The sequence below is a fragment of the Mustela lutreola genome, chromosome 5 (assembly GCF_030435805.1).
Source record: "Mustela lutreola isolate mMusLut2 chromosome 5, mMusLut2.pri, whole genome shotgun sequence".
In the NCBI taxonomy this organism is placed as follows: domain Eukaryota; kingdom Metazoa; phylum Chordata; class Mammalia; order Carnivora; family Mustelidae; genus Mustela; species Mustela lutreola.
The window spans coordinates 34,440,786-34,584,964 of NC_081294.1; the positions used below are offsets into that span (position 1 = coordinate 34,440,786).

At 40.1% G+C, this 144,179-nt stretch overlaps 1 protein-coding gene and 1 non-coding gene across 6 annotated transcripts; both read left to right on the top strand.

Annotated features, from left to right (window-relative positions):
• Positions 1 to 7,784: 7,784 nt before the first annotated feature.
• NNT (nicotinamide nucleotide transhydrogenase) lies at positions 7,785 to 104,859 on the top strand. 5 transcript variants are annotated; one of them, XM_059173936.1, is made up of 22 exons: positions 7,785 to 7,803; positions 12,803 to 13,003; positions 17,461 to 17,690; positions 20,192 to 20,409; positions 23,561 to 23,648; positions 28,754 to 28,842; positions 34,473 to 34,660; positions 52,289 to 52,422; positions 52,707 to 52,898; positions 53,778 to 53,931; positions 56,808 to 56,969; positions 57,952 to 58,062; positions 59,273 to 59,418; positions 60,649 to 60,844; positions 63,385 to 63,618; positions 64,756 to 64,916; positions 67,263 to 67,442; positions 74,375 to 74,534; positions 76,604 to 76,685; positions 100,854 to 100,972; positions 102,222 to 102,337; positions 103,891 to 104,859. In XM_059173936.1, the coding sequence occupies exons 2-22, from the start codon at positions 12,850 to 12,852 to the stop codon at positions 104,038 to 104,040; spliced, it is 3,264 nt and encodes a 1,087-aa protein (XP_059029919.1). In that variant the 5' UTR covers positions 7,785 to 7,803; positions 12,803 to 12,849; the 3' UTR covers positions 104,041 to 104,859. The 5 variants fall into 5 exon arrangements, with proteins under 5 accessions (XP_059029919.1, XP_059029917.1, XP_059029918.1 ...); XM_059173934.1 differs by having other exon boundaries at positions 7,793 to 7,933; XM_059173935.1 differs by lacking the exon at positions 7,785 to 7,803 and adding an exon at positions 7,947 to 8,047.
• LOC131832914 (small nucleolar RNA SNORA33) lies at positions 19,429 to 19,554 on the top strand. The gene has a single exon (XR_009354257.1). It is a non-coding gene; the product is annotated as a small nucleolar RNA SNORA33 (small nucleolar RNA).
• Positions 104,860 to 144,179: the final 39,320 nt, after the last annotated feature.

Sequence of the window (144,179 nt, forward strand, 5' to 3'; positions counted from 1 at the left end):
AGTACAGGTGGCAGAAATAACTTCAGATGGAGGAAAGCTTTTTCCACTAAGAAATGGAAGCAGATGCAGAGAAATTGCAGGAGAAGGAGGGTGCTGGAAACTTAAGATGATCTTCACGTTCTCAGTAAAAACGGAGGAGATGTCTTTACCTTGAGGGTGGGAGACATAAAAAGGGAGAGTTTGAGGAAAGCGCAACGGTTGCAAATGCTGCTCTGGGAAAGGAAGCTGCTTCAGAAGAGGGCCAGTTCACAGAATTCCTGGGGGCCGCAAAAAAGTCCAGCCGGGGTTGGAGACCAGGGATTTGCAGGGGCAACGTTCTGAACAATTTTGTGATTTTCCTTTAGCAGCTCTTGACGACCTGATGTAGGAATCCAGCAGTCTGTTCCTGGGAGTGAAATTTCATTATGCGGTTAAAGCAGGAGAGTAAAGTCAGAAGGGGTTGAGGGGCTGCTCATGGCTTAAGCTACATAGAGAAAGGATTGAAAACGAAAGATGAATGATAGATTGGAAGGAAAAGGGAATCAAGAGTCAGAAAGAAGGGAGTCCGAAAGAAAGAAAGTGGTGGTCAGAGCATGAGATCTGAGTTGAAATTTTTAGAGGAAGTTCTAGGTGAATAATTACAATGGGCAACATTCTACTAATTGCACAGTTCCAAGAATTGAACCGAAGTGCTTGCTGGCTAGCAACGAGATAATGTAATAGCTAGAAATGCTATTTTCAGGCTCCAAATATGGCATTCAAAAGACAATTAGGAACATCAATATTTAATGTATAAATATCAAATAAGAGATCTTTTGGTACTGATGTGTTCTATTTTCCTAGCTCTCTGCCACAGTCTATGTACTGCTCTTTTTGTTGGCGCAAGGCCAGTATGGTCGATCTTTGAACAACATGGATTTGAACTATGCAGGCCCACTTACACGCAGATAAATTTTCAATAAATATAATATGGTACTGTACATATATTTCCTTATCATTTCCTTTTTTCTAGGTTACTTTATTATAAGAATACAACATAAAATACATATAATATGCAAAGCATATGTTAATTGTTTATATTAGTGGTAAGGCTTCTGGTCAACAGTAGGCTCTTAGTTAAGTTTTGGGGGAGTCAAAGTTATATGCAGATTTTCAATTATGGGGGGTGGGAGAGGGTCAATGTTCCTAACCCCTACATTTTTCAAGGGTCAACTGAATCTTCTTTCTGTTTCAACTCTTACAGGGCACTCACAATGTTTTTCTTCCTCTTAACAAATATGTGTTGACTGCCTAATGACACATAGCTTCATGACCCCGAGATCAAGAGTTGTAACCTCCTGGGTGCCTGGGTGGCTCCGTCAGTAAGCATCTGCTTGTGTCTCAGGTCACGATCCAATCCGGGGGTCCTGAGATGATTCCCCATGTCCCGGCTCCCTGGTCAGTGAGGAGCCTGCTTCTCCCTCCCCACCCCACCCCCATTCCTGTTCATTCTCTCTTCCTCTCTCTCTCTTTCTCTCTGTCAGGAATTTAAAAAAGAAAGAAAGAAAGAAAGAAGAGTTGCATCCTCCTTCAACTAAGCCAGCCATGCACCCCTGCCCATTTTCTATTTGGATTTTTTAAGAACTGTTGAGTTTTAAGGGTTCTTTATATATTCTACATATGCACCCTTTGTAGATAAGTGTTTTGCAAATATTTTCTCCCATTCTTTTCTTTTCTTTCTTTTTTTTTTTTTTTTAAAGATTTTATTTATTTATTTATTTATTTATTTATTTTTTATTTATTTTTTTTTTTTAAAGATTTTATTTATTTATTTGACAGAGAGAGATCACAAGTAGGCAGAGAGGCAGGCAGAGAGAGAGGAAGGGAAGCAGGCTCCCTGCTGAGCAGAGAGCCCGACGCGGGACTCGATCCCAGCACCCCGAGATCATGACCCGAGCCGAAGGCAGCGGCCTAACCCACTGAGCCACCCAGGCGCCCCTTTATTTATTTATTTGACAGAGAGAGAGAAAGAGAGAGATCACAAGTAGGCAGAGAGGCAGGCAGAGAGAGAGGAGGAAGCAGGCTCCCTGCTGAGCAGAAATCCTGATGTGGGGCTCAACCCCAGGACCCTGAGATCATGACCTAGGCCGAAGGCAGAGACTTAACCCACTGAGCCACCCAGGCGCCTCTATTTATTCGTTTGACAGGGAGTAGTAGAGAGTGAGGGAAAACACAGATAGGGGGAGTAGCAGAGGGAGAATGGAAATAGGCTTGAGCAAAGGCAGATGCTTAACTCACTGAGCCACCCAGGCACCCCTATTTTCTCCCATTCTGTAGCTTGTTTTTTCATTCTCTTAACCTCGTCTTTCAGATGTTTACTCATTTTGATGAGTTTCAATTTATCAGTTTTTCCTTTTATAAATCAAGCTGTTGGTATCAAGCCACACCCTGGATCCTGAAGGTTTTCCTCTTATTTCTTTTAAGAGGTTTTGTGGGTTTGTCACTGAACCAACATGAGTTTGCTCTTTGGTGAGTCAGAAATTGTACCAGGTTGAGTTGTTGCACAAGGAAAACTTGGTAGCAAATGAGGTCATAAGGAATGGCTTCCAAAGCTGTGGCTCCCTGAGAGAGTGAATGGGTTCCTTTGGGTTAGTGTTAGGATGAATGTATAGATAGAGAAGACTTGTCATCCTGTGGAGAAGAGGGCATAAGGTCATGCCCGTGTCTTAAGGAAACGTGCCTACGCAAACATTGTATGTCATGGAAATGCTGCTGAGGCTTCTCCTGGAGCAGAGACTCTGGTATTATAATTAGGTAGAGGTCATTATAGGTCATTCCCTAGGTCAGACCATGGTCCATCTGCAGAGGTGTGAGCCAGATTTAGCTCAAATGATCTTGGTGGTCTGGCCAGCGGGGAGATTTTGTCAGTGCAGTTGGTCACCTGTGGGGTGATTTTAGGTTTCATGTGCCTGAGTCTAGAGGAAAGCCTGAAAGAAGTGCTTAGGGGAAAATGTAAGACCAAAGTTAGTGGGCACAAACCGGTGGGCAGTAAAGGCGGGGTTTTGGGGTCAGGCTGGTGACAGTTTTACATTAAAGTCTGTATTCCATTCTGATTTAATTATTATATAAACTGTGAGACTTAGTTTAGGTGGAGTGATTGTTGCCAATGGATGTTCAGTTATTTTCACACCATTTCTTAGAAGGCAACTTTTCCTCCACTAAATTGCTCTTGCATCTTTGTAAAAATTAAACTGGACACACTTCTGAAAATCTATTACGGGCCGGAACCTGGGCTATCTTCTTTACAGTAGTTTTTTCTCCTAGAAACAACGTGCAACATCATTATGTAGCATCTGTTCTGTGCCAAGCACTGTGCCAGTTTGGAGAACTGAGAGGCGGAATGAGCCTGCCTGGAATGCTTCAGAGGAAGAGACAAGCATGAGTGCAAGTCTACAAAGAGTAGGGAGAACAGGGAGAGCTTTCGTGCTGAAGAAAAAGCATGTCAATGGGCTAGGGGGTGTAGAGCAGCTTTGTACATTTAGGAAGCAGTAAGTATATTACAGCTAAAAGAGAGGAACAGGAGATAATTTTCTTATGTTGAGTTTAAAATACTGTGGCTAACTCAATGGAGATGACCAGCAGGGAGCTGGCTACACGGGTCTGGAGCTCAAGGGAGAGATCTGAGCTGACACTAAGCTTTGGAAGTTGTCATAGCACAGTTAACACTGAGCAGGGAGCCCAACATGGGGCTTTAAACAAACTAGCAATTATTTAGCTTTGTGATGGCTTTTTAATGTTAGTTTTCCTCCATCCTCTTCCAATTAATGTTGAACAGTGTAAGTTCACTTAGTTGGTTAATATTTGCTTGCTAAAATCAATACAGTCTTGATTGGTCTGTTGGGGAAAAAAAGGGCTGAGATTGGGGTTAGCAATGGTTGCCTTAAAACCAGTCAAGTGTCTGCATTATTCAAGATCCCTGGAGTCTACAGAGTCTAAGAATACTTTCTCACTGAAGTTTGCTAATATTTACTTGTACAAGGGAAGCTTGAAACCATAAACTACTGATAACCGTTTAACATAAAAATCATAATAAAAACGCATTTAATTGACCTGTCTCTGGCTTGGTTTTAACTGGATGCAGGGTTTTGATAACATGTTCTCTTTAGGATTCAGGTGGGTTTTTTTTTTTTTTTTAAATTTTAAGATTTTATTTATTTATTTATTTACTTGACAGAGGGGGGGAGAGAGAGAGGGAGTGTGCATAAGCAGGGGGAACAGCTGGCAGAGGGAGAGGGAGAAGCAGTCTCCCCACTGAGCAGGGAGCCTAATGTGGGGCGCCACCCCAGGACTCTGAGATCAGGAACTGAGCCGAAAGCAGATACTTAACCACCTGAGTCATCCAGGCATCCCTAGCATTCAGTGTTTGATCTCATATCTTCTCAGGCTCTGTCTACATTTTGATTTTTGGCTGTAGGGCACCTCTCTGTGTTGAAGTTCCAAGCAGAACCTAATGGTGTATGAGCCACCCAGGCACCCAGCGTGTGGGACTCTTGATCTTGGGATTAGGTTTGAGCCCCATGTTCGGTGTAGAGATTACATAAAAATAAAATCTTAAAAAAAAATTGGATTGTCCAAATTTAAATTATCAAATATTTATTATTTAAGTTTTTATTTATTTGTTTAAATTAATTATTAATTATCCAAATCATAGCCCAATCTGTAATTCTGTGAGGAAAATGTACATTTATGTGAGAGATACTTTTCTTTCTTTTTTTTCAAAGATTTATTTATTTGAGAGAGAGGGAGAGAGAGAGAAACAAGTGGGGGAGGGGCAGCTGGGGAGGGAGAGAAGCAGACTCTCCTCTGAGCAGGGAACCTGACATGGGGCTCAATCCCAAGACTCTGAAATCATACCTGAGCCAAAATCGAGTCTGCCACTTAACCAACTGAACCACCCCAGCATCCTGAGAGGGGTGGTACTTTTCTAAGTGGGGATTGGGGGTGAGAAAAGCCGGGAAGAAGAAGCAGATATCAAAGCAGACAAAGTCCTCACAAAACCAAAGAGGGAATATAACATTTTTGCAAAAATTTTATACAAGATATTTTCTAAGATTCAGAAGCAACTAACTTACAAACTTTTGGAACTTAATCCAATTTTCTTTGGAGACTGCTATGAATATTTTGTAATTACTATGTAGGAGAGTAGGGCCTAAAACAGAACCTTCCAAATGACAAATGTTTTTATCTGGAGCAATGGCACCAAGCTATGTTCGACAAATGAGAAGAATGAATTTTAAAAATTATCATATACTTACATGAAAAAGTGAAAAGAGAAAAAGTGAAAAGTGGTATGTCATCTTTGAATCTGTTCTGATGTGAAATAAGAAGGTGAAATTAAATAACCCATTAAGCATTCATTTCAGCTAGAATTTCTCAGTCTTAGAACTGTTGGTGTTTGGGACCTGGATAATTCTTTGTTGAAGGGAGCTGTCGTGTGTAATGTTGACTGGTTAGCAGCATCCCTGGTCTCTACCCATTAGATGTCTTCCCTCTGCAGCGTGAGGACAAATGTCTCTGGACACAGTGGGATAAAAGTGTCCCCAGCTGGGAACCACTGATTTTTGTTTTTTGGGTTTTTTTTGGAACCACTAATTTTTAAGCCTTGAAAGAGAAAAGCAACAAATATTGGCCCCCAGTGTTTTAAAACGAGTATTTGTTTCCCCAGTTTGATTGAGATATAACTAACATGTAGCACTGTATACATTTGAGGCATACAGCACAATGATCTGACTTACGTGTATCATGAAAGAGGCTTAGTCTTAATCCTTACCAATTACTTCTGCCTCATTGAAACTGCCGTATCTTGACCCTTTTTCTTTGGTTACATTTATCATGGTTCATTACACTTTTTATCTTTTATTATTTTTATTTATTTTTTAAAAAATATTTTATTTATTTATTTGACAGGAAGAGAGACCACAAGAAGGCAGAGTAGCAGGCAGAGAGATGGGGGGAAGCAGACTCCCTGCTGAGCAGAGAGCCTGATGCGGGGCTCTATCCAGGACCCTAGGATCATGACCTGAGCCAAAGGCAGAGGCTTTAACCCACTGAGCCACCCAGGGGCTCCATCTTTTATTATTTTTAAAAATTTATTTATTCAAGAGAGAGAGAGAGAAAGTGGAGGGGAGGGGCAGACGGAGGGGTAGAGAGAAACCCAAGCCGACTCCGCATTGAGCATGGAACGCCATTCAGGGCTTGATATCAGGACCCTGAGATCATGACCAGATGGGAAATCAAGAGTCACAGACTTAACTGACTGAGCCACCCAGGTGCTCAAAGCTTTTATTTTATTTTTTAAAATTTATTAAGAGGGGGTGACTGGGTGGCTCAGTGGGTTAAGCCTCTGCCTTCTGTTCAGGTCATGATCATGATTGGAGAGTCCTGGGATGGAGCCCCATGTGGGGCTCTCTGCTCAGTGAGGAGCCTGCTTCCCCCTCTCTCTGCCTTCCTCTCTGCCTATTTGTGATTCCCCTCTTTTCAAACAAATAAAATCTTTTTAAAAAGTTTATTAAGAGGATTAGAGGGACACCTGGGTGGCTCAGTCCTTAAGCATCTGCCTTGGCTCAGGTCATGATCCCAGGGCCTGGAATGGAGTTATGCATCAGGCTCCCTGCTGGGAGAGAAGCCTGCTTCTCTGTCTCCCACTCTCCTTGCTTGTGTTCCCTCTCTAGCTGTGTTTCCCTCTGTCAACTAAATCAATAAAATCTTAAAAAAAAATTTGTCAAGAGGATGAGAGAGAGAGAACACAAGAGTGGGGGAGGGGCAGCAGAAGAAAGAGATTCTCAAGGGGACTCCCCGCTGAGCCTGGAGCAGATGCCAGACTCATTTTCTGGACCCATGAGATCATGACTTGAGCCCAGATCAAGAGTCCTATGCTTAACTGACTGAACCCAGCAGCCGTCCACTGCCCTTATATTTTCTGAAATACGGGGCTTGTGTCCTTTCCTGTCTGTGAACTCTTTCAGGAGAAGGGCAGTGTTTTTCCTTGACATCCTCTGGATGCCAGTAGAAGTTCGTTAGTTGAATGACCTTTTATGCTGATTAAAAGCACGAGATGGACGTCCTTTATTTTAAAATTTATTTATTTGTCAGAGAAAGAGAGAGAGAGAGAGGGATCAAGCACAAGCTGGGGGAGCTGCGGGCAGAGGGAGAAGCAGGCTCCCTGCTCAGCTCGCTCCATCTGGGCGCTCTGGGATCCGCTGATGACCTAGGGCTGAAGGCAGACTAAAGTGTAAGAGATGTTATTAAAGGGGTTCTCTGAAGATTCTTTTTAAAGGAATATCTCTGTTTTGCCTATCTTAAATATTTCACTTAAAGTAAAAAGCAGTGATCATGCTGACATTTCATGATGATTGAGCGTTGGCTAAGTGAACCATTTTATGTATTTGATTCTTCTCACTTTTAATCAGAAGACACCTGCTGACTAACAGAACTATGTGGAGAGGACAGGCAGGTCCTTATGTTTTGGGGTCCTTTAATCGTTTTGGTGCCATCAACTCCGGCCATGTCCGGCCAGTTCATGTCCATCTCTAGCTGCTGGATATTAATACTACCAGCGTCACACGGCTTTCTCTGGGCCCGCCGTGGGAAGAAGAATACGCAGATGTGTGTTAATTTGGGGGCCTTGACATCGTTTCCGAGGAATCTAACTCCACCTCCCCGGGCAGAATGCAAAAACAGCGCCTTCCTTCCCGCCCTTCACAACCCCGTGACCTCCTCCCACTTGGCTTTTGGTCCTCTTCTGTTACAGAAGTTCTGATTTTTTCCTAGACAGCTAGGGGGAAGGTACCAAAAGTGGAGTAATATTATCTCTTTATTTGCTCTGGTGGGACGCTGGAGAGGAAATCACACTTGCAGCTGGTTCTCCAGTTACACATGTAGCGCTGCAAACTTCAGCGCCCGCGCAGGGCTCCAGGTTTGATTGACAAGGACGCGCCGAGAGAAAGCGCGGAGGCGGGGCAGGGGGCCGCGGGTCGAGCCCGAGACAAAGAGGTTTTGGCTGCTATTGAGGAGTGAAGGGCCCCTTGGGGTAACTAGCTTTGAGCTCCCAGGGGGCGTTCGGCGACGTCGTGTTCTTGTCGGGAGCGAGGGAGGCAGGCACCCGGGCCGAGCGGGCTGCGGGGCGGGGTGGGGAGGGGGCGCGGGGCGGAGGAGGGGGCGCCAGAGGGGGTGGAGGGGTGCGCGCCGCCGTCACGTGGCCTCTGCCGCCGCGGGGTTGGGGCTGTTCTTCCGGGTTGGAGGCGCAGAGCGGTGGGGCCCGAACCCGGGTCTGCCAGCGCGGCGTCCCCCGCCGCGTGCCGCCCACGGCCGCCTGGCCTCCCAGCCAAGGTGAGCGGCGCGGCGCGGGCCGCCCAGGCGCGGGATTGGGGCGCAGCTGGGGAGGGGCCGCGGGGGCTCGCGGGGATGGTTCGGGCCCCCGCCGTGGAGACCTGTCAAGGAGCAGAAGGGGGCGGGGTCGGCAGTGACCCGGGTGCGGGGTGCCCCGCGGCGCCCGCAGGCAAGAGGCTTGGGTCCGGAAGGAGAACCGCGCTTCGAGGGCCCTCTTTCCTGTCTCTTGCTGGGGCGACGTGGAAAGGAGTGGCCGGGTGGTTGGGAGACTGGGTACTCGCAGGGGTCAGGGGACTGGCAGCTGTGCAGGTGCAGATCTTGGAGCTTTGGGGGGGGGGCAGCGGGAGTCGTGCGGTGTCATTTCTGCCCGCAAGATGGGAGGAGGAGGGGAGGTCATAGAGGACTTTGGATAGAGGGTGCACCTGGAGAAGTGGCAGCTGGACGCCCCGAAATTGTGCTAGAACCTTGAGGGAATTCGGGGTCGACCTAGGCGAGCGAAAGTTGTGAGTGTGCGGGTCTGTGCGGGCTGATGGTGGTCCTGGCAAACTTCAGCCGGGCAGAGGGGGGCTCGGGGTTTGGCGACCGGGAGGAGACAACGGTGGGGGCCGAGCTGATTCGAACCCTGGAGGCGGAATGTCTATTATTCGGCCTCGGCCAATCGGCTCCGGGGGAAGGTTATAAATAGCGGTCCGGTGCAGTTGCCAGCTGCGCGGCAGTTTAGTGGCTGGAGGAGAGGGGCGGTACCGGTGGGTTTGGGCGAGGTCACACTGCCTGCCAGTCTAAGCTTCTGTAGGATATAGTGTCCTTGGTTGGTATGCTTCGATTTAAAAGCGTGACTTGTTTACGGTTGCGGGCGTCCTTTATTCGTCCTGTTTTTCAGGGCAGTCGTAAAAAGATCGCCTTGTAAGGAGTCTTGTGGGACAGACTCCGTTTCGAGGGGGCTTGCATGCTTTTATTTAAAATGTCCCCTCTTCTCCATCGCACCCCCTTTATTTGCAAACCTGGCTATTTTTTTTAAATTTTATTAAATGTACAGTTTAGGATTACTTTCTTATCAGCAAATGTGCTCAGGCTTTACCTTTGCTGATGGAATCAGTTTTCCACAAGGATACACAGCATTTCATTTTCAAAGGAAATTTCCTGAAACTCTGTAGAATGTGTTCCCTAGATACCTAGGTTTCAGGTTACCTAGCCCTAGTTATTCATTCATTCAGTCAAAAAAACACTTGCTGTTTTCCTACCTACCAAAGCTCTGGGCCAGTTAAAATACCAAAGTGAATAATAATAGCAATTAAGATACTGTGTCTTTTTAATATTCACAACCCAAAAAGGGCAGTGCTGTCATTATCATGTTAAAGGTGAGGATATCAGGTTCAGAGGAGTTAAGTGACTGATTGGCCAAGGACACAGCTAATCAAGGGCTTAAAACCCACAGGTCACCTTGTTAGATTGTAGGCTGCCCTCTCTCTCTCTGCCCTCAATAATTTTAGGGATGGGACGCCTGGATGGCTCAGTTGGTTGGACAACTGCCTTTGGCTCAGGTCATGATCCCAGAGTCCCAGGATCGAGTCCAGCATCGGGCTCCCTGCTCCATGGGGAGTCTGCTTCTCCCTCTGACCTCGCTCATGCTCTCTCTCATTACCTCTCTCTCAAATAAATAAATAAATAAAATCTTAAAAAAAAGAATTTTAGGGAAGATAATTGTTCAAATTACTTAACATTACACTGCTGCACGGATGATATACTAATTTTTTTTTCAATTTTGAGTTGTAAAGATTTCCCCCATCTCTTCAAAGTCACAGAAGCACGTGGATAATAAAATAGAAGAGAGCTTTTTAAAAAAATTTTTAAAAGATTTTATTTATTTATTTATTTTAGAATTCTTTTTTTAATTAAAAATTTTTTTTTAATTTTTAATTTTTAATTTTTTATAAACATATAATATATTTTTATCCCCAGAAGAGAGCTTTTTAAGTGAAGGAAAGAAAGGGGTAAATGTGACAATTAAGCTAGTATTCTATGTTTGATGGAAACAAGTACCTGCCTGTGAGAACACAGTCTCAGATATTCTCTGAATATCTTTCAGGGTCATTTGTAGAGATTTAGGCTTAGTGGTAGGAACCGTTCCTGTCAATAAACTACTTTCTGATTGCTGTCTGGTTACGTTCATAACTTGATTATGTGGAGTTTTTTGGAGAGATCAGCCTCTGAGGGCCTTGTCCTTAACTGATGTCTGATGCCAGGGATCTGTTCAACATCAAATTCCCATTTTCCAAGTAGGCAGGGCAGTTTTTTCCAGATTCTATGAAATAGGACTTCAGCTTTAAGGCATTGTAAAATCTCATCATAAAAGTTTTTAGAGCCGAATGGGGGGGGGGTCTTACAAATGAGCTTTCTTATGTTTTATAGATGAGCAGATTGAGGTGCAGAGAGACTCAGGTCAAGCAGGGAGTGAGTGGCAGTGGGTCTGGGTAAACTTCATCAGCCCCACGAGAACGGTGGTTGTTGGGGAGGTGGGATGATCCAAGAAGAGAAACTAGGGTAAGTGGGGAGATTGGAATAAGACTAGGTCATTGGTAATGGTAGGACGAATCTCCCTCAAGGCAAGAATTTTTTATATCTGTATCTTTTATACATCTTTGTATCTCCCTTGGTTCTTGGCATAGATTCACTGAATGTTTTGAATGTAGGGCTGGTTTGCTCTCCATCCTCAGCCATGACTAGCCCTACAAGTGACCCATGAATAAATAAGGAGAATATTTATGGGACTCAGGAATGCTTGGGATTGAAATGAAATGACATGTGGAAACACTGAAAATATAAAACTTCTTCAAGGGCAAAGCATTATTCATACACATTTCTGATTGCCTGAACCAATCTCGCACGCTTCCCCTTACTTACCTTTTTTTTTTTTTTATTACTCTCTCCATCTTAAATGTTTATTTCTTTTCTTTTTTTCTGAGAATGCATAATCTCCTCCTTCGAGGCCTCAAAGAACTTTGGACTTGCCTTACTCTGCTTTGTAGTGTTATTACTTGTTGACTTTTCTTATCTCAAAATGTGTGACCTATTCCAGTTTGATTTTACAGATGCTTCTAACGGCTGTGCCTCTGACTAAGCTCTCTACACGTGTTTGTTGAATTAAAGGGCATTTTAAGAATAAGCACCATCTGGATTAAGGATTTCCATTCCCAGTGTGGCTTTCTGGTATTTGTAAGAAGTTGCATCAGGGAGTTGTAGCAGCAGTTCTGAGGGAGCTGGATGCTGGAAGAATGCTTATGGAGGTCTTCTGGGACTGGAGGCCCACATGATGGTGCAGAACTTTTAAAGTAGTTGTTGGAGTTAGCTGAGCTTGAATGATAGGGTTTCAGATCTTCTACTTTTTCCTGATTTTGAAGGAAAGAAAAGAAGGTTGGGGGTTAGGGGAACATTGGGAATCCAGGAATGGTGGGGGTACCTTCCACATACCCCTGGGGTTCTGCCATGGAGAGCAGTGGAGGGAACCCCTGAAGCTTAGGTCCTCCAGCCCCGTAGAGCTGGTGAAGAGTGGCCACTTGTGAGAACCACTGATGGAAGAGTTCCTAGTGGCACCCATACCTACAAGCACAAACTTATGTGATAATGGCATTTTCCTTTCTTTTTAAAAATTGGAGTCATAGCCCACACATGTTTAATTTTCTTTTTTTTGGGGGGGGGGATTTTATTTATTTATTTGACAGAGAGAGAAAGAGAAAGAGAGAGAGAGAATAGGCAGAGGCAGGCAGAGAGAAGGGGAAGCAAGCTCCCGCTGAGCAGTGAGCCCGATGTGGGGCTTGATCTCAGGACCCTGAGATCATGAACTGGGCCAAAGGCAGAGGCTTAACCCACTGAGGTGCCCCATGTTTAATTTTCTTAAGATGTGCACTTGGCGAACATGCATCTCATGTTCACTTATCTCAATTCAGGGGGTCTTACAGGATAAGCATCTTGCTGTACTGACTAGGTTGCCAGTGTTTTCTGTTCAACATGGTGGCTAAGTAGCTTGCTATTATACAGAATTATAGACCATTTAAGGGAAATTCAAGGATACCTGTGTTATTTTTGTTGTACATGCAGACTTAGAAGGTAACTTGCCTGTTAGATGTGACTAAACTCTAGCAGTTTTCTTTTTTAGCTTTCCAGCTACATTAGGGATCAATTAGACTTAGGTGATTGAGGCTTAGAATTGAATAATAGGTTTAGAACCACAATTTAAGTGGGAAAATGAATTCCAAGTTTTAAATATCTGAGTTGGAAACAAACTTTTGAAGCATCTTCTGTAAGTAAAGGACTCGGCAAATAAATTCATCTTAGGTGCCCACACACAACTTTTATATTCCAAGCTCTTTGAATTAGTATTTTAAAAAATGTTTTTGATGTTCAAATGACAAAGTATGTTTTTCTTAGCACATAAGTGCTTTATTTTCTTTCCTTTCAGTATTTTACCGTCAAGGAAATTTGGCATCCAGAAAGTTGGGAGCTCATATGAACATGGCGAGTCTACTGAAAACCGTGGTGACGGGCTGTTCATGTCCGTTACTTAGCAATTTGGGGTCCTGTAAGGTTATACATGGGAAGAAGGATTTTTTACGAACATTTCATACTCATCAGGCCCTGTGGTGTAAATCTGGAAAACCAGGTAAAGTCTCATGTCAATTTATGTAAATCAAACCTTCAAGTTGTAGAAGCTAATAGATCTTCTGATGATTGATAAAAGGAAAAACATGGAATGTGATAGCCTGGTGTTTGTGAGTCATTATTTTGCATTTAAAAAAAGCCCAAGGAGTGCTTTTTTATATTTTCCATGTGTAGAAGTTACTGATCATCAGTGCTAATAGAAAAGAAAAGAAAATAGAAAAAGAGGAACAATAAACCAGTTGAGTTGTATCCGGGAAGCTATTGCTCAGCGAAACCATTTCTCCCAGCAGCTCTTCCTCTTTCCTTGTCAGTACTGAGGAATTGTAATATACATGGCTCATCTCTGCTCAAGAATTAGCAACTAAGTATATGAATTAATCTGAAGTAGTGCTTCTTAGTTTAGTGAATGGCAACTTCATTTCAGTTGCTCAGTTCAGAAACCTTGGGGTCATCCTAGATCTTCATAGTAGGTATGGGTCATTCTACCTTATATCTGGAGTCTGTTCTCACCATCACTGCTGTTATCGTCCTGTTCCATGGCACCATCATCTGTCACTGGGACTACTGTGCTAGGCTTCTAAATGCTCTCTATGCTTTCTGCCTCTGCTCCTGCTACAGTCTGTACTCTACACAACAGCATTATCTTTTAAAAATGAAAGATCATGTACTTTTCTATTCAAAATTTGCCAGTGTCCTAGCCCATGCAGAGTTAAGAGCTGAAGTCTTTCAGTGGCCTACAAGGCCTTCCCTGCCAGGATCCCCATGCTGCTGTTCTAGTGTGCAGGCCAAAAGGAGCTGAAGCTAAATAAGGGCTTTCTAAGCTGAGTGAGATCCGTTTATGCATTTTGCACAAAGGCCCTCCTAGGACTCTGTCTATACCTCATTGGCCAAAACTCAGGTGGCCATTATGTGGTTGTAAGGGAGACTTGGACATAAAAGAGGTCCTTTGTTCTAGATGATGACATATTCCACTAAAATAGACATTTTTTAACTAAGGTGGAAGAACAGGATGGATGTTTGGGGGGAGGGGTAACCTAAAGGCTTTGCCACATAGAATAATGCCCTTCTTTTTAAGTTTGTGGGACTCTTTGCATTTGGGATCCCAACATTGCTATGCTTTTTGAGTTCTTAGGTCTGTCTATCACAGAATTCACAGCCTCTTTTCTTGTTCTCACATGGCAAGTGACTCTTAGCCATGTACCTGCACTGGTACCTGCACACTCCTCAATTTTATGTTCAGATTTTTATTTTATTTTAGGTGTTCTAGAAAGCCAAGTGATCCAAGTGTGATAAAACTGTGTATAAGATAAAAGTAAGTAACTGCATTGAGTATGTGAGAGTTGTCCTTGTGAATAAAGGCTGGACATCTAGGTCTCTATAGCGACTATGCAGGAGACTTGTTTATTCAATTTCTTTTTTTTTTTTTAAGGATTTTATTTATTTATTCGACAGAGAGAGATCACAAGTAGGCAGAGAGGCAGGCAGAGAGAGAGAGAGAGGAGGAAGCAGGCTCCCTGCTGAGCACAGAGCCCGATGCAGGACTCGATCCCAGGACCTTGAGATAATGACCTGAGCTGGAGGCAGCAGCTTAACCCACTGAGCCACCCAGGCGCCCCTCAATTTCTGGCTCTTGACTATTTCCTAGATAATTCCTTTTTATATCTAAAAGATAAAGATTCTATTTAAAATATATAACACCACAATTTCATTACCACATTGAAAAGAACGGACAGTACCCAGTTAGTATTCATATTTTTTTTCCATTTTTTTTTAACGGTTGCCTTACCCAAATAATGATCCAAACAAGGTCCGTACGTTGTATTTGCTTGCTACATCTCTTCTTTTGTTCTCTGTGCTTCCCTTTTTCTCCTTTTAATTTATTTGTTGAAGAATATCATTGTTGCCTTGCAGAATTTCACATTCTAGATTTAGCTGACAGAATTCCCTTGGTCTTATTTATCCAGTTCCTCTGTCCCTTGTATTTTCTGTGCCATTTGGCTAGATCTAGAGGTTTGATCAGACTCAGGTTGTCTTTTTTTGGGCAGGAATGCTTCATGGATGACGCTGTGTACGATCTATTACATTACATCAAGAAGATTAATCAGTGAGTTTAGATGTTGTTGGTATCCATCAACAACAAGTTCTCATCAGTGTTTCATTCAAAGGCTATACAGCTGTTTAATGATCAGTAACTAAATCCATGGTTTCATGGGGGGGTTTTAAAATGGTGATATGCTATCATTTTATCTCCATTTAGAGCTAGAATTTTTCTGTAAGAAAAACTTTCCCTCTCTTATTTAGTTACCCTGAGGTTGCGATGGTGAGGTGGGATGAATGTTGATTCTGTCCCATTATTTACTAGTTTTGGTAATAATGTCTTGGTACCCCTAAGTATTAGTTGTCTATTTCTGCTATACAAGTGATCACAAATATACTTTCTTCATATGACACAAATGTATTGTCTTGCACTCCTGGAAGCCAAAGTCTAGAATGGCTCTCACTAGGTTTATATCAAGGTGTTGGTGGGGCTGTCCTTCTGGTGGCTTTAGAGGGAGGTCTTTTTCCTTACCTTTCCAGCTTTTGGAAGCTGCTTGCATTCTTTGGCTCGTGGCCCCCACTTCCATATCATCTTCAAATTACTGTTTGACTCTGACTCTTCTGCCTTCTTTTTCCACAGTTAAGGACCCTGGTGAGTGCATCTGGCCCACCCAGATAATCCAGGATAATCTCCTTGTTTCAGGGCCACTTGATTAGCAACTTAATTCCATCTGTTACCCTGATTCTCCTTTGGTGTGTATCCTAACATATCCACAGGTTCTGAGGATTAGATGGTGGCTATCTTTGGGAGACCCTTACTCTGCTTTCTACACATCTGCTAAAGCTGGCTAGCGAAGCTTTTTAAAAATTCTTGTTTTTTGAGTATCATGACTAGCTCACTTGGATGTGTTTTATTACATTGCAGTTCATTATTCTCTTTCCTGCTCAGATTGCTTCTTATTTGGCCAAGCGGATGCCCTTTCAGGTTGGCTCCTGAATCTTCATTCATCTTTGGTAGCTTCCTTGACTTAAGGTATAATAGGGCCTAGGTAATCTGAGGTTGTCAGATAAGTAAACTCCAAGTGTGATTTAACTTTGCACATCAATCCAAAATATTTTCCAGCTTTCTATTATTTTCCTCCCTCTTCTTTAAGTAGAGGGTAAGATTCATTGTATTTTTGCCTTTGGCTTACTATCAGTTATTACTGATTATGGAGTATGGGGTCTAAGACTGTGATCAAGTGAAGGTATTTTTAGGTTGACTTCATTTCTCTAAGGCCTCACTTAATGACTATTGTTATTCTGTGGAGATAATTTTTTTTATTATGTATATTTAGAGTTTAAGTTGTTAGAATAGATTTCCTAAGCTTTAGTAAAACATATAGAAGCAGATCTTTATTTTAAAAAAATCTATTTATGCCTGCATGTTGAGTAAAACAACAGAAGAAACTAATCTACTTTGGCTAAAGCTGTTCAGAACCATCTATAAATACTTTACGTATATCATACAGGCTGTTTTGGTTTGCAAGGAACAAGATCCCATTAGGATATATTTTGTGATGAGGGTTTATTGTATGGTTCTTGGGAAGTACAGAAGCCCAGGAAACTGTTCATATACTTCTTGGAAAAGTAGAATGTTCTTCTGGATTTCATAGCTATGGCTCATCTTTCATCTTTGTATCGCTACTCCTAATGTTTCTACTGCTGTTGCTGTATACCTCCCTTTGATTACCTCTTGACTGCTTCCAAATAGCTTCTGTACCATTTACTCCCTCTGTCCTTTTCTGTGGCACTCAGAATCCCTGAGAAAGAACCTGACTGGATTGAATCATCACTGGCCAACATAGAGTGTCCTTGGGCAGTTCCTGTGTAAGTCATATCAGAGGTGTCTGGCCTGTAGACTGTTATCTTTGACCCAGCTGTGGATCCCTGGTCTGATCAGCTGTGGCCAAGAATGTAGAGTCTCAGGATATAACCTTGGAAATCTATGAGGAATTTCTTGTGGTCAAATGGCCAGGAAGGAAACTCTTGAGTGCAGCAGGCCACCAAAGTGTCTAGTATAGCGTAGTTCTTCAAAACAGCAAATTACTTCCGTCTTCCTTAAAGGTAAGGACAAGGAGACCATAAACCCCAGAGGGGTCGTTTGAAGAGTGGAATTTGCCTGTTGATTGATTTTTCACAACCCATTTCCCCCCCTAAGGCTAAACTAATCTAGTCATGTGCCTTGAAGAGAGCCATTTGGCTAAATGAAATATTTGGGTATTTTCTGGGGAACGGGCATAAATATTTTCCATCATTGATAAAAAAAACTCAGTATGACTATGAAGTGGGAACATTATGTTGAGCTGTAACTTGTATGTGTAGTATATTTTGAACAAACTGCCCATTTTTGTTTTTATGTTGTTTTTTTTACCTTTGTAGGAATTCCATATAAACAACTGACTGTTGGTGTCCCCAAAGAGATTTTCCAAAATGAGAAGCGGGTGGCCTTGTCTCCTGCTGGTGTTCAGGCCTTGGTCAAGCAGGGCTTTAGTGTTGTCGTGGAATCAGGTGCTGGTGAAGCTTCTAAGTTTTCTGATGATCACTACAGAGCAGCAGGTGCCCAGATCCAAGGGGTGAAGGAAGTGCTGGCTTCTGATTTGGTGGTCAAAGTAATTATTCTTTTCCCCCCTCATTTATGGCATGCTGACTTTTAAAAAACTTTTCATAAGAAAATTATATTACTCTATTGCTGTGTCTCTTCATATTTTCAAACAATGCCTTTTCTCAGAGAAATCCTTGCATGTTGTGAATATTCTTCATATTCCAGTAGAACTTTTATCAGGCAGTGTGATCCATGGTTAACCACGAAAGGAGAAAGTGATCTTCCTTTTTACATTTGTCCTGTGGGAATTCCCTTTTTTTTCGCTGGGGAGAATTTGCACTTCCTGGTTCATATATATCTAAAATACCTACAGGTGAGTATTTAACTGCTACTGGAATAGAAAAAAGGCATGGAATCCTCCTGGGACTGAATGTACAGTGATCTTCTGTTACATAGAAGGATCAGTGAGGTAATTGACATAAATGCTATTTCTAGAGAGGGCAGCGCTGCCCTGGATAAAGCAACATGGGGCTGAGTGGAGAGTAGCCATACCTACTTTAATAAAAGGTTTTAATATACAATAGCATCTCTGTGCTGAAGAACTTTAGATGTAAAACCTAAAGTAAAAATTCATATAGAGGAAGGAAGAGATTGCATCCCAAGTCTAGCAGAGATAATTACTAGAGGGGAGCATTAACTTAAATCCTAAGCCTTCTGCAACCAAGACAAGGAGGAAAATAGGGATCATAGAAGCATGATCATTAGGCTGAAAGAAGCTCCTTACTTTTTTAGGAAACACGAGCTGTGTGTGTGTGCGTGTGTGTGTGTGTGTATTAATTTCTAAGATGAATCAGTCACATAATTTTTTTCATAATCTCTATTGAATAACTTGCGTAGAGTCTTAGTGATTTTTGCAGAAGACAAAAAATTTTTTGCTGTAGACATTAGTAGTAAAATAAATGGTATGTAGGTAAGTTGTAATTCAACTAAAGCTTTTAGAATGTTTAGGTGTGCAGATGCTTAGTGATATACTTAGTATGTTAAAAGAGCTTAGATAGAAAAATAAGTATAATCCATTCCAATATCTGCTCTAGGGATCAAAAAATTTTGAGACATCCCACAGTAAAGGGTTGGTAGGGTAGGGTACACATAAGTTTTGGAAATGCTTTGTGTTCTTATTAGAGACTCAGTGTGTAGGAGCATGTTAAATGCATTGAGAAACCCTATAATATTGAAACATATAACTCTATGCTTGCATTAATAAGCTACTTGGCTTTGGGACCTGTTTTTTTTTTTTTTTTTTTTTAATCAAACCTTTACTATCTTATGGAACTAGTGATCTAAAAAGCACATTCAGGGAAGCATTCTATTGACTTAAATCACTCAGGTGCCAGTTGTTTCAGCTGAGCATTTGATAGGGGCCAGGAGCATTAATGCAAAGTTGTCCTCTAATTTTTATTAAATCTATATTATAGATTCTCACTGAGGAAAAATAGACCTTGCCAGAGAGTCTTAATTAAGTACAGAACCTTAATTAATTAATTAAAATCACATAAATCACTAGAGCAGCAACTGACATGGGAGTAACCAATAAAGGTGTCTCATAGGTAAATTGAGATGAAATGCTGTGGAATGAAAGTTTTGACCCAGTGTCTGTGTTTCGGTTTCCTTTTAAAATGTAAGTCCCTGAGCTATTGTTTTCTGGACTTACTTGCCTAAGAACACGGCTGCGAAATGAGAGCTAATGAAAGGATACATGTTAATTGGAGGCTGATTTTTAAACTTGGATATAAAACACATTTTAAAAGCCAGCCAATGAATTGGCTTACCTGAATGCCTGCAGGAACTTAGGAAAAGCTGGTGGTAGTAAACCATGTTACCAGCCTTAAAGATATTGAAGTCATTTAAGGTCCCTGAAAATGGCTATAAGAAATTAAAAAAAAAAAAAAAAAAAAAAAGAAAAGCCACATTTAAAAAATCTTTTTAGGTGGAATTTAAAAAAAATGTGATTTCAGAACATGGACATTTGAAACTTCCTAACATATGGTGTGTATGTTCATTGACTTATTTGATACTTCTTCCCAGGACAGAGTTGCTTTTTGCTTAAGCGCAATTCAGCAAGGCTACTAGTTTGAATAGTGTTCATCCATAAATATTCCCCTGGAATTTTGAGGTGACATAAATCTATAGGTATGACAGTGGAGAGTTTAGGTTATACTGTTCTTAACTCCTTGCCACTCCAGATGTTTGTGCTTGCCAAAATTTGCAAGAATCAAAGAACACACGACAAAGATTCCCTGTCCATTTTTTCTAGTATCTCTTAATCTTACCAGAATAATAGTATGCTCTGTACTCAGACCAGTTCATAGGTCATCAATCAGAGGACAGATGGCAAAGATCTTTGTGTTCCTTACCTCGTTTAGGAATTTAATCAGAAATGTATTGCCGAAAGATTACTTCTGGAGTGTTATTTTAATTATGGCATATTATTTACATTGTCCTAGTTACTTAAAAATATGGTAAAGATATTTACATTTTTAATCAGTGACGTGACTTTTTTCCCCTCAGGTACGAGCCCCCATGGTTAACCCAACGTTAGGTGTTCACGAAGCTGACCTTTTAAAGACATCGGGAACACTGATTAGCTTTATTTACCCAGCCCAAAATCCAGACTTGCTAAATAAACTTTCTAAAAGAAAAACTACAGTTTTGGCAATGGACCAGGTTCCAAGAGTCACAATTGCTCAGGGATATGACGCGCTAAGCTCCATGGCCAACATTGCTGGGTATGTCAATTCTTTTACATTTCAGTTGAACAAAAGTACGTTGGTGCTCTAGAAACATGCTCATTTTAGCTTTTCTCTCTTACAGGGATCTTACCTGTAATACTTGTTGGAGATCGCAGCTTTTTGAAAGCTTGCTTATTTTTAAGGCTTATTTTATTTTTTCACAGTTATAGGAAATGACTTTTCATGTTATAGTCTGCTCTGCACGCTTTTTTAGTCTTCATAGGTAGAAGCCTTATTTCCTTGCACTGAGCAAATGATTATGAAATTATTTGTATGAGGAATAGACTCTTTTCTACATATGTGTGGTTACATGAAATGCCTATTTTTGGTGACATGTTGTGATATGTGATGTTGAGATGGCTATTTTTTTTCAAGTTTTATTGAGAGATGATTGACTTATAACCTTGTATAAGTTTAAGGGATAAACATAATGATTTATCAGTATATTGTGAAATGATTACCACAGTAAGTTTAGTTGTTATAAATGGCTGTTTTTATAGGTAAAAATGGTTGTATATTGGCAGTTTCATATGGTTCAACCTAATGTGTACATGTTAGTATTTGCCATTTTAATTAGGTTTTACTTAGGTAAATTCATAAACTATTTAATGAATATGGAAAATCTCTGGACTTGAAGAAGTTTCATCTGCTGTTAAAACCCATATTGCTAACTGAGGGCTAACTCTGTCCTCTTATCTTTGCCTGCCACTCACGTGTTCCCCAGGTCCTGGCTGGAGTGCTGTGTACAGAGGAGACTAAGGCACTTTCTGCTCGGAGGAATGTGGCTCAGACTGAGGAATTGTGCCTGCCCTGGGTGGGGGGGGATGGGAGTAGCTGTCTGAGGGTAGCCTGTTCCTGACTTTGCTAAAGAGTGGGAAAAATCTGGAAATAGATGATGCTTCTGAAATCACCTCCTCTAAGAGACTAGTTGAGTTAGGTTTTAAGCATGAAAACCATTGGTGGTGACAGTTTGCTAATATAAATGAGGCACCGACAGATGAAAATGGTTAAATAAACAATGCTTGAAAGTGAGACTAACTTGAATAAAGCTTTTTATGGCCTGACACATGAGCTGAAGTTTTTCTTAGGTTTTATATCTTAGATGTAGTGTGTCAAATAGGCCAATAGAGTAAAGAGATTCTACTTTGGGTTTCAACTGTCCGTTTTTTATAGAAAAGTGGAAGACAGAATGGACAAATTGAAAACACATTTTGTTATTCTTACTATAATATGGCAAATGGTTGGTTTGGAAGATGATTTTTGTGATACAAAGTATATACCAAAGGACAGAGTTTTTGCCATATTACTTAGTTTGTAGAAAAGTTACATTAGGTATTGTGGGACTAAATATTTTCTGTAGAATGGATCTAGATCACTGGTTTTTAACTATGAATCTTTTGAGCAAATGAAATATTATGAGGCGATATTAACAAATCCAGGAAGAGCAGAGTGGCCTTGCTTAAATTGAGGGATGAAGGGGTGTCCAGAAACATATTTATTCTCTACCCTTCCTCAAATGACTCCAGAGCTGGCTGAAATTTGAACCTTTGGGGATTTACGGGGTACAGTGTAAAGAATCACTATCTTATGTCCTCATCTGATATATACAAAGGGCATAGTTGCAGGTTAATCTTCTGGTATACTTATCCACACAGTATGTGATAAATCACTGTCAAACTCACACACATAGCCATGTTACAGTGAGGACACACTCCTTCCAGTTCACTGATGTTCTTCTGGGCTATTTTGTTCTCATCAAAAAAAGGACAAACTGTTACTACTTTTCCCCCATCAACATTTTCTTGTACATTTCCTGTGTGCTCCATCTCATTTTTGTTATTTTTTCAGCATATCAACTGAATCTTTTGAAATATTCCAGTGTCTTACAGTGGCCTGTGAATCTTTATTAAGTTTGCTTTTTGAAAATTTCTATGACTTGGATTCAGAAGTAAGACTAACAAATAACGTAATCTCTAAAATACTATTTTCCTGCTATAATAATACTCAAAGTAATAGTGGTTACTATTTTACACTTTTGCATCCATTATCTTATCAAGTATTATTTTATAAAAAATAGGATCAGGGAAAGGTCTTACTGTCAGCTAGCAAGTAAATCTTATTACACACTTGCATTGTGATTTTAATTGTGTGTATGTTATCAAGTGAGACTGCAGAAGTGTCTTTAAGGTATAAAATGATCTGAAAATGAACTCACTCTAATATGTTAAACATATCCTAGTAAGGAAAATTGATATATCTTACTAGTTTTTCTTGCACAGAGTATTTCTTTAGTCAGAAACACTAATATTTACCAAGCATTTATTGTGGCGGGCTTTGTGCCAAGAGCTTCACCTGCATTATTCCATTTAGTCCTTGCAAAAACACTAAGAGACAGATGCTTTTTTCCCCCCACTCTATAGACAAGGAAACCAAGGATTAGAGAATTAAAAAAATTTACCCAAGGTCACAAAGCCTGGTTAGTGGTAGAATTGGGACCTAAGCTGAGGGCAGTCTGTCTCAGCATCTCATGCTTTCAACCACTATTGATCAAGGGAAGTGTTTTGTTTGTTTGTTTGTTTGTTTATTTTAAATTCCCTGACTCTCTCTGTGTCTCTGTTTACTCATCTATAAAATGAAGGTAGTAACAGTACCTTTCTACAGGATTGTGGTGGAGGTTAAAGGAGTAGGTATCCATGCGACAGTGAGAATGGTTTTTGACAGGTTTCATGCTTAAAACCTAATTCAACTAGTCTCTTAGAGGAGGTGATTTCAGAAGCATCATCTGTTTCCAGATTTTCCCCACTCTTTAGCAAAGTCCGGAACAGGCTACCCTCAGACAGCTTCTCCCATCCCTCCCCAGGGCAGGCATGATTCCTCAGTCTGAGCCACATTCCTCCGAGCAGAAAGTGCCTTAGTCTCCTCTGTACACAGCACTCCAGCCAGGACCCAGGGAACATGTGAGTGTACTAGTGTACGTGTACTTGTGTACTAGTACTAGTGTACTAGTGTACTAGTAGTTACTAGTACTAATAGGTACTCGAAAATGTTAGTGACTTTTCTTTGACGATTAAAGAAAGCTTAATTGGCAAGGTAGGATAATAGAGGAGTCTAAGATCTTTCATTTCATGGAAATATTTATTTTTTTCAGTTATAAAGCTGTTGTACTAGCAGCAAATCATTTCGGACGGTTTTTTACTGGTCAGATCACAGCTGCTGGAAAAGTTCCTCCAGCTAAGGTAGGAAAAACTTTGCATATTTCTTTATAATATGAATGGATGAAAAGTGAGAGTAGGTGTAGTACTAAATAGTACTAAACTATAATTGTTTTAAAAGTTTTGTTCCATGTTGACTTCACACTAATAACCCTGTGGCACCTACGGACACACGGTGGAGCCTCAAGGCTGTTTACGGATGCTTGACAGAAAAGAATTTGGACATTTCTGGAAATGCTAGTGTTTTTCCATTTTTGACTTGCTAACTTGAATTCTTGGAGGTGTTTTGGGTAACTCGTTCTGTGTAGCATGTTTATTAGTTTATTACTGATTTTCTAAAAAAAAACTTCAGGATACCATTCAGTAAGTTCTCGATTTCACAATGTTGTGACACTTGGTTCATAGGAAAGATTGTCTTAGTTCAGCAAATTCTCGATTTTCCAGCTGTTACATTTCACTCACAGAAAAGATTGTCTTAGTTTTTTCCCTTATCTTCAAAAATGGGTTAAGAGGAGGGGGGAGGGAAGGGAGGTGGCGTCATCCCGGTCCTTGGCAGAGAGAAGGGGTGTGATTTCTTTAATCTAGATTGAAAGCCGAGAGGGGCCGTTGATGAGCTGTGGGGATGGCTGGGTGGAAGAGAGATTGCTTCGAAACCCTTCAGCCCTGCATCCACGAAATGACGGTGGAAGCACATTGTCTGGGTAGAGGAAATAGGACTGAAGAGGATGTCTGTCGGCACAGGTTTCCTTGGTGCTTCCTGCTCTTAAGTACTTTATTATACAAACTGAGAACTCATACGAGATAAATCTCCCAGAAAAAAAATGAAAGGGAAAAAAAAAAGATATGGCAGCTTTGAGGAATCTAGTGGTATATTGCCTTAAAAAAAGGCCAGGTGAGGAAAATGGCAAGTGGTTTAAATGGAGGCCAGAATACACAGCAAGGAAATTTAGCAAAAATAACAGGGATGTGACATATGATGGGTTTATATTTGGGGGGGGGGAGTTTATTTATTTATTTATTTAAATAATCTCTACACCCAGTGGGGCTTGAACTCATGACCCCAAGACCAAGAGTCACATGTTCTTCTGACTGAGCCAGCCAGGTGCCCCTGAAGGGATTCCATTTGATTTCTTTGTCAGGATCTTAAGAGTAGGTCTGGCACTCATGGCAGCCAGCAGTTCAAGGTTGTTTTTAAACTGGCTGAATGCTTTGATGCACAAACCTGTTACTCAGTTTTGGTTAGACTCTTTCCTGAGGAATGTGGAAACTGAGAGGAAAGCTGGGAATATATAAGAGATTAAAATGTGAAACAGAAGACGAGAGGCTTAAAGGAAGGAGAATCAATCAGCTTTTAGAAGGTAGAATAGAGACTGTCTTTACTGAGAATTTAAACCACAGGTTAAGGGACTGTGGTCATCCGTCAGAAATAGTTTTTTGGTATTGAAGAATTAGACACTAGGGGGGCATTGATATCAAGGTAGATTGAATAACTTTTTATTTGGGTTTCCTATAAATACGGAGGGTTCTTCCTTGTCTAGAATGAGCTAACAAGCCTCGTTTGATGGCTTATGATAGGTCAGGCACTATTCTGGAAGCTGCGGAATGAATAAGGCAAACGAGATCCCTGCCACATGAAACCTACACTCTAGTAGGGGCTACAGTGAGGCGATAAATCAAGCAAGTATATGAGATAATCTTAAACATGAAAGGACCAGGACGGTGTGATAGTAAGTTGTGGGGGCCAGCTGCTTTCACTAGGACTGTGGGAAGGCTCCTTTGACACTTGAGCTGAGACCTAAAGGATGGTGAGAAACGAACCAGGTATTCAGGATTTCAGGCAAAGGGCACAGCACCTGTGAAGCCCTGAGATGAAACAGAGAAGGATAAAGAAGGCTATTGGTCTTGAGTGCAGTGAACAAGGTGGGGAGTGATGTGAGTTGGTGGAAAGGTAGGTTGGAGCTGGATGATGTTGGGCTTCTCTTGTCAGGGTTGTTCAGATTCTCTTACAGCTGATGGAAATGTCTAATTCAGGGTCATTTTGGAAAAACTCACTTTTGCTTCTGTGTCTCTACTGTCCCATAGAACACTTCACTTCTGACACTTCTGGTCACCCAATGTGTGGGGCTTTCTCTACACTGAGCAACTATGTGACACCAGCAGTGTGTCCCACAACTTATTTCTAATACCATCTCCTTGGGGGTAGTGTGCGATCCACAGGTAGAGGGCTCAGTCCCCCAAGGCTGCCCTCACCCCCCTTCCCATGCCAGTCGCCAAGTCCAGGTTGTTACAGGCAGACTGACTGTAAATCATTCAGAGGTTTCCACAATCCTTTCCCTGGGTTTAGTTAATTTGCTAGAACGGCTCACAGAACTCAGGAAATTTATAGAAGGTTATGATAACGGGTACAGATGAACTTCCAGATGGAAGAGATGCCTGAGGCAAGGGAGGTGGGAAGGGGCGTGGAGCTTCCGTGCCCTCCGTGGACGCTCCTGTCTCTTGCACTTCCCTGTATTCACCCAGAAGTTCTTCAAACCCTGTACTTTTGGGATTTTTAAAGGAGACTTTATCATGTGGGCATAATTGATCATTAACTCCTTGGACCCTTCTCCTCTCTCTGGAGAATGGGAGGTGGGGCTGAAAATTCTCAGCAGCTGTCAGCGGCCATCTTCTGTTAGAACAGAAGATCCTGCTATCACCCTCGAAATTCCAAGGGATTTAGGAACTCTGTGTCATGAACTGGGGTCACAGACGAGTTATTAGAGCAAAAAATGTTCCCAGTGCTTTTCTGGTTTTGGAAATTACAAGGGTTCTAGGAGTTCTGTGTCAGGAATTAGGGACAGAGGCATATATATATATATATATATATATATATATATATATATATATATATATAATTATCTCATGAGAATTAAAAAAAAAATCGTATGGAAGTTCTTTGGGAGAATGGTTAGTAGGGGGGAGAGGGAAGGCAAGATCTGTACGGAATTGACGGTGGAAGTTGTGCCCTGGGAGGCAGTGGCAAGAGCGATGTGTAGAAGGGGATGGATTGGGAGATCTTTGGAAGTTGACACCAAGAGTACTTTCTGGTGGACTGGAGGTGGAAACGTGCAAAGGGAAGCCTCAAGATGACCTTCCTGTTTTGGCTTGAACAGTTGTGCGCACAATTAGCGCTCTTAACTGAGCTGGCAGGCTGAGAGGAGGAACACGTTAAGTGATTGGAAATGAAGAATATCCCTTTTTTAAAAGATCTTATTTATTTATTTAGAATGTGAGTGAGGGGAAGGACAGAGGGAGAGAGTCTCAAGCAGACTCCATGCTGAGTGTGGAGCCCGACATAGGACTTGATGATCTCACGATGCTGAGATCAAGACCGGAGCCAAAATCAAGAATTGGGACACTTAACTGACTGAGCCACCCAGGCACCCTGGAGATAAAGAATGTTCCTAAAGGTCATTTCTTTCCCATGGCCTTCCCTGTTTCCCGAGTATATGTCTGTGGTCTGTGAGTCAGCAGTCAAAGCTTTAGATTCAATCATTTAATATAACTGCCATCTGGGTAGGGGTGTTTTGACTGCTCTGTTGCACAAACCAAATGGCTTGCTCAGGGTCACCCAGGACTAGTTGGTAGTCGAGTCAGGATTTGACTGTGCCCCTCAATCTCTGTGTCTTTTTCTTCACCTGGTGCTGCAGAAAAAATAAATTCCTGTTGTGAGATCTACACAGCTTTATTATTGTGCAATTACGGCTTTTAAATTACGGGTTTTTTTTTTTTTGTGTGTGTGTGTGTGTGTGGGTCATTTCTTGATGCAGGATAGCTTGGTCTAGTCCTGTGATTTTTAGATATTTTATTTTTATTTCACATATTCTTTTTTTGTTAGTTTTTTTTTTTTAAAAAGGATGTTATTTATTTATTTGAGAGAGAGAGAGCGAGAGAGCAAGAGAGCAAGAGAGAGAACAGGAGCAGGGCCAGAGAGGCAGAGGAAGAGGGAGAAGCAGACTCCCTGCTGAGCAGGGAACGGACTTGGGCCTTGATCCCAGGCCTGAGCTGAAGGCAGGTGCTTCACCTGAAGCATCCCTTAGTTCACATTGTCATAGTGTGGGGTGGGTGCCTTGGAGCCCAGAGCCCAGAGCCTCCTTGGTCTCTCTTTGTCTCCTTTTCTGTGGAGTAACCCCCAAACCCTAAACCATCACCATCAAGATGAATTCACATGATTTCTAAAACACTTGCTTAGGGGGGCCCTGGAGCATGGGTTGACTAGGCTTCTTAAAGAGGCAGAAGGACATAGGGACATGATGGGTAGGTGGGAATTTATAAAGCTGCACTGTTTCTGTGTCTGTGGGTGGCTTTTTTTTTTTTTTTTAACACAACCACAAGGAGTTGCCTCAGTTGACTGGGGAGTATAATAGAACTTTTTTTCTGGAAGGCCCATTCCAGACTAGAGACAACACTACTCTTACTGTGTTTCTTAGAAGGCAGGGGCGACTCTTGTTTCTCAGGAATTCTTTGGTTTTCTTGGCTCTGATCCTTCCATGGCTAGGGAGAGTCATTGTGTTGCCGTGGTATGGTTCATTCATAATGGTTCAGAATTACGTAGTTCGTCACCTGCTGTTCTTTCAGAAGCATTTGAGCTCCAAATACAGGGCAGAGTAGCTATTTCACCAAAGTTGTACCCATCTTTGAAACTTATTTTGACATCTTATGAACATAGAGAAACCTTCACATTTGAGAGGGGAGAGGTAGCTAGAATGCTACGCTGGGAATTTGTTTCAGTACACATAGCTTTTATACACTAGGAAAGACTTAGTAATCTTTAATGTGTGTACTGTTCATCAGACTGTACGTGGCTTCCACTTGGAGAGGCTGGTTGTCTATTTTCAGTGAAGGTTGTGGGCCTTTGCCAGCAGGTGAGGTGGTCCTTTGATGAATTTGTGAAAACAGTGGTGGTTCCTTTAAAGAGTTGTCTGTCCACTCAGTGTATTAACTGAGGGCTATTCACCACCAGCACACCTGGTATGTTACTGAATTAACTGTGTAGTGCCCTAGCCGCTGACAGTTATTAGCTGGTGGTTTTTCACAATCAGTTGATAATGAACTTTATTTAAAATATACCATTCTGCCCTTTCCCATAGATTCTGATTGTTGGTGGTGGTGTTGCTGGGCTGGCTTCTGCAGGTGCGGCGAAGTCGATGGGTGCAATTGTTCGAGGATTTGACACCAGGTATGTGCCTTCCTAGTGATTGCTGCTAAGGCAAAAGCATTTTGTTTCAGGTGGGTATTATGCTTTCCTTAGGATTTATAAATGGCAGTTGCACATTGAGAACTGCTTTATGAGCTCTTTCCACTTAAAACTATTTTTGCTTCTTCAATGTTAACTCGAAGTGGAAAAATATTATCTAGTGGGAAAAAAAAAAAAAAAATGGAAGGGCCCAGACTCAGTACTGAAGAAATCATTTAAAAAGCAGAGGAATTGGGGGCGCCTGGATGGCTCAGTCGTTCAGTGTCTGCCTTTGGCTCGGGTCATGGTCCCAGAGTCCTGGGATCGAGCCTGGTATCAGGCTTACTGCTTGATGGGAGCCCTGCTTCTTCCTCTCCCTCTCCCCCTGCTTGTGTTCCCTTTCTTGCTGTGCCTTTCTCTGTCAAGTAAGTAAAAGTCTTAAAAAAAAAAAAAGCAGAGGACTTGAAAAGAAAAGACTTGCATTCAGTTTTGTTTCTTTCTGTGGATTAGCAGTGGGACTAGAGTTAATCCTATCCTGAGTTTGTGATATGTTGCTCTACCATGTCCTCTTTCTGTTCAGGATGCATTTACAAATCAGGCAGGACGTGACCACCACATCTGTGAGTTTGAAGAAAAAAAGTAGTAGAGGAGATATTTTGGGGGCACTGGGTTGGCTCAGCAGTAGAGCATGTGACTTGATCTTGGCCTCATGAGTTTGAGCTCCATGTTGGGCATAGAGTTTAGTTTAAAAAAAGTCAGCATTAGAGACATTTTGGAGAACAGACAGGTGGCAGAGAGGTAAGGGGTATACTCTGCCTTGAATGGTTGGAAGCAGATAGAGGTGATTGGGCAATAGTAGAGCCTCTAGGGGAGAGTCGCCAGTTAGGTTCACAGTGTACTTTAAAGCAGGTATATCAACATTATCTATAATTCTTTAAAGAAAATTTTGATTAAAATTGTTCTTCATTTTAGAAGATACTAGATACTGGATTTTATTAAATGTTTCTTGAGAGTGGCTTTCATTTATGTGTATGAATACTATTTCAAGGTTGAAGCATAAGGTGATTATCAGTTGAGATCAGTAAAGGAATAATACCATGGCTAATCTTGAAAATAGAATGATCAAAATTTTCCAAAAAATTTGCAATATTCAAAGTTGGAAAGAGTGTGCATTTCTGGAGTAAGGAATGTTCCATAGAACATGGTTGTCAGGGCTTACCTGGAGTTTAGAGAAGTGATATACTGATGGAAAGCTATCCTGCTCACATGAGAAAAGGCATTTTTGAAGTAACCAGGTTGCAAGACAAGGATAACCAGAGTCAAGCCTGTCATTAGTGATGTCTTTTAATTTTTAATTTTGCTGATGTGAAGTCTTTGAAGACAGCCAAACCCAGAGGGAGGAGGTTGTGCAAATTTTCATTGTAGTGACAGTAAGCAGCATTAAAGTGGAAATGTGTATTTTTGGCTTAGAGAGGTTTTGAAACTTGATGTTGGGACAGCTACTGAGAATTTATTAGGTATTTTGATGTCATTGGTTTAGATTGTATTCAAAGCTGATAGCTTGAGGGTGGCTGTTGCTTAACTCCATTTACCGCTCATTAGGATAGTTCAAGTACACAACGAAGAAAGATGTGCCTAAACTGATATAATGCTTTTCTAAGAATTATAGCTCATTAATCACTATTTTGAGACTGGAGATTGGTATCATATATAAATGTGAAATCCAAATGTATTAGAAAACACACGATTACAAATTCTTGTTGGAAGACTGAATAATATATATTTTCAGATAAACATCCTAAAACCTTAAGGACAACTCATTGCTCAGTGATATTAAAGGGGTGTGATTTAAAATTTTTTTCAAACAATAACTAGGAGATTCCCCTCGTAACTATAGTGAGCATCCTACTGAATGCCTACATTGAGAAGTTTAGAAAACAATAGCTTTACTTTTTTATATTTCTGTTTGTGTGTGTGTGTGTATATATGTGTGTGTTCCAGTAAAGTTTTATTTACAAAAACAATTGGCAGGGGCGCCTGGGTGGCTCAGGGGTTAAAGCCTCTGCCTTTGGCTCAGGTCATGATCTCAGGGTCCTGGGATCGAACCCCACATTGGGCTCTCTGCTTAGCAGGGAGCCTGCCCCCCCCCCCCCACCGCCCGCCACCCACCTCTCTGCCTACTTGTGATCTCTCTCTCTCAAATAAATAAATAAAATCTTAAAAACAAAAAGAAAAAACAATTGGCAGGTCAGGAGTTGTAGTTTTTGGACACCTGTTCTAATGCTTACTCTCTCAGGCGTTGTGCTATATGCTTTATTTTGTTCTTTACAGATCTCTATGATGTAGAGATAAATAGCCCTGCTTTACATATTATAAAGAAATATAATCAATTTTATAACATTCAGTTTTATTTCGTATCATAAACATAATACATGCTTATTTCCCCAATTCAGAAAAATATAAAATAATACAAAAAGTGAAAATAGCCTATTCCCTGCAAAGAACTATTAACATCTTTGTATATGTTCCCTTTTCTACATGTTAATTTAAAATATAATTTTACTGATAGTACTAGTTAACTGGCTTAACAGTAGATCGTGAAGATATTTACTTACCTACAAATATATTTAATGGCTGCATAGGATTCCACTGTGTGGAAGTACAGTGACCTACTTAATTAGTCCCCTTTAAATGGACATTTTTACTATGTATAAACAATACTGCATGTATTTTCTGTGTCAGAACATATGTATTTCGAGAGATTTCATTATTTCCTTAGGGTAAATTCCTAGAAGAGGAATTTTGGGGTCAAAAATATTCATGTCTTACATTTTGATATATTATAATAGTTTTAAATGATAATTATTTTGAAGGCAGAGATTCCAAAATAGGAGATGCCTGGGTGGCTCAGTCAGTTATTCCCCGGGTCTTGGGATCGAGTCCTGCGTCCTGCTTCTCCCTCTGCCTGCTGCTCCCCCTCCTCACGTGAACGCTCTTTCTCTGACAAATAAATAAAAAAATCTTAAAAAATTACAAAAAAGCATTTATGGTTCCGATTATGCATGTACATTTTTGAAAAATACAGAGAAACCATAAGGAAGAAAAGAAAAATGCCTTTTGTAATTCTCCCAGCTAGATAATTGCTAATGATTTTTAGGGCATTATTTTTACAGATATTTATGTAGATACCTTTTGATCAAAATTGTGATCACTTACACATATATGTCATTTTATATTTATCTTATTTCATTAAAAATAGTAGACATTTCTAAAACTTGGTAAACAGTAGTATACCCTCGGCTGTAAGGAATAGAAAACAACTCAAACTGGCTTAAACTCTGAGAAAATGTATTAGCTCTCCTAAATGAAAATTCATGGGAAGGGCTCCATTTTTCACACTCGTGTCAGCAGCGCATTGGTGCCTTCCAGGACCAAGTTCTTTTTGTCCTTTCTGTTGTCTTCAGCTTTGGCTCAGGTTGGCTTCTGCAGGCAATCTGGGCTTGAAGTTTCCTTGTTCAAGCCAGCAGAAAGGTGAAGACCTCTTGCTCAATCATGTCCTACTCACTGGGTCTGTTCTTTCTGACCCCAGTGGTTGCTGGGGACTGGGAAGCTCAGACCACAGTTTCCCCAAGTTCCCTGGTGGCCAGAATTACCCACAGCTCTTGCTAAAAATAAGCTTCTGGCCTCTCTGCGGGAGATTGTAATTCAGTGGGTCTGGGAAGGGGCCTACGAATTTGAAGTTTTAGCAAGCCCCTGAAATAATCATTGTCATCAGGGATGTTTGGGACTCACTATAGGGGGATGGGTGTTGACAAGTCAAACACACCATCCGGCGTGACTGAGATCTTTGCTGGCTCTGGTTTTCCAACCAGTACATGGTGCATGGCTAGTGTTTATTTATTTATTTATTTTTATTTTTATTTTTAAGATCTCCTGTTCACTTGCGAGAGAGAGAGAGAGAGAGAGAGCGAGCGCCTACAAGTAGGGGGGAGGGCAGAGGGAGAGGGAGAAACAGACGCCCGGCTGAGCAGGAAACCTGATGTGGGGCTCAATCTGAGGACCTGGAGACATGACCTGAGCCACCCCACTGCCCCTAGTGTTTATTTATTTTTAAACTGAATGTATTTTTATGTAGTTTAAATGTATTGGCTCTTTATACCTCTTATAGGTTGTTTTTTTCAAGCACAGTTTAATGAGGACTAGGGACAAAAAATAACTTTGTTAAAATACTTCTAAGAGTCATTCATGAGAGAGAGGTCACCCTAATTCAGAACATTTATAAACGAAGACCTCAACTTGAGTGATTTGAATGAAGTCAAATCTTAATGTAGGTCAGAGTTCATATCATTATTGATAGTGGGGCCCCAAGAATCAGAAGTGATTGTTGGAGTTATCAGTAGTGAAATTCCTTTTGTGACTGAAGTAAGTAGAAGTTGGAATTCCCTATAGTTTTAATTTTTCCAGGAAAAATTAATTTTTGTAGAAGTGGCACATACTTTTGGAAATAACTGAGATAGCCCAGTCAGAGATATCAAAAAAAATGTCCAATTTTGCATATATACAGTTTGCTTTTCTTAAAACTCAACACGCAAAAAACAAACAATCCAATTAGAAAATGGACAGAAGACATGAATAGACATTTTCCCAAAGAAGACCTACAGATGGCCAGTAGACACATGAGAGGATGCTCAACATCACTGATCATCAGGGAAATACAAAGCAAAACTGCAATGAGAGATCACCTCACACGTGTCAGAATGGCTTAAATGAACAACACAAGAAACATCATGTGTTGGTGAGGATGTGGAGAAAGAGGAACCCCCCTCACTGTTGGTGGGAATGCAAACGGGTACAGCCACTCTGGAAAACAGTATGGAGGTTCCTCAGAAGTTTGAAAATAGAACTACCCTACAATCTGGCAATTGCACTACTGAATATTTAGCCAGAGAATACAAAAATACTAGTTTTTTTTTTCAAAATTACTAATTCAAAGTGATACATGCACCCCAATGTTTATAGCAACATACTAATAGCCAAATTATGAAAGCAGCCCAAGCGCCCAATGACTAATGAATGGATAAGAAAGATGTGGTATACACATACACTCTCTCTCTCTCTCTCACACTCACACACACAATGGAATTTTGTTCAGCCATAAAAAGCAATAAAGTATTGCCATTTGCAGTGACATGGATAGAGCTAGAGAGCCTAATGCTAAGTGAAATAAGTCAGAGAAAGACAAAAAACAATGATTTCACTCATATGTGGAATTTAAGGAACAAAACAAACAAACAAAAGCAAAAAAAAAGAGGCAAACCAAGTAACAGACTATTCACTGTAGAGAGCAAACTGGTTACCGGAGGGGAGGTAGGTGGGGGAATGGGTGAAACAGGTGGTGGGGATTAAGGTGTGCACCTGTTGTGATGGGCACTGGGTGATGTATGGAAGTGTTGCCTCACTATATTGTACATCTGAAACTAATATTACACTGTATGTTAACTAACTGGAATTTAAATAAGTAAAAACTTAAAAGAAAAACCTCAAAACCCCCCCCAAAATGTGTAGGTAAAAGCTGATCTTGATTTCTGTTAAGGGCTTGAAATAACCACCGCTTTCCCTTCAATAATCACCAGAGCTGCAGCTTTGGAGCAGTTCAAGTCTCTTGGTGCTGAGCCCTTGGAGGTGGACTTGAAGGAATCTGGTGAGGGGCAAGGAGGATATGCGAAAGAGATGTCCAAAGAGTTCATCGAAGCTGAAATGAAACTCTTTGCCCAACAGTGCAAGGAGGTGGACATTCTCATCAGCACAGCGCTGATTCCAGGTACGTCCTTAAGCTCACGCTTATCAGCAGAGCACTTTGACTAGTGGTATTTCAAAAGGACAGTGAAAGCTGTTTAACATTGGAATTTCTTTAAGTAAAGATTGATTTACTTTCTAGAAAATGAGAAAGCACATGAAAGCCAGAATGGACGAAAATTGCCTGGATAAAGATGATCATTAATAGTGGCATCCATTTTTTTTTCTATATATTTTTATGTAACTGTGTTCATCGTCATATTCTATATATCGTATTATATTTGTAAGCGATTTCGTTTGTTGATACCCTTGATGAATTGGTTTTTTAATTTATTTCTGTTCCCTTTGTTAAGATACTACATTTTTATTGTAGGACATCCAGACAGTACTGAAAAATATGAAGAAAAAAGTACAGACCAGAAGTTGCAGCAGAGATGACCATTATTAATATTTTAACCATTTCTCCATACACTAGAGAGAGAGAGAAGGGGACTTGGTGTGTGTGTGCATGTTTTTGGGAATTCTGGTATATGTTTTTTACTAAAGGATGTGACACTTTATCACTTTTAAAATCATTTCCTTTGGCATGTTTGGTCTTTGCAACCAAATTGCAAGCTCTTTGATGGCAGGAATTACTTTCCAATCCTTTACCACATCCTCTTTAAAGAATATTTTTCTCTCAGTAGATGATTGATTAGACCTTACTGGTTTAGTAAGCAGTTATTAATCAGGAAACAGTAGCTTGATCTAGCAAGATTTCGGCTTTGAAGAAATGCTCTACCCCTCCTCTTCTCCCTTTCCTTGCTATGACCACCGTGCTAACTCTACTGTTTTCCTTTCTGAAAGGAAGTGGGCCAGATAATGAGAGCTTAGAGGGTTAATGGTTACTTGTGTTAGAATCTTCTAAAGGAGGCTTGCTTTCTGTAGGGGACAGTGGAAAATTAGAAGTTGCTTTGTCATGAGGTCATGGGAGAGGAGAAGTTCTCTTCTGGCATCTTCCCACAACCCCCCAGCTGAATAATGTGTATGCAAGGGCAAGAACTTGAGTGACACCACATCTGTGAGCCTCTAGGGGAAAATGTGTCCCCCAAGCTCTTCTTTCTGTCCTCTGTTTACCCAGAGGATATCAGATAGGCGAGCTGGTCTCTCCAGACACCCACAGCCCACCCGAGCTGGCCAGGGGAAGCAGATGGCATGGGCTAGTGACACAGGGTTAACCCATAGAAGAATCTGTGAGTCTAGAAATGAGGTGGGTTGGTTACTGGAGGTGGATGCAGATCAGGCCAGCCAGGGGCTCATGGCAGTATTGGTGAAGTCTGCTGACTCATGAACAAGCAGTGGCAGGAGAGTGCTGAAGGATTTTGTCCTTTCCTTTTGTGGCAGTGGCTTGTGGCCCAGCTATTGCACAGGAGGGATGTTGAAGGAGGGTTGGGGTGGTCTTTGCTGTAGTCCCCATCTGACCTTTGGAAGTTAGCTGCATGTTCGGGAGAGGTTATGAGCTGAATAGGTACAACAAGTGGCCAGTAGAGGGTGCTAAAACATTTCCTCTTGGAGTACATGATTTCGGACAGGAAGCTGGTTTTAGTCAAGTCATGCTCTTTTTGGACATCAGATAATTTGGACATAGTATATAGAATTATTATTGGGGATAAAGCCTAAAGTAAGCAATACAACTCAAGACTTCTTGTATAAAACACATACTCTTTTTAGGGCCTACTCCCTCTAATAATACTTATTTTTTAAATAAGGACTTTATAGTAAGTATACTTTAGTAAAAGATCAAATTGTGTAATAGTCTTAAAGAGGATTTGTTAAAGACATTTTGTTAATCTGTTCCACTGAGCCTCTACTGTCTTCTGTCCTTTCTGAAGCAGTGATCTGTTCAGAGCATGTTCAAGTTAGATGAAGTGGCTGATCAGAGGACTAGTCTTCTGTTACCTTTTTTTCCCTTTTTTAAAATATTTTATTTATTTATTTGACTCAGAGAGAGAGAGATCACAAGCAGGCAGAGAGGCAGGCAGAGGGGGAGGGGGAAAACAGGCCCCCTGCTGAGCAGAGAACTTGATTCGGGGCTTGATCCCAGGACCCTGAGATCATAACCTGAGCAGAGGCAGAGGCTTAACCCACTGAGCCACGCAAGTCTCCCTACATTTTTTTTTTTTTTTTTGAAAGCCAAAATAAAAGAGAAAAGTTGGTGGGAATATTATGAGGAAGAAGATGATTTTTCTAAAGATCTTTCTTATCCTGAGACCCGAAAGCGTGAGCATTTCAACGAAAAGATGAAAAGACTTTTTAAAAGCACAAATACCCTTTGAAAAACTGTCCTTGGCATTGTACCTTGACTGGTTTATGTCCTGGGTCTCTGCATGGATCACCTGATGTGTGTCGAGGTCCTGAAAGACTTCTCGGAACACAAGCTATTCTCAAGTTTCCTTGAGTGGATCCAAAGGGGATTAAGTCAAACGTCAGAAGTTGGCCAAGCTCACTTGCTTTGACACAGGTGCTTGGAAGGCTGCACACAGGACTGGATTTGGATAAGGACACTCAGAGGGGGGCATGGGCAGTTAGCTAGCTTCGGGTAGCAACCTTACGGAGCTGGCAAATTTTTGATCCTCCAAGGTGCACTCAGTCTTCGAGCTTGAAAGAACAATTACATTGTTTTTGTGTAGATTGTATGTGGAATGAAATATCTCTGGAGGTTGCTAATTATTATGCTGCCATTTTGTACCACATACTTGTGCCATCATCTGGACTCCCTAGATTGGGGTGGGTGAAGGGTTAAAGGCTCTAGTGTCACTTAATGTAGGTAGCTTCAGGACAGGGCTGACAGTCCCGTTTTGTGGTGCTCTGCACACACGGGAAGACTACCCAACTTCCCTGTCTGGCTCTTTGTCCTTTGGGGCTACTATTAAAAAATAAGTCCCTCTGGCCATGTTCAGGTTGTGCTTATAATCTTTTTTGCTAAACTTTTTGAGACTCGAGATTTTTCAGCATCTCTCTTGTTGTGGGTGCCATCTTGAGGTCTTCGTTGTTATATCTCTTATTTTTCGGTGCTGTCCAAGGAATGAGAGAAAGAACACTCTCTTGGCTCAACTTTTGGATAAGAATGCTGCAAAGGCTAACTTAAGACTGGGAACCTAGCTTTTTAAAATTTTCCAAAACCAGAATACTTGCCAAATTTGTAATTTGAGGTGGTTAGCTAGGTCTCTCAGGAGCTAGAACTGGGAAGTAGTAGGAGGTCTGTCTAGGAGTTAGAAAGTGTTTATTGGTCAGAAAGGAAGATATTCATTGTGTGATTATAAATTATAATTTCATAGGTCATATAAGTTGGGACATCTTTTTAGGCACAATACAGATTATGATGCTTTTTATCTATACTAGGTAAGGTCTGTAGAATATACCCTATACAGGATACTTGTGATAATTCTACATGACTCTGGAGAAATGGGAGGGGCTGTTTTCCCCGACATGTAAAGGCTATTTGCGTAGGACAGCAAACTGGAGATATTTTGCCATTGCCTCAAAAATCAGCATTAGTTCTCCATCTGACATTACTTGTCTTTTTGAAATCTATCTATCCCGATGAGTAGAAATACGGCACACAAGAATAGTTTTTCACAGTAATGTTCAAACTTATGTTCAGGCAAGAGAATAATTGATACAGTGATATACTCTCCCATTTGTGAAAACCACCAAGATAATATTGTTTTCATGCCTCTACGGAGTTTTGGCCCAAAGTCCATGTTTATTGTTTAGAGAGACTGGTCTTTTCCTTCTCTGTAAGCAAGAGGATCTCACAGTACAAAACTATAGAGATCAGTCATTTCTAACTTTCTTTTCTAATTATTTATTGTGTTTTACTGACTGATCTAATTCATGGGTCTTCCTTCCCTCCCTTAAATTTATCATATGGCTGTATGGAATTTTGTAATATTACTTCTAAGAATTTTCATTTGTTTTGAGAGTTTTGAAGGACGGAGAGAAAGACTTAAGTGTTGCAATATCAAGGGTTGGTAACCACAGGCTGTCTACACACCTCTTGGTAGCTTTCAGCACAAACAGGGCAACTTGTCATCAGGAGGAAGATGCCAAGATGGGGAGTGTTCATTACCATTTATCAGTCGTGACTTCTGAGAGTGTGTTTGAGCACACTTAGTGAGTTATTGGGCCAAATTTAACAAATGGTCTGCTAGGAAAATTTATGGCATAGAATTATACTCTGGTTTGGTCTGTTATTTCTCCAAAAGTGTGTTGCAAGATTGGAAGCATTGTGTTCCCATCCCTGGCAGTCCCTGAGTTGAAAAGGATTGGGAGGCCGAGGCCATCTCTGGGGAAGAACCCCGGATGGAGTTACTGCGAGCAGCTAGTGTGGCCCTCCACATGCATTTCAGTATTTTCCTTCTTTCCACTCTCCCTATACTTTCTTGTGCCTCCGTGTTGGGGTGGTCTGGCTGTTCTAAGAAAGCAAGGCAAAAGCTCAGACATTATGGAAATTTACTCCTTGCTCAGTTAACAGGAATGGGCGGTTGACACACTGGTGGGCAACTCTCCTTCACGTGGTTGTCTGGAGATTCAGGTAGGACAGTGTAGCTGTCGTCGTCATTATGAGGCTCTGAAGGGCACTCTAGGCACGGTTTCTCTTCCAGTCATCTGGAAGGAATGGGGACATAGAAGAATGTGCATAGGATGCCTAGAAATGCCACTTATGGCTCCTGCTCACGTTTCTTCGGAAGACTTAAGTCATACGGCCAAACCTAACTGTTAAGAGAAGCTGGGAATTGTTGCTTTGCTGTATGTGCAGGAATAACAGAACATTGTATTAGTCTGCTAATTAGTTAGCTAAGTAGTAGCTAATTTTGCTAAGAAAATTCCAGTTTTAACAAGGTGTTTATTTTCTCACAGTCTGGAGGTTGGCAGTCCTAGGTCAAGGCATAGGCAGGTCTGGTTTCTTCTGAGTCCTCTCTGGCTTGTAGATGGTTCTGTTCTTGCTGTGTCCTCACATGGTCTTGGCCTCTTTTTGTATCCACATTTTCTCTTATTTTAAGGATATCCATCAGACTGGACTAGGGCCCAGCCTAATTGCTTCATTTTAACTTAATCATCTCTCTCAAGGCCTTTGCTCCAAATACAGTCCTATTTTAAGGTACTAGGGGTTAGGGCTCCAACATAGGAATTTTCTGGGGACACAATTCAGCCCAAAACAAACATGGATTTTGGTGAGCAGCTAATAGCTTTTTCCTTTTTCTCACTTTGTAGTTTTATCTCATGTTTAATGTATTCACAGGGGATCAGATCTTGGATTTAGAGCCCAATAGAGTAGATTCAGATGCTAGGTCCACTGCCTGATAGCTGGCTGATGTGTCTCTCTGAACCTCCAAGTCTTCATCTCTGAAAATGGGGTAAAATTTTTATCCCGTAGAACTCTTTCATGAGTAGATGAAGAAAACAATCCCATGTAGGGCCTGGCATAGAGAGCATTAGCATTGTTCTCTTTTCTGCCACTGGTGATGCCTGGTTTTACAAATGGTACTCAGGACTGAAAACTTACCTCTTTTTTTCTTTTTTTGAGATTTTATTTATTTATTTATTTGAGAGGGGGGAGAGAGAGAGAGAGAGAGAGAGAACGAGCCTGTGCACGCCTGCATAAGCTGGGGGCGGGGCAAAGGAAGAGGGAATGAGACTATCAAGCAGACTCCTCACTGGGTGCAGAGCCCAACTTGAGGCTCTGTCTCATGACCCTGAGATCATGACCTGAACCATAATCAAGATTCATACCTAACCACCTGAGCCACCCAGGCACCCCTTGACTTTTTTAATAGGAAGTCTGGACAGTCTCAAGGACTCTGTGGAATGCCTAAGACATTCCCTGAAAAACTGCATTTTCCAAAGATATGCATTTCATTAAGGCTCTTTTGTCAGGTAATCTCATCCTGACCTAAGTTGAATAACATTGGAAATAAGCAGTATTATTTCTATTTAAAAAAAAATCTTTTTAATGATTTTATAAAACTAGTAAAATCAGAATGTGTCATATATATTCATTGCTTCAGTTTTTAAGGCATTTTGGTAGCAAAGGTACATCTAAGCACGTGTTGGAGGGAACACAAAGAATGTTGTAATTTATACAAGAATAGAGATGTTACACATTTAAGAATGTATACCTGATATGTTTCTGGGGTGCCTGGGTGATGCAGTTGGTTGAGCATCTGCCTTCGGCTCAGGTCATGATCCCGGGGTCCTGGGATCGAGTGCCCCATCAGGCTCCTTGCTCAGTGGGGAGCCTGCTTCTCCGTCTGCCTGCTGCTCCCCCTGCTTGTGCTCTCTCTCTCTGACAAATAAATAAATACAATCTTAAAAAAAAAGAACATTATACTTTCACGCTACAATTTAAATATGGTAGACTGTTTTTTTAAGAATTCCTACTGCTTATGGAGCCATGGTAGAATCTTGACAAATTTTGATTTTTATTTATACAGAATTTTGCAGCTATAAGAGGTGGATTATTAAGATAATCCTTAAAAAATTTTTTATGAATGTGTCCTTTAATAATTAGGTAAAAAAGCTTGTTTTTAGCTTTTTTTCATTAAATAAATCTTTCGGGATTTCTCTAATTTGCTAAAATATGCTGTTGACTAATCACATTTCGTAAGTATTACATTTAGAAATATCTCACGGCATTCAATTTGTAAAAGCCAAGGTTTAGCTGGCCTGGCTTTCTCTCTGTTTCTTATACAAATAATTAATTGTGCAGAGAAAACTGGTCTCTACTTTTATGAATAGAACTCACATGTTAAATACTCTGCTTGGCTCTTTAAGCTTGGGTTAGAATCTCTGTTTGCCAACACAGCTGTCTAAAGCTTAGCCAGTGATAACATAGAAGGAGGGGTTGAATCAGTATGTTGCTCCATGCACCATGAGGCTGGCTAAATCCACCCAAGTAGATGAAAGACCCATGGATCACATACTCTGCAGTTTCTTGCCATTTCTGGTCAATTACATAATCAATTATCTGTTTTTCTCATAGGTATACCTAAGTGTATAAAAACCCTTTTGTCCTTCTCTGTAGGCATTTTTATAGCTTAAAAGCCAAAGCTTTCACCCCCATTTGTGATTTTGAAATTCCAGAAGAGCCTTTGTTATGTATTGATTATGATGACTTTGGCTGTCAGAAGCAGAAATTCCTGCACATTCTGCCTTAAACAGAAAGGATATTTCTTGGGTTAGGTATGCAGAGGAAGTCCAGGCAGAAGTGTGGGTAGGTGTGCTGAAATCAGGGGTCTTTCACTGTGCTCCTGTGTTCTCTTGTCTTGCCCTGCTCGGTGAGTTGGCCCTGTCCTCAGTGCTGGAAGGCAGCAGCGGGTTGAGCCCTCTGGCGTGCCCAACACAATGCCCACAGGACAAGACAGGTCAGTTCCGCTGGTTCCCTCTTGAAGAGGAAGGAAACTTCTTTTTCAGAAGCCCTGAGCAAACCTTCCCATCTTCTTATTGGCCTTCATTGCGTTAGTGTTCATCTCTGAGCCAGTTCACGGAGACAAGGCAATGAGAAACCCCTTGGCTTACATCTAGATTTCTGAACTGGTCACTAATAAGGTGATGAGATTACCCTTAGGGCAACCAGCCTGCATCTGGAGTGGTTTCTGGGGTCAAGGTCCTACACTGTGTGGAGAAAATGGAAATCAGAGTAGTGACCAGAGGACAAACAAAGTGGGTGCTGGGTAAACAACAGCACTCAGTGCAAAATTATGTACTATTAATAATGACATTTCTTCATGTATAGATGCTGTAGTTCAGAATGTTTTTACATGCTGTACTTGCCATTGAATCAATGTATAGTATTACATTACATTAAAAATTCTCCTGGTCTTGGTAGTGCTTGTTCATGAGATATTTCTTTTGGTTTGGATAAATATATTCTGTAATTTATAATTTTAATGTCTTTGCTACTATATCGTTAAATATACTATGGCCTTGTTGAAGCAGAAAGTGTTTCTTGAGCTTGTCTAATTGGATGCCTTATAGGTCAGGAAGTCAGGAATTTCCCCGATCCAATTACATACTATTGAATAATTTCAGTAAATAATGCTAAAACTTCATTAGAATCGTTACAGAATTTTGTGGTAAATCCATTTCATCTTGGTGTCTTTTTTTTTTTTTTTTAAGATTTTATTTATTTATTTGAGAGAGAGAGAGGGAGAGCGAGCAAGAGAGAGCATAGGTGGGGGGGGAGGGGCAGAGGCAGAGGGAGAAGCAGACTGCTCCCTGAGCAGGGCTCCTGACCAGAGCGGATGGCAGATGATGAACCAACTGAGCCACCCAGGCTCCCCTTGGTGTCTTGTCCTTAATATTTTTAGTGGTTTCCTCTTAATTTGTTTGTTTGTTTGTTTGATGTGATTAAAGTTGTCTGTGAGGGCTTGATTCTTTTCCCGGTAGAGTCCGAGAATTTATTGATTTCAGATGATCATATTAAGCCTGGTTTATTCAGTGAGGTATAATATATTGAAACTTTCTGGTAACTCTTTACTCATTGGTATTCAGTTTAAGCTAAATCCCTCTTCTGAATATCATCTTGCAGAGAGGGCAATGATATATTTTTTTGCTATATAGCCCTGGTTGTTACAGCTATTTTTATTTCTTTCTTTCTTTTTCCTTTTAAGTAAACTCTATACCCATGTGGGGCTTGAACTCATGACCCTGAGATGGAACTAAGAGTCACATGCTCTTCCAACGAAGCCCACCAGGTGCCTCTAAAGCTGTTTTCAGAAATGAGTAATTTTTTCTAGAAATTTCTTTTTTTTTTTCCAAAGATTTTTAAATTTATTTGGGGAGCAGGGGAGAGAGAGAGTGAGCAGGAAGGGGAAGGGCAGAGGAAGAGGGAGAGAGCAAATCTCAAGCAGGCTCATCTCTGGGCATGGAGCTGGATGCAGGGCTCAGTCTCACAACGCTGAGATCATAACCCAAACTGAAACCAAGAGTTGGATGCGAAACTGACTCAGCCAGCCAGGCACCTCTGGAAGTTTCTAACTTTAATACTTTTAAAACTTCATCTTAGCGTTCACTTAATGAGAAGATACATAGTATGAAAAGAATTCTATGAATTCTTAAACTGTGACTTCAGTCAAATTTAGGAATGTATGTGTGTGGATCACAGCCGTACATCCACACAGCTAGAAATGGTGCACAGGTGAGGCACTTTTTCAGCCTGGAGCCAATTCTGATGCACACAGAGATTCAAGGATACTCACCCATATCTGTGCCATCCCCACTCACCCTGAATAATGGCCAACCAATTAGGAAGCTATGAAAATTTTTAGATGACTGCTTTAAATACCTCAACTGTTTTAGATAATGTAACTGTTCACTAAGCTTTGAATGTAGCTTCTTTCAGTCCTAAAATATTAGTCTTCAGAGTTACAGGGAAAATTTACCTTCCCTATCCAGCCTGAACGTGGTAGGCACTAAATAGTAGTTGAGTGAATGGAAAAATGAATATTTGAATGATGACTGTGACGGCACGATGTCCTACCGTTGCCTTGGCTAAGACATGGAGACAAACATCCCCCACTGGGAGAGAACAGAATAATCTTACCATGAATGTGATGTCCAAGAGCCAGGAGGAACCAAGAAATATTTCATGAAGTTGGACATCAGGTCAGATCTCTTAGCCACAGTTTGCATTGTGCCAGGAAGTACATAAAAAAAAATTCTCTTTGTTGATTTTTTTCTGTCATATTTTCTGTTGTCGTTGTTTTCAGTGGAGATGGTTTGAGGAAATGTAACAATTTTGGTCTATTTGTGTAGCTGTTTTGCAGATAAAATTATAAAATTAACAGAAATGACAAAGGGGAAAGCCCAGTGGTGCCTGCTTAACAAAACAAAACAAAACAAAACAAAACAAAACACCTCTTACTGCCTTTTAAGAAGATTAACTCCTCTTCTTTTCTTTTTTTTGTAGGATTTTATTTACTTTAGAGAGAGAGCAAGCAAGGGAGAGCGTGAGCATGGTAGCAGGGAGGGCAGAAGGAGAAGCAGACTCCTCCCCACTGAGTGGGGAGCTGATGCAGGGCTTGATCTCAGGACCCCAGGATCAGGATCTGAGATGAAGCCATATGCTTAACTGACTGAGCCATCCAGGCTTCCCTTTATTTATTTTTAGTTAAAAAAAATTTTTTTTAAAAAAATTTTCAGTGTTCCAAGATTCATTGTTTATGCACCACACGCAGTGCTCCATGCAATATGTGCCCTCCTTACTACCCACCACCAGGCTCACCCAACATCCCCTGCAAAACCCTCAGTTTGTTCCTCAGAGTCCATAGTCTCTCATGGTTTATCTCCCCCTCTGATTTCCCCCAATTCACTTTTCCTTTCCTTGTCCTAATGTCCTCCATGTTCTTCTTTATGCTCCACAAGTAAGTGAAACATATGATAATTGACTGTCTCTGCTTGACTTATTTCACTCAGCATAATCTCTTCCACTCCCATCCATGTTGATACAAAAGTTGGATATTCATCCTTTCTGATGGAGGCATAATATTCCATTGTATATATGGACCATATCTTCTTTATCCATTTGTCTGTTGAAGGGCATCTGGGCTCTTTCCACAGTTTGGCGACTGTGGCCATTGCTGCTATGAACACTGGGGTACAGTTGGCCTTTCTTTGCACTACATCTGTATCTTTGGGATAAATACCTGTAGTGCAATTGCAGGGTCATAGGGAAGCTCTATTTTTAGTTTCTTAAGGAATCTCCACACTGTTTTCCAAAGTGGCTGCACCAACTTGCATTCCCACCAACAGTGTAAGAGGGTTCCCCTTTCTCCACATCCTCTCCAACACTTGTTATTTACTATCTTGTTAATTTTGGTCATTCTAACTGGTATAAGGTGGTATCTCAATGAGGTTTTGATTTGAATCTCCCTAATGGCTAATGATGATGAACATTTTTTCATGTGTTTGTTAGCCATTTGCATTTCTTCTTTGGAGAATGTCTGTTCATGTCTTCTGCCCATTTTTTGATGTGATTATCTGTTTTTTGAGTTTTGAGTTTGAGGAATTCTTTATAGATCTTGGATATCAGCTCTTTGTCTGTAGTGTCATTTGTGAATATCTTCTCCCATTCCGTGGGTTGCCTCTTTGTTTTGTTGACGGATTCCTTTTCTGTGCAGAAACTTTTGATCTTGATAAAGTTCCAAAAGTTCATTTTCACTTTTGTTTTCTTTGCCTTTGGAGACGTGTCTTGAAAGAGGTTGCTGTGGCCAATGTTGAATAGGTTATTGCCTGTGTTCTCCTCTAGGATTCTGATAAATTCCTGTCTCACATTTCGAGTTTATCTTTGTGTGTGGTGTAAGAGAATGGTCGAGTTTCATTCTTCTACACATAGCTGTCCAATTTTCCCAGCACCATTTATTGAAGAGACTGTCTTTTTTCCACTGGATATTTTTTCCTTCTTTGTTGAAGATTATTTGACCACAGAGTTGTAGGTCTATATCTGGGCTCTCTACTCTGTACCACTGGTCTCTGTCTGTTTTTGTGCCAGTACCATGCTGTCTTGGTGATCACAGCTTTGTAGTAAAGCTTGAAATCAGGCAACGTGATGCCCCAGTTTTGTTTTACTTTTTCAACATTTCCTTAGCAATTTGGGGTCTTTTCTGGTTCTATAAAAATTTTAGGATTTCTTGTTCTAGCACTTTGAAAAATGCCAGGCTCCCCTTTAATTAACTCTTCTGACTTCTGCAGTTATGTCTTGAAACACTTGATATGATCATTTGATTTTTTATTCTTATATCCAGAATCTATACCAGACTGTCTCTAGGGCATATGGTACATCTCTTTATATTTGAAGGATTTGAATTAAACAATTGGGTATAGTATTCTCTGTGTTTTATATTATAAAAACCTTCCTGTTTGCTACCCATCCTTATTTAGGTCTCTGTCTCACTCTGTAAGTGTTTTAGAAGCACTTTGAAAGGCTGTCCTAACTGTGTAGCTTCATTTGCTGTAGCAGTATTCAACTGGTAAGTAAATAGATTGGTCTAATGGCATTTTTAAGTTGTTTTAACTCTTCTGGTACAATTCTCTCTCTCTCTTTTTTTAAAGATTTTATTTACTTATTTAAAGATTTGATTATTTACTTATTTAAAGAGAGAGAGCATGACTGCACAAGTTGGGGGAGGACCAGGGGGAGAGGGACGGGCAAACCCCAGGATGACTGTGGAGCCCAACTTGTGGCTCAGTCCCACAACCCTGAGATCATGACCTGAGCCAAAACCAAGAATCAGATACTTCAATCCGCTGAGCCACCCAGGTATCCCTCTTCCAATACAACTCTTAATTTATGTCTTCAACCTAGAGAAGAAACTGGTTGTGATTATACAGGAGTACTTTATTTATTTAGGAATACTTTATTATTATTATTATTATTGTTATTTTATAAAAATAGTATGTGACTTTTGGAAATGCGGTAAAGTACAAAGTAGAAAATAAAGATCGTCTGTGATCTCTCTACTCAGTGAAAAGTACTATTAACATTTTACTGTTTCCTTTTAGCTTTTTTTCCCATGCATTTTTAAAAAGATTTTATTTATTTATTTGACAGACAGAGATCACAAGTAGGCAGAGAGGCAGGCAAAGAGAGAGGGGGGAAGCAGGCTCCCCGCTGAGCAGAGAACCCGATGTGGGGCTTGATCCCAGCACCATGACCTGAGACAAAGGCAGAGGCTTTAACCCACTGAGCCACCCAGGTGCCCCTCCATGCATTTTTATCCTGTTGGATCAGGATATAATATCATTTTCATTTTTCACATTTATTTTATTTTAAAGATTTTGTTTATTTATTTGACAGAGAGAGAGAGAGAGCACAAGCAGGGGGAGCAGCAGGCAGAGGGAGAGGGAGAAGCAGGTTCTCCGCAGAGCAGGGAACCTGATGTGGGACTCAATCCCAGGACCCTGGGAACATGACCTGAGCCGACAGCAGGCACTTAATTAACTGAACCACCCAGGCGCCCCTCATTTTTCCCATTTAGTACTTTATCATAAGTTTTCTCCTTCATATAGCATGATGAGTCATTAAGAAATTTTTGTATATATATTTTAATTTTGGGCGGATTTTCTTATTTTAATACACCACATTTTATTCAATGGTTAACACAAAATTGGGCTTTTCATTTAATTCCACTTTTGGTCAATTAAAAATAATGTGCTAACATTTTTTCTGTGTTATTTCATCATGTGTGCCTTCATTTATTTCCCTGGGATTAATCAAATCTTAGAAGTGGAATTACTGGTTGAGTGGATATCAACATTTTTGGCTGGTTGATACATGTTGGTAAATTACGCTTTCCTGAAACTTTTACGTAGTTCATAATCTCATCAATAGATCATCCAGCTAATTGTTTCACTTCAACATTGTTATGATTTTTAAAAGATTTTATTTTTAAGTAATTTCTACACCCAGTGTGGGGCTTGAATTTATAACCCCAAGATGATGAGTCTTATGCTCTACTGAATGAGCCATCTGGATCCCCCCATTATTAGAACTTTTTGATTCTTTCATTTTGAGAGACAAAAAAAAGTATCTCACTTTTTGTAACTTTGATTCATATAAGGGTGAACTTTTTTTTTTAAATTTGGTCATTACCATTTCTTTTAGCATTGACCATTTGTGTTTGTTTTTCATGTATTAGGATCTTAGTGTTTTGTCTTTATTAAATTTTTTATTATATTGAATTATATTAAATTTTTATTATATTAACTTTTTGTCATATTGATTTTTGAGGAGTATAATACATACACATTTCATATTTAAATCTATTGATGTTTTCCTTATTTTCCCCATTGCTCTAATTTAAGAAATACTTTTTAATTCAAAGATTAGAGAGAGATTCACCAAGGTTTCCTTTTTTCTTTTTCTTTATGGGTTGATTCTCTCTCTCTTTTTAAGATTTTATTTATTTATTTGACAGAGATCACAAGTAGGCAGAGAGGCAGGCAGAGAGAGAGAGGAGGAAGCAGGCTCCCTGCTGAGCAGAGAGCCCGATGGGGGGCTGGATCCCAGGACCCTGAGATCATGACCTGAGCTGAATGTAGAGCCTTAACTCACTGAGCTACCCAGGTGCTCCAGTTCTCTCTCTTTTGAAAAATTTTATTTAAGTGATTTCTGCACCCAATGTGAGGCTTAAACTCATGACCCCAACATCAAGAGTTGCATGCTCTCCTGATTGAGTCACAGGTGCCACAAAGGCTCATTCTCTTTTATAATTCATTCTAATCAATAGAATTTAGAATTTAGTTTGAAGTCTGATATTAGATTTGGGTAGATTCCCCTCCCCCCATATCTCACTAATCATCTTATACCTTTTGTTCCTTCCATTTTGTGATGTCACATTTATCATATATTACGTTTTTACCCTAGTAGGCCATCAGGGTAAGACAGTATTTTGAAATTGCCTTCTTAGTCTTCCTCTTGAACTATTCTTTGAGGATTTGCTCATTTGGAACTTTTATGTTCCAAATTTATGTACTCTGCTCCTCTTTTGGCTCTATTTTTTCCCTTCTGTTTTCAATTTTCATTTCTACACTTTTAGAATTTTCAAAAAATTAATCCACATGTGAATACTTAAAGCCAGCTGCACTGTTATATTCATCATTGTATTCCCTGTAGCCTTTATTGATTTTTTTTTAATTACAAAATTAAAACTAGCTCTTACAGAAAATTTAGGAGATAAAAGCATGAAGAAGAAAATATTCTTAACCACTCAAGATGTCCTGCTATGGTTAAATATTATACAACATAGAATTTACTAGAAACTATATAGTATGTGTAGTGTTTCATGTATATATAAGATATATATAAAATTCATATATGTATATATAAAAATTATTTTTACATTAAGGCAGCAGTTATACCTACTGTTTTGCTGTGTGCATTTTACTTATAATAGTTTCATGTATTCTAAATATTCCTCCATGATTTAAATAAATTTTAACTCACCCTCTAGTTATTTGACTAAGGAAATTACTTTATGTGAAGGAATAGCCTATCCTTTCAAAAGTGAATGGACTTCAGACTGACAGTATAGACAGAATACTTACTGTCTTTTTTTTTTTAAATCTTTTTAAATTTAATTTAATTTTATTTATTTATTTGAGAGAGAGACAGTGAGAAAGAGCATGAGCGAGGAGAAGGTCAGAGGGAGAAGCAGACTCCCCATGGAGCTGGGCGCCTGATGCGGGACTCGATCCCCGGACTCCGGGATCATGACCTGAGCCGAAGGCAGTCGTCCAACCAACTGAGCCACCCAGGCGTCCCCTTACTATCTTTTTTAAGATACAAGTGTGTGCATTTAAAGTTGTGTCAGCCAGTGCCTAATTGTTTTGTGAAGGTTGAGTGAATAAAAGCAAAGACAAATCGGTGGTATATCGGATGTTTTCTAGGGAGCCTAAATGTTTTTGGCCACTTCAAGTCACTAGGGTGACACAGTCCAGAACTGATCCTTAGCGCTCGCTGGGTCAGAAGAAGGAAGGATTCCAGAATTTTTAGGGTGGGAGGAATTCGATGCCAAATTGAATTTGTGAAGCCTGTGCCTTTAAAGTGGGGGCAGTTAGAAGTCAAAGGGGGTGCATTTGGACCCAGATTGCCCCATCAGGCATATCCCCCTAAGACTGGAGGGAACAAGTAAGGTGTGAGGAAAAGCTGTTGCAAGCAAGAGGCTGGTTCACGGAGAGGAGGTCGTGGACTAGAAAAGAGGAAGAAGGACGATCGGAAACACCTAGAAAGTACACATTGGCACTTGAAGTTTGACAGTTTACGTGGATGCAACCATGTGATCCATAGCTTTATATTATCTCAGAGCTCAGCAGCCTGACCTCTGGGGGTGGGGGTGGGGGCAAGAGTCCTCAGATGTATGTTCGTTGCAGCCCCAAATTCTTATGTTTGAGTAAAGTTTAAATATCCAGGATGGCTTTGTTGGACTGTAGTGGGGGAGAGTAGAGGAAAGGGATATTTCCAGAAAATTTTGAGAGGTGGTGAAACCACCAGGACTTCAGAGTGTTGTCTCTGGGGGAAATACCTCCTCATTGCTCTTTCATGGAGAGTCAAAGGGTTATCCAACAAACCATGTGACAGCTGGCCCTGCGTGGCTGGAACAGAGGGTCCAGCGGGGCAGTCATGAGAGAAAGAGTGCTTATACCCAGTCAGGAAGGCCTTCATCAAGAGGAGGCCTGGGATTTGGACTTTATCTTGGCGGTATACAGTTGGTGTTGAGAAAGAGAGAGGTACTATATAAAATACCCCTTTGTACCTTTACAACCATTTTTTTCCACATATGCTACAAATCTTTATTTTTCTTTTTTTGAATCACATGTATTCCAGCCAAGTGGATTGAAAAACAGATAATTATAGTGCAAATTTTATTTTATATTTATTTCCATTTATAAAATCAATAGTGGTCTTCCTAAAATTCTGTAAACAGAGTTGAAAACTTTCTGAAAGAGGAGACAATGATACTTAGGCTATTAACTCTCTACTTTTCTACTACCAGTCTCACACGTTTATTTCCTTTGTCTTTTGGCTAACCCATATATTGTTTCGTGGAACTTGAGCATTGTAATATACTGATGGTGTGGGCCCTGTTGAATGTTACTAATATAGGTTAGGTTGAAAAATCTTAACGTTTGGTGCTTTATCTTCTATGTAAGAATCAGTGAGTGAATTTTTTAAAAAATATTTTATTTATTTGACAGAGATCACAAGTAGGCAGAGAGGCAGGCAGAGAGTGAGGGGGAAGCAGGCTCCCTGCTGAGCAGAGAGCCCGATGCGGGGCTTGATCCCAGGACCCTGAGATCATAACCTGAGCTGAAGGAAGAGGCTTCAACCCACTGAGCCACCCAGATGCTCTGTCAGCGAATGAATTTTAAGTGTGAACTATCTCATGGCTAGAGTGTTCTATGAGAAGAGTTCTTTTCTGTTTATCTACCAGTATATTCTGAGCACTAGTATAAGGCTCAACTCACCAGAAGCAGAATTAACAGTGTGCAGAGGGAATAAAAGTGTATGCGTGATTCTCAATTCTAATCCCAAATTGGGATTTCCTATTGTTTTCATTTCATGGCATTCTTCTGTCCATCCTTGAAGTTATCCGGTGTTAAATGAAGGTAGATTAATAAAACATGTGGGAAAGTCTGGTGAAGTTTGTTAAGATGTTTGGAAATATTTAATTTAATTAAATTAATATTTAATTTAATTTAATTCATAAATTATTATTGAATATTCCCTTGACAATTGTGATCTTTATGAATTGTCCAATTCAGATACACGTATTTTCCTTAATAGCTTACTATATGCATTTAAAAAGAGATGGGCCAAATGTTTGTGTTTTCATGAGTGCCCTTGGATGTAAACCCGTTTGGAAGAACAGGGTTGCGTGAAGTAAAGGGCGAGATCCCTCCTGCATGTTGACTTTGCAGTTCCTACTTACTACGTTTCTTCCTAGGAGGATGACCAGTTTCGCCGGTGTGATGGACTTTTGGGGTATCTTGAAAGAATTAAAATTTCAGATGTTAACATTTTTGAGTGTCCAGAGACAACTATAATAATTAGGAAATAAGAGTTTGAAGAAAGCATAATATAATTTGTGCTGTTCTCTTTGATTTTTATCAGGTAAAAAAGCTCCAGTTTTATTTAGTAAAGAGATGATTGAGTCAATGAAGGAAGGTTCAGTTGTTGTGGATTTAGCTGCTGAGGCTGGCGGAAACTTTGAGACCACTAAGCCAGGAGAACTTTATGTCCATAAGGTATAGCAAACAGCTTCTTCCGTGTATGAACCAACTCCCATGTATTTAGTGATTTGTAAGGGAATGTTTATTCCTTTAAGTATTCAGAGAAACTGAGGCCTGAAAATTTTTAAAATTAAAAACAGGTATATTTAAAGCTCTTTTGAAATCTGTATTTGTTTGTGAGATGTGTATATATTTATAAAGGTATGTAGTTTTACAACTTAGCCTTGGCTATGGCGGAAACGTGTTCTAGAAGGATTGTGAAGAGATCGACCTTTCTGACTGTAGTTTTGTTTATGTAGGGAATTACTCATATCGGCTACACAGACCTTCCCAGCCGAATGGCCACGCAGGCCAGTACCTTATATTCCAACAACATCACCAAGCTCCTGAAGGCCATCAGCCCTGACAAAGATAATTTTTATTTTGAAGTGAAAGATGACTTCGACTTTGGTACGATGGGTCATGTCATTAGAGGAACTGTAGTGATGAAGGTAAGGGAAGACACCTGTTCCCTCCTGCGTTTTCATTAAAACTGTGTTTTAAGATTTCTGTTTTATGGAAGGATCATATGCTGGAACTGAGATAAAATCTAATAAAGGGTTGATGTGTTGGGTTTATACCCATAAAAAGTGTTTAGAAATGCAGAATGATTTAAAGAAAAACATCACAAAGGCTTACATACACGTGAACTCATCCAAAATATGCATTGCTTTTGAAAAACAAACAAAACAAAAAACCGGAACTGAATAAGGTAAAAGTTAAACTTTCACCTTGCCACCTATCTCCTTTTAGGGAATTGGTCTATGTTTTTTCCATATATGTGCATATAGAAACTATCCATGCATGTGTACAAACATACTGTATTTATATACACATACATATTTTATAAAATAAGTTAAAGTGACATGAATTTATTTAAGATTACTTTTTTTTTTTTTAAAAAAGCTTTTATTTATTTATTTATTTGGCAGACAGAGATCACAAGTAGGCAGAGAAGCAGGCAGAGAGAGAGGGGAAGTAGGCTCCCCGCTGAGCAGAGAGCCCAATGCAGGGCTTGGTCCCGGGACCCTGCGATCATGACCTGAGCCAAAGGCAGAGGCTTTAACCCACTGAGCCACCCAGGCGCCCCATTTAAGATTACATTAAAGAGGGACTGGCTGGCTCAATCAGTAGAGCATACTGCAACTCTTGATCTCAGGGTTGTAAGTTCAAGCCCATGTTGGGTGTAGAGATTGTTTAAAACTAAATCTTTAAAAAATATATGTTTAAAAGAAGCCTCCCCCCCACCCCCAGCACAGTCACTATCTTCTGTGTTTTTGACATGCAGGACTGACTGTTAAAAAAATGTCTGTTTTTCTAATTTCTCTTAGGACGGTGAAGTGATTTTCCCCGCTCCCACCCCAAAAAATATTCCTCAAGGTGCCCCAGTAAAACCAAAGACAGTGGCTGAGCTGGAAGCTGAGAAAGCAGCTACAGTCACCCCCTTCAGGAAGACGATGACTACGGCTTCTGCATATACAGCTGGTGAGAGCCCCATTTATGAGGATGGGGTCCTGATGGTTTGGATTTGTAAGAAATGCATTAAGTGTCAAAATTAGTGAATGAGATTCTGTTGTCCTCCTTTGGATTCCATGAGGAAGTGGGCCTGTTAGAAGCAAGTTTACGTAAACGGGTTACTAGTCTCACCTCCGAGGCCTTGGGGACCACACTGATGGCTGACCCCAGAGACACAGGCACTTGCTAGATATTGGAATAAATGTGTGTGAAAGCATAGACGGGCTGTTAATGCTTTTCTTTCACAGAAAACACTTAAAATACAGCTGTTAAGAGTTTCATCTTACATCAAATATATTGGGTAGTGATGTGTGTCAGATTGTGTTGGTGCTAAGTGCCTATATATGTGGTTATTTATTTATCTTTATGAGTTATAAAACATCAGTTATGATTGTCTGCATGTTGGGTAAGACTGGGGAACCACATGTTTGTGGTGAAGAATAAACAGTAGGAGACAGGTGAGGCCCTTGGTTCTTTGTCGAACATCCTAAGTTCTTCACCTAGTAACAAATTTCAGTTTTGAAATTTTCATTTCTTTAAAATTTAACACAAATTCTTTGACTTTTTCATCTTTAGGAAAACATTAAGCAGTTGCTGTAAAATAGTGGTAAATATTCATTCTGGTTATGAAGTGTTAGAGTCTGAAGTATGGACATTTGGTTTTTAAATTGGTTTCTCTCTCATCAGATGAATTAAAATTATTTAGATCTACTTGGAGCCAAAGCAAAAACAAAACAAAAGCAAGCTATAAAGAATTAAGGACCATCAGCAGGCACATAATTCTTGTAGCCTCAGCATTCTCCAAATTCCCCTGTGAGCCCAGATGTTTGAAAGAGAAAAATATAACTCTTCTTGAAGAAAGAGCAATTCTCAGCAAGATGACTGAAAGCCTCTGGTTGTGGACATGGTGAATAAATGGGGCAATGTCCCTACTTGCACTTGCTTGTTTAAAAAAAAAAGAAAGAAAGAAAGAAAGAAACCAGATTATTATATTGTACCTGGAGAGGATTCTTGGGAAGACTGTAAATTTCCATTTCTCTTTGCGATTCGTCAGGAAATACAGTGAGGCACATATGATGTTTTATTTTTCTAGGTTGCGCTTTTGTTTGTTGAGGTTTATTGTATTTTAATAGATTTGAAATTAGCATATTTTAGTGAATAAAAGAATGGCCTGATACTTGTTTTTCTTTACCTTAAACTTTTTCCTTTATAATAAAAACAAGTATTTTTCTTTTATGTGTGTGTTAGGAATCTATTTGAATAGCATTCTCCAAAGAATATGATTTGCTTTCTTTTCCCTTTCTTTTTTTTCTCTGCCTTTCTCTTTCCTCTGTTACAAAGACTATAGAAATACATTATTATTATTAAATATACTATAGAAAAGATACTAGTTTACTAAAGAGTTGATTAAAAAAACCTTTACATAGGTGATTTTTATCTTAGATGCCCAATAAAAAATGGACTCCAGATTATGATAATTTAGTGCTGCTTGATTAATGTGCTAGTTTAATGAATGCTAGGCATTACACTAAATACTTCATATACTATTTACTCTCTACAAAACCTCAGTGAGGTGGGCATATTATTATTTTCTTTTTCCAGGAGAGGACAGAGAGGGTTGATAATTTTACAGATGATGATACTATGCCACAGAGAAGTTACTGTGGCACAGAGAAGTTAAGTAACTTGCCTGAGATCACACAGCTAGCAAGCAGCAGACCAACAGTTTGAACGAGGCAGTCTGGCTTATGAAAACATATTCTTAACCACAACTCTATATAGCTTCTCTGATGTTTAATTAGAGCACAAAACAATATTCTGTCTCCTCTCCCTCCAGATGGTCAACAGGCCATGTATTGGAACCCTGGGCATTTTATATGTGGTAGAGGAATATAAATTAAAACTGCAGTCTTACTACATGATCTAAAGTAAAATTAATGTCAATTCTTAGATGTTCTAGCTGTGCCACTTATAAAGAAATACTTTGTATCGAGGGGGAAAAAAGTACCTTACTCAAGAAAGTTGAATTCCAGCTCCCTGGTGCCCCCTTTGCATTCTGTTTTTACTGACCACTAGGTAACCCTTCCTTCTGTTGCAGAACAGCAGTCCACATGGTTGCTATTAGGAAAGGCAATAATTAAAGATGTATGTTCAGAGCTGACTGCTTGTATTCTGCACATTCTTAATTTAATTTGTTTTTTTTTTTTTTCATTTTCTTTGTAAAATCCTGTTTGCTGACTTGGTGTTAAGGCTGGAGCTGAGTGCCCCGGCCAGCAGTCCAGTCCAGCTTCAGGAGCAATTGCAAAACTCCTGTCCCGGGGGTGGAGGGGGTGGAGGAGAGGCCATATGTTTTGGGGAGGTGCTGGAGTGAATGAAATCCTTCCTACTCTTTTAAAATCCCTCTTCCTCAGCCAAAGCTGAGTGACATGACATTGGCTTCAAAACACTCCTGCCTTATAAAGGTCATGTCTTGCCCAAGTAGAAAATGCTTGGGTAGATCCCATGTAGGTCTCTAATTCTGGGACAAAAGCACTTGTATACACATGTGGCACTGTCAATGAAAGTCAAAACAGGGGAGAGGACAATGGGGAAATTGTTATTAAGGTGACTCATAAATTTCACTAGGTCTTTACAGCTTATTTTATTTTAGGTGGTGGTGGTCAGGAAGCCGAGTTTTGTTCGTAATCCCTTTAGCTTCCCCTGCCCCCCATTGTGAAATGTGTAAAAAAATCTCACTATTGGAAGACACTGGCTACAGAATGTACAAGCATTGACTATTTCACATTTGTGTGTGCTTTTAATCCTGAGATAATTGGATCCCAGCTCACACTCTTCTCTTTCTGTAGGTCTCACTGGGATTCTGGGTTTGGGCATTGTGGCGCCCAATTTAGCCTTTTCCCAGATGGTGACCACTTTTGGCTTGGCGGGCATCGTGGGCTACCACACTGTCTGGGGAGTGACCCCTGCTCTCCACTCACCGCTGATGTCTGTGACTAATGCAATCTCAGGTTTGCTCTTCTCTCGTTTTTCCCTCATTTTAAGTTTTCATGGGCTTATTCAACTTTCCAGTTGCTTTCAATGAGGTTTCCAAAGTCTTTATTTACAAGTTGTATGGCTTGGCCTCTTGAGGTGGGTGGTTTGGGCTCCCAGAGTGGGGAGGGCAGGGCTAGAAGTGAGGGTCCAGCAGAGTGAGTGTGTCAGGCCTTTGGGCTGCTCACATTCCAAGCAGTGCAGAGCCATTGTTCGTTCTTTCGATTGTAATTTCCTTTAAAGAAAGGATTCCTCTGATATCACAGAATCGTGCAGCATCGTTTAGGGACTAGTCTTAGATTCATCTAAACATTCAGCGGTAAGCAGGCCACAGCTGTCGTCAGATTTACTGTGAAGCCTTTGGAACAGGAACCAGCTGGCCAGCCAGGGAGGCATCCGCTGAGCCTCACACTGTGCTGTGAGTCTTCGCAGGGGTCCGTGTCCACACAGCTGCCCAGGAGCTCTTCTCTTTGGCCCCCAGAGATGCTCAGATCTGAGGTGGGAGACCCACCTCGGACAGTCGGGTGTGGGGCCTGCCCTGGCGTGGAGGCCTCGTGCTGCCAGTGCTCCAGACACAGCCGCCGGGAGGCTCTGCAGGGATCGTGGCGAATTCCAAGGGGCAGCGTGTTCTGGAGCGCTCAGAGTCCTGGCTTTGCCCTCCTCTGTTTATAGTTCATGCATAGCTCCATCCAGTTCAGAAGCTTATCTCCCCACGCCGCCTTTTTATCTCTTGTCCAATGACATGATCGGTTTAGATCTTTATCGGGCGCACAGAGCTAGAAAGTTAAAGGAAGTCCAAAGTTTTATGCAGAAGAAGTTTTAACTCTTGGCCCACAAGCATACTCCAGTGATGTTGGCGCATGAGGACTTTCTCTGTTGTGCCTGTCCTTGTGAGACCCTGTGACATTTCATTTGTCCTTGTCTCTACAACCATTCACCATCTTGATTCTTTCTTCCTAGGGTTGACCGCAGTTGGTGGGCTGGCGCTAATGGGAGGCCATGTGTATCCTTCCACAACCTCTCAGGGCCTTGCCGCTCTTGCTACATTTATTTCCTCAGTCAACATTGCAGGTACGGTACTGAGAGAGTCCAGAGTGCTATTAAAAAAAAAATTATTTATTTGCACAAGTTCTAGACCCAGAGTGGGGCTCGAACTCACAATCCCAAGATCAAGAGTCACATACGCTTTCACCTGAGCCAGCCAGGTGCCACCCCGGCTTGAGTGCTATTTTTTTTTTTCTTTTAAAGATTTTATTTATTTATTTGAGAGAGAGAGAGGGAAGGCATGAGTGGAGGGGAAGGGAAGAAGGGAAGCGGGAGAACTAGTTTCTTGTCTCACAGAGTCAAATGAATCTTGCCAACAACAGAGAGTGAATAGAGCATTAGAAGTTCATTAAGTGAAGACACAGAGAAAGCTCTCGAGAGTGAGGGGTTCCTGACCGGGTTGCCCTTGAGTGCTATTATTAATGGGGACATGAGAAGCAAATATCAATCCATACAGAATAGACATTTGGATTTTTTTTAGACATTTGAATTTCAAGAATTTGATTGTGCCTTTAAACATTGTTTTACTCAGACCATGAATGCGCTCTGTGAAGAAAAATCATTTTGCCCACTTGTAATTTTTAGAAACTGTTTGATAAAAGAACACCCCCTCCCTCAGTGCCCCAAAATAATAAATAAGCAAAATGATTGTCTTGCTGCAAGTTAACTGGGAAGTTATTGAATGCATAGTTTTGAATTAAGTTAACTTGTAGCTATCACCATAACATCTGTAAATGAGTATACTGTTAGATAAAATTTTAGCCTTTGCCTTATCTTAGCTTGTGTTTCTGAAAACTGAAAGCCTAGCACATTACTTGGGTAAACTCATTTGATGCTATGTTGTAGCCGAAAAATTAATTGATGGCTCAAAGAAATCTGGTGCCTGTTGATGTGGCATTTTTTTTTCTTTTATCACTTATTATAGGTTTAACAAAACAGAATAACTTATTCGAAAAAAATACTGGCCTTTGATCTTTTGCATTCCCAAGCTGTCTGAATGCCTGTTTACTTGTAGTCATGCAGAAATAGTTGGAAGTTTTCTTCCTGAATATAAGGTTTCCTGCCTTCAGTGAAACTGGCTTGAGTGTTAGAATGAATTTTAATTTTGAGGTTCTAAAATGTTATTAATATATTTATCCCTTGGTGATCAAGATGTCTTTAAAATGGAGAAATTGCGCCAGTTTGAAAATCATGTTGCTCAAAATACCTCTTTCTGTTTCATATTTACTTTGATAAGGCGGATTTCTGGTGACCCAGAGAATGCTGGACATGTTCAAGCGTCCCACGGATCCCCCAGAATTCAATTACCTGTATCTGCTCCCTGCTGCTACCTTTGTTGGAGGATATCTGGCTGCCCTCTCTAGTGGTTATAACATTGAACAAGTAAGAGACTGTTTTGAGAATTTTTATTTTTGCCACCGTGTTTTCTTTCCCACTAGTCAACATCATCATTACCCAAATTCAGGCTCCACCAAGCAAATACAATAACTCTAGAAACATCTTGGTCAACTAGAGCATTCCTGTCCCCTAAGAATCAAGACCCTGGATTCTAGAAACGGATTTGCCTGCTACCTGGATGTGCTAATGTGGGTTTACCTGTTTGTCCCTCAATTTTTCCACTTGTAAAAAGTGTCAAAAGTTTATTTTGTACCTGTATGGATTGTTGTGGGGATACAATGAAATAATTGGCAAGAGAATCTGAAAATTTTCTGTTAAGTACTGTTAGTCTTTTTCCTACTTTCTTCTCCTACAAACTCAGTGTATCATCTCTTGTAACCAGGAGATGTTATGTCAATGCATTTAAAAAAGATAGTGTAAAAATGAGTGTTAAAGAAAAACAGAAATAATCAAGTTGAACTTTGAAAGTTCCATGTCTCAATGTGATTATAATAGAGACTCAACTTTGTCCTGAACACAGTATTTTTTTTTAATCACTTTTTAATGACTACTGGGAGATTGCAACTGACAGCAGAAAGAACATGTCTCCCTTGGTTTCTGCTGTTTCCAACATTTCTTACTTGTTGAGTGAACAAAATCTTTTTTGAGAAGAGTTGGAGTGGTATGTCAGAGAGACCCTCTGAATCCTGCAATTGCTATTTTCTGATCATGTGACCTTGGAAGAATTATGTAACCTTAAGTTTTGGTTTTCTCTTTTGTAAAATGAGGATGATAATTCTTTCAACTTCCATGAATCTCATGGGACTGACTTGAGTAAAGTGGATGTTATGGTCCCTGGCATTTATAGCATCAGGGGTTGGCTCCTTTACAGCGTTTGGTCAGGTCTGGTTCCCATTATAACTCTGTTTAAATTCAGGTACTTTTTAATGCATTCATGCATGCTAACCAATCCAATCCACCCCCCCCCCCCCCCAGTTTCATAAATGGTATAATTGCAAGTACAAATTAAGATATTTAATTTGTTAATTTTCCTAATGGATGGAAACATGTATTGAAACATTCAAAGAAGAAGAAGTCCTACTGGTCCCTTCATTGTCTGAATTTAAAATTGTTCTTACGAAATCGTGTTTCCTCAAGAGAAGTTCTCCCTGTGGTAATAGACTGGATGTTTTGATAGTCTTTCTTTCTCTCTTCTCTTCTCTTTCTTTTAAAAAGATCATGTATCTGGGCTCAGGTCTCTGCTGTGTTGGTGCCCTGGCCGGCCTTTCCACCCAGGGAACAGCTCGTCTTGGCAATGCATTGGGCATGATTGGGGTGGCTGGAGGCCTGGCAGCCACCCTCGGAGGCCTGAAACCATCCCCAGAACTGTTAGCTCAGATGTCTGGAGCAATGGCTTTGGGCGGTACCATTGGTAAGCACTTGGTGGAATTCTGCCTTTATGGGAACACATGCCCATTTTTTAGCTCACCCTTTTGACATAGTTGATCTACCTTCTCAATGTTGATGCTTTCAAATGTTTATATTTTAATGAGAATTACACCAACTATGATTGTTCACCAAAATAAATACATTATACACAAATTATATTATTCATAACTTTCTAATTTGTTAGTTTTTTTTTTCTGTGCTCTTGAGATTACCTATATTATAGCTGTTTTTAGACACGTTGTGTGAAGGTGGGCTTTTTTCCATCTCTTCCTAACTCCATCTTTAATGACATACATTGGTAGCTTGAAATTGACCATGGTGGTTACATTTATACCATGGAATTCAACAAATGTTACAAATCTGGGTTTCATTTATTGTTTCATTGATTGTCTAGACCTAGAAAGAGATGGAGTAAATATTAATAGTGCAGCTTAAACGTAAAAGTGTGCTGCGACTGTAGCCATTACTTCGTAAATATCACCAAAAAATGAGCAAATATTCTTCCAATATTTGAAAACTATTATCAGAGTCGGGGTGTTGCTCACACTGTTGACAGTGAGTGAGGTTCTCACCTATATCTTGTTTCACTTTTGTCTTGTTAATGCAAACAAAAATGTCAGCCAGCGTTCCCGTGGGAACTACACTCATTTCATCAGTTGCAAACACTAGATTGGTAACAGATTGAAGAGTTTGGCAAAAGTCAACAAAAACACCCCGTGAAAGTCAGTTGGCAATATGGAGTTTACCATAAAGAGTATCATATATTTTATTATTTGAAAATTTTATGCTACTTTATATCATTCAAAACTCAGGTACACATTTATATAACCACATGTTTTTATCCAGAGAAGCTTGTGGTATATTTACCAGTGTAACAGTAGCTTTAGGCCTCCTTTCATACTCCCCTCCCCACCCAAGCATTGTGTCCTTTCCTGATGGTCCCTGGAGAGGAACAAGGACAATGCGCTGTAAGCTCATGGCAGGAGGACCTCTATACAAGATCTTAGCAGATATTCTGAGGTGCACCCCTTCTCTGTCACCTGCCTAGAGCCATGTAGCTCTTTCACAGGCTCCTCATTTGAATATTAACTACCCAGGGATTTGCATTTCTTTACCTTTGGACAGGGCTCCCACTCACCCACCTGAAAGCTCAGGCTTTCTGATTCCAGCTGTTTCTCCTGTGCTCAGGAGCAAGGGGTAGGTTTATGGAGAAGAGCGCTTGGGTTATTCATGCTGTGGGGAGAATGGGAAGGTTTGGTTGGAGCTTCAGGTAATCTGAAGAAGTGTTCGGGAGTGTTTGCAGGTTGTGATGGAAAAGGCATGTGTTAATGTTGTATGTGTGAGTTTTTGGAGTTGGACCTTGGTTAGGTGTGTTGAGAACACCTGCTATTTTGAAAGGGTACATAATCAGTGTCCTTACCTTCTCTACAGTCCCTGTAAGAGAATATTTACCCCAGACTAGGAAGCAGATAAATACTTTTTAGGGGCAAGGATGGAAAACCTTAAATGTGGCCTTTTTTTTGAAAAAAATTGAGGTATAATTGGGGCACCTGGGTGGCTCTGTCGGTTAAACATCTGACTCTTTGATTTCAGAATAGATCATGATCTCAGGGTGGTGAGATCAAGTCCTGTACTGGGCTCCATGCTCAGTGTGGAGCTTGCTTGGGATTCTCTCTCTCCCTCTCCCACTGCCTCTTCCCATATGCATGTGTTCTCTCCAAAAATAAAATAAAAAATATAAAATTGAGGTGTAAAGTTGACATAATATATTAGTTTCAGATGTCCAAAATAATAATTCTGTATTTGTATATATTGCAAAGTGATCACAATAAGTCTAGTAAGCATCTGTCACCATAACATAGTTGCAGAATTTTTTTTCTTATGATGAGGACTTTTAAGATCTACTCTCTTAGCAACTTTCAGATATGTGATACAGTATTATTAGTTACAGTCAACATGCTTTATATTATATACGTATGACTTCTTTTATAACTGGAAGCTTCACCTGTTTTGCCCACCTCCCATCCCCTGTCTCTGGCAACCACCAATCTGTTCTCTGTATCTATGAGCTTGGTTGTTTTTTGTTTTTTGTTTTTTTAAGATTTTATTTATTTATCTGAGAGGGAGAGAGAGAGAGAGAGCAGGGGGAGGAGCAGAGGGAGAGGGACAAGCAGACTCCCCACTGAGTGCAGAGCCTGATTCAGGGCTCAATCCCGTGACCCTGAGATCATGACATGAGCTGAAACCAAGAGTTGGACGCCTAACTGACTGAGCCACCCCGGTACCCTGGTTTTTTTTTTTTTTTATTTTTAGATTTCATAAGTGAGATCATATAATGTTTGTCTTTTTCTGTCTGGCTTATTTCCCCTAAGCATAATACCCTCAAGGTTCATCAATATTATTGCACATGGTAAGATTTCTGTCTTTTTGTGGCTGAATAATTTTCAGGTGTTGGCTTTATTGTTGTCCCTTCTCAGAGGTCTGTTGAGTTTTAATTCCTCTTTGACCTGCATTTCCCAACAGGACTGACAATTGCCAAGCGCATCCAGATTTCCGATTTACCTCAGTTAGTTGCTGCTTTTCACAGCTTAGTAGGCTTGGCAGCTGTGCTCACTTGCATAGCTGAGTACATTGTCGAATATCCACATTTTGCCACGGATGCAGCAGCAAATCTCACCAAGATTGTGGCCTACCTCGGTACTTACATCGGCGGTGTCACGTTTAGTGGCTCTCTTGTTGCCTATGGAAAATTGCAGGGTAAGTGATTCCACGTAACAAAGGAACAGCTGTTGTTCAGGGGACTCAAGGGTCCGTTTCAGTTTCAGAAAATGGCTTCACGGTAGAACCGTTAGGTGAAGAATTTGTATAGCACTCGGAAATACATAAATACATAAACATACAAATTATGAGTATATAAAAGATTGCTTTCCTGAATGATCCTTACAGATCTCCTAAACGTGGAAGCTGTTCTTCTGCAGACAGCCAGTGGAGGAAATAAGTGCACAGAAATTTGTGTAGAGGGACCAGCTGACAATTGATAATACATGTGAACAAAACTCTGCCTTCCTCAACCCTTAGTTAGAGATGCCTGTTCACAGAAATGAACTTGATACATTTTCCAGAGTAGAGAGAAGCTTGTTGAATAGGTTTGTGTGATCACCATATAGTACTTATTTTGAACACAGACACATTTTTCGGCTCTGGCTTGCCATCTTCTGCAACTGCCGAGGTCAGCCATGAGATTAGAAGTGGTGGGGGGGAGCCCTCCAAATCTCACAGAGGCTGTTTTCAGTGTTTTCGTGAATAATTGAGTCTATAGAGAAACTAGTTTGTGATATAAGGATCTGGTCTTTGCCTCTGAGTAATCAAGCCATTGAAATTAAATAGAGAACTTCCATGAAACTTAAAAGTCACAAAAGAACTTCAAGCCTCCAGTGCTCTTGTCTCCTGCTTTTGTTTTCAAAAACAACTAGCAAACCAGGGCTCTGCTCCCTTGGGCTCAGTTGATAGAATCAGAAATGTGAATGTGCTAGGACTCTGTTTTGAAGTTTTAAATAAACGAAACCACACTTAACAACTTCTGTGTTGGTCATACGGGAAAAATGTAATTTTTTAAGATGCTAGGACAAAGAGTAAAGAAATTGTTGTATGATCAAAGTAAAGAACAGTTAAGTTGAGCCATACTTTTCCTACTTCTGTTAACATTTGTTACGTGTAAGAGCCCTAATTTGCTTTTATGTTTCAGGACCTTTTTTTCCCCCTGATACTTAATTTTGATAGTTTAGGATTAAATGGCGTGCACTTAAGAGTGTGTATGTGTGTGTGTGTGTGGGGGGGGGTGGTTGGTGTTCCATGACATGTACTGGCTTCTGATGGACTTGCACTTGGTCCTAGGTATCCTGAAATCCGCCCCTCTCCTTCTTCCTGGAAGGCACTTACTTAATGCAGGCCTGCTGACGGCTAGTGTGGGAGGGCTAATCCCATTCATGTTGGACCCTAGCTTTACCACCGGCCTTACCTGTCTGGGCTCTGTGTCGGCTCTCTCTGCTGTCATGGTAAGAAGTTGGGCAGAAGGAACACCCTCAGTGAGGAGCTGAGTGCGGTCTAACCATGTCTCTAGCTCTTCAAGACCCTCGATGCAATAAACATGTCTCAGAGTGATGTTACACGTTCTTCTTTTTAGAATCTGGCTAATACAGGAAAGTGTAAGAAGGAAGCCACTCTTTCTCTCCACCGAATGGTTCCTTTCAAAGTTGTCAGGTGACACCTTTAGTGCTCTGGGGTGGATCACTGGATGGATGGGAATTTTAAAAAGCCAAGTGTTTCAATTCTTTTCATTAGGTGCCTACTTACTGTGACAAGGCCCACAAAACAGTGCTTTGGGTTGTATGCAAAAAGGATCAGATATTCCTTGAGCATTAGTTATGCTCATTTACTGGAAGCTGTGGTACCAAGTTAAAGAATTATATAAAATGAGATACATTAATAAACCTTGTGTGTTCAGTGGGGGAGGTCAGGGAAGCCTTAATGATCAGTGTGGTCCTCCTCTCCTGCTCTCATTTTTGTGTTTAGTATATTGATACACACAGTGTTCTCTAGTTGTCTGTGTCCCCTAGTTGTCTGTGTCCCCCAGTGAAACATTGTATTGTATCAGTGTATAGTGCTTTGCAAAACAGCTGTTACCCATGGATTCCTTCATGTTTGCCTAGCCTGGAGTCCACATTGTAGACAGGGTATGTGTTTTAGGTTTTTATTTTTTCAAAGGTCTTGTTTATTTATTTGACAGAGAGATGAGGAGAGGGAGAGAGAACATAGGCAGGGGGAGCAGGGTCCAGAGAAGCAGGCTCCCCGCTGAGCAAAGAGACTGGTACAGGGCTCGACCTCAGGACCCTGGGATCACACCCTGAGCCGGAGGCAGATGCTTAACCAACTGTGCCACGAAGGTGCCCCATGTTTTAGGTTTTTAAAATAATTTGTATTGCTTAGCACAAAATTAGACATACAGTAATTGCTTATCAAACACATACTGGCTGCTTGGCTCAAGATTTACAGTGTTAAAAATGATACTTATTTTTATGTAATGCTGAGAGGCCTGATTTTGGCAGAGAAACTTTTTAGAAATCTGAAAAGTAGGGGTTCCTGAGTGGATCATCGGTTAAGTGTCTGATCTTGATCTCAGCTCAGGTCTTGATCTCACGGTTGTGAGTTTAAGCTCTATGCTGGGCTCCGCACCAGGCATGCAGCCTACTTAAAAAAAAAAAAGAAAAGAAAAGAAGTCTAAAAAATTAACTTAAAATTCTTTCTATTGACTGCTGACAGTCCATTTTTTTCCGGTGTATGTAGCACTGGTTTTTGTTTTATTTGAAACAAAATAAAAATGGTTTTGGTATTTTTTTAATCCAGTAAAGCATAATGTCTCAGAATAAACTAACAGCATAGAAAAGCAAAACTTTAAGAATTACCATTTTTGAGAAGAGATGAATTTGATATTTAAGAGGTACTTTGTGCTTGTATGAGAATGAGTAAGATAAAATGTTTTGTGGACTATTTTAATGGCTTTTGACTTCATTAAGTGGTACATGAATGCATTCACATCTGAAACTCAAAATACATAGGTAGATGTATATGGACTAAAAAGCAAAAATCTTTCTCCCCATCATTCTTTCCCATTTCCAGGGTTTGGTGATTTGGAGTTGCATTAGAGAGACTTTGGATTCTGTTATATTCCTCCAAAGAGTATTGATCATTACTTTTTACCTGTTTTTATAGGCAGCTAACTTGGCTGCATTCAGATTTCAGATCTGGCTCCCTTATGGTGGGGGCAGCTGAAACCTGAGATTACTTTATCCTTCACAGGTTTGCTTGGAGTCAACCAGAGTTTTGGGCAGAGTTCATACATAAAATTTGGGGCTCCCTCTTCTTTTGCCTGCCCCTCCACAATTTCCCTTCTCACTTTCCAGCTGCCATAGTCACCCTAAGTCCTATCCTTGGATCTTCAAACTAGCAAGACTATGAGCATATATTTTGGATTTAGCTATTTCTCTTGGCACCACTTGGCCTTCCCTTACGTTAACACCGTAACATCAAATTCACTTGATGCTGTTACTTTTTTTCAAGTGCAGACCCCTCTCTAGTTTCTGCCTGCTTTTCGTCACTGCCTGTTAGGGATTTAGGGTTATTCCCGGGGGTGGGGGATGGAGAGGAAGGTGGTTTAGTGCTTACCTGTGTTATATCTGTGGGAGAAGTGATCAGATGGGAGGCACTTAGTCATTACCAGCCATGGAACTTCAAGGTGAATACATTAATTGGAAAACCAGAATGATCAAAAACCAAGATGTCCAATGTCAGAGGTTTTATTTTTATTTTATTAATTTTGATTTCCATGTTGGATTTCATCCTAGGGCGTGACGTTGACAGCGGCTATTGGGGGTGCGGACATGCCCGTGGTCATCACTGTGCTGAACAGCTACTCAGGCTGGGCCCTGTGTGCGGAGGGCTTCCTGCTGAACAACAACCTGCTGACCATCGTGGGGGCGCTCATCGGCTCCTCGGGGGCCATCCTGTCCTACATCATGTGTGTGGTAAGAAACTGGTGTTCTGAAAATAGGGATCTGTTTGTTATTTTACTTGCAGTCAAAAACCACTCTGTCGGTTCTTATTTTTCTTCAGTAGAGATGTCCGAGTGTTTCATTTGAATAAATATGTAAGACTGCTTTTAAAGTCCCCAAAGTGTAGATAATTAGGAAAATTAAATATCAAGCTAAAAAATTGGGCTCCATCTGGAGATAAGCACTTAAGATTTTGGTTTATTTCTTTCTCTTCTGCTTCTCTCTGTATTACATATCTGAGTATTTACTAGTCTGATCATATTGTATACTGTTTTTAGATTTTATTCTTTTTCTTTCTTTTTTTTTTATGTTCAATTAGCCAACATATAGCACATCATAAGTTTTTGATGCCGTGTTCAATGATTCATTAGTTGCATGTAACTCATGACCTGAGCTGAAGGCAGAGGCTTAACCCACTGAGCCACCCAGGCACCCCAGCCCCTTATTTTATAATTCAGAATTCATCATATATATATTAATTGAAAATCTCTTTGTAAATTGAATACTGAAGTTATCTTTTTATAATAAAAAATCAGTTTTCTTTGGCCATTTTGTAGAACAAATGATTTGATAGCCCCAAGGAAGAGGTTTTAAAATAAATCTCCCAAGTTGTTCAGGAAATTTGGAAAGGGGGGTTTGTGTCTCCTATTTCAAAAGTTTCAGGCGTTGGGGTTCTAAAAAACAAATGTTATAAAGAAGGAAAAATTTATTCAGTTGTATTAGACATAGTTTTCTCTAAAAATGAACTTTTAAAAAAGCTTTTTGTTTTAATTCCAGTATAGCTAACATACAGTGTTTTATTAGGGTTGGGTGTATAATATAGTGATTCAGCAATTCTATGCATCACTCAGTGCTCATGATGATAGGTGCCCTCCTTAATCCCCATCACCTACTTCACCCATCCTCCCCCCAACCCACTTCCACTCTGGTAAACATCAGTTCTCTGTAGTCTGTTTCTTGGTTTGTGTCTTTTTCTTTCCTTTGTTTTGTTACTTAAAACTCCACGAATGAATGGAATCATATGGTATTTGTCTTTTTCTGACTGACTTATTTCACTTAGCATCTAAAAACGAAATCGGAAGGGGAGACAAACCATGAGAGACTGCGGACTCTCAGAAACAAACAGGGTTTTGGAGGGGAGAAGGGTCGGGGAAGGATGAGCCCGGTGGTGGGTATAGAGGAGGGCACATAGTGCATGGAGCACTGGGTGTGGTGCATAAACGGTAAATTTTGGAACACTTTAAAATAAAGTAAAATAAAATAAAATAAAATAAATACATATATATATATATATATATATTTAATTTATTTGACAGAGAGAGATCACAAGTAGGCAGAGAGGCAGGCAGAGAGAGAGATAGAGGGAAGCAGGCTCCCTGCTGAGCAGAGAGCCCGATGCGGGACTCGATCCCAGGACCCTGAGATCATGACCTGAGCCGAAGGCAGCGGCTTAACCCACTGAGCCACCCAGGCGCCCAAAATAAAATAAATTTTAAAAACACGAACTTTTACACTTCATTTGACTTTGCTTCATTTGGTGAATTAGAATGACCAGCAGGGGGCAGCAGATTTTCATTATTACTTTAACTTGTGGTTGGTCAAAACTCTGATTTTAAAATTAAATGGGAGGATTTGAATTTTAACAAAGCCGGTGGCATACTGATATGGAGAGAGCTGAGGACCTGTGTCTAGTTCTTGGAGTGTCATCACAGGTGCCTTCTTGCCTTTAGTGTTTTTTTCTTAAATGGTTTTACTTAGGTATTTGTAGTATTTCCCAAATTTGTCTTTTTTATTTCCTCACCCCTTCTTCTTCACCTAGTTTCTTTTATTATTGTTGGTTATAGTAACTACAGACACTTACAGTAGCAGTTCTATGGCAGTAACTAGAATAAGGTAGTCAGAGGCACTTGCTGAAAAGACTTTCTCCTGCGTGTATTTCTGTAACTATACCCTCTTTCTCTTATTCTTTCCTTTCATATTTCTTGATCTGTTATCTATATGTCTTTTTCTTTTCCTTTCTATTCCACCACCTTAGGCATGCCATTTACTGGCCACATACCATAGCTATTTTTTATTCCTGTACTTGTAGTGTTCTTGTAGCTCTCTGTGACAATACGTGTCACCCTGATCAGACGGATACTCAGTTTATAATAGCAACTTGCATTAATTTGGATTTAAAGACAGTTGAAGCTTTAATTTTTAAAAAAATACTATCCAGTTACAAAAGTAAAAAGTCTTTAATGTGGGAAATGTAGAATAAAGTAGAAGAGGATAAATAAGTCATTTGTAACACCATTATCACTTAGCTCTTAAAATTTAATGTTCTAATTCTAGTCTTTGTTCATAAGCCTATATTCAAATATATTCTGTGTTTTGTTTAATTATATCACTAATAATTAGTGGGTTTTTTTCCCCCTTCAGTGTACCTCCTTGTGCATTTTGATTATTTCCTTGGGAATGGAGTAAGGGCTTTTTGTGGGCTATTGATATTGATGAGTTGATTTCCAGAAAGGACTCTCCAGCCTGAGCGCTCACCAGCGATGTGTGGGGTGCTCGTTTTCCTGCATGCTCGCCCTTCCTCCATCTTATTACAAAACAAACAAGGCCAACAGCAAAAACCAGCCTGCTGTGTTTTTCAGTTTTGAAGATAGAAATTTTCCTTCCTTCTAAATTGCCCTGATTTCGACTTTTCACATTAATCTTCATTGATTCTTGGCTTGTGCTTCTTTATTATAAGAAATTGTTTCTTCATGGCTTTAGCAGCTCAGAGTGGTTTATGATAATAATGAAAATGAAATAGCCGCGTGTAATTGGGCATAGTAGCAGGCATTAATATACTGTAGGCATTAACGCTGGGTGCTTTACAAATATTAGCTCATTTAGTCCCCACGCTAATTCTGGAGGTAGAGAATACTAGTCTCATTTTGCAAGGAAGGTATTTTAAGATGCCATTGATGATTTGCCTTTGTGTTTATGGAGGCTGACCATGCACCTGGCACAGTCATATGAGTAAATAATTATTAAATGAATGTTTTATTTGTTTGCTCATTTCATATTTTGGAATCTTCTATGGATAGGCCGTGGTAACAGATGTACTGCCATATATCAGGATCTGTTGATAATACTAGTATGCTTAGTTTCGTTATTTTATTATCTACTGAAGAAACATGCAAGTCCAAACCAGAACAGAGTAGTTTTATTGTAGGAGAGGGAATGGAATGCTCTCCGAATGGCTAATCAGTAATCCCTAAAATTGAATTTTTGTTCTGACAAAGAATTCTTTTGGGTGTCTACTAAGCCACACGCTATGGTTATACAATATCCAGTATTAAACTGAAAAATGTCTCGAGTGTCCGGACAACCAACTCAAATGAATGATTTGTTTTATGTCCAGATGTCACATAGACATTAACCTCTTCATGATTCTATAGTTCCTTTACTTGAGATAGTGTCCAAAGTGCCTGGGAAATAGAGAGCTTACAACAATGGGACAGCATTTTCAAACCAAATTTTCTGATTTTTGCACTTTGTTACTTGTTTCCAAATGAAAATAGAACAGAAGGAAAGTGGGTCAAAGCCAAACCAATAATATTTATTTTTATTTTTACTTTTTTTTTTGCTTTGCAGTCAATTATTCAGCACCCACAAAACACTGAAATGAGAGATGATAGTAAATAGAGTATATGGTATTATTTCTTTGGTTTTGTCTATTTTATGACCTTCCCTTTGTTTTCAGACTGTTTTCTTAGAGTTTGCTTGGAATTACGTGAATTAGGGGTCTCTTTAATGTAGCATACAATTTTCATTATAGGGCTTAATGACTTAAAAGGAACAGTCTTGGACAGTGTTGTGAATACTTTGTCTTCGAAGCTGGGAACTTCTCAATCTGTGGATCAGTGCTCACAGGATAGTCTCATTAATCACTTAAGCAAGCAGGGAAAAAAAAAAAAGGAACAGAACAAAGTCCTAAACCCTAAACATTTGTTGAAAATACGATGTTGCAATGGTAAATTCAGAGATGAAAAATAATCCAGTTTTTAAGAGACCACATGGAATCGGCTTAATGATGATATAATTGTGGATATGTGTTCAACAAGTTGACTTTGATTGTTAAACTACTGTGTGGTTCCTTTTTTTTTCTCCCGAAGATGCCATTAGAATAGTGGGTAATTAAATGTCCTCAGAAATTGTTTTCTTCTCCTTCATTCAGTTTTATAGGGAAGGAAGAATGGTTCCATTTATTTATTTATTTATTTATTTATTTATAAGCTTTTATTTCAACCCTAGGTAGTTAACACAGTGCAATATTAGTTTCAGGAGTAGAACTCAGTGGTTCATCTCTTACATGTAGCAACCAGGGCTCACCATAACAAGTGCCGTCCTTAGTCCCCGTCACCCAGCTAGCTCCTCTCCTGCTCACTCCCTCCATCGACCCTGTTTGTTCTCGCTCCTGAAGAGTCTTTCATGGCTTGTTTCCCTCTCTCCTTTTTTTTCTTCTTTTCCTCCTTCCCCTGTGTTCATCTGTTTTTCTTAAATTCGACAGGAGTAAAACTGTATGGTATTTGTCTTTCTCTGACTTAGCTGTCTAGATCCGTTCATGTTGTTGTAAATGGCAAGATGGCTTTCTTCCCGATGGCTGAGTAATACGCCATTACATGTACATACCACAACTTTTTTTTTTTTAATTTCTTTTTAGTGTAACTGAATTCATTGTTTTTGCACCACACGCAGTGCTCCATGCACTCCGTGCCCTCTCCAATACCCACCACCTGGTTCCCCCAACCTCCCACCCCCCACCCCTTCAAAACCCTCATATTGTTTTTCAGAGTCCATAGTCTCTCATGGTTCACCTCCCCTTCCAATTTCCCTCAACTCCCTTCTCCTCTCCATCTCCCCTTGTCCTCCATGTTATTTGTTATGCTCCACAAATAAGTGAAACCATATGATAATTGATTCTCTCTGCTTGACTTATTTCACTCAGCATAGTCTCTTCCAGTCCTGTCCATGTTGCTACAAAAGTTGGGTATTCATCCTTTCTGATGGAGGCATAAGACTCCATAGTGTATATGGACCACATCTTCCTTATCCATTTGTCCGTTGAAGGGCATCTTGGTTCTTTCCACACTTTGGTGACTGTGGCCATTACTGCAATAAACATCATACCACAACTTCAGCCGATGGGCATTTGGGATCTCTCCTTAGTTTGGCTATTGTAGACATCTTGCTGTAAACACTGGAGGTTGTATATGTCCCTTCGAATCTTTATTTTTTTGTATAGAATAGTTCCTTTTAAGCCAAGTTAGAATAAGGTGGTCCTATTCGTGTACATCTGTCCCTCTACATCATGTCCCTCTGTCATTTGTCCCTCTGCAGGACAGTGGGATGCTGGTGATAAAGCCACTTTGTGGTTTTGACCTTTCTAAAAGAAGTTACCTATGACAGAAATACATCAATATCTGAAATAGTCCTTTGAACCAGTTTTGTTTTTTTAAAGATTTTATTTATTTATTTGACAAAGAAAGATCACAAGTAGTCAGAGAGACAGGCAGAGAGAGAGAGAGAGAAGCAGGCTTCCTGCTGAGCAAAGAGACCGATGTGGGTCTTGATCTCAGGACCCTGAGATCATGACCCGAGGCGAAGGCAGAGGCTTTAACCCACTGAGCCACCCAGGCGCCCCTGTTTTTTTTTTTTAATAAGTGATAGATCCACACTTACATAGCTTTTACATGGAATAAACAATGGGTCAATGAGATGTTTACTATAGCCCTTAAAATAGAGTTTAATAATTTCTATTAAAATAGAATTTTTTCTGAAGTGAGACATCCAGTTATGATTATATAAAATGACTGCTTCCTGTACTGATTTGAATTCTTAAAAGGCATTTGGCGGGGGGGCATTGGGTTACCCAGACTATCTAGCTGCTTGTCTTGTCTTTTACACCCCCAGCTCCAGAGGTCTGCAGAAGATCTGTTTTAGAAACCACCCCTGCCATTGTCATGTTTTAGTTGTTGCCTTTGTGTGGCATATTGTTGGATAATTGTAAATGAGCATGCCTTCCTCTGATTGTTTTTGAGCTTATTTTTCCGGTTAAAACGGCAGGCATAAATTTCAATGAAACAGGGTATGAACTTACTCATTTGCTTTTTCTGAAGTCAATATTTTAGGAGCCTAATGGTGAATCCTGTTATTTCTGCTACAGCTTCGTGGAGCTGTATGTAGCTGATCTGGAAAGTAAGACCCTCTCAGCTCCCGCATTTCTTTTTTTCTTGACGACAGAGGGCAGCAGACTTCTAAATGCTGTGGCTTGCTGTCCTTTAACAGCTCCTGGTTACCTCTTGACAGCTTGCAGCTGGTAGCAGGATTCACCTAAGACATCTGTAGTCACCTTGTAAAATTTCTCATAGAGACCACTCTCTTTTATACTAGTGACATATATGTGAATATGGAGATAGAACTTGCTTAATCAGTACATGGACAGTAATAACCTTGTCTGAATTTTTCATTGATTTCTTAATGTGATTGGTAATTTTCCATTAAATTCTCTTTTAAAATTAACTTTTACTGAAAATACATCTTTTTTTTTTTTAAAAGATTTTCTTTATTTGACCGAGAGAGATCACATGTAAAGAGAGAGAGGAAGGAGCAGGCTCCCCGCCTAGCAGAGAGCCCGATACAGGACTCGATCCCAGGACCCTGAAAACATGACCCAAGCCGAAGGCAGAGGCTCAACCCACTGAGCCACCCAGGGAGCCCCAAAATACATCTTTTATAGATGTGGTCTATGTGATTTTTTTTAGAAGATCAAATCTCTTAAAATGATTATGAATATCATATACGTAGGATTCATACCACTTTCAAAAAGTTATGTGGATTAAACTCTCACAGCTAATAATTTTGCTTTCCAGGCAATGAATCGCTCCTTGGCTAATGTGATTCTCGGAGGCTATGGTACCACTTCAACAGCTGGTGGAAAACCCATGGAGATTTCTGGCACACATACAGAAATCAACCTTGACAATGCAATTGACATGATCCGAGAAGCTAATAGCATTATTATTACTCCAGGTAAAAAAAAAGAAAAGAAAAAAAAGAAAAAAGCAAACAATCTATAATAGCTATTGGAATTATGTTCGTGCAGTTTCTTATAATAGAAAAATTGAATTGGAACTTATTCATTTTTGAAAATTTAATGGAAACATAGAAGCAACACTATGATTATCAACTAAAAACTCTCAACTATGTTGAGAATCCTTGGCTTCAGTTAATATTTCAGGGATAACAGAGATTTTACAGATCAGTGTGGTAGTTCTAGCCATGTCTTTCTGTGATTCTGTTCACACATTTAGTCATCTTTGAATTTTGGTTATGTATTCCTCATAGATAGTTTTTGAAATTATTGTCAATATTAAATTAGATGTAGTACATGAAAGTATTTAGACTCACTCAGTGAAGGCTAGTAAATGTTAATCTCTTTTCATAAGTAAATATTTAAAAAAACCATTGAGAATCGTATGGTTTCCAATAAGATGAAGTAACATGACCTAATAGAAAGAACTTGGTCTGGGAGTGACAACACCTCACTTTTGTTCTTAATTTTGCTTCTAACAATTGACGTGACATTGGCCACGTCATTTAATCTCCCGGCCTCAATTCCCTAATGTTTTGAAGGTTAGCTCCATTTTTCTCTATTTGGACTGCAGATTGCTGTGGTATTAGAGCTAATACATTGGGTTCAGATTAAGATTTTAACTCTGTCATGCTATCATAAGAGTTTTCTATAAAGGAAATCTATTGGTTTGACGTGTGGGTGGTTTGCTGGTTGGTTATATGCTAAGATGTAAATAACAAACACTAGCAGAGTTGAATGTTCAGCTGCAAGCCTTCTCAATTGAGGCAGTATTATTTTCTAGAGGCATTTGAAATATGCAGATTTGGGTTTTTGTCTCGCAGATGGGGCTGCTACTGTCCTAGTGTGTGGGAGCAGACACTAAATATGTTGTATTGCCAGGGACATTCCTGCATTGTGAATTGTCCCACCCACAGTGGCATTAGTGTTACCTGCTGAGAAACACCTGGAGTATAGAGGTAGAAAGATGTAAAGGACAAAATCTTCTCCCTTTAGACATTTTCTATCTAGGGAAGAGGTCAGATCAATAAATAACGTATTGGGGTTACGATAAGGGCTAGATTGGACTGTGTAGACACCCTTTCTTGTTAATCATGAGGAGCCTAAAAAGGAGTGTCAGGAAGTGAGGGGTCTTTTGGGGCCTTGAGGATGCACCGTGTTCGGGATGGGGGAAGGCAGAGGGAACAGACTGAGCAGAGACTTGATATTTGGAAAACTGGGGTAGAAAAGTGAGGATAGGTGTGGTTGATTGTATGGGGGGAGTGGACGGAGTGTAAGGGTTAATGGAGAAGGAAGAGGTCTGCAGTTTGTGGTCATACCGATAATAACATCAGACGTAGGGAGCACTTTTGGGTTTTTTTGGCAGAAGAGGACATTTTTCTGTTCTTCTTAGGAGACATTAAGTTTGAGGTGGAGATCGGACAATGGACGTGCCATCCTGGAGCTCAAAGGACAGGCTGAGCCTGGGCACAGATTGAGGGTCCTCAGATGGTTGTTGAAGCCATGGGATGGGCTGAGACTTTCCAAGGAGAGTGTGAGGGGTAAAGCCAAGGCCCTGGGGAGTTTCATTGTTTAATGGGAACTGAAGGAGATTTAGTGAAGGATGTCAGAGAGTAGTAACGAAGTGAGGAGAGGAAACAGGGAACTGCAGTGTTCTCAAAACCAAGTCTGAAGTCAGTTTGACTGTTTACGCAGGCCACAGGCACACACACCCAGAGTGTGTGTGCATATACAAGTGTGTGTGCAGTGTGGTGTATGGGGAGGGGGTGCCCAGCAGTATCAGACAAGGCAGAACATGGACGAGGGACCATTAGATTTTGAATTTGACATTTAGGCCAATATTTTTAAAAAGTCCAGAAGTTTGCTTTCATTTCTCATCCTATTAACGGATTGCCTTATTTTTTTCTTTTTTTGGCATAAAAATATGTTTTGATCAAGGGAGAAATTATTCTTCATAAGATTTCGAAATAAAAATTACCCTGTTCTGTGTGCTTCATGTTCTTTGCAGGCTATGGTCTCTGTGCAGCCAAAGCGCAGTACCCCATTGCCGACCTGGTGAAGATGCTCTTGGAACAGGGCAAGAAAGTCAGGTCAGTGGGTGTAGTGTGAGGCTTGTGTGCGCGCGCGCGCGCATGTGTGTGTGTGTGTGTGTGTAAGGAAAGGAAAAGCAATGACTTATGTTTAGATGACTTTCTTAAAGTGGAGTAAGAAACAGTTGTTAAAACCCTGTGCTTGCCTTAGTCTGGGTGCCTCGTTTCGCTGTCTCTCATACCGCAGAACCTAAACATAGGCTCATTTTAGAAAAAGAAACTTTATACTGAATTCCAGGATTTTTATTAATGGGGGAAAAACGGAAGTCCGGTTTCTGGTTGGATTTGGGGAAGGAGGTCAAATAAAGGAGGTCAAAGACCCACATCAAGTTGACCCTTTCTGGTTCCTAGCGTTTGCACTGACTCATGGAAAGTATGTCAAATGAGAGGTTCCTGATGAAGAGTGAGTGAGACCCAGTGGAGATCCTTTAGGCTGGTTAATGTCTGACTGGGTTCGCTCTCATATTCGTCTGTGGACAAGACCGGTACAAATGTTCTTTTCCTAACACTGTACACTTTTTGAAATAAGGGTGAGGGCAGTAGCTGTGGCCGCTTCTTGGCATTTGGGCACTAGACTCTGCCCTTGGGAGGATCTTGAGCACAGTGGAGAAGTGGAGGATGCTGCATTTCCAGATGATTCCCTGTGACCTTGGATAAAGGGTTTGAGGGATGTAAAAATGGGGTCGGTGGGGGACAGACCCTTGGAATACTTCACATCTGTCAGGTGTACCTTTGGATCCCTGTTCTGGAACTCTGCTGTCAGGAGTCTGTGAAGGGAACATCTGGAGTTGTCCCTAGGAGTCGATACCTGCTCCCTCTTTGCTAGAGAAGCTGGTTCTCTCACAGCTTCATTGATATGGTACCATAAGTCAGAGAGACAGGCTAACTCTATTATTAAAATAAAATTTGTTCGTTCACCAGAATGTTAACGTATGTTGACAAAACTGTTAATGTCTATTAATGAAAATCCTTTTAGATGTCTATCTTACACTTTTTCTGAGGCAGATGATAAGAAAATAAGCTCAGCCATGTGCCCAGAACTAGTCAGAGCGTCTATGCAAGACTGGGTGCAGAATCCTGAATGTCCTGGCTGTTAATAGCGGTGAAGAGACTTCCATGATGGAATAAGTGGATCTGACATTTTTTTTTTTTTTACTTTAAAGATTTACATATTTATTTTAGAGGAGGAGTGGGAGGGACAGACGGAGAGGGACAGAGAATGTCAAGCAGATTCCCTGCTGAGTGCAGAGTCTGAGGTGGGGCTTGATCTCACAATCCTGAGATCAGGGCCCAGAGATGACGACCTGAGGCAAAACCAAGAGTCTGGCGCTTAACGAACTGCGCCACCCAGACGCCCCAAGTGGATCTGTCATTTTAGTATCAGCTGCATTTACTCTCTTCCTTCCTTCCTTCCTTCCCTCCCTCACTCCCCACTCTGCCTTCCTGTGATCCATAGTTAGTGTTTTCATATATAGTCAGAATATTCTTTTGTGGTAGGATTAGCTTTTCTGTGATGTCAGTGTTTCCATGTTTAGTATGATCTTAGAAAATTGAAGATAGACGATGCGAAAAATCACTTTTTTTTTTTTTTTAAAGATTTTACTTACTTATATAAGAGAGAGCAAGTGCGCAAGAAGGAGCATGAGAACTCGAGCGGGGCAGGGAGGGAGAGGGAGAAGCAGGTTCCCCACTAAGCAGGAAGCCCGATGTGGGGCTTGAGCCCAGGACTCTAAGATCATGACTGAAGACAGCACGAGTTGAAGGCAGGTGCCCCACTGACTTTGTTTTTTGATTTTCACCTAAGAAGTCTCATTTTGGTCACCATTGTCCATTTTCTTATCCGGTATTGTACAGGGCTGCCCTTTTAATCATACGCTTGCCGCTTAAAGCATTTGCAGACCTACATAAGGAAAGGATGTGTTAAAGAATCTTTTATGATTTTCTTAAACAGCGATTGTTTTTCTTTATTCAGTCCACATGTGAGAAGTCCTAATATATTGGTAATGCCTTCTATCACCACAAATGTTTAGGACATGAGTGGCAATCTCATGAAGTAGAGAAAGATGGCTTTCCTGTCTTAGATTATTCCCTTCCCAGAGGATAACTAAGACAGGAAAGCCATTTCTCCTTTGGGAAGGGAATGATTAACCTGACATCCCTCTCTATTACCCATTGACCAGCCCATGTTAACCAGACATCTTGGAAAATCAGTCCGGGGTGAGGTGGATGCAGTATTGGAGGGCCTCAAGACGGTCGGGTAACTTGACAGAAGCAGGATGTGAGGGGAAAGGAATAGGAGGGATGGAGAAAATGATCTGGAAAGAAAAGGGATGAAATAAATGAAATTTCAGTTTCTGACCTGACTAAAATTTGATTTTGATTCATGAAGACATAAACTGCTGTTTTAGGATGATTTCTGTCACCCTGAGTGGGAAAAATAGTTGCTTGACTTAAGCTATACGGAAGATATTAAACATATACGGAAAGTATCTCAGTTATAATTTGTGCTTTATTGAAGTAATTTTGTGAACAGGATGTCAGACTTGATGTGAGAGAGCGCTCCTGTCATTTCACATAATTGTCGTAGTTTGTTTGAATAATTTAATAATAAACTTACTAATAATTTATTATGTAGGATCAGAGTAAAACTGTTCAGTCTAATTTCTCTATTTGTGAGTTAGGAAAAATTAGCCACTTATATTGATCAATTAATTTCATAATAAAGGTGAAATTAATTATTAGTATATCAGGTTTTTTTTACTGTGATCTGTTGAATTTTCAATATGGGCTTTGTAGCAAGTTATGCAGATTTCGTGTTTGAATTAAATGGAAGATTCCAGAACTATTCTTGCTGACACAGTAATAGTAGATTGTCCTATTCTTCCCTTCTAGTTTCTGAATAGGGATTTTTTTTTTTTTAAATTTAAAGGGAGTCATGGAAATTGTTAATTTTTGTCTCATGTGCTTTGTCGTCCTTTCCTAGGAGAAATGCAGATTTTCTTGATGGACTTAGGAATACGTGTATCCATAGATGCTAGCGTTTTTTTTTTTTTTTTTTAGAAAACAAATGTCTGTTTGCATAAGAGATGGCTGCAGCGTTACCTCGTATTTTAATGAAATAAATCTGTATTTACAGTTAGCAGTAATTTAGTCCTTTCATCACCCTGTGGAGCTCCCACGGTGTTCATTGAGCACAGCTGCTGGGCCTCTGGTTTTAGGAGATCTTTGTGCCTCAGGACCCCGCTGCCTAGCATCCAGATGTGGTGACATACTCACACACATCCCCCGTGGAAATATGCCAGTGTGGACATACGATTGTCATCAATTAGTTATGCCCAAGTGGTGCCAAGAAAAATTGCCTCTGTCATACAGTCTGTCTGGCTTCACGGCCCATGATTGATTTAGAGACACTCCTGTTTTCCTGTGCTTTGGCTGTAGTCATAACATGCTCACCGGGAGCTGAGATGACATAATGAACCACGTGACATTTCATGACAGGAGCTCATGCATGTTCACTAACCTAGGCTTTCTTCAGTGGCCAGTGTACAGTTGCTTCCCAGTTGCCCAGAGCACCTCTGTAACTCACCTAACTTATGCTTGATCTCTAAAAGCATTTTATTACAAAAACCTTATGCTATGAGAGTACAGACATTTTTTCTCTTGATTTCCCAATCTTTGGATTGATATGATGGGCTTTTCCCTATAGAGCAGAAATAGTGTTCCCACTGAGTAATTCTTAGAAAGAGGTGTATTTTTTCTTTTGCAATTAATCACAGTTCAATTTTCTTTTCAGAAAGCATTATTGCTTAGATTATCACAGAAGTCTTTTGAGTTCATGAAACCACCCTTCAATTTCTTTGATTGGCTAACTGATGTTATACATTGCTGTATCTTTCTATTAATAATTTGCTGGTAGAAATTTCTTGTTATTAGGTATTGAGAGAAAAGGGTGCATAAGCCCAGTTGCCACTCTCAAAAGTGTATGGTTATGAAGCAAACAAGCCTATAAACAGATGACTCAGTGAATGAATTCCATTTAACGTGATAGTGTGCTAGGAAAAGTAGAGTAGAAGGAGGGTCAGAATGCAAAGGAGAGTAGTTATTTGTCCCGGGGACATTTTAAACCTTTTATGCTACTCGTGACATGAATTTCTTTGCAGGTTTTTAAAAACATTTAATCTTTTTTTCATTTTCTGTCTAAACACATCTAGACACCAGTGGCGTTTGTGGTTTAATAGTGTTTTATGGTCTTGTGTGACATGACTTTGGTTTAAATATAAGGTTAGTTTTGATTAGGAATCCACTCTTTGAAAATATTTCAGGATGAAATACTTTGTCAGACTAACCGGATTTTCTTTTTTCGAAGGTTAAATGTAATTCAAGTAAATAGAGTTCAGCCACCTTGGATTTGTTATTTATTGAGGTGCAAGAAGAGATAGGACATTCACATTTGTAGAGTGATAAAGCACATGCTTCTGAAGAGAATAGATATTAGGCCAGGTAAAAGATTTCATATTTGAGCAAAGAAATAAGACATTATTTAGCATTTTTAAAAAAGTTTATTTATTTATTTATTTATTTATTTGAGAGAGTGAGAGAAAGCATGAGAGGGGGAAGGTCAGAGGGAGAGGCAGACCCCCGCTGAGCGGGGAGACTAATGCGGGACTGGTTCTGGGGACTCCAGGATCATGACCTGAGCTGAAGGCAGTCGCTCAACCAACTGAGCCACCCAGGTCCCCTATTTAGCATTTTTTAAGAAGAGGTTTTCTTTCTTTTTTTTTTTTTATAATTTTTTTATTTTTTATAAACATATATTTTTATCCCCAGGGGTACAGGTCTGTGAATCACCAGGTTTACACACTTCACAGCACTCACCAAATCACATACCCTCCGCAATGTCCATAATCCCACCCCCTTCTCCCCAACCCCCTCCCCCCGGCAACCCTCAGTTTGTTTTGTGTGATTAAGAGTCACTTATGGTTTGTCTCCCTCCCAATCCCATCTTGTTTCATTTATTCTTCTTCTACCCACTTAAGCCTCCATGTTGCATCACCACTTCCTCATATCAGGGAGATCATATGATAGTTGTCTTTCTCTGCTTGACTTATTTCGCTAAGCATGATACGCTCTAGTTCCATCCATGTTGTTGCAAATGGCAAGATTTCATTTCTTTTGATGGCTGCATAGTATTCCATTGTGTATATATACCACATCTTCTTGATCCATTCATCTGTTGATGGACATCTAGGTTCTTTCCATAGTTTGGCTATTGTGGACATTGCTGCTATAAACATTCGGGTGCATGTGCTCCTTTGGATCACTACATTTGTATCTTTAGGGTAAATACCCAATAGTGCAATTGCTGGGTCATAGGGCAGTTCTATTTTCAACATTTTGAGGAACCTCCATGCTGTTTTCCAGAGTGGCTGCACCAGCTTGCATTCCCACCAACAGTGTAGGAGGGTTCCCCTTTCTCCGCATCCTCGCCAGCATCTGTCATTTCCTGACTTGTTGATTTTAGCCATTCTGACTGGTGTGAGGTGATATCTCATTGTGGTTTTGATTTGTATTTCCCTGATGCCGAGTGATATGGAGCACTTTTTCATGTGTCTGTTCGCCATCTGGATGTCTTCTTTGCAGAAATGTCTGTTCATGTCCTCTGCCCATTTCTTGATTGGATTATTTGTTCTTTGGGTGTTGAGTTTGCTCAGTTCTTTATAGATTCTGGACACTAGTCCTTTATCTGATATGTCGTTTGCAAATATCTTCTCCCATTCTGTCAGTTGTCTTTTGATTTTGTTAACTGTTTCCTTTGCTGTGCAAAAGCTTTTGATCTTGATGAAATCCCAGTAGTTCATTTTTTCCCTTGCTTCCCTTGCCTTTTGCGTTGTTCCTAGGAAGATGTTGCTGCGGCAGAGGTCGAAGAGGTTGCTGCCCGTGTTCTCCTCAAGGATTTTGATGGATTCCTTTCGTACATTGAGGTCCTTCATCCATTTTGAGTCTATTTTTGTGTGTGGTGTAAGGAAATGGTCCAATTTCATTTTTCTGCATGTGGCTGTCCAATTTTCCCAGCACCATTTATTGAAAAGGCTGTCTTTTTTCCATTGGACATTCTTTCCTGCTTTGTCGAAGATTAGTTGACCATAGATTTGAGGGTCTATTTCTGGGCTCTCTATTCTGTTCCATTGATCTATGTGTCTGTTTTTGTGCCAGTACCATGCTGTCTTGATGATGACAGCTTTGTAATAGAGCCTGAAGTCCGGAATTGTGATGCCACCAACGTTGGCTTTCTTTTTCAATATCCCTTTGGCTATTCGAGGTCTTTTCTGGTTCCATATAAATTTTAGCATTATTTGTTCCATTTCTTTGAAAAAGATGGATGGTACTTTGATAGGAATTGCATTAAATGTGTAGATTGCTTTAGGTAGCATAGACATTTTCACAATATTTATTCTTCCAATCCAGGAGCATGGCACATTTTTCCATTTCTTTGTGTCTTCCTCAATTTCTTTCATGAGTACTTTATAGTTTTCTGAGTATAGATTCTGTGTCTCTTTGGTTAGGTTTATTCCTAGGTATCTTATGGTTTTGGATGCAATTGTAAATGGGATTGACTCCTTAATATCTCTTTCTTCTGTCTTGCTGTTGGTGTAGAGAAATGCAACTGATTTATGTTCATTGATTTTATATCCTGACACTTTACTGAATTCCTGTATAAGTTCTAGCAGTTTTGGAGTGGAGTCTTTTGGGTTTTCCACATATAGTATCATATCATCTGCGAAGAGTGATAATTTGACTTCTTCTTTGCCGATTTGGATGCCTTTAATTTCCTTTTGTTGTCTGATTGCTGAGGCTAGGACCTCTAGTACGATGTTGAATAGCAGTGGTGATAATGGACATCCCTGCCGTGTTCCTGACCTTAGCGGAAAAGCTTTCAGTTTTTCTCCATTGAGAATGATATTTGCGGTGGGTTTTTCATAGATGGCTTTGATGATATTGAGGTATGCGCCCTCTATCCCTACACTTTGAAGAGTTTTGATCAGGAAGGGATGTTGTACTTTGTCAAATGCTTTTTCAGCATCTATTGAGAGTATCATATGGTTCTTGTTCTTTCTTTTATTGATGTGTTGTATCACATTGACTGATTTGCGGATGTTGAACCAACCTTGCAGCCCTGGAATAAATCCCACTTGGTCGTGGTGAATAATCCTTTTAATGTACTGTTGAATCCTATTGGCTAGTATTTTGTTGAGTATTTTCGCATCTGTGTTCATCAAGGATATCGGTCTATAGCTCTCTTTTTTGGTGGGATCCTTGTCTGGTTTTGGGATCAAGGTGATGCTGGCCTCATAAAATGAGTTTGGAAGTTTTCCTTCCATTTCTATTTTTTGGAACAGTTTCAGGAGAATAGGAATTAGTTCTTCTTTAAATGTTTGGTAGAATTCCCCCGGGAAGCCGTCTGGCCCTGGGCTTTTGTTTGTTTGGAGATTTTTAATGACTGTTTCAATCTCCTTACTGGTTATGGGTCTGTTCAGGCTTTCTATTTCTTCCTGGCTCAGTTGTGGTAGTTTATATGTTTCTAGGAATGCATCCATTTCTTCCAGATTGTCAAATTTATTGCCGTAGAGTTGCTCATAGTATGTTCTTATAATAGTTTGTATTTCTTTGGTGTTAGTTGTGATCTCTCCTCTTTCATTCATGATTTTATTTATTTGGGTCCTTTCTCTTTTCTTCTTGATAAGTCTGGCCAGGGGTTTATCAATTTTATTAATTCTTTCAAAGAACCAGCTCCTAGTTTCGTTGATTTGTTCTATTGTTTTTTTGGTTTCTATTTCATTGATTTCTGCTCTGATCTTTATGATTTCTCTTCTCCTGCTGGGCTTAGGGTTTCTTTCTTGTTCTTTCTCCAGCTCCTTTAGGTGTAGGGTTAGGTTGTGTACCTGAGACCTTTCTTGTTTCTTGAGAAAGGCTTGTACTGCTATATATTTTCCTCTCAGGACTGCCTTTGTTGTGTCCCACAGATTTTGAACCGTTGAATTTTCATTATCATTTGTTTCCATGATTTTTTTCAATTCTTCTTTAATTTCCCGGTTGACCCATTCATTCTTTAGAAGGATACTGTTTAGTCTCCATGTATTTGGGTTCTTTCCAAACTTCCTTTTGTGGTTGAGTTCTAGCTTTAGAGCATTGTGGTCTGAAAATATGCAGGGAATGATCCCAATCTTTTGATACCGGTTGAGTCCTGATTTAGGACCGAGGATGTGATCTATTCTGGAGAATGTTCCATGTGCACTAGAGAAGAATGTGTATTCTGTTGCTTTGGGATGAAATGTTCTGAATATATCTGTGATGTCCATCTGGTCCAGTGTGTCGTTTAAGGCCTTTATTTCCTTGCTGATCTTTTGCTTGGATGACCTGTCCATTTCAGTGAGGGGAGTGTTAAAGTCCCCTACTATTATTGTATTATTGTTGATGTGTTTCTTTGATTTTGTTATTAATTGGTTTATATAGTTGGCTGCTCCCACGTTGGGGGCATAGATATTTAAAATTGTTAAATCTTCTTGTTGGACAGACCCTTTGAGTATGATATAGTGTCCTTCCTCATCTCTTATTATAGTCTTTGGCTTAAAATCTAATTGATCTGATATAAGGATTGCCACTCCTGCTTTCTTCTGATGTCCATTAGCATGGTAAATTCTTTTCCACCCCCTCACTTTAAATCTGGAGGTGTCTTCGAGCTTAAAATGTGTTTCTTGGAGGCAACATATAGATGGGCTTTGTTTTTTTATCCATTCTGATACCCTGTGTCTTTTGACAGGGGCATTTAGCCCATTAACATTCAGGGTAACTATTGAGAGATATGAATTTAGTGCCATTGTATTGCCTGTAAGGTGACTGTTACTGTATATTGTCTCTGTTCCTTTCTGATCTACCACTTGTAGGCTCTCTCTTTGCTTAGAGGACCCCTTTCAATATTTCCTGTAGAGCTGGTTTGGTATTTGCAAATTCTTTCAGTTGTTGTTTGTCCTGGAAGCTTTTAATCTCTCCTTCTATTTTCAATGATAGCCTAGCTGGATATAGTATTCTTGGCTGCATGTTTTTCTCGTTTAGTGCTCTGAAAATATCATGCCAGCTCTTTCTGGCCTGCCAGGTCTCTGTGGATAAGTCAGCTGCCAATCTAATATTTTTACCATTGTATGTTACAGACTTCTTTTCCCGGGCTGCTTTTAGGATTTTCTCTTTGTCATTGAGACTTGTAAATTTTACTATTAGGTGACGGGGTGTGGGCCTATTCTTATTGATTTTGAGGGGCGTTCTCTGAATCTCCTGAATTTTGATGCTCGTTCCCTTTGCCATATTGGGGAAATTCTCCCCAATAATTCTCTCCAGTATACCTTCTGCTCCCCTCTCACTTTCTTCTTCTTCTGGAATCCCAATTATTCTAATGTTGTTTCGTCTTATGGTGTCACTTATCTCTCGAATTCTCCCCTCGTGGTCCAGTAGCTGTTTGTCCCTCTTTTGCTCAGCTTCTTTATTCTCTGTCATTTGGTCTTCTATATCACTAATTCTTTCTTCTGCCTCATTTATCCTAGCAGTTAGAGCCTCCATTTTTGATTGCACCTCATTAATAGCTTTTTTGATTTCACCTTGGTTAGATTTTAGTTCTTTTATTTCTCCAGAAAGGGCTTTTATATCTCTCGAGAGGGTTTCTCTAATATCTTCCATGCCTTTTTCGAGCCCGGCTAGAACCTTGAGAATTGTCATTCTGAACTCTAGATCTGACATATTACCGATGTCTGTATTGATTAGGTCCCTAGCCTTCGGTACTGCCTCTTGTTCTTTTTTTTGTGTTGAATTTTTATGTCTTGTCATTTTGTCCAGATAAGAGTAAATGAAGGGGCAAGTAAAATACTAAAAGGGTGGCAACAACCCCAGGAAAATATGCTTTAACCAAATTAGAAGAGATCCAAAATCGTGAGTGGGGAGAAAGGGGATAAAAAGAGGTTCAAAAAGGAAGAAAGAAAAAAAAACAAAAAGAAAAGAAAAAAAAAAAGAAAAGAAAAGAAAAGAATTTTTTAAAAAAGAAAACACCTAAGAAAAATGTAAAAAAGAAAAAATATATATATTAGATAAACTAGTAAAAAATCGTTAAAAAAGAAAAAGGTAACAGTTAAAAAAAAAAAATTTTACCCGAAGGCGAGAAAAAAAAAAAAAATGAAAAAGAAAAAATCAAATTAACTGCAAGACTAAAAAAAATCCCAGGAAAAAAGCCATGAGTTCCGTGTTTGGCTTTCTCCTCCTCTGGAATTCTGCTGCTCTCCTTGGTATTGAAACCGCACTCCTTGGTAGGTGAACTTGGTCTCGGCTGGATTTCTTGTTGATCTTCTGGGGGAGGGGCCTGGTGTAGTGATTCTCAAGTGTCTTTGCCCCAGGCGGAATTACACCGCCCTTACCCGGGGCCGGGGTGAGTAATCCGCTCGGGTTTGCTTTCAGGAGCTTTTGTTCCCTGAGCGCTTTCCGTAGAGTTCCAGAGGACGGGAATACAAATGGCGGCCTCCTGGTCTCCGGCCCGGAGGAGCCGAGAGCCCAGGGCCCCACTCCTCAGTGCGCCCTCAGAGAACAGCGCCCAGTTACTCCCGTCTGCCTGACCTCCGGCCGCGCTCCGAGCTCACCGAGCCTGCGACCGGTTCAAGGTAACACGGAGCTGCGAGCTTACTGTCGGCTCTGTCTCTGTAGCCGGCTTTCCCGTTCCAATACCCGCAAGCTCTGCGACACTCAGACACCCCCGATCCTTCTGTGACCCTGCGGGACCTGAGGCCACGCTGACCCCGCGTGGGTTTCGCCCCGGTTTAGCCTCTGGAGCGATGTCCCTCAGCGGAGCAGACTTTTAAAAGTCCTGATTTTGTGCGCCGTTGCTCCGCCACTTGCCAGGAGCCGGCCCCTCCCCCCGGGGTCTATCTTCCCGTCGCTTTGGATTCACTTCTCCGCCGGTCCTACCTTTCAGAAAGTGGTTGTTTTTCTGTTTCCAGAATTGCTGTTTTTCTTCTCTTCGATCTGCCTATGGATTTTCAGGTGTTTGCAATCTTTAGATAAGCTATCTAGCTGATCTCCGGCTAGCTGAAGCAGTTTCAGCTTGCTACTTCTCCGCCATCTTTCAACCCTTATCCTCTTTTTTTTTTTTTTTTTTTTTTTAAGAAAAGGTTTTCTTTATTCATGCTTCGGGGGGAGGCAGAGGCAGAGGGAGAAATAGTCTCCTGGAGAGCCTGATGCGTGACGCGGTCCCAGGACCCTGGGATCATGACCTGAGCTGAAGGCAGATGCCCAACTGACTGAGCCACCCAGGCACCCTTAGCATTTTTATGATAGCTTTGCAATATGTTCTTTTTAGACGTGACTACTCATGTTAATGACCATTCACTGAACAACTAATTACATAGTGTTTTGTGCCAGGCACTGTTCTAGGTCCTGAGAATATTATCTGTGAATATGCAGAGAGAGTAAAACCGAAGAAAGTATGTGTGCATCCACTCACATCTGTGTTTAGCCTATTGTATATAATTGCCAGTAAATTCTCCACTCATAGTGTCTCTTGTGCTCTTAGAAAACAACCCTGTCCCTCTCAGATTCCGACTCTTGGCCAGACTACCTTTGGCTTTCTGTTTATATGGTGTATTGGTGTAGCGGAAAGAAAGCCTGTGATGGTTGGTATAGCCTCCGCCTTACTGTTCATTCTAGGGCGTGTTTCTCAGTCTGTCTTCTCGCAGTTCTGGTGTTCTGAGGGAGAAACTTTACTCCCGATGAAACTGGTGCCTCTGACCACCAGGGTGTTTCTCGGCTTCTTGTTCTAGTATTAGTCATGATAAACTCTGAGCTGAGGTTCTTCAGTGACGTTCACGTAAACATGGTGGAGTATAAATAAATAAATAAATGCCCGTTTCTCATTTCATGTTCCCCTTCCTTGATATTTTGCTGACAGTGTCAGCTTAAGGTGCTCACCGGCCATTTCTTCCCAACAGTATCCTGAAGGTTATTCAGACAGGAAGATGACATTATGTATAATTTTTTTTTTTTTACCAAGTCTCTGCCCTATGCCAGAATATAATATTTTAGAACACGAGTGGCAAATAGAATTTGTTTTTCCTGTGATACCATTTTTCATAGTCTTGTTGGTTGTTTTGAAATAAAAAGCGTGTCAGTCATCATACAGTTTCTGTTCTGGGCTTGGTTGCTGGATTTGGCTCAGAGATGGAAAAGCCAGATTTGGGCACAGTCTGTAAAAGCATCTTTGGAAGGGAACAGGTGGTGTTGTGGTGTGGTTCTGTAGAGGGCTGCACTGATGTTTGCACTGTTTTCTGGCCTGGCCCTCTTTAGATGACTTCTCATTCTTCTGGTGACCTCAGTGTCCCAGGCCACATGCACAAATAGAAAATGGGACTGTAGCCCTTTGGCAAATATTTTCTCATTCACAGTCATTGAAAAGGTTATATTCAGTATTAGAAAAACTGTGCCCCTGAGACATTTCTGTAAGCTCTTTAACATTCGTAATCTTTTTTTTTTTTTTTCCCTGAAGAAGGGGAGGCCGTAGATAAACATCAAATTTCAGATGAGCCCTGATTTGCCTTCCATAAAAGAACGAAAGGTACATAATGTTTTCTAATTATGGCTATTGGAAAGTTCTAGAAAATTAAATGAACATTTTTTTTCCCCCACTCAGAACCATATAAGTGAGTTCATCTAAACCACTATTTCTAAGGTCTTTCACAATTTTAGAGAGGTGGGTGTCTGTTCTTTTACTTAAGAAGCTTCTCCAGGAAGTTGATTCCACAGCCTTTCTCATTGGTCAGTTTTTGTGGACAGCAGTGGCCTTGTCAGGAGGGTTTTCTCCTTCATCACAATGTTTCTTTTCAGGTGAATAAGCTAACCTTACCTAGCTGGTCCCAGCTTTTTCACCAGTAAGGATGATTTGTGTAACATTTGGCCTGCTTCAGGCTTTGTAAGTTTTTATTCTAAACTGCATTTACTACAGTTCTTTATTAAAAAAAACAAAAAAACAACAAAAAAAAACTTCCTTGTGCTTTTAATCAGTGACGTGTAGCTGTCAATCAAAAGTTGTGATCAGAATGTGACAAACCAAAGGAACCTACCTTTTCAGGTCCCACCATATTTTCCACAGGTGAAATGCACAATTAGATTACAAAAATAATTGAATATAGTAACAGATTTTTTTTTTTTAAGATTTTTAAAAAATTTATTTGGCAGAGAGAGAGAGTGCAAGCACAGGAAGTGGCAGAGGCAGAGGGAGAAGCAGGTTCCCAGCTAAGCAGGGAGCCCGATGCAGGGGCTCGATCCCAGGACCCTGAGATCATGACCTGAGTCAAAGGCAGATCCTTAACCAACTGAGCCACCCAGGTGCCAAGATCTTTTAATTAACTTCATGGGCCCTGCTCAGAATGGAGCATTGCCACGTGCAAACATAAAGAATACGAGTCCTTAAGGTGTGTGTGGCCCAGACCAGGGACTCTTCCTTGTCTCTGCAGTTGAGCTCCCAACCTGTTTTGTGATGAATACAGCACACATATTAGGTGTAATTCTAAATAAAGGAGTCCTGTCTTGGGAAGTAGTCGATGGGAGAATCTTTAAGGTCTATTTTAAGTCTTATTTTTTTTACTTTTTAGGTTTTTATTTTAATTACAGTTAACATACAGTGTTATATTAGTTTCATGTATACAATTTAGGGATTCAGCACTTCCATACAAGACCCAGTCCTCATCACAAGTGCCCTCCTTCATCCCCCTCACTTGTTTCCCCCATACCCCCCTCACCTCCCCTCTGGTAATTACCAGTTCTCTACAGAGAAGAGTCTGTTTCCATTAGTATCCAAAACATATGAAGAACTCATAAAATTCAACACACAAAAAACAAATAATCCAGTTAAGAAATGGGCAGAAGATATGAATAGACATTTTTCAGAGAAGACATACAGATGGCCAACGGACACATGGAAGGGTGCTCAACATCACTGATTATCGGGGAAACACAAACCCAGACTACAACGAGAGATCACTTCACACCTTTCAGGATGGCTAAAATGAACAACTCAAGAAACAACAGGTGTTGTTGAGAATGTGGAGAAAGGGGAACCCTCTTACACTGTTGGTGGGCATGCAAACTGGTGCAGCCACTCTGGAAAACAGTATGGAAGTTCCTCAAGAAGTTAAAAATAGGGGCGCCTGGGTGGCTCAGTGGATTGAGCCACTGCCTTCAGCTCAGGTCATGATCTCAGGGTCCTGAGATCGAGTCCCGCATTGGGCTCTCTGCTCAGCAGGGAGCCTACTTCCCTCTCTCTCTCTCTCTCTGCCTGCCTCTCTGACTACTTGTGATCTCTCTCTGTCAAATAAATAAATAAAATCTTTAAAAAAAAAAAAAAAGTTAAAAATAGAGCCACGCTATGACCCAGTAATTGCATCACTAGGCAGTTACCCAGAGAGCACAAAGATACTAATTCAAAGGGATACATGCACCCGGATGTTCATAGTGGCATTATCTACAACAGCCAAATTATGGAAGAGCCCACATGTCCACTGACTGATGGATGGATAAGGAAAATGTGGTATATATACACAATGGAATATTGCTCAGCCATCAGAAAGAATGAGATCTTGCCATTTACAACAACATGGATGGATCTAGAGGGTATCATGCAAAATAACTCAGAGAAAGACCAATGGCATATGAAACCTATCTTTTAAAGGTTCTTTAGCAAGAGATTAATAATTAGTTTTCTTCATCTTTTTTTATATACCTTACAACTCCATGGTGACAGTTCTTTTCTGTCCAGTCTTTGCCGATTTTATTCCACAGCCTTCTCGCTTCCCTTGCCTGGGTTCAGTTCCAGACCAGTGCAGAAGTCTCTCAGTGCCTTGATCTCGGATTTCCCAGCCTCCAGAACTGGGAGGCGGACATGTTTGTTGTTTTAGTTACCCAGCTTATTGAATTCTGTTCTAGCGGCCCAGTCAGACCAAGACATTCCTGTTCGAGGAATTGGATGGCATTCTCCCTGAGAAATACATCATCATTAGCACCCTTGAAAACATTCTTTTACTGGAGAGCTTTGGATAGTAAGTGACAAAAATCTGAGGAATCCCGAGGTAGGGGAATGAAGAGAGAAACGGTGAAGTAACTTCATTTTGGGGAGTGAGGAAGTGGAATGTTCCCACACTCCCCAAAACCTGTTCTGAGTGTGGAAGCATGACTTCTCCTTGCCTGTAATCACAAGAGGAAGCGGCAGCTCCCTGGGGCCTGGTTCCTGAGCTGCCTAGCGGCTCCTCAGCCCTCTTGTTTTGACTCTTAAGGTTTTATTGGTTTATAAATATTTATGCTTAAAAGCAGGAAGAATAAACAGGCTTCCAACAAGCGAAACTTCAAAAAATTTTCCCTTTGTTACGTCTTTTTCCTCATTAATTTGTCAGCTTCCTAGAAGCTTAGAGTAACATATTTAGGAGAATTGTGGGATGATAATACTGGGAGGCAGAATTCCCAAATGTTGTCAACATACATTTGAAAATATAAAACACAGTAAGAGAAACGAAACGAACTCTTTGAACATCTTGAGTATGAAAACACATTCTGTGCAGTGACTGGCAAAAACGTATGACCAAATAGTTGAAGGTTATAAAAGGATTTTTTTTTTTTTTTGATCTGAAGATCCTTTGCAGTATTTATAATAGTAGGAGGCAGCAAAATGGAGAAAACACTAAATACTGTAAATGAGGCCCCATTGTCTCTGTAGTTTCTTTGTCTTATTGTTGAGTTGGGTCACTTGGCTCTTCTTCATGTTTTATTGCTGAACTAAATCTGGATATTTCCATAATGCAAGAAGGAAAATGTAGTTTATTTGAGCAGTTGTGGTAGGATCCGTGTGGTGAATGTTTTATGCTCTCTTTACTAGTCCCACATGTCCTAGGATAACTGCTGTAGCACACCCTGGTCAGGACATATTGTCTCCATGGCTCATGATCATGGGAGTTCACATCGTTGTGTCCCCTTTAGAACATGTGGTGTCTGAAATCTAATGGGAAGTTGCGAAAAAGTGTAAAAATGGGGTTTATAGCATCATGTGTTATAAAAGAAGCTTAGGAAACGTGTTTCCTCACTTGCGTTTTTACCATGTTTTATCCTGTTAACACGAAATTTCAAATCACTCTTGTATACACTCTTATTTGCTGTTGCTCCTTCTTGAGTAATTTAAAAGGCTCTGAAGATCATGTTGATTTATCTGAGTAGATTATTCCCCTTTTTTGAGCCGTGCCTGGTTCTATCGGGAACTTTTAATTAGGGACTGAGGCCTTAGTGTTTATTATATTTTATTACATTTTTATAGTATTTTATTATATAATGTTTCACACAGAACTATCATTTTCATATTTGAGAGAGGAAAAGAGCAAAAAAAGGAATTACATGGCATCTTTTTTCTTGGAATTTTTCTTGCTTCAAGATAAGTGAGACAATTATCCTGACTTAATGATGACACTTGTATTTGTCAGTTGAGGAAACCGTATTCTTTTGCCTAATTGTATCTGTGGAATGATTAAATGTGGCCTTTTGAAATCTGATTTTATCAAAGAAGTGCGTCTCTGCATATTGTCATGAACACGTTTCCAGTGAGTCCAATATTCACAGTTACTAGCCTTAGTCTTTATTGACTGTATCATTCTTTTAGTCTTTTGATGTAGTTGTGAATACAAAGAACTGCTTTTATTGGACTATATTGCTATTTACTGGAATTTTAAGGTAAAAATTAGAAAACCAACTCAAATGTTGACATGAAACCAATATTTTTAAATGTAAAAATGTGTATTTTTCTATAAATGGTCATTAAAAGATACATTTATTTGAAAAATGCCATGAACATTTATATTACACAGATATATTTGAATAGAATATTATCATTGAAGGTTAATTTATTAAAGGCTTATTATGCTTGGTATCGGTCTAAAGTATTTTGTATGAAAACTGCTTTATATGAACTATCTCACTTAAATCTCACAATAGTCCTCTGAAGAGGTTTGTTCTCAATCCCACTGGGTGCAGAGGAAAGGGAGGCATACAGAAGTGAGCTGTCCAAATGTTGGGAATCTGGGCAGTGGTTCTCCAGAACTTTCACTGCAATTCTTTACTACTTCCCTAAATTCTTTCTCTAAAAAGAGATGTAGAACATCTATGAGTCAATGGACCTTACTGGGCACATGGTGTTACTTAAAACCTTTTTTCTCCTTCCTTCCCATTGAGTCCCTAGAAGGAATGCTAGGTGCTGTGGGAGCTGATAAGTAAGCCACATTACTATGTTACTATGATGTTACTGTGTTGCAGTGCAACCTAAGGAGGAGATACATTAACAGAGTTCTGAGACCTGGAAGATCTTTCCGTGATCTCATTTTTGTATTTATTTTCCTTCTGCAGAATCTTGTTGTGGACAGGGACAGCTGATTCTGCTTTGTTAAGTATGTGCACAATAGAGATAATTTTCATGGCTCAAAGGGAAGAACTAAAAGGCTAGTAGGCTTTGCATTTTCAAATTCTGGATATTCTTCATACGATGATGGAACATTGATGAGCTTTGGCCATCAGTTCCTGGAAATAACTGGCCATGGCCAAACCAATGTCTGGTATAATTAACTGTAACACATACTTTGGAGATAAGCCAGTTACATGGGCCAGAATTGTTATTAACTCACATTGACTTATCAGTGTGCACATATATATTTCTACAAATTCAGTGTGTTCTGTTATTTCTCTCAAAACACTGGCATTTTCTTATAAGAGCCTTGCGTGTGTTTTTCTCCAACATTAGAGTCTTAAGGTTTAGTATAATAAATTATTATGCCAACAGATAGAAAATGATCTGTCCTTTGGGATATTCAGCATGAGATATTGGTTAGCTTTGCCATTATTTCCTCTTCACAACTAGCTCAACAAATATAATGTCTTTATGCAGTCTGTAGCTAATCAAATGTTACAATAACAGCAAATACATTTAGAGCTCTTTGATTTCTAATTTGGCCCAAGACATTATCAGTTTAAGCATAAAGATGATGGCCAAATGGATTAATTGAAAGATAAGCAAGGACAGTATTCAAAACAAACAAATTAATTAAGATGAAAAACTTACTGGAATAAAGGAGGCATACAGAATTGTTATCCAAAAGTAATTCATATAGTATATATTGGATTATTCAGCTAAAATAGAAACCCTAGTTCATGGAATTTTAGGACTGGAAAGGACGTTTGCGTTAGGCTGAATAATGGCCTTGAAGTGTCCACCTACAATTCCCAGACCTGTTGACATGTTAGTTCACATGGCAAAGGGGGGCTTTGTAGATTTGAGGGGAGGATTTGGAGGTGGGGAGACTATCTTGGATTATTTGGGCAGGACCATGTCATCACTAGGGTTCTCAGAGAGGAAGGAGTCAGAGAGAGTCCTAGAAGAAGCCATAAGAGAGAGTCAGAAGAAGAGAGATGGCAGTGGAGGCAGAAGTTGGAGGGATGCGTTCACAGGTCAAGGAATGGGGGCCGCCTCTGGAAGCAAGAGAAGGCAAGGAATGGATTTTCCCGTAGAGCCTCTGGAAGACATGCAGCTGTGCCAACACCTTGATTTCAGTGCAGGGAATCTGATTTTCTGCTTCCTTCCGGAACTGTAAGATAATTGATAGTGTCATTTTAAGTTACTAAATATGTGTCATTCGTTACAGCAGCCATAGGACACTAATACAGACCTTAGATGTCACATAGTACATGACTTAAAGTCTTCCTCAAGTCTTGTAAATTGGGTTTTGTGAAGATGTTTGGACCTGGGGGAGGGAGGAAACACTGATTGGTAAGATTGGGAGATTAGGAGAAATTTTCGGTGTTCAAAAATTGTTATTTGCATTTCAAAAGAGCACAAATGAGTAATTCGTGGCAATTATAGTACCATTGACTTGAAGTAGAGCGGTTCTTTATTTCTGGAAATCCTGAATTTCATCATTGTCTCTTATTAGCGGTTAAGACAGTTGCTTTTTTTAAAAAAAATTTTTTTTAAGATTATTTATTTATTTATTGATAGACAGAGATCACAAGTAGGCAGAAAGGCAGGCAGAGAGAGAGGAGGAAGCAGGCTCCCTGCTGAGCAGAGACCCCGATGTGGGGCTCCATCCCAGGACCCTAGGATCATGACCTGAGCGGAAGGCAGAGGCTTTAACCCATTGAGCCACCCAGGTGCCCCAAGACAGTTGCTTTTAATCCTCCCCAGTCCTCTCAAAGGGAGGATTGTTGCTGCAGCTGTCTTGTTGATTACGTGTCCGTAACCCAGCCACCCGATCTCTCTCCCCTCTCTCTCCTCTCCTCTCCCCACTTCCCCTCCAGCAAGCCTCAGTTTGTTTCCTGAGATTAAGAATCCCTTGTGGTCTGTCTCCCTCCCCGGTACCCTCTTGTTTGATTTTTTCCCCTCCCTTCCCCCCCACATCCCCCCATGCTGCCTCTCAAATTCCTCATACCAGAGAGATGATATGATAATTGTCTTTCTCTGATTGACTTATTTCACTTAACAGCCTCTAGTTCCATCCATGTCATCACAAATGGCAAGATTTCATTTCTTTTGATGGCTGCATAGTATTCCATTGCACATATATACCACATCTTTATCCATTCATCTGTTGATGGACATCTAGGTTCTTTCCATAGTTTGTCTATTGCGGACATTGATGCTGTAAACATTTGGATGCATGTGCCCCTTTGGATCACTACCTTTGTATCTTTAGGGTAAATACCCAGTAGTGTGATTGCTGGGTTGTAGGGAAGCTCTATTTTCAACTTTTTGAGGCAACTCCATACTGTTTTCCGCAGTGACTGCACCAGCTTGCATTTCCACCAACAGTGCAGGAGGGTTCACTTTTCTCTGCATTCTCACCAGCATCTGTTGTTTCCTGACTTGTTAATTTTAGCCATTCTGACTGGTGTGAGGTGGTATCTCACCATGGTTTTGATTTGTATTTCCCTGATGCCGAGTGATGTTGAGCACACAGAAAAATTTTTTAAATTCTAGTTCTTCCCTGTGCATTTGAAGACCATTTCTTTTCTTCTGCTTTATGCAAATGAGGATGATTTGGTCAACTTCTGTTTTATTTGGTGTGCTTGAAAATCACGTTTTGCGTTTTTTTTTTTTTTTTTTTTTTGAGCCAGTTGATCTTTTTTCACTTAGAGGTTCTTTTCTAGGTCATTAGATTGTTTTGTGTTTCTCTTGAACTTTAGCCAAGTACCCTCTGATCCTTTTCAACCATAGCTCCTAGAACTAAATCTGTTGTTTACTTTTTTCATTGGGTCTAGTCAGTGATGAAAGTGAGCATACCTTTTCACGAATGTAGAGAACAACCCTGCTGTTGTTCACCAAATCAAACACCTTTGAAACTTCCATTCATCATATCTTGTCTTTTTCTAAATTCATGGAGTCAACAGGCTTAGGAATATATTTTAGTTATTTCAGTATAATGCACTTTCTCTCTAGGTCTGTTTTTTTATATTCATGCTTTAAGTACTGTATTATTATTATTTCTTTCTTTCTTACTTTTTTTTTTAAAAGTAGGCTCCATACCCAACATGGGGCTCGAACTCACTTCCCTGAGATCAAGAGTTGGATGTTCTTCTTACTGAGCCAGCCTGATGCCCCTAAAATACTATATTAATTATTAAAGTATTAAAATGCTATTTATGTTCATATTTGAAGTTTAGTAATAATAAGCCCCATTTATTGAGATAAGCTGGGGTGCCTGAATAATTTTTAAAAAAATGTTTTATGCTATTGCCACTGTAAAAAATACTAAAATTTTAAAGTAGGTACCCCAACCAAGGAGTTGATCTGACATTGCAGAAATGCTTGCTCTGAGACACAAAAGAGCCACAGTACTGAATCCAGTCTGCATTACCACACGAAGAGTGGGAACATAAATTCTCAGTAGTTCATCTTATTTCTTTTGTTTTCAGGAGTGATTAAAACTCTGGTTTGGTATCGATTATGACATTAGGAGAGCAATTTGCTGTTTAAAAAGAAAGCAATCTTGTCTTTAGAGAATATTTTAAAATTGTATTCAAGTGTCAGACTATTACAGTCCCCAAAATGAAAGGAGAATTTGTGGTTGAAGAACTTAAAACCTTATGAGGTGGTGAGTTTGGGTGATCATGGTCTGGTGTGAACTAATTAATGACTGCCCTGAGTTTTATTTTCACTAGAAGAAAAGTAAAGCTAGCCCACTGAGGGGAAGGATGATGAAGTAGTTGAAAGAAGTGAAATAGTTCATTCTGTCCAGGTAATTTCTAACTCCTACCCTGGGTAATTTTTCAGAATCGACTTGCCCAGCATTCTGCAGGTGCTGGTGAATATTTTACATTGTGCTGGATACTTTGTATACTGCAACGTATTTTTCTCCTGTGTCAATTTTTCCTGCAGAGATTTAATGTATTTTGTTTTATAGCTCTTAGCATTGTTGAAACTTTCTGGGCTCTCAGTTATTCTCAAAGAACACTGTGAATTGGATTGTTGGAACTCCTTCAGGCAGAGAGAAATAGGTGTTTCTCAAGCCTGTTCATGCAGCGTTTTCTCTAGCCCTTGGCAGAATGTGAGCTTGTAGTAACCGCAGGTTACTGCTTGGTGGGAAAACGGTGACACCGAGAGGCCTTAAGTAACCTGCCTGACATCAACGTAACTAGTAAACCGGGGCTGTTAACCAAGCAAAATAACCTCTCAAATTGCCTGACCACACTACTATATGGTATAGTAGCTACAAGTTCAGACTCTGGAGGCAGAAAGACCTAGGTCTGAATCCCAGCTTAACTACGTACTGAAAAGGTTGTACAAACTGCATAGCACCTCACAAAGGGCCAGCATTAGCCATCCTATCTAAAGAGATCTACGTTCTTGCTTCTTTTTGGTGGAGAGAAGAATGCAGCTCCACAGGCTTGTTTGACTGAGGACGGGGCTTGAATCACTTGCTGGACATTCTAATTCTTGGTGGAGATTTTAAAAAGACAATTAGGGATAGAATGAAATAACACACGAGAAACCCTTTGTAAATTGTGTTACAAGAGAAGAGCATGAAGTGGTAACTTATTTTAAATGAAGTTACTTTTTTTTCCACCATAAAAAGTATATGTTTTCCTCCTTTTGGCATCTGTGAAACTGGGAAGATCCCAGCTAGGTCATTGATCTTATTGTCCTCCTAGCCCTGAAGCCCCTCAGTGACATGGTTTGACTCCCTCCCCGCAAACGTATACATTCTCACAGAAAGTTAGGAAACTATATTTAAAAAAGAGGAGTAGTACAATGACTATCTCTTGTATAACTGCTTAGAGGTAACTGCTTTGTTTCCTTTTAGCTCGGGGTTTCTGTTTCTGTTTGTTTTGTTTTGTTTTGTTTTGTTTTTAACATAAGTTGTTAATCTAGGAACATTTAGTGATCCCAGAAGGAAGATGATTTAAAAGTGAACTTGACAAAAGAACACCTGTCACTTGATGTCCTTTTTCCCTCTCCCAATTACAAGACCCTCATGTAGGCTCTTCGTTAACACTTTTAAAGATGTAGAAAATTATTTATCAGCTATTGGGGCAATCTAAAAGGCCATTTTAAATCTCTTTTCAATTCTACTTTTGGGGAGGAGTCAATTCCTTGGTGGCTTTAATCTGTTCCTCGCAGGACTTGTGTTCAAAGTGGGGAGGCCTGACTTGGCTGCAGTTCCCATGAAAAATAAAAGGGCATCTTAAATGACCATAACTTCTGTATGAGCCAGCAGTGTGTTATGGCGGCTGTAAACGCCGAGGCCTACTTGGGCACTGTCAACGGAAGAGCTCAGAATGTGATTTTCTTGCTGCGCCTCGTGCATCTAGATCACGATATCCAGCATATTGTATTCACTTTGGGGGCCTAAGGTTTGAGCTGGATATTGGCAGTGTAGAGACAGGTGACTAGGACAGCAGTGGGCTCTGTCGGCATGAATAGAACTGATGCTTAGTAGGCATTCTAGGAGAGCTCAAAGGAGTCCTCATGAAAGAGGGAGTAGAGGCTATAGATGGCCAAACTACAGACCTTGGAAAGCAACGCGTTGGAGGTTCTCTTTGGCTGAAAATGAGTGTGTGTGTGTGTGTGAGAGAGAGAGAGAGAGAAAGAGAGAGAGAGAGAGAGAGAGAGAGATGTAATTATTGGGATTGTCTAGTAATGGAATTGACCTCTGGAGGGAGTATCTGGTTACTCAAAGTATTTAAGCTGAGGTTGGATGGATCCCTGCCAAGAACTACAATCAAATTCATTTCTTCACTGCATTTATTCACTCTCACTTGCTCACCCACTCACTCCCTCCTGATTGAAGCTTTTCTGTGTGTCAGGCGTGGTGCCCAGTGCTGAGGATGCAGAGATCAATACTGTGGGCAAGAGGCTGCTTTCAGTGACCCCAAAGATCCCATTATGGTTGTGGTTGGAAGAAATTTCTTGATGCTTCAACTTCTTTTGCCTTAATAAAAATGTGGGGCTCTGATTTGTGTCTCACTCTTTCTTTGAAACGCTCCAGTGTCTTGCTATCACATTTCTCCTGGGATGCGGAGTCATGCTTCCTACCACACTCGGAAAGATGGGAGGCCTTTAACTCCTGTAATGACAATCTTTTATTTCTCGAGCTTTGAACATAGAGGTTAAAGTTGAATGTGGAGTCAGTTTTTGATGGAATCGTGGTGATTTTTCATGGCAAGTGTTTAATTCCAGGCTGACTTACATAAGTTTTTAGAGATGCAAGATTTATCAGAAAGAATCATAAAAGAACATCATGCTTCTTAAATGTAAGGTGATATTGTTTATTCATGTTGTTGGGAATTTGTTGTACTTGAAACATACGAAGAGTCAGGTTCTAAGGTTACATTTATTTCTCGAGAGGAGCTCTCATTTGTGTATACGGAGAGATTAAACCTCCAACTTCAATATTTGTAGATTGATCATATATCTGGACTGGTTCTAGCCCCTCTTGGAGAGATCAGATAGTACCAGGAAGAGTGAAGGTGCCAAGAACAAAGTGTGTGGATCTGGGGGTGACGTGGGGGTCTCTGTACATTTTGGCCCATCATGTAAAGCCAACTGTTGATTTGTTTCATGTCTAGGTTTGGAATTCACCCAGTCGCAGGCCGGATGCCTGGTCAGCTGAATGTGCTGCTGGCTGAGGCCGGGGTGCCATACGATATTGTGCTGGAAATGGACGAGATCAACCATGATTTCCCAGGTAAGTCGTGGGGGTGATGGAGAAGCTTGTTCTTAGTCCGAATAAAGTGATACCAGTCTTAGGACCTAAATTGTGGGGTTACTGAAGACCTACTAGTCAGATGAAGAGTAACCTGCTCCTAGGAGGTGTACAGTTGAAATGAAATAAATAAATGAAATAAATGAAAGACAGTACGGAATGAGGTCCAAGAGGCTCGTGAGTGGTAAAGGGTACTTTTGGGCCTAGGAGGAGATGGGAAGGTGGTGAAAATCTCGGGGTGGGGCGGGGGCAGTGGAAGTCATTGCAGAGGGACTCTAAAGAGACCTTGGCTTTCGGATCCAGGTTCTGACTCTCGCTTTTGGAAATGGATACTCAGCCTCAGGTTCCTCACGTATAAAATTGCTTCTGTTGATAATTTCATGTCCAGTTCTTTTCAGCATCTGAGATTTTACTGGTTTCCAATTGTAACAACTCACGATCAAGAAAGTAGTTTTTGGTTTTCTTTTCAAGTGCCAGGACTTTGCTAGATAAGGTGCCGTACTTCATGGCTGTTGTTGGGTAGATGTTGAATGTTAATGACATTTGGCTCAAGATCATGTTTGTTAAAGTTAAACCAGTTCCCTCTGGCAAGTATCCACTGTAAACTTAAAAAATAGTGTTTATTAGAGAAAAATAATGAAGTTGTATGTATATCTACATTCACATGGCATTTTTGGCAAAGTTCTAAGGTAATTTATATTATAGAGGGAATTTGGGACATTTTATGCCCCCTTTCAGATTTCACTGTTGCTAAATTATGTGTGAAACCTGCCAGTTCCAGAAATTATGGACGCAGCTTTAATACAGTACAGACCTTTAGACCATTTTCTTTGAGACATCAAATAGCATCTTATGTGGTCATTTTAAAAGATGAAAATGGGATGCAAATCTTATAAAATAATGTAACTGGCAAGATCATTGTGAGATAATAAAAACCGTCAAGTCAGATTGGGTAGATCCACTGTGGGGGAGGGGAAGCACAGCAATGCAAGGTTTGGTCAGGATGCTCAGGCTGAGCTGCAGGATCTACTGTTTTAGCTGTGTGACATTGGCTAGGTTACTGAGCCTCTCTGAGGAAGCTCTTTGTACAGTGCCTGGCACAAGTGTGAGTCCTATAAATATTAGCTTCTGTTATTGTTGTTTTAAAGTCCAGATCACTCTGATTTGCTTGAGGAAAAAGAAAATGACCCATTTGCATTTTTTATTTCTCTTTTTTTTCTTTATTATGTAGACACCGATTTGGTCCTTGTGATTGGAGCCAATGACACAGTGAATTCAGCCGCTCAAGAAGACCCCAACTCTATTATTGCAGGCATGCCGGTCCTCGAGGTCTGGAAGTCAAAGCAGGTAAGGCTTCAGACTTGTGTTTCATTGTAATCATCAGATGTCTCCTAGAACACGCACACAGAGCTGTCCTGATTCACGTTGGTGAGGAGTGCCGATGCCTTTTGGGAGCCCCAGGAGCTGGAGTGGGTGTAGGGCCCCACTGTCTCTATCCAGCTTCTGTCTGTTCGGTGGTCACCAGAGAACCCAAGTAAATGTGCCGGTCAGCATTCGAACTAGATGATGTTATGTGGGTGGATTAACAAAATCTGTAACCACAGCTGAAAAAAGAGCTGTGAGCTTTTGAAATGAGTTTGGCTGACTTCCACAGAGCGTCCAGGGAAGCAGATGGCTTCCCTCTGGGACAGTGAGTCAGTATCATTGCCTTCATATACGAAGACGAGCACATTTTTTCATTTAGTTTTTTTGAAAGGGCATCTGTTGTTGTTATGGAGTGTCCAGAAGAAAGGTGATTTAGAAATCCAAACTGTGACATGGCATAAGGAGGCAAGGCCTGCGCACGCACCTTACCTCCATGGAAGCTAACTGCTGGGCTATGGAGAACTCACAGGCTTGTCCATTTCTGCCGCCCTGGCGGAGGGCTGGTCTCCTTACCACTCTCAGGTCAGATCTGCATTTTAACCGTCGTAATGATGTGATGTACATTTCCCTTTCATTTTGTTTCTTTTTATCATAAATACGTGAGCTTGAAATTTGTGGTGGGTGAGATACGCACTTGTTCATGTGTAGATGGAAAATTATTGCACTGGTCATCAGTATTTGAGAGTTTGCAGAATGTGTTACTGTACTAAGGCTGTGTGAAGTGGGAGTAAATTTATATTGCTTTCATTTTTGGATAGATTACATGTCCCAGACTACCACAGAAGATCTTTCCATTTCTTTAAGAACTGACTTGATATTTAACTGAATAGCACCCTCCATAACTCATGTAATTGTAAGTGACTCTAACACATCAGTATTAGACAGACTGACTTCTTCCATTTTGTTTTGTAGGAGCATAATATTAGTCATTCGCTCTGTCTTGTGATGGGCTAGATTGCTCTTCGGGCTTTCGTCGTGGAACCTTCTGCCTCACTTTAAAGTGATGGAATAAGAACCATCCCATTTTCTCACTCAGCTACATTTATCTTAGGATCTGTAGCAGAAGTTTATGTGCCAAATTTGTTCTCTGAAGCCCAGTCAGAGAATGATACTTATTTTTCTGACTAGAAAAATATTATTAGTCAAGTATTTGACTAATAAAATGAGTTCATCATGTTTGCATAGAGATGTAGCAATTGTCTCTGTATGGAGAAAAGCAATGAGAAGAAACTATGTTGTTAATACGACTTTTCTCTCATGGATAGGAGTACGGGCACATTTTAAAAATGAGAGTTAATACAATGTAAACATGTATTAAGAAAACATTCCCTGTGTGTCACAGAAGTCTGTGCACTCGGGACTTGGTTGTGGTACGCACTTCATTCAGAGCTAGGGCAGGGCGGTGCTGGCCCTGTCACGTCCCCGTCGTGTCTGTTAACATACACTCACTCTCTCCCTTTGTCTTGGCTCCTTAGGTCATAGTTATGAAGAGGTCCTTGGGTGTTGGCTATGCTGCAGTCGACAATCCCATCTTCTACAAACCTAACACGGCCATGCTTCTAGGTGATGCCAAGAAGACATGTGACGCACTGCAGGCGAAAGTGAGAGAATCCTACCAGAAGTAAATTTTAAAGACCTAGCTGTTGTCTGACAAAGCCACCTCTTCCGTTGTGGGAACAGACAAATCCCGTATCACTATATACAGCTGATACACATCTGTAGCAAAGCTCTTGGAAGAAAAAGAAGACAAGAAAGCGAAACATGTGGGGAGATTTCTCAGGAGCAGTGATTCCTTGATTTAAAAAAAAAAAAAAAGATTCGCCATGTCTTCAGTGCATATTTTTTGTGTCATGAATTCCAGAAGTATTTTCTAAAAGAAAGAACAGCCTTATTTTAGTTGTAATCCATTTGGATTTTTTTTATTTTTCCTTAATAGTCAGCAGTGTTTTAAGAAATTAAATCTTTAGGATCTTAGTACTTACATTATATATGTGGATCTGAAAAATCTGACCCTGTAAACATTACCGCTACCTTCATTTATGTTATTTACAACAAATGCTACTTATTTGAAACTTCTGTCAACTCCTGAGCTGTCCTCTTACCATTTAACCATAATCTGAATTAATGTTATCAAATTGGCTTCAACTTTTTGAACTGTATTTCCAATTCTAGGCTTCAGGGATGTATTTTCTGACTTCTATTTTAATATATTAAAGGACTAGATAATCTTTCAGAGATGCTGGAAACAAATAATTTGCTTTGTGTATTTCATCAGGACATCAATGAAACATGTAATTTGAAATTAGTATTTTTAAAAATCCATTTTCCAATCCAAGATCTTTTTTTAATTTCAATCAATTTATAATGTGTATTACTGTATTAAGTGCACTTGAATGGAATTCAAGTATTTGACTAATAAAATGAGTTCATCATGTTTGCATAGAGATGTAGCAATTGTCTCTGGTAACAAAGGGCTAAAGCGAATAGTTCTGCCTGTTAGTAACATCTGGGGAAGGCTTGCTACTATGAAAGAGATGAAGTTAATCAGTCTCTTAACTGTTGGCAAGAATTCTTTTTTTTTCTTTTCCAAATCAGAGTGTGTTTTGAGGTCTTATGTAATTGATGACATCTGAGAAAAATGGTGGCACCTTTTCTGCACTACCTCTTTGTTTATCTGAGCACGAGTAAAGATCATGTCTTTTTGCAGCAAAAGTGTAGATTTTCTTTGTGACTTTGGTACTGTGCCAAAATGTCTAGGTGAATGTGTGAGGAGTACTTGGGATATCTGCCTCTCTACATAATTAATTTGGTACTATGTTTCTCAAAAACAATTATAAACACATAAAAGCTATTTCTAAACCAGAAAAAGAAATAGCTGGTGTGAAATTTTTTACTATCATGCTCGTATTTACTCAGTTTAAAACTCATGGTATCTGCTGGTTTGGTAAGCAGCTTCCATTTTGTTGTGCCTGAGATCAAGATCTGTGTGTGATTGTGTGTGTGTGTGTGTGTACATATGTTTTAAAGCAGGAAAGACTCCTTTTTAATTTTTAAGTGGTAAATGCAATTTGCTAATGGATCTCAGGTCATTAGTAACCTCAAGTCTGGATTATATCATGAAAGTTCTACTAGAAAAAAGTAAATATTATCTTTATTTATGTCCTTTTCCCTATATCAAAGTAGTAGGTACATCTGGAAAGCAGCAACTTGGATTGTTTTGTTGTTGTTGTTGAGATAATTCCTGCCTTCAACTTAAACTAAAAATAATTATACTTGAATTTATTTATTTTTATTTTTTGTAGTAAGTATTTTTCCATGTTTTTAAGTTAGGACCTCATTCTTTGCTACTCATTAGTCCTTTGTCATCCAGTTGTGTTAACTGAATTGAACCCATATCCAGTTGGTTTTATTTTACTTTATTGGTTAGGATATTTAAATGAATTTGAATATATAATTTCTTAAAGTACAACTCCCTAAAATTTGGTGGGTTACTTATGGTAAAGTCTAATATCAACAAAAATAATCTTCATCTGGGGAGCCTGGGTGGCTCAGTGGGTTAAAGCCTCTGCCTTCGGCTCAGGTCATGATCCCAAAGTCCTGGGATCGAGTCCCACATCGGGCTCTCTGCTCGGCAGGAAGACTGCTTCCTCCTCCTCTCTCTCTCTCTCTCTGTCTACTTGTTGATCTCTCTCTGTCAAATAAATAAAATCTTAAAAAAAAACTTTATCTATCCTGTTTTTTTATTCCATTTTTTTCTGCTAAGTCCTGTAACTAGAAGATGCGACTTCTTTTTATTCTTGTATTGCTCACATTGTATAGTGCTATTCAACTAGAAAGAATTTTCAAAATCAATCCATTGTACCCCAGAGTCTGTTACCAAAAAAAAAAATATGTATATATATATATATATATATATATATACATACATATATATTATTTTTTAATTCTACCTAGGCATTGAAAGGTTAGTGTTGACATGTCTTTTAGGCCTTTTAACAATCCTTTATTTTCTCTTGTTTGTCCTAAATTGGTAGTTTGTGTTTAAAGTTATGCATCTAAGTAAATAATGTGTAAAAGTAAATGTATACATTTTAATGCATTAGATGTATGTTTCTGTCTGTGTAACTGCGGACAGTTTTCTGGCATATAAATCTTATCATTCTCTCTCCACATTTTTTCTAGGGATTGGAATAGAAAGGACACAGAGAGAGGACTAATCTTTTTCTGCAGTGGGCGTTTCAGGCATTGATGGACTCAGTGAAAACAGTTCGGTATTTGATAATGAATCTGGATAGTGGGCTCTCGCCTTTCTGATTCCATCCAAGTCATGGCCCTAACTTTTAGATTTTGCTGTTTTATCATCCAACACAAATATGGGATATATTATGTATCCGTCAGCTTTATGGTTTAGTTCAATTTATGCTATCCCAGAGCCTTATTATGTATAATTAATAACTCATAACCCATGTGTTCATCTGACTGAGAGGCAAATTTTCAAGTCCCTTAAGGCATAAGCCTTATGAGTTAAAGCATTTTCGTACTGGAAATTTGGACAGTTCTTTTGAATAGCTGGGGGAGAAGAGTTCAAATGTCTAATTTATAGCTCTTGCCAGTTTTTGAGAGTCCTTGCCAATAAGTATTATTGGGTCAGAATGGTAAGAGAAAACAAAAACAACAAAAAACAACCAAAACTCTACACTCCAGTGGCAGCAACTTGTATATTCTGGCTCCTCTTTAGATTCTCAAAGAATCTAAATCTTCAAAGGAAGGAAGCATTAGTTTAATTAACAAGGAGGGGGAAAACTTTTAAAGTGAAACTTTAAAAAAATGATTTTATTTATTTATTTATTTGACAGAGGGAGAGATCACAAGTAGGCAGGCAGGCAGAGAGAGAGAGAGGGGAAGCAGGCTCCCCGCTGAGCAGAGAGCTCAACATTGGGCTCCATCCCAGGACCCTGAGACCATGACCTGAGCTGAAGGCAGAGGCCCAACCCACTGAGCCACCCAGGCGCTCCTTTAAGTGAAACTTTTGAAGTGTTAGTTTAGTAAAGGAGCAGAAATGGTAACCTTTGAATGTCAAAGCACTTAAGATTGCAGTTCTTAAACTTTTCGAAGTTCCATATTGGACTAAGGGATTGAACTGTTCACGACTGAGGTGGTTATATGAACATTTACTGTGGTGTATACTGTAATTCTGGATGGAAACCTTTTGGTTTCCAGTGATCTAGCTTTCCAGTGATACAGTTTCCAGTGATATAGTTTACAGTGATATAGCTGATGAGACAGTAATTAGAATGTTAATATTTGAAACTCTGGCATATAATTAAGATAGTGGTAGAAAAAGATAGTTGGATCTTGGTACATAATTTTTGGGAGGAAGAGTGGAAAATTACATTGGATAGGTAGAGATAGGCCAGTTTATGATTATGGAGAACTTTAAAAGCTTGAACTGAAGTAGTGGGGAAATACTACATCTCTGTCATGTTGATTGTGAAAGCAGATGACTACTTGATTCTATATAAAATATTTGTACTTCATACCCTTGCCAAAGATCATAACTTTGAACTCTATTTCCCAATTCCTTCCAAAAGCCCATTTCTGAAGAATAATAATTAATGAAAAGATAGCATAAAGGATATGGAGTCCAGTTTGCCCCAGATATTTCATATTTTGCTCAGAGACCAAGCCAGCCCTTCAGAGATCTAGGTGCTTGGGCTGTGTTGTGTGGGTCATTATGGATAACAAAGATTTGAAGGTACTGGAATGGGGGCACGGGAGGGATCCAGCTCACCTCAGGGACTCCGAGTTTGGGAGAAGTATATGTGGCAGCAGTAGAATGGTGAGGAGTAAAAGTGGTTGTCACAGATGTTGAGAAGAATTGAAATGATGTAGATTTGGGGTATGCAGGTGACATGTGGGAAGATGGTAGCTACACTTCCCACAGTGATGGAGAGACGTGAATTGGAAATGAGACCTTAGAGCAAGAGGTTGGAGGTGTTCCTATTTGTTATAAAGACAGAAGAGGAAGATCTAAGAGCTCCCTCCTCCTCCTCCCTGCTGCATTTGGGACATTGAAAAACACAGCAGCACAGTGATTTGATATATAGTGAATAGGAAAAACCCATGGAAAAGGAACATTTAGAAATTAAAAGAAGGCCATATTCCCCCTCATCCACACACTCTGTTTTTGGCTTACTACAGGAAAAAAAAAAAAAAAGCAAAAAGAATTTTTTGCTTTTGTTTGGAAATTTGGAAACATCTCCAGTAAGGTGTAGACCTAGATTTAGCTAGTAAACTTTCATCTAAATCAGCCCTTTCTGGATCCAATTTTCCAAAAGCCAGTGAACAGTTGTCAGCCAGCCTTGCTTTTTTCCCCCTTCTAAGGAAGTCCATTTTCTGTACAAGTCTGGTGCTTACACAGAGTAGTAGGGGCTGTGCCTGGTGAATTCCATCCAGACCTTGTGATTCTCGACCTCCACTACACACACACACACAGATGCTGGGTTCAAACTGAAAGGTCACCTCGAACCTCTAGAGAAATGGGAGAAAGTCTGAGTGGGTAAGTTCCTCGTATTATGTCAGAGGGAGTAACTTCTTCCCCAGAGGGAGGAAACAGCATGTCATGGCTTTATCTTAGAATGCTTTGTCACTGCTCTCTAAGTTTACTGGAACACTATGCTTCAGATATCATTCCTTCTAGAAGAGGCCTTGTAAAGCTTTCAGGGCTTTACTGATTCATGGAAAATTTTGTTCTTGCAAATTATAGCCAGCTCTGTGGTTTTGTCCCATTGGGGTATCTGTGAGCATGGAAATGTAGATGTCCTTTAGGTCCACACCCTTGTATCCGATTAGGGATAACTGCTTCATTAGTGTTAGGTATAATTATAGTAACTTGGATGCATGGTCAGATAAGGATTAGAAATCATCATTGTAAATGAGACCAATAGAACATTCAAAGACTATGACAAAATCTTATGAAAGTCTTACTCTACACGTAAGAATTTTAGCGTATCTGTACTACTTTGGTTCTTGTCATGGATCAGAATACTGTCGCAGCTAGAACACTGTCTGTGTAAGTATCACGAATGGGTGATCTTTGATGATTGAATATAGGACAAGTGGTTGGATGATGGCATCACTATGAAAAGTGTTATTATGTTCTACATAATGAACCACATTGGATAACGTTTAATATCTGGAGGGTCTCACCTTTTGCTTAATTAAACATAAAGGCATTTTACTAAGTATGTTCCCATGGATGTGGAGGGAGGGTAATGATTTTTGTGTGTGGTCCACATGGATTTCTGTTTAGGACTCAGTATCTGGAAGATTATCTTAACTTTTTTTTTTTTTTTTTTTTTTAATTCCAGATAGACTCTGTTCTCTTACTTATTTTAGTAGCTCAGTGGGTAATATTAACAGCAGCTACTAGTTAACAAGTGCTCAGTTCATGCTGGACACCATCCTGTTCACCTCCTGTGAGTTTTCAGGGCCTCCTACAACAGAAAATGGTACCCTCGACCTGGCAGGCAGCAGGTCTCCTCAATCACTCTGTTGATGTTTGTCAAGCAAAAGTAGCTAAAGGAAAGTGGGCACTCACGAAAGGGAGGAACCTTGTCATACTAAACGATTAAAGTATATTTTTCACATATGGCACCACAAAAGTTGCTGCCTATTCTTTTTTTTTTTTTTTTAAAGATTTTATTTATTAATTTGACAGAGAGAAATCACAAGTAGACAGAGAGGCAGCCAGAGAGAGAGAGAGGGAAGCAGGCTCTCTGCCGAGCAGAGAGCCCGATGCGGGACTCGATCCCAGGACTCTGAGATCATGACCTGAGCCGAAGGCAGCGGCTTAACCCACTGAGCCACCCAGGCGCCCCAAGTTGCTGCCTATTCTGTCATGATTGCCTCTCCACCCATTCTCTCTCCAAACACCTGCTGCTATTTGCCTCATGCACAAAAGCTTAAGTCCTGGGATTGCTTCTTCCCTAGGAGCAGAAACAAGAAGCCTTTGGAGCGCCTTTCTGGGTTTTGCTTTCCGGAGTCTACCTACTGCACTGCCATGCCTGCTTCGACCTCTCACAGCCTCCCACCCAACAGTCAGGCCACAGTGTTTTGGTGTGAATTGCCACCTCCCAGGCCACAAACTCTGATGTACCAAAATACAACTTTATTTTCCATAACTGAACTGAATTCCCTTCTTGAACTCCCATTGTTCCTGTTGTTGAAAACGTCTCCTCCTACTCCTGGGGGCACATCTTCACTCGGAGGCAAAGTAGGGTGGAGAGCCGGGTGAGTTACAGAGATGTCTGAGCGGAGTGCGCGGGTCCTGGGTCTTCATCGGTCTAGTCTGGCATCCTCTGATGTTGTTATTCCTCTTACTTAGATGTGGTTACTGATATCTTTACCCATTGACATTCTCTAACTTCCTCTTTGGTCTAATGGAATGAAAGAAGTTCTAAGATTGTTTAAAGCCATGTAGAATGGGAAGGAAGAAATGAACAAGGTGGAGGATATCATCCTCTCAACATATTTTGGCAAATTTCTCCTACGATTTATATTTGGGGTGAAAGCCTTTGTTATGAGAACAGAATATTAATAATATTTCTACAAAGAAAGGAGTTAAGTACTCTATTTATATAATTTAAAATGAATTGATTAGAATGCTTTAACCAAAGAAATTCTGAGGAGCCATTTAATTATTTTCCTGAGACCAACTGAAAGTGAGCTTCAGGTCAGAGACCTTTATTTTTTAAAACTTTAGACATTGAGCTGTTTTGGGGAAGGTTTTTCATTTGGTCCTCTGCCCTATGAGGAATGTAAAGTGCTCTATCATCTATTAGTTTATCAGCAGCACTTTGGTATTAAATCTATAGCCAAAGTTGAACCATTGTTGTGAGTTGGAGCACATCTGAAATAAAAACAAAAAGGTAAAAAAAAAAAAACAAACCCCAAGTTCTTTTGATAAATATTGTCTTTTTAAGAACACAGTTAGAATTTAAAGCCCATCTAATTTTTTTGTACTGATGAAATATTTTTTTAAAAATAATGATTTCTGTGTATGTTATTAATTGTAATTTTCACTGGGGAAATTGGAGCACAAAACATGACAATATTCCCCTAATTACCCTGTGGCAGATGGAGCAACAAGAACCGTATCTTCTGCCAATTAATTATATTTGTCTTCTTAAATTACAATGCCTGGTAAATATCACTATTCCTAATTTATGCATAAACTTTTTGGTCCTCTGGAATAATATATTCTCCTTCCCCCGCCCACTGGAATAAAGGAAGTTGAACAAACAGAACAAAGAAGGTAATAAATATGTTCGAAAGTACCATGATTTAATATTTTCATGGCACCACTGGAGTATGAAAGTAGAATAAACTGCAAGGGACAACAGGGGGCAACCATGTAGAGAGCTTAGCAGAAAAGATGTTCCTGATGTACCAGAGTCTGGAGGGTTAGAGGTCTTGTCCAGGTGGATCAGAGGGTTAGAGGGGGAAATGGCCACTGCTCAGCCTGGGGGAAATGGGGAAGGACAGAAGAGAGACCGAGGGAGCATTCAGGAGGTGGGGCAAACCCAAACTATGCTAGTTCTTCTAGATTCCAGGTGAAGAGAGGGGGTGGCAAAGGAAAGAAGAATCACAGATGTTTGGCATGAGATTTTTGGAAAAGATGTGGAGTAAGGAGTTTTTGTTTAAACTGGAAGAAGCCATAAAAAGAGTTAATGGTAGCACTGATGACATTTTCTAGACCACAAGGTGATGTAGGAAATTGCTTATGCTTGCAATTTTTTTTTTTGAAGATTTTATTTATTTATTTGACATAGAGAGAGAGATCACAAGTGGACAGAGAGGCAGGCAGAGAGAGAGAGAGAGATGGGGAAGCAGGCTCCATGCTGAGCAGAGAGCCTGATGCGGGGCTCAGTCCCAGGACCCTGGGATCATGACCTGAGCCAAAGGCAGAGGCTTTAACCCACTGAGCTACCCAGATGATGTGCTTGCAATGTTTTGTATTCTATTCCCTCCACCACTGACTCAATTGGGTTTCCTATCTATAAAATATATGATCAAGGGCAATGGAAAGCCTAGCTGTTAGTTACTGTTTGACATGTGCTATGCCAGGGAGTAGATACATGTGGCATCTTCTCTTGCAGTGAAATATGGGATGCAAAATTGTAACTTAGTGGAAGTGCAGAAATGAAATGATTTGCAAATTATGGAGGTAGCTCATAGAAGAGAATGATTTTACTGCCTGGGTAAGAGGAAGGAATTCTGGGGACCTTGTGCAGAGAAGTGTTTTAGAAGATAAATAAGAGGTGGTTAGGCACAAGGTTTGTGCCTTTGGAAGGATAAACATTTTATTTTATTTTATTTTATTTTATTTTTTAAAAGATTTTATTTACTTGAGAGAAAGAGAATAAGTGAGAGAGAGAGAGCGAGCACAACCAAGGGGGGAGAGTCAGAGAGAGACGCAGACTCCCCACTGAGCAGGGAGCCTGATGCGGGACTCGATCCCAGGACCCTGGGGCCATGACCTGAGTGGAAGGCAGATGCCTAACCGATTGAGCCACCCAGATGTCCCAGAACAAGCATTTTATTTTATTTTATTTTTATTAACATATAATGTATTATTTGCCCCAGGGGTACAGGTCTGTGAATCATCAGGCTTACACATTTCACAGCACTCACCATAGCACATACCCTCTCCAATGTCCATAACCAACCACCCTCTCCCTACCCACCTCTCGCCTGCAACCCTCAGTTTGTTTTGTGAGATTAAGAGTCTCTTATAGTTTGTGTCTCTCCTGATCCCATCCTGTAGAAAAACATTTTAAATGGAAGAGATAGCATGTGAAAATTTACTGAATCACAATTTTTCACAGGAAATAATTCTCTTCAAATATGTAACAACACATATTTTTAATTCATAGTTGGTAATATTTTAAATAAAACCCTGGTGCCAGAGGACTGTCATTTTCCAAGTTATTGTGGGGAGGACACTTGGAGTCATGAGTCTTGGAATAGTCATTGTTTTTTTAAAAAAATTTTCTATTGCCTTTCAGTAATCATTTGTCAATTTTGGTACTGATGAATCTCTCTTTCCTCATGCTACTCTCACAAGTAAAATAAAAAATAACATTGCCAGCATTTTTCACAGTCTATTCTCCCCCATCTTAGAGCACAAGTGAAGGAGGAACTCTATTTGTGTTATGGAAGCCTCAGGTTACCAAGAAATAGTGGAGTCGGTTGAAACTGACAGTGGTTATTCAGTAGTACCGGTTTCTCTACCTTTTCCATAGTCTGGGACTTCTTTGACTTCTGAGTTGATCACAGAAGATCAGTCTATCAGGCCTGTTTCTGATGGGTGGTGACCACAGTCAGTATGGTTTTGTGTCAATTTAGCTAATCTGGAAGTACCATTCCTAGAATTTCTTTCCTTGTCTGGGCCTACATTAACCCCGAGAGAAACTGCGTGAAGTTTGGGAGATGAGGCAAAGCAGCAGCCATACCACTCTGAAGCCTTGTTCCGGGCCCCCAAGGACTGCTGCAGCTCCATGGGGACTTATCTCCAGGCCAATTTGCTGACCTTGCACTTCAGTTGGGACCCCAGCTCTTCTCACTCGTGTTGGATCTCTTTCTTCAGCTTCTCAGCTTTCTGGGCAAAACCCATATACATGGATTTGGGAAGGGCACCAGCTTCTGCAGGTCACCTGTGTTGCTATGTGTGACAGATGAGGGGTCCAGTGTGTCCTCACTCTCTCTCAGCTCATGTTGGGCTGGAGGCTTTCACTTCTTCCCAGCATCTACAATTGTGTCAAGTTGTGTTCCTAGTAAATCTCTTCTTTCCTATCACTCATAGTGGTTCTGCTTCCCTGATTGAAACTTAACTGGTCGAGGTCCCTCATGACACGTCATGAATGCTAATGTAACTAATTTGTGATCATTAATGGTGATAAGGAATTGGGATGGCATAAGTAATTGAAATTACAGGTGGTCAAGCATCTTATTTAATAATTTCAACCGTTTCTCCTAGTAAATATCAAAATTAGATGACTCACATCTCACCAGCTTTGCCAATGGATTAAAAGATGAATTCAGTGAATGATTCTTTCATATAGATCCATGCTTTTTCCAAAGAGCACAACCTAGTGTCATAGGGATTAAAACATTTGTGAAAGCTATCTTGTTTTTGGCATAGAGTGGGGGGTGTGTGAAGAGAATGTTTGCTGGTATGAAAAAAAAGAGCAGACTAAAAATTTCCATGATGTTTTTGTTCTAGAATATGCACACATACAGAGAATAATTGACACCATTTTTAGAAATTCCAAGAACTCTTGTTTTTGCATGTGTGAATCAATCCTTTGACTCTGGGCTTTCCCACATGCCTCGCTTTGGCCAACGGGCATTAACAAGTGATATGCAGAGGGAGGCTGGACAAGTGCTTGTGGATCAGGACCTGGCCTTTTGGAAAATTTTTTCTTGGGAACTTGTGGTCAGACTATAAGGAACCTTGGGCTGAATCATAAGAGGCAATTTGGAGAGAGTCTTGGAGGATTAGGGGCTGTCTTGGATGTAGCAGCTGAAGGCAGCTGCATTAGCAACATCCTTGTAACAGGAGAATCACCAGCTGAACCCTGCCAGAATCCCAATAAACAGAATTCTGCACAATAACAGCTTGTTGTTTGGGAGTGGTTTGTTATACAGCAATGGAAGATTGAAACAGCTATGACAAAGTGCTGATAACAGACTTTGTTCCTTCTTCCCCTTCTTCTCCTCCTCCTCCTTCTCTCTTCTTCTTTTAGAAAAAAAAAAAAAAACAAACCCATGCATTGACTTAGTTCTGACTATGCATCCTTTCCCCATTTCCTTAAATTCCTTCTTATTATGGTTCTATTATGGTTCATTGTCTCCACTTCCCCCTTCCTCGTGCAAGCATGGGTGGTCATTTTTCCAGGTGGCAAGAGTTGGGAGACACGTAGAAACCTTGTTTACTCCAGAATATCTTTCTTCTTAGGCTGTCCTGGTACTTGACACTTCAACAGTACTTAAATAACAATATTTTTCCTTCTAAGCTAAGAATTTCCATCTCCAAAGATGAATGCGCAACTATCCTTGGACATACAACATCGCTCCCTGTCATTGACCTTGGAGCCAGGCTTCCTTCGTTACTTTGCTCTCCCAGGAAGTGGCTCAGAGGAGCTGGCCTTGCCTTGCCAGAGAGCCTTGCTCCCACATTTACGTCAGTCTGCAAGACTTTCCCTTATTTTGTCATCCAGTTAACTACTTCTCTTCCTTCAGTTCTTGGCTCTGTTACCACTTTCTTAGGGAAGTGTCCCAGAAGGCCCTGATTAAGGCTATTCTCCTATGAAACGTGCTCATGGAGCCAAATGCCTCCTCCAGAGCAATATCCATTTAACCTTTTTTATATGTACTTATATTACATTTATACCACCTGAGGCCATAAGCTCCAAGGAGGTAGAGATCTTGCTGATTTTTGTCCACTGGAGTATTCTCAATACTTAGAATATACTGCGAGCTGTGGAATGTGTTCAATATATGTGTGTTAGAGAAATGAATGAATGGATGGAGGAACCGAGATTCTGAACAATTGACTTCTCTTTTACCTTCTTACTTTAGACAGTTTTGTGCCTGGACTGGGTGTTTCAGTCCTATTATGGGCAAGAAAGCAGGCCCCTGGCATTCTAAAAACCCTAAGAGATGCTTCGAGGGGGGAAATCTGTTAAGAGTGCTATGCTTAAGCTAAGACTTACCAAAGCATGATGGACCCCTTGCAATGCCTAATCCACTTAAGTTCTTACCCCTGAATAAAGACCTTCTCAGAAGCAAGAAAACTAATAAGAGTTCACATGAGTACTAGCACGCCTTGTAAAAACATCACTGGGCTGCCATAAATATTCCTGTTTTCCCATGCAATAAGAGTTAAAAGCTTCCCTTTCTTTTATAACTAAATTTCAGATTATTAAGAAAGAACTGTAATGCTTTATTTTAATTGAGGTACCACTGACAATATAACATTGTATTATTTTCAGGTGTACAACATAGGGATTTAATATTTGTGTCCACTTTAAATGATCACCATATTAAGTCAGAACTATAATGCTTTAATACACTTTGCAGTTCTCACATTTATCTTCATTAAAATAAGTAATAATTAAGCAGAAAATCATTCATAGTGGGTTTACTAATGTGAGCAGAAAAAAGGAAATGTTGGAGCTTTATGTTTTATTTTAACATTGCTATTCTGACTTTGAATGGGTTGAGCAAGACTGGCAATCATGATTTAGCCAATATTCAATTTATGAATAGCGTTTTTATAATCCTCTGAGGGTTGTCAAATCAAAACCTTGTCCATTTATTTCCTCAGGGATAACTGCTGTTTATTCTTTAATTTAGAGTATCTGGAAAATAACTGACCTGGAGAAGCATTTCTCAAAATGTGTCGCTAATGACAGGTAAGAGGAAAACGGTTTCTATGGTCAAAAAGTTTAGGCAAAGCCGGATTAAACAAAATGCAATGGTATTTTTCTTTTTTTAATTGCAGAGTCTGATAACATTCATTGTAAAGCTCCAAGAAGAAAGGACGTAATAGACAGCATTTCCTACTGTCATCTGGTCACTGAATTTTAAAATGAAATTCAGTATTTTAATTTATTGTTTTGGTTTGTGGGCTCTTTGGAATTTAAATGTCTGCTAAACACTTAGAAGTCTTCTCTTATGCAGTTAGAAGTTTTCTGTTTTGTATTTAGAGAGGTTTGTCTATACATTTACCAAAGCCCTGGTGACTTATTGGTCTCCTGGCCTTTTCCATAGCCACAGCTCTCTGACCCTCCTATTCTAGGAACTACCTACTGGGTTCCTATTCCTATCAGCATGCTACTTATGATAATAGCTAACCTTTGTTGAATCCTAGGTGCCAGACATGACTGTAAGAACATCAATGTGATAACTCATTAAGCACAACAGAACAATCCTTTGAGTAGGCATCCCATTTTAACAGCTGTAGAAGCTCAGAGTCCAATGACTTTAGTAGGTGGTGGGGTCAGGACTGGAACCCGGGCAGTCCAGCTCTACTCTGAACCACAGTACTGTGCAGTCATAGAACTGGTTTACCAGCTAACTTTTAGAGAACAACCTCTTGGTCAGATGGGAACTACATACAATTTGTGAACTCTTAGGGATGCTGAACAAAGAAGCCAAGAAGTACAGTGTAATGTACCATTTTGACATCTGTTCCCTCCATTCATGTATTTGGCACTCGATTTTTCCAGAAGATGTCTTCACCTTTTAGAAATACAGAGTCTGTTGTTTTGGTGTGGTGCCACGAGAAAGATCCTGTGCTTCGCTCCTAGGATAGGGACAGCTAGTTGTTAAGTACAGGCTGCTCCTGGGCTTTCCCTTTCTTCCTTTTTCCTTTTTTTTAATGATGTGTCTCTCCATAAGCACACTCTCTCCAGCCTGCCCCAATTTTGGTCCTGCTCTTTGCTGCCATCTGAGATCTTCCTTGTCTTCTGTTGGTCCCTGTGCCCTATAGAGGTTACTTTGTTAGAGCAGAGCTGATTGAATTTTTGCAGAAAATTTCCTTTCATTCGGCAGTTCCTCACAGTTTAGACTCTTTTTTCTTCTTTATTAGCCTAATAATTCTGCTAAGAATGCTAAGCCACATTTTACTTCCTCTATATTACCCCCAAACTTGTCTTTCTGTACTTGTTTATCTAGTATATGTAAAGTTAAAATGAAATATTAAATATTAATATTGATTATTAGAGGCAGAGCATAGCTGAAGCTTTATAATAATCTAAGGAGACAAACCACTATGCTCTTGGGTTTTAATTATAGTTTTGTTTTTTTGCTCTAAATTGTGAAACGTTATCAAGGTTTTCTAAAACAAGAGAACTTAAACATTAATCTGACATTAGTTTATCTTCTCTACCTAGAAGCTATTTTCTGGGTGCCTGGGTGGCTCAGTGGGTTAAGCCTCTGCCTTCGGCTCAGGTCATGGTCTCAGGATCCTGGGATGGAGCCCTGCATCGGGCTTTCTGGTCAGTAGGTAGCCTGCCTCCCCCGCTCTCTGCCTGCCTCTCTGCCTAGTTGTGATCTCTGTCAAATAACTAAATAAAAATCTTAAAAAGAACCAAGAAGCTTTCTTTACCAATTCAAGCTCTCAGATGAGTAGTTTACTTTTGCCGACACCCTCTTTACTCCTTAGAAACCTTTGTTGTTGGCTCCTATCCTAATTATTTAGCTAAAATCACTCTCTTGAAAGTCACTAACAATCTCCTTATCACCCAGTGAAAATCTCAGAACCCATTTTCTTGGACACCTCTGTCACATTTGACACCAGTGATTGGCCACTATGGAAAATGTCTCTTCTCTAGGATACTACCACTGTAATTAACATAGTCTCTGAGCACATTACCTCTATCATAATACCTGTAATACTTTATTTCCCTAAAGTCTCTATCTCCTGGACAGTGAGCTTGAGGGCAGAGACAGTCCTTGACAAATGGTTAGGTGAATATATTAAAAAATTCATGTTAGGGGGCGCCTGGTTGGCTCAGTTGTTAAGTGTCTGCCTTCGGCTTGGGTCATGATTCCAGGGTCCTGGGATCGAGCCCCGCATCAGGCTCCCTGCTCAGCAGAAGGCCTGCTTCTCCCTCTGCCTGCTGCTCCCCCTACTTGTGTGTGTGCTCTCTCTCTCTTAAAAAAAAAAAAAAAATTAATGTTAGTGTGATAATGAAAAGAAGGAGGAAGAAAGTAGTGCATGGACTGACATAGAAAATGAAATGTCAAAACTACCCTGGGGTATTCATACAGTGAAATGTGTCACTTTATGCTGTCTGAGGACCCATAATATTTGGTAGTAGAAAGGCCAATTGGAAGTGGAAATAGAAAGCATGCTAATTTTTAAAACTCTGAATTTCTAAAATTCAAATTTTTAAAAATTTTCTAAATTCAACTTCTAAAATTCAATTTCTAAAAATTCAAGACAACAACAAAACTTGAAATGCATAGTTTTGACCTTAGTCATAATGTTTGCATTTCACAAATCTCATTCTGTTTTACAACAGAGGTTAGGCTTAATTAGTACAGATTAAATCATGATCAGCAACAGGAACTGTTCTGTAATTATTCTGCTTCTTCACTAGATGGTGCTTGTGAGCTAATTAGAAAAAAAGATTGGGTTTATGGTTTATTCACTGAAGGGGAAGCAAGGGGAAAATTTGTGAATTAAATAGAATAAGGCTATGAAAAATTAGAAAACTTTAAGACAGCTCTTTAGAGTTATTAGAGTACTTGGAGAAAATCTCATCTTCATTTTTGGTAAAAATATTAAGCTTTTGAAAGAAAAAAATTCTCATTAAGAATAATCAGTAAATTTTGAATGTATTGTGGGCTAACCGTCCAAACCTAGTAAATTAAAAAATTCTCTTTCCTCTCCTTAAAATGTAGCATTAATCTTTGGCTGGAAACAAAACCATTTAAATTGTTACATGTGGAGAGTAATAGTTCCATTTCATAGTGTTACTTGTGAAATGGGTTATTGTCTGGATTTTAAATGGTGTGATAGGATATTCCTTTCTTTTCATTTAGAGGCTTTCAAGTGTAGGAGTTGAATGAGAAGGTTCTGGATTCATACTGCTTGACTTTACTCCAGATCTGCCCCTTCCTAGCTGTGTAGTCTTGGGGATTTCCCTCTCTACACTTCCTTTCCCTCATCTTGGAAAAAGAGGGTGCCATAGTTTTCGCCTTATTGGATTGTTGTGACAATATATATAAAAAAAAAGACTTAAACTGGTGCCTGGCACACAGTAAGCCCTCCAAAAATGTTAACATTCTTGACATTTCTCATCGTGTTTCACTTACCAGTGAAGACTGATATATTCCGAGTCACAAAACAATCTTGGAAAAAGTCACTTTAATTAAGTTAGCCTTTCTTTCCTTTTTTTCTCCTTCTAGTATCCTAACCTATTACTGCTCTGTCTTTATCTATGAAACTCACTTATATTTACCAAGTGTTTGTTTAGGGGACAGACCGTCCCTTCAAGCTCAGTTGAGGCATTCATGTTCTTGCTCTGGGGCCACGCTAATCATCTCTATATTGTTCCAATATTGGTACACACGCCGCCAAAGCGAGCACGAGGCATTTATGTTCCAATGTGCAGTGTTTGGGATAGCTTAGCTTCTTCTGAACTTCAGGAAAAGACGGTTTCATTTTCTCATTGTAGCTGCTGAGATTGAATGAGTGCAGTGACCGACAGCAAACTTCTCCCCAGGAAGCTTCTGTTGCTCTCAGAACCTGAAGGATGCTACAGGGGATGGTAAGTATCACCGCTAAGAAAGAAAAGAGTGTGAGGAAGAAATTATTCCAAGGAAATATGTATTCTTCCCCAAATGGTGGCAATATGGATGTGAAAAAGAAAAGGACATACATTTGAATGGATACGTTTTAAACTGAAGAAAGGCTATGCCCACGTCTAGGAAGAATCAGGAACAAAATCACCAGTTACCATTTCTGTTTACACTTATACGTGTAGTGTATGTGGATCCCTACGCCCCACCCACAGTTGTCATCACGTGATGTGACTGACAGACCTGTGTCCTTTGTGCTGAAAACTAGGAGATGATCTGCGGAGGAAAGGTAAGTGATTTCCTTGGTGGACCATGACTGCCTCAAGACAGCCGGTATTCACCAAGGGGTTACCCTGCTATCCCATTCAGTGCTCACTACGCCTCCACGAAGTCGCCAATGTTATCATCTCCAGTTGCCATTATTACCATTCTTCCCATTAAGGAAATGGGTATTTGGAGGCATTCAATAGCTTTTCCTAGATTGCAAGTGAGCGAGCGGCTGAGCTACTATTCAAGCCCCATTCTGACTCCAGAGTCTCAGTATTTTATCCATTTTCCTGAGATGTCAGTTCAAACAAAGACATTGTTCGAATTGATTCTGGAAGTATAGGCAGCACCCTAAATGGCACATTTCCTAATTGGTCTTCCCTGCTGAGACATTAGCTTGTCAACATAGGGCATTATCCCTCATTAATTCCTCGCATGCCTGAGTAGTCAAAGAATGCAACTGTCCTTCCTAATTTGAAGACGATACCGCCGCATGTGTGCTGTGGCTCAGAAAAACCAACATCTGACAAGCAGTTCTTTCCGCATCATGTATACATGCAGATCGCTCGCTGGTTTGTGGCTCAAACCTCTGTCGGCAGAGCCTTGCTTCTGTATTTTGTTCTGCCAAAGTGTGGTTAGCTGAAGCTTAGTTTGAGAAAGGCTTCACTATCACCGAGCCTGTATGCTCACCAGGGCCTCGTCTGTTCCGGTCCCTAGCCACTCCTAGCATTGCCTCACCATCGTCAGTCAGGACGGAAGGATCATCAGAAGTCTTTTGGTTTCCGGGTTTTATAGGCAAGACCTGTTTAAACAGTGTTCCGAGGTCCCTTTTAAGTACATGTGTGGTCCATTAGACCTGAGTCACGATGATTCACTATTTCAAGACTCATGGACAGAATGACCTGCCAAACTTGGTTACTGAGTCTTGCCATTTGTTTTCTCAGCCCCGAGATACTTGCTCATTGGACAGGAGATGGTGGCCATGGTTCAGAGATATAGGGAGGTGTGGTCACTCTCCCTGTTTTAGAAAACTTCCCTGTGGGTTAGGTGCTTGACTCCTCTTCCCGGGCCCATCAGTCTATAATTCTTATCTAGTCACCCTACGATCAACTGTCTGGCAGAAACTCAGCTGATGGCTGGGATGAGGGGTGAACTTGGTGACAGCGGCTCATAAGAGCTTGGCATTTATCTGCCAAATAGGCAGCTGAACTCATCCGCATGGTACAGTATCACCCCTTCTCCTCCTCCTCCTTCTCTTTCTGGACCACATTTCCTGCATCCCGTAAGCCAGGTGTTAGGTTAGCCAGGGTTTCTCAACCTCAGCATCTTCAATATGCTAGTTGGGACAAGCCTTTGTTGCGGGAGGTTGTCCTGCGTTTTGAAACAGCATCTGATCTTTATCTACTACATGCCAAGAGCACTTTCTCCTTCTTTCCTAGGCGTGATAATAAAAAATATCTCCAGACACTACTAAATGTCTCTAGAGGGGCAAAGTTGCCCCTAGTTGAGAACCACTGGTCTAAGGATATTGTTAAATTTAATCCTCATAATAATTCTATGAAATGGAATTAGTATTTCCCATTTTCCAGGTGAGGAAACAGAGACTTATAATGTTAAGAATTTGTTGAGGGTCATACAAAGAGTGAATTCTGAAGCTGAGATAGTAGCACAAATCTGACTTTAAATCCTGACGTCTTTACCTCTATGCCATACTGATTACTATTATATGAATTTTGGGTTCTTTTACTTACACAGGAACTATGTCCTCTGAAAGTCCACTCCCAGATCATGGTTAACTCCTTTCAGTTCTTGCATATATTTTATTTTTTCATTATTCTCTGCCTTTGCACACATGTTCCTTCTGCCTAGATTAACTTTGCTGCCTCTCTCCATCTAAAGAAAGCGAATTCATCTTGTAGCCTGAGTTCTAATGTCACCTCTTGTATGACACCCGACCTGGTCACTGTACATGTACCTACCCACTCCCACTCCCACAAGTTGCCAGAGTATTTTGTATTTACAGGTAGAACACGGATGTAATTTTGAATGACCTTTTAAAAACATAGAATGGAAAGAAATAAGATCGTATTCTAAGAGTTAAAATGTGTGATAAACATACTCTATCAGATTAGAGATTTATGGAGTTACTTAAAAGAGACCAAGCTGTCCCTGGTTTAAAAGCCTTGGTTATTTCCTGATAAAAGGATTGCTGTATCCAAAGAAAAGGATTTGTGCATTAGAATAGGGCTTGGGCTCATAGAAATAAAGTCAGAAGCACCTAGTCATGATCCATCTCAGCACCATCCAGGGGCAAAGTGTCTTCTGTCGGACAGCTGAGTGGTAGAGCCTGATTTTGTTGGGTGTTTGACCCTCCACCACACCATTGTTTCCTTAAGGATGGAACCCATACCACAGGGCAGAGACGAGATGATGTACCTAATACATGCACGTCCTTAAATAACATAGACTCATATGGCAAAAATATGATCACATTCTGATACACGAAGCAAAAAGTTTAATTTTGGGGCCAGTGTGTGTCTTGAATGCCTTTAATACCAAGCATAGAGAGAGCAGAATTCGTGCCCATGTCCCTTTGCAAATAATAATTTCTACTTATATTATCATGTAGTTTCCATTTATTCTTGTTTCTATAATATGTTTAGTTCAATCGATCAAAGGCAAGTTATATTAGTTTTCCATTTATAGTAGTGATTTAATGTTTCTTTTAAAAGCAACAAGTTAATGAAATAAATCAATTTCTTTTTTTTTTTAAATTTAAATTCAATTTATATCGACATGGATGGAACGGGAGGGGACTATGCTAAGTGAAACAAGTCAGTCAGAGAAAGACGATTATCATGTGGTTCCACTCATATGTGGAGCACAAGAAACACTCCAGAGGATCATAGGGGAAGGGAGGGAAACCTGAATGGGGAATGAATCAATTTCAAGAAAAAGTGAAATAAAAAGCCAGATAGTTGTGGTAAGAAGTTATGTCAAAGTCAGGTGGGATTAGGATGACCAACTCATCATGACAGGAAAACAGAACATTCTTTCTTTCTTTTTTAAAGATTTTATTCATTTATTTGACGGGCAGAGATCACAAGTAGGCAGAGAGGCAGGCGGAGAGAGAGGGGGAAGCAGGCTCTCTGCAGAGAGCCTGATGCGGGGCTTGATCCCAGAACCCTGAGATCATGACCTGAGCCGAAAGCAGAGGCTTAATCCACTGAGCCACCCAGGCGCCCCTAAGCAGCTTTCTTTCTTTCTTTCTTTCTTTTTTTTTTTTTAAGATTTGAAAACAGAACATTCTGAATCCTGCTTCAGTCCTGTGCAAACGGAGATGGCTGTTCACCCTAAGTAGAATACAAAAGTGTTTGGTGGTCCACAAACACTGTATTACTCATTCAGACTGCAAGAAATGCAAGTCAGCCCAGATAATTCTAATGAAGAGACGTACAGGGGTGTGGGCAGGTTGAGGGAACAAACTGGATACTGAGGTGGTCCACAGAGACCAGCAACAACTGGAAACAATCGCTTATCTGGAGGCTAACGACCCAAGGGGGAGGAAGTGGGGTTTGCAGGCTCAGGGCCCAGGCAGTGATGCTGGAGCCTAAATGATGAGTTTCCTAGTGGTCTTGAGGGATGAGGGTTCTGCCAGGAGAAGTGGAACCCAGCAAGGAGAGACCAGGAGGAAACGTCTCAACTTTACTTTTTTCCCACCCTCTGATTTCCTGCTGGTGCATCTCAGTACTCGAAGCCAAATCAAAGCCTCTGGCAAGGAGGGTAGGGGGTTCCTGCAGGACCCTGGGGCTAACCTCTCTAGATAAGAAGTGAGGCAAAGAAGAGCCAACAAGGAAGATGGAAGGGAAGGAGCCGAGTAAAACCACATAGGGGTCCAAGTTCATTAGATCATCTTCTAGTATGGCTTGACATGTAGGTGTAGGAAGATAATGGGCTGGTCAGCCTGACCCATAGTATTTTTGTTTTTTTCTCATTAAATGTTAATGAATCATACATGTTGGTTTTATAAACCAGGCTCTTGTGAGCTTTGTCAGAGTAATTTTTTCCTGAGTCTGATAAACTCTGGGATGTTGGAATTGTGTTTCTGAGAGACAGAGTCCGGGTCCGGTGAATTTTCCAAGCAAATGTCACCTTGTGCTAGATTGCATGAACCGTCCACTGGCCTCCCTCAGACGAACAATACACCTTAACCTCACAGTTGCATGAGTTCTCCTCCTTTTGTTAAAGTGTTCCAGTTACTGAAATTTTTGCATTCTTTGGGTGACCCAGTTGCTACTGTATTGAATTTCTCACCCATAAACCCATCTTGCTTGTGAACCAGACTGTATCTCGTACTACCCAACCCATGATGGTGTTTATGTCCAAAGTCCTTAGTGGGTCACATAAAGTTCTTTGAAATTTGGCTCTTGAGTTCCTCTTTAGTTTAGTTTTCATGGTATATCTTTTTTGATAGTTTTACATTCAACTTTTCTATGCACTTATGCTTTGGATCTGTTCTTTGTTTTTTGTTCAATTTAATTTTTAAAAATCCAGCTACATAGACACACACTGATTCATAACTACACACATATCTCTACCTATTTCTTTATCTGTATATATTGGAAACCACGAGCTCACACCAGTATCTATTAATTCCAATGTGACTCTATTTTTTTTCTCTTTCCACATTTGTAACTTAAAAGTGAGGAAATTTGCTCTCAGTACCCTAAATACATTTACTTATTTGACCAACCCCCCAGTTGGTATCCAGATTCCTGATGCTGCTGTTGCACCTGCCCTGATGGATGCTCTTGTTTCTGCCCTGGAGCTCCAGTAGATCACACCCACCTGCTCCTCTTATATAGACCCTCATTCGGCTTGGCCTTTGACACCCACATGCAACTGTCTCTCTGCATGGAAACCTCTTCAGCTCAGATTCTTACTTCCCCCTGCTGAGCTGCCCCAGATGTGGACATGCTCTTCATCTTTCTTAGGTCTTAACTTCTGCAACTTGGTCCCTTACCTGTATAGACACACTCCAGTGTCTAGAACGGATATCCTCCTTACCTCACTTGGATTCTGATACTCCTTGGCCACACCCCCTTGTGAAGGTCTTTTCCCTGTTTGAGCTCTTGAGTCTACTGCCTTATACCTGTTGGTTCCCCACACCTATGTGGACTCCTTCATATTTCACAGGACACCCCTCTGTTGGACACCCTACAGCGGACTGCCCTATTGCATGGATGTCCTTATTACCCTGCTTGGGCTCTCATGTCCCTTGCTGGACTCTTCTTTCATGCTGCTCTTCTTTGCACTATGCTTGAGTTGTGACTTCCTATCCTGGACCACTGTTCTCTATGGATGCCTTCTTCACCCCACTTTTCCCTTCCTTCAAGGCTCTGACAGGAAGTCCTCCCAAGGGGGACACTACTTACTCCACTCTGGTCTATGATGCCCCACTCTGGGCCACCACAACTCCCCCAATCAGGAGGATGCCTACCTTGCTCTGCTTCTAATGGGCTTAGAACTCAGTTTTTAGGAAAGGAGAGATAAAGAATGAAAAGGAAAGGAAAGAGGAAGGCATGACTTACATTTTTAAAAAGATCACTCTGCTGTTCTGCTGAGAGCAGACCAAAGTTGAGCAAGGGTTGAAGCAGGGATACCGGTTGGGAAGCTAATGATCTCTAAGTAGTATGTCAGTCGTTCTACTTAGTGTGTGTGAGCAGTGGCAGGGAGCAGTCATCACATTCTATATTTGTTGTTGAGAGAGCGCCAACAAGATTTGTTGAGGGAATGAGTGTATATGGGTGAAAAGAATCAAGGATCTCTCCAAAGTTTTTCTCCTGAACAAGAGAGAGAGCTGCAATTCATTGGAATGGGTACTACTTGGAGCAGAGTAGGTTTGGGATTAGAAATCAAGAGTTTAGTTTTGGACATATTAAATCTGAGATGCTTTTACTCATTCAAGTGGAAATATGTTCAAGATACAAGAGTTCAGGGGAGAGATTGGGGTTGGGGGTCATGAAGGTATATATGGAATTTATAGTCTTGAGCTCACCTAGGTATGAGTAGAGATAGAGAACAGAAGAGGGCTTAGTACTCTAACATTTGAAGTTTTGGAAGATAAGAAAAAATCATCAAAAGAGACCAAATAAGAACAGCTCTTCAAGTAGGAAAAGAACCAAAAGGGTGTGATCTCTCATAAGCCGAGGGAAGAAAATGTTTCAAGAAGAAAACAATGCTGCTGACCCAGTAAACAGTAAACCTGGTGATTCAGAAGAGAGTAGGAGAACTGTAGAAGCCATGACCTTGATTTAAATGAGAGCAGATGGGAAGCATGTTTCAGTGGAGGAGTTGGCCCCCAAAGGGACCCCGAAGGGACCATGGGCAGTTCACCATTTCCAAGAGGCAGGAAGGCAGGGGAGACAGAGTAGTAGAATTGATGGGGGAGAACACGTGGAAGGTACTCCTCTGATGGTTTCCATTTTCTCAGCGACATTGGAACTAAGGCCCAGAACTGAGAGAGAGGAGGGAGAAGAGGTATTTGTGGTTCAATCAGAGATACGCAAAATAAATTTCTAGGACAGTAGAACAGTGAATGGACTAGGGAGATGACGATTGCCAGGCAGTGTCAGGGGACCTTTGTAGGTAACTGGAAATGAGTGCTAAGTGAGACCTGTTGTATGGTGGTTTGCTTTCCTCTAGCCACACTGGGTTACTGAGGCTAGGCACAGAGTAGGCAGAGAGTTGGATTTGGGTAAACTAGAGATCCGTGAGAGAGGCAAGGAAGTTTACTTTGAAGAACCTAAAAAATACTAGGCTACTAAATATTGCTCATGTATAGTTCTCAGGTCTTTAAAATTTTTTTTTAAAAAGTTTTATTTATTTAAGTAATCTCTGCACCCAATGTGGAGCTCGAACTCATGACCTGAGATCAAGAGTCATATCCTCTTCAGACTGAGCCAGCAAAGGGGTTTGTATTAAATTAATAGATCAGAATGTTTTTAAAAATGAACATGTTAGTGTTAGGGCAGATACTGAAAAACAAAATAAATACTCTCTAGTATTTATATAATATTATATACTATAATACTATATATATTATAATATGTATATTATATACTATAATACTATATAATATTATATACACATAATACTCTCTAGTTCTATCTGTGCTGCTGGAAATGACAAGATTTTATTCTTTTTTTATGGCTGAGCAATATTCTATTGTATATATAGGCCAGTCAGAAAAAGACAAATACCATATAATTAAAATTGTACAGTCTTGTGTGAAATCACTTGATCTATTCATTCATCAAAGGTTGTCTGTATATGTGTCAGGGTCTTCATTAAAGCTCTGGGGACACACAAATGAATGAGACATGATCTTTTACCGGTTTGGGGTTTGTTTGAAAAATAAATTACTTGAAAAATAATATTAAAATATTTGAAAAATAATATTAAGAGTTTATACAGTAACTATAAGACAGAATCCTAAATATTAATAGGTGATAGGAATCATAGGTTCTAGATCTGACTTACCGAGCTCTAATTTCAGTTCGTCTGCATAGTAGCTATATAGATACCAGAAAGTAATTAAACTTTTCTAAATCTCAGTTTCCATGTTATACAATGGGCATGATAGTACCTATCATCAGGTGTCACTAAGATTATGCTATTTAATGATCTTTAGAAATTAGTAGTGTTATTAGCACATGATCTGTGCTAAATAAATATTAGCTATTATTGTTATTATTACTACAGATGTATACAAAGTGTTTGTAAATGCCTAAGAAGAAGGCATGATAAATGGTAGGTTTGCAAAGCAATATGCCTACTCACATTATCACGCATTATTACTAATAAATTTATGAAGCTCTATTATAAAAAATGGACAATAAAATATTTACATAACATAAAGAAATTTTAGGAGTGAGATAATGGATGAGCACACAAGGTGGGCATAGCCATGGGAACTGTGCACAGGCTGGGGCAGGAATTGAGATGCAGTCAGAGTGATGTGGCAAATGGACTGATGGAAATTTCAAGAGCGGTAGTAGGAAACAGAGAACTGAAATTTCCACTGACCAACTGTTCTTTTCACCCAAGGCACTTTTAGTAATGCAATTTTGGCTTTTGTAAGTCGAGGCCGAGATCTCTTTCTACCACATCAGAGGAGGCATGTATTCAGCATTGATAAATGATCCATAAAGGGTTCATGTCTTGTTACGTGTCTGAAATAGTCTTTAAAATGGTTTGTTGAATTCCCTTTTCCTAGCATTGTAACAAAGTCATTTTAGAGCCTCCCGTCTAAAATGGCTAGAACATTTCATCAGTCTGGCTCATATAACTGTAATAGCTGTTACTTATTTAGTCCTCATTATGTGTTTTATGAAGCACTTGTGTGTGTGTGTGTGTGTGTGTGTGTGTGTGTGTGTATGTGTGTGTGTAGAGTTTTCTTTAATCCTTACAATAGCTTTGCTAAGAGGCATTTTCATATCCACGTGACAGATGAAGGAAGTGAGACCCAGACAGTTAAACAGCCTGCCATGGGATGGACACCTGGGCAGGGACGAAAGCAGGATTTGAATGCCTGTTGGCCTGACTCCAAGATCTGTAGGCATTCTGGACTCAGAAGCAGTTTTCAGGAGGTTGGATCTTGTCAGGTAACATGGCATAACTGCACCTTTCCTGCTGATGTTCATGTCATAATTCTCTTTTCTCCATAGTACCAAATAGTTCATAAAGGGATTTAAGATGTTGTTTGGGGATCATTTGATTGTGTTGTTTGCACATCCAGCCTGCTAGCCCTGAAGCAGAGGATTGCAAAATCGTCCCATAGTCTGTCTGTGTATTCTATTTCTAATCAGATCCTTCTGTGATATGATCCATGGAGAAAGCGGTGGTGCCAGAGCGGGGTTGTAAATCCAGTTTATGCATCTTGGGAATGTCTCAATTTTCATTCAACCCTGATATCTACATATTGTCATTGTTCTGGAACATCCACATGAAGGGTCCTGACAAACACACTCCTCAATCTGATAGACGTTAACTCAGTATGACCTTTAACCCAGGCTGGCCCTCAGTCAAATGCTTTTATGATGTCACTAGTTTGTGGAACCAGCTGATACACATTGCCTATTAATTTTTAGGGCTGAATTCAATCCTTTATCTCCTCGGCCTGGAAGCAATGTAGAATTGGGATACTCAGTGAGTAAGAAGGATGGAAGATGAACAGAGCATCCTCTGAGTGTGTCAAGTGCAGGGGGTATTTACTTCTTAGACATATCAGGGAAGATCAGGTAGACAGGTTCTGGGTAGGGCTGTTGATTGACAATGTCACACCTGAGCTTGACCAAGAGTTTTTTTTTTTTTAATTTTTAATTTAAAAAAATTTCAGTGTACCAGAATTCATTGTTTATGCACCACACCCAGTGCTCCATGTAATACATGCCCTCCATAATACCCACCACCTGGCTCCCCCAACCTCCCACCCACCGCCCCTTCAAAACCCTCAGATTGTTTTTCAGAGTCTATAATCTCTCATGGTTTGTCTCCCCTTCCAATTTCCCCCAACTCCCTTCTCCTCTCCATCTCCCCATGTCCTCCATGTTATTTGTTATGCTCCACAAATAAGTGAAACCATATGATACTTGACTCTCTCTGCTTGACTTATTTCACTCCAGCATAATCTCTTCCAGTCCTGTCCATGTTGCTACAAAAGTTGGGTATTCGTCCTTTCTGATGGAGGCATAATACTCCATAGTGTATATGGACCACATCTTCCTTATACATTTAAGATTTCATTTATTTATGTGAAAGAGAGAAAGAGAGAGAATGCATGTGGATGGGGGAAGAGAAGAGGGAGAGGGATAAGTAGACTCTGTGTTAAGTGCAGAGCCCATGTAGGTCTCCGTCCCACAATCCTGAGATGATGATCTAAGCCAAAACCAAGAGTCAACCTTTAACTAACTGAGCCACTTGGGAGCCTCCTGCCAAGAATTTGAAAAAAAATCTTTTTACTCAGGAAATTTTGAAACATCCATACAAGCAAAGATAATTAGTAATGAACTCCAATATAGCCATCACTCAGCTTTGACAATTGTTAGCCATTTCCCAGTTTTATTTTAACTCTGCCCCATGCCTTGGCTTGCTTCCCCTTCCCACCAAGGACTGGGAGCAAATTCCAAACTTTGTATCATTTGATCTATAAATACTTCAGTGTATATCACTAACAGATAGGGCTTAAAACTATTATCACAATACTATTGTCATAGCTAATATGACTCTCTCTATATATGTATTATATATACACACACACATGCACATACACACACACAAATATAATTTGTTTAGGAATAAACCTAGTAACAAATGTAAAGAATCTATATAAATGGGCACCTGGGTGGCTCAGTTGTTAAGTGTCTGCCTTCGGCTCAGGTCATGATCCCGGGGTCCTGGGATCAAGCCCAGCATTGGGCTCCCTGCTCATCAGGAAGCCTGCTTCTCCCTCTCCCACTCCCCCTGCTCGTTTTCCCACTCTCTCTGTGAAAAAAACCCTTGATTTTTATTGAGAGACATAGTGTGCTCTTAGAGAAGAAAAAGCACAACTATACTCATCAGTGCTCATCATGGTAAATGTAGTCTTTATCCCCATCACCTATTTCATCCACTTCCCCTCTGGTAATCACAAGTTTGTACTCTATATGTGAGTCTGTTTTTTTTTTTTTTTTGTTTGTTTGTTTGTTTACCTCCTTTTTTCTATGTTTTACTTCTTAAATTCCACATATGAGTGAAATCCTATGTATTTATCTTTCTCTGACAGACTTGTTTCACTTACCATTATGCCTTCTAGCTCACCCATGTTGTGTCCAATGACAAGACTTCATTCTTTTTTATGGCTGAGTAATAGTCCATTATAGATATATACTATATCTTCTTTATCCTTCCATCTATTGATGGACACTTGAGTTGCTTCTATAATTTGGCTGTTGTAAATAATGCTGCAATAATAAATGGGGGGACCCTCCTACACTGTTGGTGGGAATGCAAGCTGGTGCAACCACTCTGAAAAAAAGCATGGAGTTGCCTCAAAAAGTTGAAAATAGAGCTACCCTACAACCCAGCAATCGCACTACTGGGTCTTTACCCTAAAGATACAAATGTAGTAATCTGAAGGGGCATGTGCACCCGAATTTTTATAGCAGCAATGTCCACAATAGCCAAACTATGGAAAGAACCTAGATGTCCACCAACAGATGAATGGATAAAGAAGAGGTGGTATATATATACAATGGAATACTATGCAGCTATCAAAAGAAATGAAGTCTTACCATTTGCGACGATGTGGATGGAATTAGAGGGTATTATACTTAGTGAAATAAGTCAATTGGAGAAAGACAACTATCATATGAGCTCCCTGATATAAGGAAGTGGAGATGCAACATGCGAGGTTTGTGGGGTAGGAAAAGAATAAATGAAACAAGATGGGATTGGGAGGGAGACAAACCATAAGAGACTCTTAATCTCACAAAACAAACTGAGGGTTGCCAGGTGAAGAAGGGTAGGGAGAGGGTGGTTGGTTATGGACATTGGGGAGGGTATGTGCTATGGTGAGTGCTGTGAAGTGTGTAAACCTGGTGATTCATAGACTTGTACCCCTGGGGCTAATAATACATTATATGTTAATTAAAAAACAATAAACAGAGGGGTGCATATATCTTTTTTAATTACTGTTTTTGTATTCTTTGGGAACATAGCCAGTGGTAGAATTACTGAATTATATGGTCATTCTATTTTTAATTTTTTGAGGAAACTCCATACTGTTTTTCACAGTGGCTGTACCAGTTGGCATTCCCACCAACAGTGCACGAGTATTCCTTTTTCTTCACATCTTGGCCAACTTGTTTTTCCTTATTTATTTATTTATTTTTAAAATTTATTTGACAGAGAGAGAGATCACAAGTAGGCAGAGAGGCAGGCAGAGAGAGAGGGAGAAGCAGGCTCCCCACTGAGCAGAGAGCCCGATGCGGGGCTCCATCCCAGGACCCTGAGATCATGACCTGAGCCGAAGGCAGAGGCTTAACCCACTGAGCCACCCAGGTGCTCCTTGTTTTTTTGATGTTAAGATTTCTTTGCTTTAGGCAGAATTTAACAATTAATCTGGACAAAGCTGGTTTTATCCAGTTTCTTATTTGCCTTAGTAATAGAAACAATGGCTTTCACAGTTTAGGCAACCAAAAAGTAAAATTCCAGGGTAAGCTACTTTAGGTTTAAGCCATGCGGTGCTGTATCCTCAGGGGAGTTAAGGAGTTATTCTGTTAATGCTGGGGTATTGTATTTCACTGCACAGCAGATAATTCTTATGTTATTTTAGAAAAATGTCTGAGCTTGGGGGGGGTGGGGTGGCTGGGTGATGGACTTGGGGAGGGCATGTGTTGAGGTGAGCACTTGTGTGTTGTGTAATCAACAGACCTGTACCCCTGAAACAAGTAATAAATTATATGTTAATAATAAAAAAAGGAAAAAAAAAAAAAAAAAAAAAAAAAGATTTCTTTGCTTTGTGAGAGCCCTCTTCAGCCAGTGGGCTCATTCGAGTTCATTTCTATGTCTTTATGGCATGTCTCCAGTGTTATCTTACATCTTTCTTCCTTTCTTTTCCTTCCTTCCTTCCATCCTTCCTTCCTAAGGCTTTATTTATTTATTTATTTAGAGAGCAGAGAGAGCACATGGGGAGGGGCAGAGGGAGAGGGTGGGAGAAGCAGGCTCCCCGATGAGCAGGGAACCCAAGGCGGGGCTCGATCCCAGGACCCTGGGATCATGACCTGAGCCAAAAGCAGACACTTACCGACTGAGTCCCCTAGGCACCCCATCTGACAACTTTCTTGACCTCTGGCATGATAAGTTCCCAGGCTCATTTTGTATATTACTTGCCCAACCTACAAAGTGGTGTTTTGAGATCTGGTCATTAGGTGTGCTCATTACTGCTGAATTGTCATTTTTCCCAGGCCCTTTCAGATATACTTAATAAATGTTTGTTTTTTTATGAAGAGAAAGTAAATTATTAATTCATTGTGGTATTTCATACTCAAATGTAAGATTACAGGGTTTTTATTTTATCACTTTTGTATTATTATTATTGTTATTGTTACTATTTTAAAAGTAAGCTCCATGCACAGCATGGAGCTCAGTGTGGGGCTTGAACTCATGACCCTGAGATCAAGACCAGAGCAAAAACTGAGAGTCAGACACTTGGGGCTCCTGGGTGGCTCAGTGGGTTAAAACCTCTGCCTTCAGCCCAGGTCATGATCCCAGGGTCCTGGGATCGAGCCCCGCATCGGGCTCTCTGCTCAGCAGGGAGCCTGCTTCCTCATCTCTCTCTGCCTGTTTCTCTGCCTACTTGTGATCTCTGTTAAATAAATAAATAAAATCTTTAAAAAAAAAAAATTAAAAAAAAAAAACAAACAAACTGAGAGTCAGACACTTAACCAACTAAGCCACCCAGGCACCCTAACACCTCTTTTCTACTGAAGCTTGATTTCCAAACACATTCATATATTACTTATTTACTTTATCCAAATAAATATAATATTGGATTAATATATAACAGTTTCGAAATAACAATGATATTATCAGTACTAACAATAAGACATTTAAATGTAGTTTAGGATTTTTTTCTTTGTGTCCTTAGGATATATTCCACTATTGATGTGTAATACAAATACTATATTTTAAAATAATTGAAACAACACTTCTCTCTATGGTCATGCTATTAACTTCATATTTGGTTAGGTATTTATTTATTTATTTTGCTTATTATTTTTAGGCTTACTTATTTTTAAATTTGGAAATTACTTTTCAAAAAGTATTTCTGTTCTTGGTTATGAGAAATATTTACATGTCCAAAATTAAACCCCTGAAGTATATTCAGGTAAATCTGGCTTCCCTCCCTGTTCCTTCTCTGTTTGTTCCTCTCACCAACAAGTGTGACCCTCCCTTTTTTTTAATTTGTTTTTCATTTGTTTTATTTATTTTCAAAAATACAAATAAATACAAATCTACAGTTGCATATTCTGGGCCAAGGGTACCATACTTTAAAAGTTTTTGTACCTTGTTTTTCCCATTTAATATATTTTGGACTTTTCCCTAGCCTTGAGAAGGGATTACACTGACCAACTTCTAAATTTCATCCCACGTTGTGAGTGGCAAATGGTACGTTGCAGTTTTGATTTACATTTCTCTTATTACGGGTGAGATTGAGCAGATAGCCATTTAAACAGGATCATTTGCATTTCATTTTGTATAAAGCATTGGTTCTCAAACTGCGGGTGATTTTGATCCCTGGGGACATCTGGCAATATCCAGACACATTTTGTGTTGTCACGACTGGAGGGCAGCACTACTGGTATCTCACAGATGCGGGGCTCTCACGACAAAGGATTAGCTGCCTGAAAACGTCAGTAGTGCCGACGTAGAAAAACTCTCTTGTCAACATATCTATTGATTATTTCTCATATGAAATTTTATTTTTTGTTCGTTCCTCATTGTTAGAAATAGATCGTGGGGTGTGTTGTCATGGTTCACCAAGACTGATACTCCCACCTATTGAACTTATTCCCATGAGACTTGGCTTTGGTCAGTAGAGCAGGAACTGAAGTGCATTCTCAGTAGATGCTTTAAAGAACCAGCCCCTGGTGAGACCCGTCCCTTTTTTCTTGCCTCCGTGATTGAAAAAGTGTGGGCAGAGATGGCCTCCATCAGTCTGGGTCTCTGAGGCAGTATGATTACAGCGTTCCCCATTGACCAATAATGGACATGCAGTATGAGTGAGAAATAATGTTTTAGTGCCATTGGGATGTTTCAGGTTGCTTGTTACTATGGCAAAATCTTTTTTTTTTTTTTTTTAGGATTTTATTTATTTATTTGACAGACAGAGATCATAAGTAGGCAGAGAAGCAGGCAGAGAGAGAGGGGAAGTAGGCTCCCTGCTGAGCAGAGAGCCAGATGCGGGGCTTGATCCCAGGACCCTGGGATCATGACCTGAGCTGAAGGCCTAGGCTTAACCCACTGAGCCACCCAGGTGCCCCTACTATGGCAAAATCTAATCTATTTTTGTGGATATGATCTTTTCATATTGAGGCTATTATTAATGCTTTCTGATACATATTGCAAATACTCTTCTCAGTTTGTCATGTGTGTTTTTACTTTGCTAATGGAACCTCTTGCCTTCCAAAAAATTGTTATTTTTAAATTTATAGAGAATGTAGTGAAATGTGTCAGTCTTTTCCCTTAATGTGTCTGGGTTCTGAGTCACAGTTAAGAAAGTTTCCCTCAAACCCAGATAATTCAGAAATTCAGTCATGCTTTTCTGTTGTTCTGGTAACAGCAACTGTATTATTATTATTATTATATCAGAAAAAAGCATGACTGGATTTTGAACCCAAGTCTCATATTAGGGTGTATAATAATACCATATTATTATATTATTATTATTATTATAGTTTGGCTTTTGTGGACATTGCTGCTATAAATATTGGGGTGCATGTGCCCCTTTGAAGCATTGTATTTGTATTCTTTGGATAAACACCAAGTAGTGTAATTGCTGGAATGTAGGGTAGCTCTAACACCTGCCCTGGGCTGAGGCCAGGCTCTTCCAGGGGTCTCTTAGGCCCTCACCTGTCACATAGCAATCCAGGTAAAATACAGCCCATGTATGAAATCATAAGCTAAAGCCTGAGGAGTTGTTTTTAAAAATCAAATTTAACCATTTTCATAATTGGTCCCTGGAGTATGTGGAGTGCCTGGTTGCCTCTTCTAGACCCATAGCTTATCTTCTCCATGTGTGGTTTCCATGTCACTGTTCATAGAAACAGTACAGGCCAGCATCCTCAATCTTTGCCCTTGCTGTCAGCTTCATCACAGCACGGTGACCTTCCCCTGCTGCCCAGGCATACCATTTCCAAGGGCAGGAGGGGGCTGTCTCCTGCAGGCCATCTTTGCTTTGACTGTCTTAGGTGATGAGTAGCCCTTCTACTTTGCCGCCTAAAGCTTCCTATCCCTGTGCTGCTAACATGGTCCAGGGTCTGGGACCTTCTTTTTCTTTGTTCTTTATAACCTTGTTTAAAGAAAATCAGTATCTCCCAACCTTTAAAAAAGAAAAGAAAAGAAAGTAAAATAAAATAAAATAATAAAAGTATGCCTTGGGTTATTACCATTTTGATAAGGCAAGAAATGTTTCTTACTGTTTTTTTTTTTTTTTTAATTAGTGGAAAATCTGAGTCCTTACTCTATTGCAAACTGGCCATAAGACCCTAGACTATCCCCAAATTAATCTGTAACCAAATTTTCCCTTTTGGAATAAAGAGAACAGATTTTGTTTGAGATTTTGGATTGAGGGATGAGAGGGACTATAAAATGCAAGCTAGTGGGATGCTATTCTTCAACTCCTCATTGTTAGTTTATATATTTTATAAACACTTTCTCCTTAACATTTTCCTCTCTCAAAGCACATAATCTCTTTTTCAATTCTTGTCTCATATTACATTGCATGAGACAAATTCCCTGCAGTACAGAACATTCTGAAAAATTGCTAGAAAATAATATGAGATATAAAAGGAAAACTGAGACCATATATTCTTAATTACATACAACCAAATGTATATAAAAAGCACAAAACTAGCTTAACTTTGCTTGTGAAAATTGGGGTAAATGAAATCCTATAGGAATTAACCACAGATTACAAGGTTTATAAATGGGTGTTCCCATGGAACAGAACCATTTCTGGAACAGGTTTTAAAATGATCAGTGCAAGTGAAATTATCCCTGGCAAATAGTTGTGGTGTAACCTGAATCCAGGACATGAAGCATTAATATTTTATCCATTTTTTCCGCAAATACAAAGCTTCCTCCTTAAGTTTGTTTTGCAAAAGCAGTAGATATGCTTGAAAATGGAAACTAATGGTGGCTTTTTATTGCTATTCCATTTTTTAATTGACAATTTCTACAAATAGCTTTTTTAATTAAAAAGGAAAACTTTCAAATAAGATTTGGTCTCCCCACACTGTCAGAGGAAGTGGTGGGTAGGGTTACGATTTTAAGCATGGAGCTTGGAGTGATACTGCTTGGGTCAGATCCTGAGTCTGCTGGTCTCTGGCTATGTGACTTGGACAATTCAATAAGCCAATTAATCACAGCTTTGACGTAAGAGGGTTGACACAAAGATTAAATAACTTTTAAATGCTTAGAGCAAAGTCTAGCAAATAGTAAGCTCTATAACTCTTTGATAAATTTTAAAAATGTTTATGTACTCCACTTTACTGTCTTTCTCAGTATCTTGGTTCAGGTGATATTAAGTCAAAATCAACATAAAAGATGTCTTCAGGCAGGGGTCAGGATGGAGGAAGAGAGCCCAAGCTAGGAAGGGCACAGTCTACTCTGCTTGCTGTAGTCATGGTGGAGGGATTTATAGGCTGGTTTTTCTCATATGAATCTCAGGTCTTTCCACCATCTGGTGAACTTACTGCTTTCCATCCACTGGGATGTTTTCTGAGTCTGCCCAGTAATATGAAATTGGAGTCTGTGGAGCTTGCTGTGTGGACAGCTCCATTTGCTGCCTCTGAGGGAAAGCCTTGGGAGCAGAAATGACAGTGAAATCATGACACATCAGTGATAGAATGTTCCTTGATAGAGTTAACCCTGTCTACTGATACTCTGCTTAATGGAATCCTCAATCACTTCCATTTCACAGAATGCTTGTTGTGCTAGTTAACTAGCTCTTTTTACTGAAGCTCAAGTCCATATGCAAACTATGAATACTTGGAAATAGGAGATAATGGGAGTGTCTGTCTTTTGAATTATGTTGGACTCAAAGAAAAATGAGAATAATACAACTCAGCATCCATTTTCCATTATTCCTTTTCATACAACTCCCAAAAGAGAAACAAAACTCCCTTCACTTATTGGGACATGTTTTTCTCTAGTCCTTGGTCTCCACTAACAGTTCTGTAGTTCAAGCTCGGGAGACCATAAATGGGAACTCAGGCAACTGTGCGGGGTAGTACCAATGGTATAATGAATCCTTAGGGGCAGTGCACAATTGTTTACTTTCACAGAAAATTCTAACTGTCTATGCTTGTGGAGAGGAGTTAGTAACATAAAGTACTGGTAGGAGATGAAGTGCATGCGGGAGCAAATCCAGGCAAAATGTCTCCTGCTATGACTCTCCTAAAAGACTTGAAGTCTGCATGTACTGTAGCTATTTCATAGCATTCCCTTACTAACCCCTTTCCTTTATTTAACAAATATTTATTGAGCACTTACTACATGCTATGTACTCTTCCAGGGCCTGGGGATACTGTGGAGGATGAAGCACAAAGCTTACATTCTAATGGAGGAAAGTATATAATTATGTAATGTCAGGCAGTGATCAGAGATTTGAAGATAAATATAGCAAGGTAGGTGGCTATTTTAAGTATGATAATTAGGGAAGGTTTCTCTACTGAGAGGATGTTTAAGCAGAGGCTTGAGTAGAGTAAAGGAGGGAACCAAGGACTTCTGGAGAAGGGTTCAGGAATAAGGAGCAGTAGAAGGAAAGGTCAGTAGTTGGAGGCTTCTTGGTGCAGTAGAGGAACAACCAGAGAGAGAATTTAGTTAGTGGGGCGAGAGTACGGAGAATGTCAGGTAGTGAGATTGGAAAGGTGGCCAAGGGCCAGATTGCGTAGAACTTGGTTGGCCATGGACTTCGTTCTTTGTATGAATGGAAGCGGATGGAAGGTTCTGAACAAGGGAATGAAACAAAGTAGCTTACTATTTTCACAATTCATTGGCTGCTGTGTGAGAAGTGGAATGGAAAGGCCAGGAGTGGAAGCAGAGACCAGCTGGGGGGCACTGCAGTGTTATAGGTGCCGGTTATACGGATCGGGAGAAGAACAAAGGAATAGAAAGCATGTATGGATAATCCCTCACTGGTGTTCTATTTAGAGTAGGGCTTGCGTACTTGTAGCTCTACAGATTAAGCTTTTATATATATCTCCATTGTACCTTCCTTCCAACTGGATAGCACTGTTTTAACTGGGCAAAGACAGAACATGAAACAAATCCCCATCAACAGAGAAATGGTTGATTAAACTCTGGCAAACACTTACTACAAACTATTAAGCAACCTTTAAAAGGAATGAGCTAAATTAATAGTTGGAGGGATAAAGTTTTTAAATATCTCCATTGTACTTTCTTTTTAATTGGGTAGTACTGTTTTAAGTGGGGAAAAAAAAAAACAGAAAATAAAATGAATCCCCATCAATAGAGAAATGGTTGATTGAAATCTGGCAAACACTTACTATGACCTATTATGCAACCATTAAAAGGAATGAACTGAATTGATATTTGGAGGGATTTGCATGATATACTCTTAAAAAAATAAAAAAGATTTTCTTTATTTGAGACATAGCAAGAGTGTGAGAGTGAGAGTAAGAGAGAGAGAACACAGGGAGAGGGAGAAGCAGACTCCTTGCTGAGCAGAGTCCAACCTGGGGCTTAATCCCAGGACCCTGAGATCATGACCTGAACCAAAGGCAGATGCTTAATTGACTGAACCTCCAAGGTGTTCCTTCCATGATATACTCGTAAGTGAGAAAAAAGCCTCCAAACATATGTATGTATGTATATATGTATGTATGTATGCATGTAGCCTCATTCTTGAAAATCAGAGAATTCCTAATACCTTTATTAGTATATATATCAAATTATGTATATATACACACATATCTTTTATATATGTGTTTATATAAGACTATATGAGCATGCAGAAGATTATAAAAATATGTATGCAGCTTGTTAACAGTGGTTACTTGGTTGAGAGTGGATAGGCTTTAAGTACTTAAGCAACATTTATGACTTTTAATCGCAGAAACCCTGAAATAAGGATATAGCCTAGTACAAACCAGATGGAATAAGCCTACCATGGGATACAGAGTAGAGGATCTAGAATTGTGCCTGCATGAGTCCCTTAGTCACAGTAATGAAGGGTTATTGCCAGTTCCTTACGGAGGAGGAATTGAAATTGGATAACAAAATCCAAGGTACATCTTTTATGTGGAATTTTATGCAATTATGCATAATAAAGTATATAAAATTCTCATTTAAAAAGTTTTTTGGACATAAATTGATCTAAGAAAAGATTGAATTCACAGTCCTTTGCATCTTTAGTATATGCATGATGTAAATGTACTTCTGAGCACATTAAAGAATGAAATGAGTCAATGACTTCACAATGGCATGTGTGTGTGTGCATGTGTGTGTGTGTGCGTGTGTGTGCGTGTGTGAGTTCAACCATCTTGAATGACCAAGTAGAAAAAAGATGTACAGGTTGCTAAAGACAGACTTCATCCACTTCATCAGGAATCTGCTCGTGAGAGAGGGGTGACCATACTAGGTAGAGTTTTCTTCAGCCAACATCATATACCTTATCTTTGGGGAACTTTCCTCCTCTGTATTTTTGACCATCAGCCAACACTTTTCCAATGAAACCTGTGTTTAGGCAAGAACATTTGGTCCCTGTAGTAACATTCTGTAATTAAAACAATTCCTTTATTTAAACCTCCGTCACTGTGACGATGACTACACTTCAGAGGAATTCTGGGAAGAGGAGTGATTTCTTCACCTCCTGAACTCGAGTGTGTGACCATCATGAATAGACTTCTCATTCTGGCAAGTATGGCTTGGCCTACATGGCTCCCCAAGTTGAACATTTGGCAGGTTAGTTGACTAGTAACAAAATGGTCCTTTTAATAAGCTTTGCTGATCACTGAGCTGTAATTCCTCATCTGCTTTGACTTTTAAAATGATTATATGTGAGTAGTATCTCATGGGAGATTGAGGAGAAGGAAGAGGTTTTTTTTTGTTTTTATTTTTGTTTGTTTTGTTTTTTGTTTGTTTTGTTTTTTACCTTTTGGAAAGGCTGTTCATTCAGTTTTCAAAAAAGTGCCAGAAAACCCCATTGTTTACAAATTTTTCCATTGTGTTCTGTTTATTTGCCAAGAAAAATCTTGCACCATACCAACTTGTTTTAGTAAAACAAATGGCTCCTTTCACAATACAGCTCAGCATATTTGTATATTTACATGAGTTCTCCAGCATGCTTTGGGAGGAAAGATTCAGCTACATTTGTACATGTTTTGTTTTCCCTTGTGTGTAAGCTTTGACCTCCCAAACTAGCTCCCAGTGAACCCACAGGCCATGGATTAGTTGTAGGCATTTTGCTAAGTCCTCAGTTGGATAGAATTTTGCTGGATTCCTTGAAACATGTTTTCATGGAGCTTGATCTGGTTTTAATACCTGGATGAATTTTGGGTAAAAAAAAATAACTATGGACTATGCCCCTTGAGTCCCACCTTCCTGGATAGACATAAAGCCTGTTGACACTTTGTTGGCCATTATTTAATTTGTGTAGCCTATCAAATAGCAACTTGCAACAGACTCATAAACATGGTACCAGGCTATTCAGCTTGTCTGGACTGGAGATCTCGTGCTATCCATTTGGCCTTCTATACCTCACTGATTTTATTTTGTAATAATTTCATGGCCTATAAGTAGGCTAAGAAAAAAATTTTCAGAGGCTTCCAATAATTTATAACTCATATAGTGTATTTCTTCAAGGGGGTGGAAGAAATTTTTCAATAACTCACACTTCTGAAACATAGGCACTTGCTTGTTTCGTAATCTTGGACAAATTACTTCCCTCAGTTTTGGTTTCCCCCCTCTATAAAATCGTGGGTTTATAAAACCAATTTCATAAACCTATTGTGAAGACCAAATGAAATATAGTAAAACGTCTAGGATGGTGCCAGGCACATAAGCAGGTCCTTTGGAAGTAAGAACTGTGGCTGTGACCATTGGTGTCAGGATTCACTCTGGTTAGGATGACAGCGGTTATTTCTGCAGCCATGGAGGCAAGGATAGGTGACGGAATCTCAGTAACAGTGAAGGGCACATAGGTCGGTGGTTCTTCTGGTTCTTGATACACCAGCAGCCTCTGGAAATGGAAGTGAGAGGTTCCACAGGCACACTTCAGCACTTCTGACCCTCCCAATAAAAAGTGTTTTATTCATAGCAAGGGGAATTTGGCCGTCTTCGGTGATGTATTGGTTTGGGCTGGAACCAATCTTGAGGAAGTTTAGGAAATCTCAGTTCCACACTGTGAAATGAAGCATTATGTTTCCAATGACACCACTCAGCACACTGATGTTCCCTGGAGCTTGACCACACTGTACTGCGCTGGTGCCAAGAAAAAGGCCAATGCGAACCATCTATGCCTTAGGACGAACACTGTGGCCTGCATAGTTGCCAGTGTTCTGGCCAGTATAGAAAAGTCCATGATGTCACTGAAAGATAAAGTAGCATAGAAGATGTCATGAGGAATTTTAAAGCAGCTGAACTTCTCTTTAGGTCCCGTTTTCTAAATGTCCGTTTTGATAGTAGAGAAAGCAGCCATCAGGGAACAGCCCTTGGGGAAGAGCTTGTGCGATTCTCAGCTCTTTGCCACTTAGGGGAGGAGTGAGAGACAGACCCTGATGACCCTGCTGTGTCACAACATGTCATGCATAGGGTTCTTTTTTCTTTTTTCTTTCTTTCTTTCTTTCTTTCTTTTTTTTTTTTAAATTTTATTTATTTATTTGAGAAAGAGAGAGAGAGAGTAAGCATGAGCAGGACGGAGGGGCTGAGGGAGACACCGTTCCTTGCTGAGTAGGGAGCCCAATCCCAGGACTCTAGGATCATGACCTGAGTGGGAGGCAGACCCTTAACCGTTTAACCAACTGAGCCACCCCGGTGCCCCCCGGGCATAGGTTCTTGAAGAGAATACTTCCATGAATAGTGAATCCTAGGTGCTAATCTCACGGTGGAGAGTAATAGATCAGCCAAGCTATGGATGAATATCGACTGTTCTTTTGGCAAAGGAAGTAATTCTCCCCTTTCCTCCCCCAAACCCCTATTTGATCCAGTGATTTTCCTTCCATAGGTGTGCAAGAAACTGCTCTCCAGCCAACAGAGAGCTGGGTCCAGATTATAGGTGTTATTTGATGGTGCCGCTGCTCATCCGTCAATGTCATGAAATGCAAGGATATCA

What these genes read in the sequence shown, in the direction of transcription:
- NNT (XM_059173936.1), top strand. Translation starts at nt 12,850, where the DNA reads ATGAACATGGCGAGTCTACTGAAAACCGTGGTGACGGGCTGTTCATGT. An exon ending in CTTCTGATTTGGTGGTCAAA is followed by an intron (nt 17,691 to 20,191) that starts GTAATTATTCTT and finishes TTTTCCCCTCAG; the next exon opens with GTACGAGCCCCCATGGTTAA. An exon ending in GGCTTTGGGCGGTACCATTG is followed by an intron (nt 60,845 to 63,384) that starts GTAAGCACTTGG and finishes ATTTCCCAACAG; the next exon opens with GACTGACAATTGCCAAGCGC.